General features: G+C 41.4%; 3 protein-coding genes, 1 long non-coding RNA gene and 1 pseudogene across 17 annotated transcripts; 3 read left to right on the forward strand and 2 right to left on the reverse strand.

The window, feature by feature from the left end:
• The first annotated feature begins 28,894 nt into the window (after window positions 1–28,894).
• LOC110073042 (phospholipid scramblase 2) lies at window positions 28,895–52,363 on the forward strand. Its single transcript, XM_020781850.3, has 9 exons — window positions 28,895–29,075; window positions 37,171–37,204; window positions 37,723–37,854; window positions 42,754–42,911; window positions 44,070–44,112; window positions 46,193–46,413; window positions 48,003–48,164; window positions 50,013–50,174; window positions 52,054–52,363. Exons 2-9 carry the CDS (start codon window positions 37,198–37,200, stop codon window positions 52,108–52,110), a joined length of 942 nt encoding a protein of 313 aa, XP_020637509.3. The 5' UTR covers window positions 28,895–29,075; window positions 37,171–37,197; the 3' UTR covers window positions 52,111–52,363.
• LOC144587807 (uncharacterized) lies at window positions 52,273–52,581 on the reverse strand. The gene is made up of 2 exons (XR_013542967.1): window positions 52,541–52,581; window positions 52,273–52,487 (listed from the first exon to the last, which is right to left on the reverse strand). It is a non-coding gene; the product is annotated as an uncharacterized LOC144587807 (long non-coding RNA).
• A 1,388-nt stretch (window positions 52,582–53,969) lies between these two features.
• On the reverse strand, window positions 53,970–65,587 carry LOC144587771 (trafficking kinesin-binding protein 2-like; annotated as a pseudogene).
• LOC110091205 (phospholipid scramblase 1-like) lies at window positions 65,348–84,407 on the forward strand. Of its 8 annotated transcripts, none has more exons than XM_072996041.2 (11): window positions 65,606–65,803; window positions 67,841–67,966; window positions 69,191–69,347; window positions 71,420–71,452; window positions 74,105–74,233; window positions 74,449–74,591; window positions 74,796–74,838; window positions 77,806–78,032; window positions 79,933–80,094; window positions 82,245–82,406; window positions 83,573–84,407. In XM_072996041.2, exons 4-11 carry the CDS (start codon window positions 71,446–71,448, stop codon window positions 83,621–83,623), a joined length of 924 nt encoding a protein of 307 aa, XP_072852142.1. In that variant the 5' UTR covers window positions 65,606–65,803; window positions 67,841–67,966; window positions 69,191–69,347; window positions 71,420–71,445; the 3' UTR covers window positions 83,624–84,407. The 8 variants fall into 8 exon arrangements, with proteins under 8 accessions (XP_072852152.1, XP_072852145.1, XP_072852142.1 ...); XM_072996039.2 differs by having other exon boundaries at window positions 65,634–65,803; window positions 67,815–67,966; XM_078389135.1 differs by lacking the exon at window positions 69,191–69,347 and adding an exon at window positions 68,991–69,164 and having other exon boundaries at window positions 65,634–65,803.
• LOC110091204 (phospholipid scramblase 1) lies at window positions 65,387–108,270 on the forward strand. Of its 7 annotated transcripts, none has more exons than XM_072996038.2 (9): window positions 65,387–65,481; window positions 95,739–95,771; window positions 97,324–97,452; window positions 98,584–98,726; window positions 98,931–98,973; window positions 102,264–102,490; window positions 102,798–102,959; window positions 105,209–105,370; window positions 106,906–108,270. In XM_072996038.2, the coding sequence occupies exons 2-9, from the start codon at window positions 95,765–95,767 to the stop codon at window positions 106,954–106,956; spliced, it is 924 nt and encodes a 307-aa protein (XP_072852139.2). In that variant the 5' UTR covers window positions 65,387–65,481; window positions 95,739–95,764; the 3' UTR covers window positions 106,957–108,270. The 7 variants fall into 7 exon arrangements, with proteins under 7 accessions (XP_072852139.2, XP_072852133.2, XP_072852134.2 ...); XM_072996032.2 differs by lacking the exon at window positions 65,387–65,481 and adding an exon at window positions 83,677–83,814; XM_072996033.2 differs by lacking the exon at window positions 65,387–65,481 and adding an exon at window positions 87,714–87,872.
• Window positions 108,271–123,088: the final 14,818 nt, after the last annotated feature.

A 123,088-nucleotide genomic window follows, 5' to 3' on the forward strand; every position in this document is an offset into this window, starting at 1 on the left:
GGAAGAAACTATGTGTTACAAAACCACCCAGAGTAGTGGAAAGGCCACTAGATGCTGCAGTATAAGAATATAACAAATTAACACACAAATAATTTCCTGCAGTACACACAGCAGTTCAACAGGTTGCACACACCTACATAGAATTTTACGGGTTTTGTCACTCTGAGGGAAACAACATCTGTCTTTTACCTCTGGTGTTATCACTGGGAATTACAACACTCTGAAAAAACAATAAATTTAAAGGAAAATAGTAGATTTGGCACAAGATCACAGCTGGAACAGCTATGAAGTCAGAATTCACCACCTAAAACCTCACTTTTCTTTACAGAAAGTTCATCTCTGCATGTGGGCAACTTGTGGGCCAAGAAGACAGGGGCTCTGAAAATTTAAGAGGCGCATAAAAGCTTTCAATTTCACCTTTCGTATCTGTACTTGGAGCCTAGACTTGAATTATGGTTATGTTTATAGGTTGTCCACAGAGTCTGCTTGATATTATTCAGCCAGACTTTGCATTATAGCCCCTAATCGCTTCCCTACATTAAGATGTGCATCCAAGAAGAGGATAGCCAAAGTAGACCTTCTTCATCTATCTAGCATGTTACACATAATACAGCCAATTTATTTCATTTATCTAAAATAGCACTGGATCGATAAGAATTTTTTTTTTAAAAAAAGATCCAGTAAATGGAAATAGAGGAGATGGTGGTTCTCTTTCATCCATTTCAATGCCACCACCAATCAAATATGTCACAAAATTGTCATCACCTACAGCTTTATTTGGGTGTGAAATGACCATTCACATAAGCTACACAACAGGACAATCAGAGCAGAGATGGAGACTCAAGTTGTGAGACTTGCTGTCAAGTTGGACTTAAGTTGCACCAGTGACTCAATTTGGACTCAACTCCCCCCCCCCCAAAAAAAAGACTCGGTATCAAATTGTGACTCGGAACCCATCCAGTCCCTCCTTGTTTTCTGGGGGGGGGAAGCTTGTTTTTAATAAAGACTTTGACTTAGGGCTTTGGACTCAGGACTTGCTATCAAAGACTCAGATTTGCCAACATCCCATTTTGAACTGTGCCCCCCCCCAAAAAAAACCAAAGCAAAACCCCTATAACTCAACCTCTGTGCCCAAAATGAGTGGGACAGCTCTAAAAAGGGGTTGGATTAATTGCTGTAAGTCAAAACATATGTGGACACTTTAACTTGATTCAAACTAAACAGTATCTAGTGTAATCCAAATAACAAGCTGTATCCCTCATACAGACACTGAGTCCACATGCAGTCACTGTACTAATCTATTATTGTGAAGGTCAGATAGAAAAAAATGTTGCCTATTGACTCATACCTGGATGATAAATGGAAATATTTTTTTTTCAATTTAAAAAAAGCAGTATTCCTTTCTAATCTTATGGTGGCATTGTATTTTTTCAATATAATCTCTTTCCCCCACTGCAATACATTTGCACCAATTTAAAACCAGATTTTTCATTCCATCAACGAGGAATTCTGAGCCTCTGTTGTTGTTGTTTTTAATTGCTTCACACTATCTTCATTGTGTTATCATCATCTTCGTAATGATTGCCTTTCAAGTCTCCCTGCATATGCAGGGGAAAAGTGAAAATTTCAAGGTGAGATAAGGATTGGGGGGAAAGTTAGGGTCGGGGTCCAGGCTCAGCAGCAGCACATGCTGAGGTTATGTAACAAGCACTTTGAGTCGTATTATTCACAATGTTTTATCAACACATTTGGTGCCATTCAGTTTTTATTCATCAACAAATTTCAGCAGGATTTTCCTTTCTTTCAGCAGTTAAAAACTCTCTAACACAACAGGACTACACAACTTTAACACTGACAATGGAGAAATTGAAACAGAGATTTTGTATGCCTTGGTTCAATTATTAATCAAACAGAAACTGCAGTCAAGAAATCAGAAGAAGACTGAAATTAGGAAGGGTAGCAATGAAAGAATTAGAAATAAATAATCAAGCTTAAGGATGTGTCACCAGAGACCAAGATAAAAATTTGTATTCCTGAACACCATGTAGGGGTGTGAAAGCTGGACAATAAAGAAAGCTGACAGGAAAAACATTGGTTCATTTGAAATATAGTGCTGGAGGAGAGATTTGTGGATATCTTGGAGAGCAAGAAAGAGAAACAAGTGCGTCCTAGATCAATTCAAGCCTGAACTATCTCTGGAGGCAAAAATGTTGAAACTGAAGCTGCCCTACTTTAAGCACATCATGAAAAGGCAGGATTCTCTGGAGAAAAAAAAAAACAATAATGCTGGGAAATGTTAAAGGCAGCAGGAAAAGAGGAAGACTAAATGCGAGGTGAGTTGACTCCCTAAAGGAACCCACAGGCTTAATTCTACAAGAGTAGAACAGGTCAGTTGAGGACAGAACATTTCAGAGATTGCTTATTCATAGGGTTGTCAATATTCAGAGTTAACTTGACGGCACATAGCAGCCACACAACACTGTTTAATGCACACTGACACGACGCCTAAAATAGCACTCATTGTAATTATTACTAAATGAAAATTATTACAATACTGAGTCTCTGTGTTGTACACGTGCAGGGTAGAAAAAAAGTTACAAGTGTTATTACACAATGATGTGTGTCATATCTAACATTTGGCTGCTGACAACAAACAGGCAAACTTTATAGACAATTCTTGTTATCTGAGAGTTGTCATATAAGGAGCAACACCCATAAGAAAAACAACTAGGAGTGTTAAGAGAGAAAGCCTGAACACATTCTTATGTGGACATGATGCAATTTAGCTGGTGAACATCTCACACAACACTGCCCTTCAAACACAAAAAAATCAGAACAATCCAAAGGATTAAAATATCGCCTAGACAGGTTTGCAGTTCTCTAAAGGAACACCGGGTGGCAGCATTGACTCATTATTTTCGTATTTCTTGTGTTTGTACACTTCATTCATGGCTAGCAGTACAGTATTAGCAAAATACCAGAGAACCCAGATCTAATCTAAAAAGTCTAAAAGCACTATGAACTACAGAGGGCAAGGAATGAAACTCCTTTGGTTTTGTATTAATATTAAAACAAAGTTCATTAGTTGAAGTCAGAATATGATTAGTTGAGTTGACTTCTGTCAACAGACTGATTAGTGTGTTCTGTGCCATCAAGTTGGAATGGATTATAGCAACCCTGATAGGGCTTTCAAGGTAAGTGAGATATATAAGGAATGGCTTTACCATTTCAACTCGCCCAGTGAGTTTCCATGGCTGAGAAGGGATTTGTTCTCCAGAGGCCTAGTCCATCACTCTTGTCTACTACACCACGCTGGGAATCTGAGGCCAAACGGGTTAGTTCTACTTCCAGGAGGCACGGGGGGGGGGGGAATCAAATTCTACCTAAACCACTGAGTTCTCTAGTCAACTGAGTTGACCTTTATTTCCATTTTTTTCCCAACCACTGTTTTCTGAAAAAGATGGAAACAGCAGGGGGTTGGAATGGATGGCCTTCTAAGGCCCCTTCCATCTTCAGTATTCTATGATACTATGAAAACAGCAGCTGACCTTGCCATTAAGTGAGCTATACTGTTGTTAATGGGAGCACAGTGTGTAGGTAACATACTGGTTACAGCAGCTCTGAAAAGTAACTTCTCTTGTCCCAAGCCACAATATGGCATATGCTTCTGTCTCTGTGTTGAAGCTGGAAAAGAAAAGGGTGATGGAGGACATGAAGACAGTGAAAAGGTCAGTAAGGAAGCTAAAGGCAGTTGGAACTCGGCACGCGGTGCAGACAGCCAAACAGCTACTAATAAGAATGGGGTCAGTGCTGAACTCATATGAGCCTGCAAAGCTGATTGTTTCATACTTGGACAATCATTCCTTCTAATCCATATCACAGACTCTGACTGGCAGCCGGTCTGTTTTACATCTGATTATTTCTGCTGAATAGGAAACTGAATGTGGAATGTAGAACTGCTGGATAGCTCCGTGATAGAGATGGGCACGAACTATTTCTTTGGCGGCTCAGGCCAGTTTGTTTTTCACATGAAAGCCCCGCCTCCTCCAGTGGGCACCCACTCAGAGGCAGCAGCCTGGCTTCCCTGCCCTGCCTTCTCTGCCTCTGAGTGGCCGCCTGCAGGAGGAGGCGGGGCTTTTAAGAGCCAAACACCTGTTCAGCTGATAAAGGAATTAGCATGAACCGCCAAACCAGCAGTTCATGCCCATCTCTACTCAGTGCTTGATCTATCTGGCTGTGGAGCCAGTGGCTGGGACTTCGATTCCCGCTGTTCCTTTTCGGACTCAATGATCCATAGGGCTCCTTCCAGATCTGTAGTTTGAAGATCATCATAATCATCATCATCATATTTTCCATAAAAAGGAGTTGTTCAACAACAATCTAGACCTCCTAGTTTTAGTTCAACTATACGGTAAGGGAAAGTCAACAGTGATACAGCCCAGTATGTCTGTTGGCTTCTTTCTATTTTCTGGGTCCACTGATCTGAGACCCTTCTAGATCAAGCTTTCATTGCACTACTGCCTAACTTCGCACAGCAATTTGTGGGAAGTGGATCTCGGGTATCATCATCTTCCATGTGTAACATCTGAGGTTTCCACAGCCACTATGTTTTCTTCTTACCAGGAAGGGGACTGCGAAGGAAGAAAAGGCAGATAGCCACATATCGGTTTCTGCCCAGCAATGCTAGGAGACCTCTGGAAAGCCCTTTTCAACAATAGGACCATATTCTGCATTCAAATACCAGCCCTGCCATTAGGCAGAAGGAGGCGGCCACCTTGGGCAGCAGATATGGGCTGTCATGAAAGGGTGGGAGTATATTTTCTTTGCTGTGTTTGGGTTTTCGAAGCAAAACTATAATACACATAACCTTTGCTGTAGCAGTAAATTTGTGCTGGCCCTCATGACAAGAAATGTAATACACAGAACAGAAAGGGTGAGGGGCACTCAGGCCAAATTTATTTAGTCATTTTTGGGTGCTGTATACCTTGACCTAAGGGTGTGGGTGGCTGTCCAACCGCAGGAGATGCCGTTCTGTCCCTTCAGCGCTGCCTGGGGACTGTACTGCAATGGATGCAAGAGAATGGGTTGAGGCTGAACCCGGACAAGATGGAGGTACTGAGGGTGGGTGCCCCCACAGTCGGGGGTTTGGGAAACTCCCCCTCCTTCGGGGGGGTGACCCTCCCCGCCAAGGATGGGGTCCGCAGCCTGGGGATCCATCTGGACCCGGCGCTCACCATGGAATCCCAGGTGGCGTCGGTCGTCCGAAGTGCCTTTTACCATCTTAGGCGGATAGCCCAGCTGCGGCCCTATCTCGAGGTGGGGGCGCTCACTACCTTGGTGCATGCGCTCGTAATCTCAAGATTAGACCACTGTAACACGCTCTACGTGGGGCTGCCTTTGAGGCTGCTGCGGAAACTACAGGTGGTGCAGAGTGTGGCGGCCAGACTTCTTATTTTATTTATTTATTTATTTGATTTTTACCCCGCCCCTCTAGACCATGTCTACTCTTAGTGGTGTGAAAAAATACCAACATATTTCACCCACTCTGGCCGCACTGCATTGGCTGCCCATCCGTTTCCGCATCGACTTCAAAGTGTTGATGCTTACGTATAAAGCCCTAAACGGTTTAGGGCCTCGATACTTGGCGGAACGCCTACCCCCACCAAGATCTAGCCGTGCCACCCATGCGAGCCAGGAGGTGAGGCTGAGGAGCCTAACGCCGAGGGAGGCCCGGAAGGAGAAGACAAGAAATCGGGCCTTCTCGGCGGTGGCTCCTCGCCTCTGGAATAACCTCCCTCCTAATATTCACGCGGCTCCCTCGCTGGGCATTTTCAAAAAACAACTAAAAACATTGATGTTTCGGCAGGCCTTCCCCTTTGCCAGCACCTGATCTCCCCTTTTCTTCCACTCCCTAGTTCTGTCCCATCTTGTTGAAAGTTTTTCTGTGTAAAATTGCTTTTAATTATATTGTTGTCGTTTTTGCTGTTGTAAGCCGCCTAGAGTAATCTTAACTGATTAGATAGGCGGGATATGAATAAATAAATAAATAAATAAATAAATAAATAAATAAATAAATAAATAAATAAATAAATAAATAAATAAATTCTTTGTTGCTGTGCTTCAGGCAATGAGTTGCCATCGCAGTCCTGTCATGTGTCACCTTTACATTTCATGAGGAAAGGTAACATGAATGAAAAGAGCATTGAAGACTCAGGGGTTCCAGAATGCAGGTTAAGGAATTAATCTTCATTTAGTATCATTTCAACAGGTAGATGCTACTAAATCTTCAAGACATTCTCTCTTCTCATGTCTCCGCTAATGGCTCGTTTCAACCAGGGCTTGGTAAAGTTACTTTTTGTGGCAACATCTCCCACTACCCTTCAAGCCGGGACGATAAGCAACTGTGTTAACCAGGACTTTTGGGGGCTTGTGATCCAAAAAATATAACCTTTGGAAGCTCAGAGCTAAATAAGTCTTCCTTTATAAGTTAAATTACAGCCAGTATGTGTTAGAATAGAAGAAATGACTGCTTCTATTCTGCAATGTGGCTGAGATGGTTGCAGATTTCCAAGGTGTGTGTGCTTTCTGCTTTGCTTATTACAGAAACATCGGCAGGTGAACTGGAAGCCCTACAGAATGCAAAATCTCTGTGCAGTAGAGAGGGATAAGGCAGTGTAACATATCCCTCTTTTTGTACAGTAGAAGCAGATATACACTAAATGCATAACATGTATTTGCCTCCCCTGTAGCACATTAAGTGGTCCTCCGCTGAATAAAACCTCCTGAAAAAGACCAGAGAAACATGAAATGTGAACTATAACTTCAGAATACCACAAGGTGGCAGTGCAGGAACAGATAGTATTCGTATTTCCAGGCAGCAGCTGACAGGCAATGGGTATGCTACCCACTGAGCTGTTGGAAAGAGAACAGAGAGGGGCTGGCAGGAAGCCATGCTTGCCTTTGGATTCATTGCATGAAAATGTCAAATCTTGAAAAACCAGAGAGAAAAAAGGTATAGACTAATCAGTCTAAGTTCCACATGTAACATAGTGCAAAATCAGACCTGTGTCCTAATATAAGGGCATTCACATAAAGAAAATGTTGTTGCGTTGAGCAGCAAGGTTGATAGAACCTCCTACAGTTTATATTTTCCTTGTGAATTATGCAATCATGGAACACATTCTCCTAAAAGGATGGCGTTGTAGGATTGGAGGAAACCTCAAGAGTTGTGAAGTCTCTTCCCTGTGTAGGAATCCAGAGTGAAAATATCTCCATCAGATGGACATCCAGGCTCTATTTTATCCCCAACAAAGGAGAGTCCACCATCTTTCAAGATGGCCCTTTCCACCGTCAAACATTTCTTACCATCAGGAAATTCTCCCTATTGTTTACTAAGAATCCCCTTTCTTGTAATTTGAACCCAACAGATCCAGTCCTAACCTCCCCTGCATTAAAAAAAACTTATTCCAGCTTCTATGTGATAGCCCTTTAGGCACTGGAAAATGGCTACCATATCACCTCTCAATTTTCTTATCTTCAAGCTAATTATACTGATTCTGCCCATACTAGACACTCATGCAAGTATATCTGCAAATAACATTGATAACAGGTTTGTATGATGAATAACTGTGAATGCCTGAATAATGCACATGCATGGGATGAGTGAACAGTTGATGAGTGAACAGCTTGGTTGGCGTGAGTGAAATGTTTTGGCAATCAGGGAATTGAGAGAGTCAGTCTGTTTCTGACAGAGTTAGTGAAGGTCTGCTAAGAATCTGGTAGGAAGGAGCAAGAGAGTGTGTGCATTGATGAGAGAGTCTATTTTGTGATATGGAGCTGAAAGGAATCTTATTGAGAGTGTGTTGTGTAGAGAGTCTATGAGCTATCCTCAATTTGAATACAGAATTATGTATGCATGGTGTATTTTACAGCCATTTTACCTTTTGTTTGATATACCCTAGAATATTCCTCTCACTTCCTACCATTTATCTATGTTATGTGAATCCTTTGATTTCTCCAGAACCAAATTCTTCTTTTCAGTTTTATGAGTCATTTAGAAGATATTCTACAGTCTACAAATAGAAAACATGATACCCATGTCACACAAGGCCAGAGGGAAAAAAAGAAATTACAGCAGAATTTTTTTTTCACCCATTAAAACAAAACAAAGAGGAAAAAAACAAACAAGATACTGGCTTGGGGCAAGAAATGAGGTCTGGCTGTGGCAGAGTAGGAGGGGAAATCCCAAATACAGTGGTGCCTCGCTTAACGATTTTAATTGGTTCAAAAAAAATCATCGCTATGGGAAAACATCGCTAAGCGAAACACGGTTTCTCATTGAAATGCATTGAAAACTGGATAATCCATTCCAATGGGAACGGATTGCTATCCTTAAGCGAAAATCGCCATAGGAAACATCGCTAAGTGAAACACGGTTTCCCAATTGAAATGCATTGAAACCTATTCAATGCATCTCAATGGGGGGAAAAATTACAACAAATTTAAAAAGAGGCGGAACAAAGTCAAATTAGTTTAACAAAGGGTTTATTAAGTGCACTTATGATTTCAAGCATTCTAAACATTTTTAAACATTTTTAAACATATAAAAAACAGCAAACATGAGGCTGTCAAAACCATCATTAAGCAAAACAGGGGGACCCAAACTGTCATCGCTATGCGAAGCATGGTCCCAAACATCGCTATGCGAAAATCGCCCATAGGGAACATTGTTAAACGGAGCGCAAGATCGCTCTGAAAAAGTCATCACTAAGCGAATTCGTCATTAAACGAAGCGCTTGTTAAGCGAGGCACCACTGTACTAAGTATAGGTTTTGGGGGTAGCTGTCCTTTGGGCTAAAGCCTAATCTAATAGCACTAAGGCGTGATTTATTTATTTATTTATTTATTTATTTATTTATTTATTTATTTATTTAATATCCCGCCTATCTGGTCGGTTGAGACCACTCTAGGCGGCTAACAGCATAAAACAGAACAGTGAATATATATAAAACAATTTTACATAAAAATAGACATAATAAAATAGACAAATAAAAGGGAGAAAGAGGGAATCAGGGATTGACTGGAGGGAAGGCCTGCCGAAACATCCATGTTTTAAGTTGATTTTTAAAGGTACCCAGCAAGGGAGCCACACGAATCTCAGGAGGTAGGTTGTTCCAGAGGCGAGGAGCCACCGCCGAGAAGGCCCGATTTCTTGTCTTTTCTTTCCAGGCTTCCCTCGGCATTAGGCTCCTCAGCCTTACCTCCTGGCTTGCATGAGTGACACGGGTAGATCTTGGTGGGAGTACGCTTTCTGCCAGGTATCGAGGCCCTAAACCGTTTAGGGCTTTGTACGTAAGCATCAACACTTTGAAGTCGATGTGGAAGTGGATGGGCAGCCAATGCGGCCAGAGTGGGAGAAATATGCTGGTATTTTTTCACTCCACTGAGTAGTCTAGCCGCCGCATTCTGCACCACCTGAAGTTTCCGCAGCAGCCTAAAATGCAGCCCCATGTAGAGCGCATTACAGTGGTCTAATCTTAAGATTACGAGTGCATGCACCAAGGTAGTGAGCGCCCCAACATCGAGATAGGACCACAGCTGGGCTATCCGCCTAAGATGAAAAAAGACGGTACGGACCACTGACGCCACCTGAGTTTCCATAGTGAGTGCCAGGTCCAGATGGATCCCCAAGCTGCAAACCCCATCCTTGGCGGGAAGAGTCAACCCCCCCCAAAGAGAGGGAGTTTCCCAATCCCCCAGCTGTGGGGGCGCCCACCCTCAGTACCTCCCTCTTGTCCGGGTTCAGCCTCAGCCCATTCTCCTGCATCCACTGCAGTACAGTCCCCAGGCAGCGCTGAAGGGACAGAAGGGCATCTCCTGCAGTTGGGAGATTGCTAGATTTAAGGTGAAGATATCAGACAGGTGTCTATGGGTACCTGGGTAGTGGGTGATCCACAAGTTTGAAAATACGTGGGGAAAACTGCCTCCCAAGGAAGAAAATCACAATACCCAACTTCCACAAGGGTTCCTCACAATTCTCCTGCTGCGAATCTTACAGCAACTAGGGCAATTGGGTTTCCCCAACAGAACAACATGCTTGTGATCCCTTCTGTTGGAAGTCATAATATTTGGGAGCTGGCTTTGAATGGGCCATTAAGACCACATACCTTACAAAAGACTTGCTCCTAGAGGAGCAGAATTAATCAGTGAGATTTCTGTTATTTACAACTAGCATCACCTTTTCATTTTGATCAGTCTGTCCTAGGTACGAGGCACCTTGGATGTTGCACTTCATGTAAATGCAAACTACAAATGTATGTGCACATGTTTTAAGATCTAGATCAGCATCACATTGTGAGTCTGGAGAGGGTTTAACCTCTAGCCTCCCATACCACTGTTCTCATCTCAATACAGTTTCCACATTTAGTTTTGAGTAGAAAACAAAAGAGGAACGTCTGGCTATATCTTTGAAGCAACAAGTAGCTTGACCACACCACCTCAGGAACTGGAAGTTCCTGGCAACTGTTATGACTGGCTGTCATTGCTATTAGTTGTTTGGAAATATATCCCATCTCCATTTCAAGCTACAGTACCTTGAATCTCAAAGCAGCATAATTAGGATGAGCCGCCCCGAGTAGACATGGTCTAGAGGGGCGGATATAAATTTAATGAATGAATGAATAAATGAATAAATGAATAAATGAATAAATGAATAAATGAATAAATAAATAAATAAATAAATAAATAAATAAATAAATAAATAAATAAATAAATAAACAAATAAACAAACAAACAAACAAACAAACAAACAAACAAAGAGGAACACAGAACTAAAAAAAAATTGTGGGGTGGATTGTGAGAAATTCAGTTCTTCTGACTAGTATTTCCAAACTGAGGAAATTTAGATGAACACAAACATATTTCAACAAGTGATGAAAATATTCCAGGAAGTACATATGTATTTCAACATTCATAAGTGAAGTACATGTAATGTACCTTTGCTCAGTATGACTCAATACATTCAGTTGCTGAACTAAAGATTATTGCAATACTGTAACGCTTGCTGATAATTAGCAAATGAATGCAATAAAATTCTCACTTTTGTACTGGTTCTTTGGCTGTTTTTATCATCCTTTCTGACCAAAAGGAGTTGTACGCCCAAGAAAGAATGGAGGGGCTGCATATCCAGGGCCTTCATCTGTAATGACTACAAAGTCTCTAATATTTTTACAAGGTGGCGTTGCGGGTTAAACCGCAGAAGCCTGTACTGCAAGGTCGGAAAACCAGAAGTCGTAAGATCGAATCCATGCAATGAAGTGAGCTCCCGTCGCTTGTCCCAGCTCCTGCCAACCTAGCAGTTTGAAAGCATGCAAATGTGAGTAGATAAATAGGTACTACAATGGTGGGAAGGCAACGGCATTCTGTGTCTAGTCGCGCTGGCCACGTGAAACTGTCTTCGGACAAATGCTGGCTCTATGGCTTGGAAACGGGGATGAGCACGCGCCCTTGAGTTGGACACGACTGGACTAAATGTCAAGGGAAATCTTTACCAAGGGGTACAAGTGCTAATGTGGTAAGTTTTAAACTTCCTTTAAAAATATGTATATCCTGATATCTTTACAGGTTTGTGTACTTAAGAATGTGTCAACTTCCTGTTACTTTTAAAGATATCCTATTTTATTGTCTACTGAGTCATCTTTACAGCACAATTCTAAGAATGTTTACTCAAAAATCAGCTCTCCAGAGCTCAATAGGATTTCAAGTAGCTGTGGTTACAAGTGTCCTTGGATACTTACCATTTTTCTCCAGAATTAAACCAAGGAAATAATTGCTGCACAAGAGATCTTGGGCTGGCACATTATATGTATATATATTATATACAAATCAACATTATATTACATCAACATTATATATATTTATAAATCTGAGAAATGGGGGCAGCTGAAACAAACAAATATTACTTTTAAACTGGGCTTTCAATCGGCACCAAATCTGGTAGAGTTGTAGCCTGCTCTTGCTTTGTGCCAAATTTGGGGAAGTTTGGACTCAGGGTTTTTAATTTATGATTTTTTAAAAGTAAAAACTCCCATTCAGAAATAGGTTGCCCTAAATGTCCCCAGATATAAAACGGATCCCAAACTGAAAGAACCAATCTTACTTATATTGAAAGAAAATAGTTGGACACAGCTGAGTTTTGTTTTGTTTGTCAATTTGGAAAGAATCAGGGCTGTAGGGGCAGAAATACTGATCTTTAAAAAACAGACCTTTCAAAAGGGAAAAAACACAGTCTCTTTGGTATAAGACTGAACATGCATTGTACAAGCTAGCCAGCACGGGATTCGTAAAATGAAACTCTGTATATATTCATTGGGGGGGGGGATATTTAGAGAGAAAGGGCACAGAAACTGACTAAAAATCATGTTTTCTTTAAAGAGTAAAAAAATATCAGGTTTGCCTTAAAGAAAGTAATGGAGTGACAGTCCTCCAGAAAGGGGGATATTTTGCATTTCATCTTCAGTGAATATTGTCTCAGAATTTCTAAGATGAAACTGTCCCCTCACATTTTTAAAGGTGAAATAAGCTCCAGGTCTGAAAAATCTGAACTTTTGTCCCACTTCAGAGCAGTGGTTCTCAACCTTGGATCCCCAGATGTTCTTGAACTACAACTCCCAGAAATCCTGACCAGAACAGTTAGTGATGAAGACTTCTGGGATTTGCAGTCAAAGAACATCTGGAAACCCAAGGCTGAGAGCTACTCTTTAGGCCATCTTGACTGCTGACATGGGTGTCAGCAACATTCAGGCTGCCCTTTGCTGTGTAAAGTTTGGCGGGCTTTTTCCCGCTGGAAACATGGGCATGATATTATGGAGCAATATCAGGTCATTTCATGGCAATTTTAATTGTGAATACAGAAGCACAACATTCCATACAGATCACAGAAGTACTTTTATTCAGCATTTTATATCACTCACCGAAGTTACTTAGTTTTTTTGTCCTAGGGTACATAGAACAGGGTTCATCAGTATATCTCTTCATGCAACAAATTATTGGAGAGAGAGGATCTATGGATACTTAAGCTTAAATCCATGGTACTTACTGGTTAGATTTGACATATCCAGTTTCCTTTAACAATTTCTATCATAATAAGACACATCATCTCTGTTCACATAATGACAACCCACTTTGTTCTTTGATTTTGTTTGTTTGTTTACTTCAGATGAAAATACTACTTGCTCTATATTATTTAGATGTGGTTTCTTTCAGTTTACTCACATTTGGTGACTTCAGCTACTTAGTTTTCTTCATGTGTGCATATAGTAGCTATGCAACATATTCTCTGTTATGTATGTATGTATGTATGTATGTATGTATGTATGTATGTATGTATGTATGTATGTATGTATGTATGTATGGATGGATGGATGGATGGATGGATGGATGGATGTATGGATGGATGGATGGATGGATGGATGGATGGATGGATGGATGGATGGATGGATGGATTGATTGATTGATTGACTGATTGATTGATTTGATTTGATTTGATTTGATTTGATTTGATTTGATTTGATTTGATTTGATTTGTATCCCGCCCATCTGGTCTGGTCGACTGGTAGTCCTATTGGTATATCTGGTTAGTATAAATATATATAAATTATTAAATTAGTGAAGATCCACTGCACAGACTCAAGTCACTATCTGAGAAACTTTATTTCTGCAACAGTTGATACTGATGCCATTTTTGTTCACCGAAAATGAACGAAAATGGCCAGTGCTTGCTGGAGTTTTGCTGTTACTGTAGTCTTTGTGTCAGCAACACATTCTTTAATATGAAGCTTCAACACAAAGTTTCCTGGAGACATCCAAGATCGAAGCATTGGCATCAGCTCGATTTGATCCTCACTAGATGCTCTAGCCCAGTGGTTCGTAACCTTGGGTTTCTCAGGTGTTCTTGGACTGCAACTCCCAGAAGCCTTCACCACCAGCTGTGCTGGCTGGGGTTTCTGGGAGTTGCAGTTAAAAAACACCTGTGTAACCCAAGGTTAAGAACCACTGCTCTAGCCTATCTAGTATTATCATCACATGCAGTTATTAGGGTGCTGATTGCGACACTGACTGCTCTCTGGTGTGTAGTAGAGTAAAACTGTGAACAAAGAGATTGAATCACATGAAAAAGGAAGGAAGACCACATATTGGCATCAGCAATACTCACAATCAAAGAAAAGTGGAGGAATTTTACCAAGCACTTGAGGAAACTCTTCCAGGGCCGGCTGATGCAAATGCACCCTGAACAATGGGAACATTTTAAGAACGCTGTTTATAACACTGCCTTGTCCACATTTGGCAAGAAGACCAAAGAGATGGCATGGTTCAAAGCTCATTCAGAGGAGCTGATGCCAGCCATCGAGGAAAAGAGGAGAACTCTACAGCATACAAAGCCTGTCCTAGTGAGTACAACTTGCACGCTTTTCGAGTTGCTTGTAGCAAAGTCCAACAGGCTGCCAGGAGATATTCTAATGATTATTCGCTTCAGCTCTGCTCTCAGATACAGATAGCAGTGGACACAGGTAACATCAAGGGAATGTATGACAGTATCAAGCAGGCTTTAGGTCCAATACAGAAGAAATCTGCTCCTTTAAAGTCTGCTACAGGCGTGATCATCCAGGACTGAGTACAGCAGATGGAATGCTGGGAGCAGCACTACTCTGAGCTACGTATATTCCAGAGAGAATGTAGTAACCAAAGAGGCATTAAATAACATAGCCTGCCTGTCTTGGAAGAATTGGAAAGTGAACCAACTTTAGCAGAAATAAAAGCAGCCTTGGATTCCCTCGCCTCTGGCAAGGCACCTGGGAAGGACAAAATCCATGCTGAAGTGCTTTAAAGAGATCATCACCACAGAGCTGCATGAAATCTTTTGTCTCTGCTGGAGGGAAGGTGGAGTATCACAGGACATGAAGGATGCAAACATCGTCACATTGTATAAGAACAAAGGAGACGGGGTGACTGCAACAACTACCGTGGCATCTCTCTTCTCAGTATTGTAGAGAAGCTGCATGCCTGTATCAGGCTGAAGAAGCTCCAGATGCTTGCAGACAGAGTCTATCCATAATCACAGTGTGGATTTCAAGCTAATAGATCCACCATTGACATGGTATTTTCCCTCAGACAGTTGCAGGAGAAATGTAGGGAACAACGACAGCCACTCTTTGTGGCTTTCATTGATCTTACAAAGGCTTTTGATTTGTATTCTCGAAGGCTTTTGATTTGGTTAGCAGGGAAAACCTTTTTTAAACACATCCCAAGATTGGGTGTCATCCTTGAATCCTTAACATGCTCAGGTTCTTTCATGAGGAAATGAAGGGCACTCTAGTTTTTGATGGCTCAACATCAGATCCCTTTGACATCCGAAGCAGAGTGAAACAGGGCTGTGTCCTCACGCTGTGTCCTCCCCTATTTGGGATCTTTTTTGCTATCATGCTGAAGTACGCCTTTGGAACTGCAACAGAAGCTATCTCCGGACTAGATCAGATGGAAAGTTCCTTAATCTCTCTAGCTTGAGAGCGAAGACCACAGTCCTGCTGAAATACATGCGGGACTTCCTCTTCGCCGATTATGCAGCTGTTGTTGCCCATTCTGCTGAAGACCTCCAACAACTCATGAATTGTTTTAGCAAGGCCTGCCAAGACTTTGGATTAACAATCAGCCTGAAGAAAACACCAGTCACAGGCCAGGGCATGGACTCACCTCTTTCTATTACCATCTCCGCACAAGAATTGGAGGTTGTTCATGACTTTGGGTACCTTAAGGGACATAGTGGTGCTGTGGGTTAAACCGCAGAAGCCTCTGTGCTGCAAGGTCCAAAGATCAGCAGTTGTAAGATCGAATCCAAATCCATTCGGCAAAGTGAGCTCCTGTCGCTTGTCCCAGCTCTTGCCAACCTAGCAGTTTGAAAGCATGTAAATGCAAGTAGATAAATAGGTACCACCTTGGTGGGAAGGTAACTCGGTGGGAAGGTGTCTAGTCGCAATGGCCACATGACCACGGAAACTGTCTTCGGATGAATGCTGGCTCTATGGCTTGGAAACAGGTATGAGCACTGCACCCTAGAGCCAGACGTGACTGAAATAAATGCCAAGGAAAACCTTGGGTACTTTGGCTCAACTATCTCTGACACTCTCTCCTTATATGTCAAGCTGCATAAACACATTGGCAAAGTAACTACAGTACCATGTTCTCTAGACTCACAAAGACAGTATGGCTTAAGAACATGATGGTATATACCAATATGCAGGCCTATAGAGCCTGTGTCCTGAGTACACTCCTGTACTGCAGTGAGTCCTGGACCCTTTGTGCACAGCAGGAGAGGAAGCTGAACACATTCCATATATGTTGTCTCCGATGCATTTTTTGTATCACCTGGCAGGACAAAGTTCCAATAGAGTAGTCCTAGAACAAGATGGAATTTTTAGCATGCATACATTACTGAAACAGCAACGTCTACGTTGGCTTGGGCATGTCGTGAGAATGGCTGATGGTCGAATTCCAAAATATCACCTATATGGAGAATTAGTGCAGGGAAATCGCCCCAGAGGGAGACCACAGCTGCGATACAAGGATATCTGCAAGTGGGATCTGAAGGCCTTCAGAATGGACTTCAACAGATGGGAAACCTTGACATCTGAGCATTCAGCCTGGAGGCAGGCAGTGCTTCATGGCCTCTCCCATTTTGAAGAGGCACTTGTCCAACAGACCGAGGGAAAGAGGCAGTCCCGAAACCAGCAAAATCAGGGAGGTGGACAAGGGACAAATTGCATTTGTCTTCAGTGTGGAAGGGATTGTAACTCTCAAATTGGTCTTCTCAGCCACACTAGACACTGTTCCAAGTCCTCTATTCAGAGCACATTACCACAGTCTCTCAAGACTGAAGGATGCTTAATCCAATCAATACTAATGAGAAACATGAAATGTCAGCACAAAGCTGTGGATTATATTTGTACTGTTGGATTGTCAGATTGTTTACCGATGGTTCATTCAACTCTTTGTTCAAGCAGTAGCTCTAGATTATCAATTCATAAGTTAATGAGAACATTTAGAAAGTGAAATTAGTTGCTAAGAAGTGACTGTTCAGCTCCAATATAAATATTCCTTCTACTAACTGGTTGCATGTGTCTTATACTACTTAGTCATGAATGTTTTCATTTATAGACCTTATCGTATTTAAGTAAACTTCTTCCTAATCTGCATTAGTGGATTTCGTTATTTGTTTTTCCCTTGTTTTCTCTATCAGTTAGCTTGTATGTTATCTTGAAGGCATGTGACATGTGTTTTCTGAATACAGTGCATGAATGGACTTGCTCAATGAGGCTTCTAAAGATCTCATACCTGTGCTCTTTATTATTGTTTTATTTTGGGTGGCACACAAAAATATATAAAACTCTTGTGGGGTAGAGGATCTGTAGCCTCTTAAATTATGCTGAATTACAGTTCCTAGATTCTTTCACCAGTGACTCTGTTGTCAGAGCTAATGTGAACTGCCAACTAACATTTGGAATGGTGTAATTCCTACCACCCTGCCCTGAAATCTGTTTGGTGCTGTGTTGTCATTCAACTGCACATTGTCCCTTCAAATATAACTCAGACCCCTCCCCTGCTTCCTATTAACTTGAAGAAACCCTATTGCAGATCTGTGCAAAGAGCCAGAAAGCTGTATAGAAACCAAGTCTATCACATGATGAACAGTTATGTGGTACCTAAATGAATGACTGGGTTTCAGTAGTCAATACAGGTATAAGGAAACAGTTGTGCAAGATATTTTGTATTTTTCCAGTGTTTAAACCATTACAAAGCTGTCACACATAACAACTGAAGTCAGATAGCCATGTATGGAATTAGATTCGAGGGAGGGGGAGCCTGCAAAAGCTTTTGTGTGATTTATGTAACTTGGAGGGCGTGACTTTGGACTTCTGTGACTATAGCCATATTTGTCAGAATACTGTTTGCCTTGGCTGCAAAACAGAAATAGCAGGAAATCCAGTCAAAAATTAGAAGAATGATATGATAAAAGTAAATACACGGTTAGACAATCCTTTTTTAGGGTCAACCATAATGCCATAAAGGAACATTTTGGTCAAGTCTGATGGTACACAAAGCAAACCAAATTAAAAAAACACCTAGGGGTGAAAAGAAAACAGTTCAAAAATAAACTCATAGATTGTATGCATGAGATGTGCAATTCGGCACAGTTTCAAGACTGATCTTGCATCTGAATGAAGGTAAGCGTGAAGGTATTAACAAGACCAGGAAAGTGTTATTTTTCTTGACTACATTTCCCAGAATCTGAAAAGCTCACTGGCATACTGACTTGGGAGTTCTGGGAATTATAATCAAAAAGGTGTTTTTCCAGGCTCCCATCCGGTTACACTTCCTCATCCATGCTCAAACAAAGTATTAGCACCCATTTCCATTCTGAAAATGCAAAGTCCGCCTGCAACAGAAAGATTTTCTTGCCTTTGGCAAAACAAACAAGTTCCTGCATCAATGTGGAAAAGAAGTAAAGAAGAACATGTATATAAAACTAGATTGTCTCCAAAAACTTATGGAATTTGTTTGCTTTTACTTGCTTTTGCTTTGGTATCACTCTCCCATATTTCATATACACTAACATTCATTCTCCTATATTATATACATGCCAAGCAACATATTACAAAGAACACAGAGCTCCTGTCACCCAAAAAGAAAGTTTTGTGTGATGTTCTAGTTTGGCTTACCCCATGTTCATTATGATGTGCTTCTTTTCAAAATTCAGAATGGATTCTAAATTCAATGGGTCAGATTTAAGATATTTTGCACATATTTTCCAAGTTCTTTCCTGCTGCCCATTGGACAACTAGATTCCTTTAAACCACACCATATGCACTAGCTCACAGTGACATTTATCTAACCATCAAAGGGCCATGCAGTGTTAAAAACTTCATCTGTGGGTGCAAGCATCTGGAACTTCAAAAAGAAAATCAAAGCTCTGAATCTCAGAAGCTGCTGGGGAAAACTATATTCTTTATTTTCATTCCAGTTTCTTACACCTTATGTGTTCTGAATGTAAACTAACCAAAAAGCTCTGGGATATGTCTAACACAGTGCTATCTGAAGCTCATTATTTACTTAATGTATTTTTAATTTAATGGATTTTAAAGCCACCTTTCCAAATAAATTATCCTTCCAAAGTGTTTTACAAGTATGATGAAATTGCAAATTATTGAAACAATAAAAAGACAAAATATTACATTATAAGCAGCAGATAAAACAATAAAAGTAGCAGCAGCAGACAAGAATCATTGAAAACACAAGACTATAACATACCCAAATATGTATAGGAACAACAAAAGGCAATAAGGAAGAGGGATATATGTATTTCCCTAGGGAGGGTATTCTAATGATTCAGGACCATTACAGTAAAGGTCATATGCCTCATACCTTTTAACCTAATATCTTCCACTGGTAAACAAGAGAGCACTGTGGCCTATGCTAATCTCAAAGCTTGGGCCAGTACACAGAAGTACATGTGGTCTTTCATGCAGATAGATGACTATCAGAAACCTCAAACTGGATATGGAAATGTAAAGAGCTAGTGCGGCGTTGTGATAAGTATTACTATGTGGCACATTAATACTCACAATGAAACATTATAGCAGAAGGAGATGGGATTGTCTCTTACTTGCTTTCACAGGTCAACTGATCAGCGGATTAGAGGTTCTAGGGCCCCTTTAAGAGAGAGGGACCAATCCCGAATGAACCAGTCTTCATTCCTAGCCACCAGAAAGACAAGGGATACAATAAACAACACAGAACTGTAGAGAAAACACAAACTTGGTATGTGTTCCTCTGAGGAACTGGTTGTAATATCTCAAGGAAGAGGGACAATGTCCTCCTTCCACTACATAAAGTGAATCTTTCATGCTGAGTAGCAACATCCCAATTTTCTGTAGTGACGGAGGACATCCTCAAGAAATGAGATTGAACGAAGCATAATGTCCTAGAGTGGGACTGAGGAAAGGGTCATTTACCCTACAGGTATGAAACCATCTGAATTGGAATTAGGACAGGTCTAAAAGGTAAAGGTAAAGGTTCCCCTTGACAATTTTTGTCCAGTCGAGTTCGACTCTACGGGGTGGTGCTCATCCCCGTTTCCAAGCCATAGAGCCAGCGTTTTGTCCGAAGACAATCTTCCGTGGTCACATGGCCAGTGCGACTTAGACACGGAATGCTGTTACCTTCCCACCGAGGTGGTCCCTATTTATCTACTTGCATTTGCATGCTTTCGAACCTCTAGGTTGGCGGGAGCTGGGACAAGCGACAGGTGCTCACTCCGTCATGTGGATTCGATCTTGTGATTGCTGGTCTTCTGACCCTGCAGCACAGGCTTCTGCGGTTTAGCCTGCAGTACCACCACATCTCATTAGGACAGGTCTACCACCCTTTAGAAATACTGATCTGTGATTTCCACTTTAAGAACAGAGAAGGAGAGAGGAAATTCTGAGTTGTCTGGGAAGGCAAGATTTTGGAACTCTGCCCTATCACAAAGTATTTGGCCATCACTCTGGATTCAACCCTGATCTACAAAAATTTTTTAAAAGCAAATCAAATCTAAATACTAAACAGAAAGTTGCCACCAGAATAAGAAACTGGCTGGATCCCACAAACAATAAGAATAACAGCTTTGTCCATGTGCTACTCCATAATAGAATATGCTAGTGTTATGTGGTATAAATCAGGTCATGCCAAACAAGCATATGCAGCTCTTCATGAATCATTCAAGATTATTACTAGCTGCCTGAAACCTATCACCATTGAAAAACTCTTTATTATTTGGCTGGCATTGTGTTGACTGGGTGCCAACTGCAAAAACAGATGTGGTGTTTGCCTCTCCAGAAGCTTGGAGTCAGTGTTTGGATATTGAAACTCCAAGAGTACTCTGCTGATGAAGACAAACCTTGGGCCCAAGATAACAAGTTAAACTCCCTTATCAGGCAGCTTCAGATCCTCCCTTCTAATAAGCAGAGTAAAGACGTGGAGGGTTTAGGAAAAACACCGAGAGAGTTTGATAAAAACTTATACCATAACATATTCAGACTCCATATATTATTTGTCAGCATAGATCAGACATACAGTGGTGCCTCAACTTGCCAACTTAATTGGTTCCAGAAGATGGCTCGTAACTTGAAATGGTCGTAAGTTGAAGCACAATTTCCTTTAGGAATGCAATGAAACCCCATTAATCTGTTCCAGCCGGGGAAAAATTCACCAAAATAAATAAATAAATATATATACACATACATATACATATATATATATATACACACACACACACACACACACACACACACACACACACACACACACACACACACACACATATATATATATATATATATATATATATATATATATATATATATATATATATATATATATATATATATATATATATATATATATATATATATATATATATATATATATATATATATATATATATATATATATATATATATATATATATAATAAAACCACTGCAAGACCCACTGGAAATGCGATTAATCTGTTCTGGCCAAAGGGGGGGGGGGACACCAAAAAGCAAACAAAGACTGCAAGACCCATCGGAAACACGATTGATCCGTTCTGGCCTAAGGAAAAAAATAAACACCAAAAAGCAAATAAAGACTGCAAGACCCATTGGAAATGCAATTGATCCATTCCGACGGAAGGAAAGGGGGGGGGAACCCAAAAAGCAAACAAACCTTGCAAGACCCATTGGAAATGTGAAAAAATACCCCAAAAAACAAAGACTGCAAAACCCATCACAGCACAGAATCATATCCCCTAGCCCAAAACCACACTGCAAAACCCACGCAGAACAGGCAGTTTTTAAAAAGCAGAAAGCAGCACCTTCCCAGGCAGTCCAAAGCCTCCTCTGAATGCACACTCCCTAAGCGCTGGGGCGAAAGAGCTACAAAGAAGCAGCCTCTTTGCCACCAATGGTTAGCAGTTTGAATTCCCCACCTTTCCCCCTGCCTTTTTTCTGGTTGTAATTTGAAGCTCTGGTCTCTAGTCAAAGCAAAATTTTGCAGCTGGAGCTGGTCATAACTCAAAATGGTCGCACATCAGGACCATATGGCACCATTATATACATAGCTTTTGCATAAATCTCTTAGAGCGACATAGACATTTCAGGAAGTAAAGTAAAGGCCACCAGACTCACTACTGTGTGGCAATGTGCTGTTCTTACTCTTTTGCTTATAATGTTTAGTAAGAACAGCCTGTCAGTATACACAAAGCAGCTGAACGTAGTTAACCAGCACTACCTAAGCTTGTTCCAGCTGCATGTCATCAGTCATCCATTTTACATTGACTCTTACAGGCATAACTTTGCATTTGTCATCCATTTTACATTCACCCAACAATATTAAATTTAACCCATTGATCACTTATTAGGAACAAATCATGACATTACCCCTCCAAAACTACATCGAGGGCAGCTAGCGAGTAATAAATGAAATACGCTATACACCAGCAAACCCATCCACTTAATGGATACCAAATCCCTAGATGATGGCTGAAATCAAGGGGAAGTTTTAGGCATACACCTCAAGCTCTAAATATCAAACCGGATGAGGCTAGGCTAAAGCTATGGAGAACAAAAACAACACATCTTGCCAAATGGATGACTCCCAGCAAGACAAGACTCTAGCTGGACCACCTGGAAGTCACTTAATAGTCTTGGAAGTGATGTCGGAAGATCAAAGAATAACTAAGTAAAATGGGATTACATGGAAGCAGGACAAATTTTCTGTGACTGTAGAGAAATTCAATAAATACAGCACTTATGCACACACAATTTATGCTACCAGCTGTGTACAAAAGATCTAGTAACTGGCCAGGATAACGTTATTGAAGTAGCCCACCTCTGATCAAAAATAGTCTAAATATTTTAACTTTTTGTTTTTTAATTTTTACCTATACAGTGGGGTCTTGACTTGAGAACTTAATCCGTATTGGAAGGCGGTTCTCAAGTCAAAATGTTCTCAAGTCAAATCTGCATTTCCCATAGGAATGCATTGAAAACCGTTTGATCCGTATGTGCTCTTTTCCGTCCATAGAAACTAATGGGAAGCTGCTATTCTGCCTTCGACCACTAGAGGGGGATATTTTGTTTCTTTTTTTCTTAGGTCAAGAAAGGTTCAGGGAAGGCAGGGAAAATACAGTCCAGGCAGTACCAGGCAGTCTGAAGACTCCCAATCCACTCTCTAAACGCTGGGAGGCGTGAGGAAGCAGACAGACACCCTTTTCACTGGCCAACAGTTAACTGAAAGTTCAAATTTTGCACTTTCCCTGCCTCCCACGTGATTTTTTTTAGTTCTTAACTCAAATCTAAGTATGTACAGTGGACCCTTGACTTACAGACGGCTTGACTTACAGACTTTTTGAGTTACAGACTTCTCTGGCCGCAAAATTTAGGTTTGACTTGCAGACTGAGATTTGACTTACAGACCAGAAAAAAACCAAAATGGAACAAAAATGGCCTGTTACAGGATAAATCGGTTTTCAATGCACTGTAGGTCAATGGAGATTTGATTTACAGACTTTTTGACTTGAGAACCACCTTCCAATACGGATTAAGTTCTCAAGTCAAGACCCCACTGTAAGTCAAGTCAATATTTTCCTATGAGAGTGGTTCTTAAGTCAAAATGTTCTTAACTCAAGGCGTTCTTAAGTCAAGACCCCACTGTACTGTATTTCATATATGTGCAATGCTCTGATACAGAGATAAGGAAGGAAGGAAAGACCAACCGACTGACCGACCAACCAACCACCAGGGACTCTTCTCCCAAATACCACTTCAGCCAAGCTAAAAGTAATCTATGCAATAAGGTCTTTCAAGGGGAAAGTTCAGCCTCCAAGCGGCCACCCTGCAAATCTCTTCCAGCAGGTTCCTCATCATAGTAAATGTGGCTGCTGGAGTCGTGCTCCTAGTGGAGTTACCACAGATGGATCAGTCACCTCCAGAGAGTTCATTTAGAAACCCCTTTTCCCACAAAACCCTTGGAAGGGCACCTAGCGGTTCGAAAGCATGCAAATGCGAGTAGATAAATAGGTACCATCTCGGTGGGAAGGTAAACAGCGTTCCGTGTCTAAATCACACTGGCCATGTGACCGCGGAAAGATTGTCTTCGGACAAACGCTGGCTCTATGGCTTGAAGAGCGGGATGAGCGCCGCCCCCTAGAGTCGGACACTACTGGACAAAAATTGTCAAGGGGAACCTTTACCTTTACCTATATTAGAAATGGGCACCAAACTCAGTTCAGACGTTCATGATAGTTCATACACACGACACCACAGGTGCTGCATGTTCTTTTCCCCCACCGCCTCAGCCAATTACCCACTTGCCAGCTGGTGCATGTTGCTCTCCTCCTCCTCTTTCACTGTTTGACCATTCCCTGGGAGGAGCAGAGGTTTGCCTGTCCTACCTCCTTGTCTGAGTGGTCAATCAACCAAGGAGGTGGGGCAGGGAAACTTGTGCTCCTGCCAGAGACTGGCTGAACAGCTGAAGAGGAAGAGAAGGACCACTTACCAGCTGGTAAGTGGGGAACCAACCAGGAAGGCAGGGGAAAGGAACATATAGTATCTGTGGTGCCACACTGAAAAACTGGAATGAACCTCCAAAACGAGATGGTGGGTGGGTGGGCGCGCGCACGCTCCCCTTATATACAATTTATGCCAAATCGTTTTGAGAGGACTAGAGTGAGAGGGGCAAAAGGAAGTCAATATCACCTCTTGTGACCTGAGAAAGGTGGAATTTATCTTTGAGACAAAGGAAGTACTGAGACACAGGCTAAGAATGTTTCTAGGCATAAAACACTGCTCCAGTTGGGCCGATAACGTGTGTATCTTACATACCCTCCTGTCTGACATGATGGTCACAAGGAAAAGAGACTTCCATGCCAGAAGCTTCAAGAAAGTCTTGTTAAGGCGGCTCAAAGGGTGACTATGTTAAGGGTTTCAGGAATATGTGGAGACACCAGAAACCTGTGTACAGGAGGATGGAAAAGGTATGTGCCTCAAATAAAACCTCTTGGTATCTTGGTCAGTTCTTAGGGGCTTGCTCTCTATGCTTGGAAGAATGGAGGATAAAACTGCCAAATGTCTCTTCAGAGGATTACATTTTAATCCTTTGCCTGTTCTGTCCTGCAGAAAAGAGAGAACTGTTCTAACAGAAACAGTCAGAAGATCCTTGCCCTTCCTCTCTCTATACCATATTTGGAACACACTCCATAGATGCGTGAGTTAGAGTCCCTCCTCAAAAACAAAATTTATTTATTCATTCTACTTATATCTCGCCTATCTGGCCCCTATGATGGTTCAAAGTCCTTATGCTCTAACCTCAGCCTTTCAACAATCATGTCTGTAAGTGCAACCATGTTTGGTCTAGGTGGAAAACTTTGCCTTGGCTCAGGAAATCCTGAGGGACATGCACCCCTGAGGGACATGCACCCTGACTGTAAACTGAAGTGCTTGGAGGACCATACATGCCTGGACCAATGCGGATGTGTGAATTACCTTCCTGTGTTCCAGACTCCCCTTCCTGAGAATGTGACCGAGCAGGGATACAGGTGGGAAGGCATAAAGACGTCTCAGAAGCCAACGGGAGTTCAGCAAATAAAAGCCTTTTGTCCACACTGACTGAACCTGTCTCACATTGTTCTTTAATAATGCAAAGAGGTGCACAACTGTCACTCCAAACCATTCCATGATCAAAAGGAACTCATTATTGAATAAGTTCCACTTTTTGTCCAGGTCCATGTAGTCCAAGCATTCCCTGGACATGCTCTGCTTCTAAGGAAAGAAAATGAGACTTGGACCAAAATACTGTATAATGGGTACATTTCCTTCATTAGAATCTTTGAATGTGTGCCCTCCCCAATGATTTATGTGGGCCTTTGTGGTCACACAGACTGCCCTTACCAGTACAGCATGTCCCTGAAATGTAGTCCTGAAAGGATTCCAGAGTTCTCCTCACTGCTCTCAACTCCAGCCAGTTTATTTTGGGGAGGGGCTGCTCTGCTGACCACTTGCTCTGGGATAGGAGTAAGTGGAAATGCACATCCTACACCCAAAGGCTTCCACCTGCTATGGTTTGAGTCCTAGTGAGAGGCAGGAATGCTTTTGTCCTTGTTCATCCACCAGTGCAGTGACTGGAGTACTTGATTCAGAAAAAAGAAGTTCTTCTGTTGTGCTAAATCCTTCTGATGGAGAAGTAACAACCACTGAAAAAATCTGGAGTGAAACCTCCCCTGGATATATAGTCTATTGTGAAAATCATCATGCCCCAAAGTCATGACATTTGAGGTACATGTAGTTCTTTTAGAATAGTAGACTGTATTTTTCCCATCCTGTAGGTGGAAAACTGCATTGTCCAGCATCTTATCCAGTGTCTATGAGCAACCCAGGTGTTTTAATACCTCGGGAATAGGTGGCCCTTCTCAATACTGACCACACATCCATGTGTCTTTAGCATGTGCAGGGTGGTCTGCGTATCTTTCTGGCCTTGACTTTCTATGAGTGAATTAGGAAATCATCTAAATAGGGGGAAATGTGTCTTTTTCTGCTGCTACAGCTGTTAGAATCTTTGTGAAGACCATGGAGAAGAAGAAAGGATCAGTTGTAGGGCCCCATACTAGTAATGCTTGTTCAGTCAGCAGAATGTACATACTGGCAGTTATTTGAATGAGTAGGTTGTGCAGGTGTGCTTCTGTGTGGTCCAGGGAGACTAGGAAATTACCCTTCTGAAATGTTTACAGGATGAAGAGTTTCCATTCTGAATCTCTTTCCTGACATATCTGCCTTTCTCCAAGTCCAAAATTGCACAGAAAACCTGTTCTTTACCACCAAGAAAAATGTGAAGTAGCAGTCTGAGAATGCTGGAGCAGATGGCACTAATTCTATGACTCCTATCTCTAGCACAGGGGTCTCCAAACTTTTCACAAGGAGGGCCAGATAATGTATTTTCAAGGGCTGAAGGAATTTTCTATATTCTTTGACTTTGGAGTTTGCATGAAAAGAGATTTCACTAAACAATTTCCCCCCTGCTAAAGGATGCAAGATGAGATTATACTCTTCTCTTCTGCCAGCTTGCCAATGTTTCAACCACACCTGTCTCCCAAATGGCATTGTTGAGGCTTGGGCAACAAACTGGATTACATCTAAGGATGCATTGTAGCAAATGCAGAGGCTTTTATCAACTTTTTTGTAGAATTAATTGAAGTAATTCCAAAGAAGCTCTCCTCATGACAGAGGAAGCAGAAGCTGCCCTGACAAACCAGGAAGAAGCTTAATGGGTTTTCTCTGAGGCAGACAAACCTGTATCTGCAGGGTGAGCTCCCTGGCTCCTTGAGTCCAAAGTCCTCTGCCTTGAAAAGACAGGAGAGAAAGGATGTTGCACAGTGAGCTATCCAGGCAGGGAGGGAGGATTATTTGGAGCAGTTTTCCTGCCCCAGCACTGATTGGATTTACCCTGATTCCCAAGAGATAGGTTTTATCAAATTACTACATTCTGGGTGAAGAGCGTCACCATCTGTATTCGCAAAGGCTTTTACGGCCAGGATCTATTGGTTGTTGTGGGTTTTTCGGGCTCTTTGGCTGTGTTCTGAAGGTTGTTCTTCCTAATGTTTCGCCAGTCTCTGTGGCTGGCATCTTCTGAAGATGCTGGCCACAGAGACTGGTGAAACGTTAGGAAGAACAACCTTCAGAACACGGCCAAAGAGCCCGAAAAACCCACAACAACCAGTGCTTCACCATCCTTAGGTCACATGTTTCAATCAAATGGAAAGTTGATATATAACTACAAGATCACACATTACAGATCAGTGCAGGAGGCTACACTTAATGACTTGAGGGATTCCTGCCAGCATTAAAATTCAGTGGTTCAATGGTTCATATAGTAGCAAGATCTAGCCTCCTAACACAGCAACAATTCCTAAAATGTCAATTGTAAATACACTTCTGCAAAACGAAAACCCAGGCAATACAACAGCTAGTATTCTCTTACTATCTGTGAAGACTCACACTCATCCAGGTGAGATTATCTGGAAGTTGAGTCATGGCAAGTGGACTTCTTCCTTAGTAGTTGAAACGTTTTTCTATTCATCCAAGTACTGTAGCTTCTTCAGTCTGAGGAGAATTGGTAGGAGCTCCCATATGTCCACCGTGTTGGTTTCTCTTACTAGACCCTGATAAACTAGACCCACTGATTCAATGGGATTTATATAAATATTGACTTTTTAAAGTAACTGACTGAATGGGTCTACTAACAATAGGATAATTAGATCTACTCCTGAGTAAAATACAGTGAATTACACTGTAATAAACCAGAAACTAAATGTTCGAAAGCAAATGACTTTTGTCAAAAATCTGGGTTTATCGGCCATTTCCTCACTTTTGGCTAGCCCCGACCATTGCTCAACTCCACAGTTTCCAAAACAAAGGTTTAACCGCAGAGTAACTATCGTAGCAAAAGTTTGTTCCGTTTAGGCTTAAGTGGGTAACTCTTTTCCTTCCCTGTTAGCCCCAAGGCGTGCTGTGGTTACCCGGAACGAATGCTTTAATCGGATTTACTCTCAAGGAATCGCCTTGCAGCCCTGGAGCAACGCCAGCGGAACCCGGGGGGGGGGGGAATCTCGAAAGCGTTCCTTCGGGGCAAAAAAAGTAAACACGGCCTCACGTGCTTTCAACCCTAACCCAAATCGTACTTCGCACCCCAGATCCGCGTCAACGAAGATGTCGTCAGAGGGGAAAGTCCCCCGAGGGTCCTTCCTCCTTCCGCGACCCGCCCACGCCAGAGGGCTTGGCACGCCTTTCCCTTCCTCGCCCCTCTCCGCTGCTCGCTTTCGAGGCCCGGACCTTCCCTCCACCCGCAGTTCCGCCTTTCCCGTAAGGGGCAGATTTCATTCATCCGCCGAGGCGACGGACGGTTGGCTCAGCAGCGGGCGAGGCGAGGTGCAGCGCGGCGGAGCTCTCCCAGGTAACCGGCGTCTGCCGGCGGCGGCTGCGAGGAGCTGAGGGAAAGGGCGGTGGTTGAAAACAGTGTGTATTGGCGCGGGGGGGGGGCGGGGAGAGAAGAGTTAGGAACCGACGGAGCAAGGTGGAGAGAGGGGTCATTATAGCCGTTGGTGGAGATCTTCGACACCACCCCGGGTGGCCTGGAGGAGTCGGAGGGCGCCGGGGGGGGGCGGGCGTTGTGAGAAAATGTCTCGTTGCCCCCTCAGCCAGCAAGGGGGAAACGAAGGCGTGCTGGGAGCGGAGATGGGCGCCGCTCGCAGAGGAGCTTCGCTTTCGTTTCTGCAGAAGCGGCTGTAGATGGGGGGGGGGGGCTCTCGCCTACGCCCCGTCCTCAATAGCCCTTTTCATTCTAAGGGCTCAATAGCAGCTTTTTAAAAAATATATACTCTGTCTTGAGGGCTTTTTTCACCGCGCGTGCAGTGGTGATGATGAGGAATGTGAGTTGCTGCCCTTATCAATCCAAGGGCAAGCGGCGAATCGTGAGGGAGCCTGAGCACGGGGGTGGGGAGGGTCTCTCGAAGTTTCCATCCGGGGGGCACACATGGGCACCTAGCCTGTCCTTTACCCAGTTGGTGATATTCTGACGTCATGATGTTTGTGCCTTATGAATCTCCATGAAAAAAAACTCATCCACATCTGGGGAAACGCAGAAGACCTTGAGTTGGGGGGGGGGACTACAAACACACACACCGCCGGGGAGGGTGTGCCAGACCTTCAGTACTCCGGGAAAGGCGCACAGCCCACGATAGAGAGAAAGGCGGCATAGAGAGATGGGCAAGTTATTATTTGCACCATCACCTAAAACGCAAAACAAACGTGCCAAAAAACAAAAGATGAGAGTGAGAGGATCAGAGACCCTAATGATTCTGACCCAGCAACTTCACGACCCCAGTAAGAAGAATGCTGGTATGGATCCACACACCCCAGTACGATAAAGTGTAGTAAACTAAGCTGGAGAAGAATGAAACAGAGCATTGCAGAATGTAAATCTTAGATGAAGTCTTTCACTCCTTCACCCTCCCCCATACATAAAATGACTTGGTGAGCAGTTGCAAGGGAATAAATACTGTATATATAACCCCTCTCCTCGTGACCTCATTCTGAGCCCTCCTGAGTGTGTCAACAGTTGGAGTGGCCAGGAAAGGCTTGGGGCTCTATCGGGGATGGAGAACTATCATTCTCCTCCTTCTTTGACATCAACAGTTTCTTTCCAGACACTGTGTATTACTTCCCTATCCCCAGGTGGAATTATGAAATGGCTTTTAGGAGAACAAAAAACTGCTAGGTTGAACATGAAGAATTTATTGGGGAAGTGCTGTGCCCGTAAGTGATGACTCTCTACTTGTGGTGCCCTATGGGCACTCCAAAACAAACAAGGAACCCCTGATGTGGTCCATTTCCCCACTTTTTCTTCTAAAACTGTGGACATCCATAGGTGGTGGATTTTATTGTTTATGGATACAGTGGACCCTTGACTTACAGCTTGACTTACAGGCTTTTTGAGTTACAGACTTCTCTGGCCGCAAAATTTAGGTTTGACTTGCAGACTGAGATTTGACTTACAGACCAGAAAAAACCCAAAATGGAACAAAAACGGCCTGTTACGGGATTAATCGGTTTTCAATGCAATGTAGGTCAATGGAGACTTGACTTACAGACTTTTTGACTTGAGAACTGCCTTCCAATACGGATTAAGTTCTCAAATCAAGACCCCACTGTATGAGGTAACAGAGGAAAGTGGAGTTCCCAGTGTGGTGTAGTGGACAGAGTGGCTCATAGAACTCTGGAGAACAGGGTTCAAATCACTACTCAGCCATGGAAACTGTCTGAGAGAGTAGAATAAATAAAACCACTCCTTATCTATCCCACTTGCCCTGAAAGCCACCCTATGGTTTCTGTAAGTCAGTTCTGACTTGACAGCACTATAACAAAGCAAAGTAAAGTGTGCTGCTTATATACCACCCCATAGCGCTTCAAGCACTCTCTGGGCGGTTTATAAGTTAATTATGCAGGCTACACATTGCCCCCCCCCAGCAAGCTGGGTACTCATTTTACCGACCTCGGAAGGATAGAAGGCTGAGTCAACCTTGAGCTACCTGGGATTGATCCCCAGGTTGTGAGCACAGTTTTGGCTGCAGTACAGCGGTTTAACCACTGCACCAGGAGGCACAACTGCGCCACAACAACAGAGGGGAGGAGAGGGGGTGGCAAAGAATTCACATGTGACTCTTTCAGTTCCATAGTTAGTGCCACCTTCCCTGAACCTGTTGTACACATGTTTTGAGCTTCAAATTCCACCAGCCTCTAGCCATAATGTCCAATGGTTGGGGCAGTAGGGCTTTTAGTCCAGAGCTACTGAGAAAGGCCCAGGGACGTGGTGGCGCTGTGGGCTAAACTGCAGAAGCCTGTGCTGCAGGGTCACAAGACCAGCAGTTGTAAGATCAAATCCACGCGACGGAGTGAGTGCCCATCGCTTTGTCCCAGCTCCCGCCAACCTAGCAGTTCGAAAGCATGCAAATGCAAGTAGATAAATAGGGACCACCTTGGTGGGAAGGTAACAGCGTTCCGTGTCTAAGTCCATGGAAGAGTGTCTTCGGACAAAATGCTGGCTCTATGGCTTGGAAACGGGGATGAGCACCGCCCCCTAGAGTCGAACACGACTGGACAAAACTTGTCAAGGGGAACCTTTACCTTTACCTTACTGAGAAAGGCCCAGGCAGAGAAGGCCAGTTTAAGTCCTAACTAGGTAAATTTAGACATGGGAACTATGAGGTTGTGCTGATGGCTTTATAGAAGAGGTGGATTCTGAACAGGAGGTTTGAAATAAGGAAGACGCGCAGGGATGTATGAGAGCAGAAGGGGGACAAAGGGGACTTTGAGCTTGTGCTGGATCTGGGTGTGGATACAAATGTACCTGCTAGGGAGATAAATAACTTTGATAATGGAGTGCCTTGTGGATCTGAGAATGCAAAGGTGAGACACTAGTAGATCAAAGAAAATAGTAGCTTAATTGAGATATGAGTAGGATGTGGCTGGGAGGTTTTCCTGAAAGGAAAGTTAAGAAGGGCTATACTTTATCATCCTTTAAAGGGAGAAGTAGTGTAATATGGCTGTGAATAAAGTATAAGGAACAAGAGAGAGAGGTTTCATGCTCAAGCCTATCAGCCATTTCAAGATCACAGATGGTAGCCTTATTAATAGATAAGGTACAGCAATTTTTAAACAACTGTGGCTAAAGTGTGGCTAATGGGTCACATGTTGTACCCTCAGGCTGTTTTTGCATGCCCAGTGAGAAGTTTAAAATGATCCTACTTTTTTAAAAAATGTGAACATCCAGACACTTCTGGGTTTACAGTTGGACCCCTGTATCTGCAAGAGATGGGTTCTATGATCTACCATAGATACTGTACCTGAAACCGCAGATATATGAACCCTATTTATTTATTTAACTTTTGTACTGCCTGATTAGTGCTGGGCACTACTCTGGGGAGTTTACATCAGAAGTGAAGTCAATATAAAATGAAATAACAAAAGAAAAAAACTAATCACATATAACCAAATAATCAAAATAATATAATCCATTACTCAACTTTAAAAAAAATTATGGTAAGATGGGCAATATCAGAATATCAAACAATAATGTGTTAGGAGAGGATATCCTCAAAGACTTCAGTGAACAGCTTTGTGAACAGCTTGAAGCCTGAGAAGGCCAGGGCGAGGGCCAGCCCTATAGGGAGCCCATTCTATAGGGATGGAGCCACAACTGTGAGGGTCTGGTTTGTGGCCTCTCTCAGTGTGGCATCCCTTAAGAATGGAAGTACCAGGACTGTTTCCTGGTTTTTCATGTCTAATGCATTAATCAGTCAGAGAGATCGAATAGATATTTATTTTCAGCTGAAAGCAAGCAAATAGGCACAGACTTCACATGCAGAAAACATGCGGAGAAGAAGTGCACCCCCGATACAAAAAGTATACATTTTTCTAAGGCAAAACATGAAAGAGGGGCTAAAGGGGGTTGAGAGGAGGAGGAGAAATGGGAGGGGATTCTGTAATTGGTACGAATTCCTGCAAGAACTGGGCTGTGGGCAGTAATTCATTTCTCCATGTCAGATGCCTGACTTCCCAAGGACAGGCTTCTAATTTAGAAATACCTTAATTGTAAATTGGAAGGAACTCAGATGGACACCCTCTCCTCCCTTGTTCATTCTTGCCTGTCTCAGCAAAACCTTAATATGACTGGTTTACACATTAATATAGCGAAGCAAGTTGCAGAAAGCAAGATGGCTACGGTTAGGCGAAGATACATTTTATACAGTATGTATTAACTGGACCCCTTCAGAAGCATGGTATGAGATGATTGGGATGTGTGGGCTGAGGTTCTTAGGGAAAGATGCTCGGACAAGTAGCAAGATCTACTTTATAAGTAAGAGCCAAAACCTTGAACCTGGCCTAGAACAACACAGGCAGCCAATGCAGGCAAGTCAGGACTGGGGAAATGTGGTTGAACTTACTCACATTTGACACCAGCCTGGTAACTGTGTTCTGTACCTGCCAATGTTTCCAGGTCAGTTTCAAGGGAAAACCCACATAGAGAGCATTACAGTAGAACATATTTGAAATCACCAGTGCATATGCAAACATCTTCGACTGCAGCCCCCCTGTACAGGTAGGGGCACAACTGGGCAATCAGCCTCAGTTGGTTAAGGCTGACCTGGGTGCAGCTGCAGTTTGGGATTCACATGAAAGGGCTGGGTTCAGGAATATGTCCAGATTCTGAACTTGATACCCAAGTGGGAGGGTTACACCACCCAACCTGGGAAGACAGCTCCCTAACCTGTCTGGAGGGACCCTCCAGAAGGAGGATCTTCATCTTATTCAGATTCAGCCTGTTAGCCTTAGTCCATTCCAGAACAAGGCCAGGCAGTGTTCATATAAAACATACAAGGAGGTGGGAGAAGGGCACAAGAGGGTGCTCTTGTATGTTGTATATAGGGCTGTGGGATGTCATGAGCAAGTGAAACTGTAGATACTGGTCTTGCAGATACAGGGATCCTATTGTAATTTTTATTTATTTATTTGGACATTTTCTATTGTTTCTCAGTCTAGTGCAACTTGCCCCTTGCACCCAGGGTTGCCAAAGGTGCTCACTCCTTCTCCATCCATTAGTCACAATGCAGGGGCAATGCTTAAGCTGTCAAATTTACAAACCACAGGTTTGAGTTGTCTGCCTTTTCTAGTTATCCGCTGTCTTGGTGTCATAACCTCAGATTCAGTTGTCCGCTGTCTGTAAGTTAACACTCATGGCTGGCTCTGGCTGTCATAGACACACCCTGGTGTTTTTCTCCCTGTTTGAGGAAATGTGTTTGGTAAATGCAGAGGCTTTGTATCAGTGGATTCAGAGCTGCTCCTAATCTGTCTTGGAACTGTGCAGTTTGCCCAAGGCCACGTAGGCTGGGTCTACTGAAAAGAAGCACAGTGGGGAATCAAACACCCAATCTCTGGATCCACAGCTGGATACCTAAATCACTGAGTTATATTAAAACACTCTTCCCATGTTTTTTTCACAGAGACCTTTACTTTCAGGTTTCTGGTCTCTACATGTGTGCCTCCATGGTATTTGAAGCTAGGGAGATGGGGGAGAATTTGGTTATAAACCTCTTTGCTTCCACAGTGAAGATGCTTGTGGAAGTCGGAATCCTACAGACACAGCTAAACTCCCGCTTTATAGCCAGCAAGACCAGTGGTGAGAGTGGGAGATGTACTTCTATAACAACTGAAGGGGGAGAGGTGTGCTTTCCTGCTCTTAAAAGAATTTTGTTCAAAACAAACAGTGTTCAAAGTTGAAATCGATTGCAAATACCTTGAGTAATTTTAACTCCTTGTTAGAGATGGGCACTAACTGCCAAAGTGGCAATTTGTCTTGATTTGTGGTTTGTCAGGGTTGATGAACCACAAACCACAAATTGCCAAATGTTTCACCAACAAGCCACAAGCCAGAATTTTCTTAAGACAGCCCAAGGATGCCCACCCCACCACCACCAATGCAAGCACTGCTACAAACAACAGCTGGCTTCCCTTCAGGCAGGCCAACCTGTTCTGTCTGCCTATGGCCTACCAATCAGCTGATTGGCAGGCCATAGGCAGACAGGGCAAGCTAGGTGGCCCAAAGAGAAGTCTGCTGCTGTTTGCCATGGTGGAGGAGGTGGGCAGGAGGAGTAGGAAGGGAGTGGTAGGGTAGGAATGAACAAGAAGGTTTTAAATTGCCCCAAAATTTATTGCTTCAGGAAAGTTCGGGTTGTATGGTTTGGATGAACCCGAACCAATCCAAAGCAATGAACTGATGATTTTTCATGAATTTCCGTTTTGGTCTTCATGCCCATTTCTATTCATTATATGTTTCAGTGGATTATAGCTGACTTGAGAATTACTTGTTATGATTCTTATTGCAAAGTTAGTCACTTGTTATTAAAAAAAAAAAGTCGCCCCCCCCCCCCCCCGAAATAACTATCACAGCTATCTCTCTGGAAATTTGAGTAACTTTGTATTCGCGAAGGCTTTCATGGCCGGGATCTAATGGTTGTGGTGGGTTTTTCAGGCTCTTTGGCCGTGTTCTGAAGGTTGTTCTTTCTGACGTTTCACCAGTCTCTGTGGCCGGCATCTTCAGAGGACAGCACTCTGAAGTAACTTTGTTTGTTTGGGCAAGGCTACTCTATGGCCACTGATATAAAGGTCACATAGTTTCATTACTGGCTTTGCAAGGGAAAATTCCTATTTTGAGCAAAGAGGAATAATGAATCCAGTATGCATGTACTTCCAGGAAGTGGTATGCTTCACAGAGAACAACTTGGTTTGTTTATTTAGTAAAGAACTAGATTTTAATGAAATGGCTTGCAGAAAGAACTCTGTTGTGAGAGGGAGGAAACGCACAATAGCAGGAAAATCTGTTGTAATCTCTCCATTGCAAAAGGAACTTTGAAAGGACATGCTGTTAAGATTATGGTTGTAACAAAGCGGCTCTCACAAACCACTTAGCCACACTATCCAGGCTTTTTTGGTCTAGTAAGTTTCAGGAGGGTCAGTATGCTAATTAATGGCTGGGTAAAATCACCCTGCCAATTCTCTGAATCACCCTGAATCCTTATAGTTCCAGGGAGTTCCCAAAGTTCACATTCTTTAATTTTCACATCAACCCTATGAGGTAGGAATACCAAAATAACCACAAAACATAAAAGGGTCTAGTAGGGACATGAGACAGGGTCTTTCTTTAGTGCCAACCTCTTCTTCCAGAATAAACAAAATGCTGTAAGATTTTTATTATTTTATCAGAGGTCAGTTCCAAAAAGTTCAAGAGTGATCAAAAGTTTGTGAAGCAAATGCACTTTCTAGCTTAGTGGTTTAAGCATGTGGGCTGCAGAGTCAGAAGTTGGGAGTTCGATTCCTCGCTGTGCCTCCTTGACAGGGACAGGGCTCAATGATCCATAGGCTGTCTTCCAGCACTTGAGTTCTAAGATTATTATATTTAAAAGATTTAAGCCTAGGGCAATTCCAGAACACTGGAAAATAAGAAAGGTAACTATCTTAAGCTACTTACATTGAAACAACTTCAGCATCATTGCAGAGTATATAGGTCAATTAACAAAAGATCAAGCAAGAAGAAAAATTCTCCTCAGAGCAAATTCATACATGGTGGGATTTCATTATTTGAATTATGAAAGTAAATACTTGGCAGAATGCTTCTAACATTCTCGTTGGATTCAGTGGGGCTAATGCTTGGTTACTCAAGGTGCAAAGTGAGAATTTACAGGCTGTGTGCACCAACTGCTGGCTTATTTGCAGTAAACCATATTAAACCTACCATTGCATGTGAATACAGCTAGTATTGTGTAGGTGAAGTAAAAATAAAACAACTGAAAGTAAAGGGATCAAAAACAAAATGATTTGATATATTCTCAATGTAGTGTATGGTTCTAGTCCAAGTACATTTCGAATTTACTAAAACCTGAGTAACATAACAAGTTGTTAAAAGCTGCTATGTTTTTGCTTTTTTCCCTCCACAGAAATAATTACACACAGACTGAAAAAAAATGACATGTAAGTAATATGTTTCCCCCTTTATTTCTTGACTGATACTTTGTAGCAGTTTCAGAACATTTCTTAGAAGTTCCAGGAAGGTAGGAGTTGATGAGCCTGTTGTCTATAATTGAATTAGGTGCTGTAACTAAGTTTTCTAGCATATTTTTCTTGCTGGAGCATCTGTGCTTCTTGCAATTGCAAGGCAGAATAAATGTTTCAATACCAGTGGTTAGTATATTCCTTTAGCAAAAAAAAGGCTGTGCCTGTTGAGCACTGGCGCTTGGCCTTTAAAGCCATTGAATGCCACAATCTTATTGGAATATATGGTGATCTCATGCAGCTGTGAGAGCTGCATGAGATCATCATTGAGGCTGGTAAATGAATTGAGATTTTCCTGTCTTCTTGTGATAAGGTTCCTTTCTGTACCAGGAAGTCTTTGGTGGGCACAGGATGGGGGTAGGAATCTATAATAACCAAAACACGTTGCTCAAGGAGGAAAAGGTTAAGGTTGAACATCTGTTCTTCCTTTATTTCAGCAAATAAACCAGCGCCAGGCCCACCAGCTCCTGGCTACCCTGGATCTGGATATCCTGGACCACAGGCACAATATGGATACCCTCAGTATGCTGCAGGACCAGGTCAATATCCTCCTGGACCGGGCTTTGCAGGTAAAACATTCATATGTATGCAGACTTTTCATTCGACTTCTCCCAAAATGCAAATTTATTGTGAAAATGTCCACGATCCCAATCAGCCAGAACCTTCTACTTCTTTTTAACTGTTCAGGATTTCTATAGGTAGGTATGACATAAAAAGCCAGTATTATTACTGTTACTTTGAAACCAAAAACAAACAGAAAGCAAACTATTCTGTACAGACAGAAAACACCTTGCAAACTAAGAACATTCTGTGGTTACGTTGTTGCAAAAGCATCTATTTTTAGAAGAAAACATTCCTACATTGAAATGAAGCTACATTATTACCTCAGAAAACTTTTGAATGGAAACTAGTGAGGAATTTCTTTGTACGTGTGCCTTTCGTGCATCCCATGTACCTGTCAAGGAAAAGAAAACATTTATTTCTTAAAGGATCCACTGCTCTCCCATCTTTCTCATGTAATGCTGTTTTTAAAGTATTCTGTCTACTCTCTAGATCATTAACTTATTTGTGTTTAGTTTAATCCCCAAGTTTATAAATAAATGATTCAATAGTCTTTTGTAAGGTGAGTCTTTACCATTCTATGGTCAACTGTGCTGGAGACAGAAAATACTAAGGATGCCTTCTATGACTGGACAGATATTTTCCACTCCTGGTTTAAGAAAAGAAGCCTACATCAAACTCTGGATTGGGTCCTTATTTGTTTCCCAGAGGCATGCTTGGGCATTCTTACATAACAAAGTACCACAGTTAATTGAAAAATGGGAGGAATTTCTAGTTACCTTCTCCATTAAAGCTACAAGGAGGAACTTCCGGTCTCTTCCTCGTGGCTTTACCAGAGAAAGTAAAGGGAGTTGAGATGTGCATTCTGGGAGTTGTTTAATTTCATCATTTATAGAAATTGTCAGATTCATTCTAGAGGTGGTGGTGGTAGTAACACAATGACAGAAACTTCAGACAATGAGAAATTAGGACACTAAGTCATCGGCGTTCATCTCAACCTTTGGGGGAAAATAAGTTTACAAAGATTGCCTAAAGTTCATTGCATGCTTTTAGTCATCTTGTAAGTCTGTGATAAAAACAGGGACACCAGGAGAAAAGTAGCAATGGGGGAACTGTAAGAGTACAGATGTGGATTATATTTAATATTAAATGCTTGTTGACATCCTAGGACCTGACCTTTGAAGCTAGATATTTCTGGGGTTCTGTCAATGAAAAGATATGGAACTTTCTAAGTTCCTTATTCAGAATTCAAGGTTGTATCTCACACAGACATGATTTTAATGCCTCTGAGTTTTGTTGTCAGTCAGAATCAGACTGCAGCTTCATGTCTCATACTGTTGGCTTATGACGGTTAGGTTTGCTGGGAGTTTTCAACCAACACTGTCTGGCATGCCCAACCCTAATGTCGGATGTTTAGAGTTGCTGTTGGTAACTAAGTAAATCAGTTTGTTGTTTTTATCTTTGGAACTAATCATGAAAGAAGAATTCATTTCATTGTTTTCAGGTCCATCTCTTTCTTTACTAAAGTTCACAAAAGAAAATGTAAATAAGTTGTGATACCTTTTATCTTCCTAAATGCTCTGGAAATAGATAGAGGTAAAATAAAAGTATATGTAAGAAGTGCAATGGTCAGTGAAACCTGAAGAGACTTGGAGCACCACCAGAGTACAATATCTCTAGACCATGACTGATTATCATTAATAAATCTTTTGACTGCCCTAGGTTACATATGTATTGTACCTGCTTATCTACATCTATACACATAGAGGCACTTTTAACCATCTAATTTCACATGAATATATCTGTGTTCAGAGCTCAGGCCTAGGTGACAGAGCTTTATAAACAACAACAGTAGTAGTAACGAGAAAATATAGTTATGCCTCTAACATTGCTTTTCTGAAATACATTAATTCTGCTGGCATAGTAGGAAATGCAAGATGGCAGTTATGTGAATAATAGTCCCTTCCCATGTGGCTTTTTATATTCAGACATCAAAAGGATGCATTAATCTCTTGGAAGAGACACGTACTCAGCTAATGCATCCAGTAGATCATTGGAACTTAAAAGTCATTGGGGAAAAGCACACTGTCATCTCCTTGCTTGCTACTGAAGAAAAATACTCTTGTCCACACTGTAGAATGATGGGGGAATTGTCAATATGTTATGTTCTCATCACTGAAAAGGTGGGAAAGCAAAAATGTTGAGCAGAAACAACTGTAAAGGCCATAGTTCAGCATATAGTGTATTTTGTGTTTAGAAGGTCCCATGTTCAGTCCCTTGTAGGGAAGACTCCTGTTTGAAACCTTTGGTAGCTATCACTAGTGAGGAAACAGGCTGTTCTAGATGGAACAGTGGAGGGGAAATTATTTTCAAAATTTCAGGGTGAAAACACTCCCTCTGATTGGCTTCTGAATCCTCACTTCTAGTATGTATAGATATTACTAAGCTGAGTGAAGTAGTGGTCTGACTTGGTATAAGGCAGCTTCCCATACAGGTTGGTGGTATCATCATGAACTGTGGTGCAGTATCGCAGCTGTGGTCTCCCTCTGGGGCGCTTTCCCTGCACCAATTCTCCACACAGGAGCAAGCGGGATATGAAGGCCTTAGGAATGGACCTCAACAGATGGGAAACTTTGACATCTGAGTGTTCAGCCTGGACGCAGGCGGTGCAGCATGACCTCTCCCAATTTGAAGAGAAACTTGTTCAGCAGGCCAAGGCAGAGAGGCAGTCCCGAAACCAGCAAAACCAGGGACCTGGACAGGGGACAGACTGTATTTGTCTTCAGTGTGGAAGGGATTGTCACTCTCGAACTGGTCTTCTCAGTCACACTAGATGCTGTTCCAAAACCTCTATTCAGAGCATACCATAGTCCCTCAAGACTGAAGGATGCCTACATAGAGGTGGTGCAGTAGTTAATATGTTGAGTGTGAACTAGAGGCCCCGATTGCTGAGCTAAAAAAAAAATCTATTGGTGGTCCTGAGGGGGTCAGCAAATTTGCTCTCAACCTTTCCTGCCTTACAAGGTTCTTGCAAGAATAAGAATGTGGAAAAGAAGAAAGCTTCCCTTAGCTTCTGGAAGCGGCATGGATTAAAAATAACAACTGGAGTGTTAAAATGCAAAATATAAACTAAACTGTAAAACTAATTATGTTCATTATGGACTTCCATTGTAAGGCATAGGGAGGCTTTTAAATAATGGCCAAAATCTTGTTGCACAGTTGTGCAAAAGGTGTACCTTTTAGTGGTAAATTGCTGTAAGTTCAGAAACCTCCATAAGTGTTATCTGTTGTTACTGTTGATACTTGGTGTGCAACAAATAATACTTACAAAAAAGTCTTAACTTATAACAGTTTGCTGCTAAAAGTTGTGCCTTTTGCATAACTGTGCAACAAAATTTCATCCAGTATGTGCTTGAGTAAATGCCTCCCATTACAACAGACATCTTACTAAAACATTCCCTGCTAAAGATTATGAGTGGCTTGGGGGAGAAAAGGTATTTAACGGAAAAGGGAGGAAAAACACAGGCTGAAATCCTATTGCTTAGTGCGGTAAGTAGAGTAGGCCCATTGAATCAGTAGGGGAGAATCTAAAGAAAGCTCCCAACTAGCAATGGGGCAGCTTCCTTTCTGGACAAGAAACTAGAGCAGAGCTCAGTCTATTCTAGACCACAAAGTCTTCCCAGGAAGGCCTTTTCTCCAGGTGAGCCAGATATAAGTGTCTCTAGCTGTGGATCTGTCAGGTGCAGCTCACAGAATGGAGAATTATGGTGTTTGCAATACACAACAAAATATCCAAAAATCCCTTGCCCAGTGTTGGGCCCTATACAGTTTCATATTGTTTATGGTTGTAAAAATCAAATCCAGTTCTAGAAAGAAATGCATGGTGAGCATCCTTTAAATTGTGGAGAAATATGTTCACTGAAGAAACAGTTTTCTCTGCCTTTGTGGTACAAAAAATTATATATCTTCTGTGCTTAGAAGGAAATGCATATAAATATATAATAACATTTTTAGAACAAAGTAAAAATGAAGAGAAAAAGAAATATGTTGTAGGAGCTTTAAGGCTAACAGATCTATCCCAGTGAAAGTTTTTGTGGGTTACAATCTGCTGTTTTAGACATAGACCAAATAGATTGAAATCCACAAAAGCTGAAGTGTAAAGAAATCTAGTAATCTTAATGATACCATAATACTATTCTTCCCTCTTTTTTCTGTGGTTTTTGTATTCCTGTTTCCATTAAACAAACTGGAATGGCTACTTCTTTAGAAACTACTATATATCTTTTGAGTTCAGTGCTATTGCCTGTTTGCAAGAAACTGGTTAAGTTTGCAATCTCATACATAAAGGAGAGGCAGCCTTTGGGCTTTTGAGAGGAACTTCTCTAAAATTATTATTTTTGTAAATAATAATGACCAACTGGAGCCTGATAGAAATGGCATTTATCTAAAATGAAAGAAGTTTGAGACCCAGAGTTTGTTTTGCATTCTTAACATTAATAGAGCTTTTCAGCAAATTTTCTTCATTTTAGCAGTATAATTGAGGGTGGGAGTCACTTTACTATTAGTGTTATTAAAAAGTTGATAATTAAAGTCTTTGCCAGTCTGTGGTTAAAGAAGCAAAGATCCTGATCAACTTCTTGCTCTTCCTTCGCTACACATGCCTATTTGGTAGCAACTTCTGTTGACTCAATAGGTTTTCCTTCTGCATAGATATATATAGGATTGCATTATATAAGAATTCAGTACATTAAGCTGCCTCCCAGCATATGATTCAGTGAAGAAAACAATCCACTTCAGATGGTCCAAGTGAATACCTGTGTTTTCTTATCTCTGTGTTGTGCTGTGCTATATGTCCCTGAAAGCTATTATGTTAAATCAATTAACTGTGGTAATCTGTTTTTTGCAAGCTGCTCCAGGTCAGCCTCCATATACATTCCAGGGGTATCCAGGACCTTATGGGGCTCCCCCTGTTCAGGGTCAGCCTGATGGTGCTCCTGGTGCAATGTGGATGCCGCCGCCACCTCCACCTCCCAACTGTCCCCCAGGTTTGGAATATCTAACCCAGGTACCTCTCTTTTCATATTCTCTCTTTCTCTGTCTGCTAACTGAAAACCTATCTGTATTGTTCCACTGAGTTTGTCACATCATGTTTTGAGTCATCACTCCCATAGATCCAGCCACATACAGGTGAAAGTATTAAGAACTATATAGAGCTTAGAGTTAAAATATTGCTAAAATCCTATCGTGTTTTACCATGGGCAAAATGGTGATCATACAAGCAGTTTTTACTGTGTAAGAAGGGCATGGCCAGACACAAGACATTCAGTCAGAAAGAGAGCTAGCTTTGCTTGTGTGCTTATCCCTCCACAATCACAATAAGATTCTGGTCCTGTGTGTTTAAAACGGTTGTTGTTCATCACATGGCCGCCAATGTAGAATTGTTAAATTCATATAATTACCTGAGTATTATGGAATTGGTAGTCACTATTGTCTTTCCTACTTACACAAACTAGAAATATTTTGAAGTACATTTTGTGATTCAAAACATATGCCAAACCTCAATCCTTGATCAGGTGCTAGAATAAGACCATCTCTTTGTGCTCCTTCACGTGTGAGAATTCATGCAAAGATGATGGCAATATGGAAGAACTCTTCTCTATCTGTACCTGTTTGCTAAACTCTTTTGGTTTAGGAAGTTGAAGGTACTGGTAAAATTTGATTTAGGAAGTTGAAGATACTGGTGAGTATTTGGACTGTTGACTACATTGAGAGATGACAGGAACAAATTGTCTCTGGATGGCCGTAGCAGCTGTTGAAACTGATAGCTTACAGTCACTCACCACATGGAGGCAGCTTGAGGAGCTTCTGTTGGAACTGGCCCAGAATTCTGCTCACAATAATATATTCCTTAGCTGCATTCGTAAAGTTACTTTTTGTCCTCTCACAGTTAGTCTGACATAAAATTGGCTTATCCAATTCTAATTTTTGACACATTTATCATGATGTTTCTCCCACTTAAGCTGCTTTGTAAATGCATGTGTTTGTCTCCCACTTAAGCTGCTTCATAAATAAATGTGTTTAGAGTTGAGTTGGTTTTACTTACCGAGCTATCTCTATAAAAAACACAAAGGACACATTAAGATAATTGTGTGCTGCAATTGGGTGTGTGTATGCAAAATTTTGTTTCTGACATTTGACATATATTCTTTTCATCCTATAACAGATCGATCAGATATTAATTCATCAGCAGCTTGAACTCCTGGAAAGTATGTATCTTATGTTACTTAAAATCATTAATGCATAGAAAAATAGTTTGAATTATTTTGCCTCAAATGTTTAGAGCAGGAATGAAACCGTGTGGCATTCCAGATGGTGGACTGCAATTCATTTTTCCCACTTTAATAACTATGGTGTCTGGAGCTAATGGGAGTACCAGTCCAGCTCTCAGTGGGGTGGGGCATTATTTTCCAATACTATTTTAAAAGTATTTTCCCCTCTACTAATACATATTTCCCTATTCTGTAATTCATATGACTGAAATTGACATTCATTGAGATCCAAGACTCAGGCATGTGCAACTAGCAGACAGAAAAAAAAGATCACTTCCCTACTTCAGTTGCTACACAGACAGTGCTGAACGGGGCATATTGTTATGCAAGAAAAAGGAAATTTTCTGATAATCAGTTGAAAGCACATCTCATGAGTGGCATTCTGCTCATTATGCTCTTCAGTTTTCAGAGACCTATCCACTGCGTTCAACATATGAACCACCCCATTCTAGTGGGTCTTCTGGCCTACTTTGTGTCATTTTTTCATGACTTCCCTGGGGAGGACTGGGCAAGGAGATGGACTTCACTCAGCCCAGCTGCATTTGCCAAAGTGTGATATCCACTGACTATTTTTCCATATTGTTATCTAAATGTTTCTTACACTGGCTTTCTAAGGACCTCTATCAGTGTTTACTTTCCAGATGAGGGGAAGTGTACTGCTCTTGGTGCCAGAATATCGATGCCAAACTTTGCTGTTGAAATTCTCTATATGAATTTTTAAGATGTAGGCTTCTCTAAAGGATTGCTTTGGTGGCATTAAGCAAAAATAAAATGGTGGTTGGTCTATTCAAACCTTAATTCAGATTACCTGAATTAATTTCTAAAGATAAACATTATGAATTCCATTGCTGGAATTCATGTTTTGTGTGCATGAGATAGGCTAGCTAGAAATTGTGTCTGCTAATTATACATTCTGTATATCTGGATTCTTGAAGACTGTTACTTTTTTTAAAAAAAAGTTTTAATCGGATATTTGTGTTAGAACTTGAGGACCCTTCTGTATAATGAGGTTCTTACCTTTCACTTGACAGACAGGATTGCCTATGTTACAAATTTTGCACTTTGGTCCTTTGCTGCTTTTCCATTTGCAGACATCTTCCCTTCTGTTTTCTTAATTTATTTACTTAATTAGTTAGTTAGTTTATACTCCACCTTTTCCCCCAAGAGGACCTAAGACTCCTCTGTCATCAATGCTTCAAAATGTTGTGTCAAAAAGTCCTTCTTGTTCACCCAAATGAATGACGTTGTTGAGTTCTACTTGCAGTTCTGTGTGGTTCAACTTGTAGCTTACTTATTAAAGATAACAGGATATCTCTTCCCTCCAGAAGTCTGCTGCAGTAGATGGCTTTTTGTAGACTCCAACTGAGTCCTGGTTTCAGCAATCTACCAATCCATACAAGTACTGGCAAAGAGTGTTTTGCTTTTCCTTACGTTTAAGAGAAAAAGGGCTGAGGAATGAAGTTGGATCACTGAGTGAAGCATAAAATAGAGGAGCTCCAGCCAAATCTTTGACTTGGCACTCAGTAAGGTTGGAGTTAGATCAAGTTCCCAGACATTATCCAGCTCAAGATAATTTGTTTTCCCCTGTATGTTTTCCCAGTTATGTTTAAATGTTCTCTGCACAGATCAGCTAAGGTCTCTGTCAGGGCCAAAGGATGCAGTACTTCTTCCTCTTTGCTGCCATCCCCATGCACATATACACAGAATGTGAATGTATTCTAAATGAGTCTTTTTGTCTAGTATCCATGGGAGGGATGTTACATCTTAAAGCCAAACCACTGTAAGATTCTTAGACCTGAACCAACAATTATGGTAGATCTATGAACAAGGTTGCTGAGTATTTCTTCCCCTTTCTCTGTAATAGGCAGTGAATGCTGCTGACTATGGTGACAGTGTAATTGTTCTACAAGCCGTTGGTTCCCAACCCCCACTATTAGAACAGGAAAGGAGAAATTGATTCATGGTTAAACATCTGGGTCAGCCAAACACCTTCATTCCTGTTCCTTTCTTTTTTCAGTTATCACTGGCTTTGAAACATGCAACAAATATGAAATAAAAAATGCTATGGGTCAAAAGGTGTATTTTGCTGCTGAAGAGAATGACTGCTGTACACGCAACTGCTGTGGACCATCACGACCCTTCACAATGAAAATCATGGATAATCTAGGCCAAGAAGTCATAGAACTCACACGACCTTTGAGATGCTCCAGTTGCTGCTGTCCTTGCTGCTTACAAGAGGTGAATTGCTTGTTGCTTCTTGGAGTCCATTTTTCATGACATCACTGTATTCTCTACTTATGGCTTCTGCCCATGATCTATGTTCTTCCTTTCAAAACCCTTCAGTGCTTCTGCATTCAGCCTTACATACGTCAAGCTCAAGACCAAAGTCTGTGTTACAGATAACATGTCAAAAGAAGCTGAAATCTCATTTCTAGAAATGTGATTTTGGCAGGTATTTGGGTCTGAGAAACCAGATTCACAGATAAGCCTATGTTTACCTCCTAAAGACTAATCAGGAAACAAATGAAGCTAATTTGCAAGTGATGGAAGGTGTGAAAAACTCCTGCTGTGACAATCAGATGATTTGAATGATAAGGAGATTCCATCTTTTAATAATTTGGTCTCTGTATTGTGTAGTCTGAGTTTCATACAGATTGTGGCCAGTGTCTTTCACCTGTCGAGGTCATCCACCTTCATCCTTCCAAAAGTCACCAGTTCCCTTAAATGGCTCTACTCTTCTTTCTGAAATTCCCTCCAAGAATATATCTGCAATGCCATCTCTTGTGTTCTCTCAGAAATCACATTTTCTGCGATACTTTATTATATACTCTACTCAAGGAGTGGGCAATTGTTACTTAATTGCGAATCTCAATAGGCATACCCAAAGTAGCCAATGGTTAGAGATTCTGGAAATTGTAACCCAACAACAGCAGGAGTGCCACCCCTTGTTAACATCCTTCTGTAACTGAAGGTGAAGCTGCAGAGTTCTGCCCTTGATTGTAGGGTTTCTACTCAATGTATTTATAGTAGAGGTAGGCACTCACATATTACAGTGGCTGAAATTCTGTTGCCTAATTTCCACTTCGGAGAGGTAATGGCCTCACTGGCAGGGGGTCAGTTTTCAGTAATTAAAACGTCCTACTTCTCCCATATTTTCCAGCTCTCATAATCCCTTTCAAGCTTTGGGATGGAAGGAAAAGATATTTATAAGAGGAGTTAGAAACGCTTAATCCTTTGTGCCTTAGATTTTTCAGAACAGAATTTGCACCTGCTGTACAAAGAAATCCTATAAAACAAATGGGACCAATTTTGTAGGCCCAAGGCTCCATCCATGATTGAAATCACAATTGGAAGAGACTGAAGAACCATTCTATATTTCTTATCTGGTTTACCCTATTCTTTGCTTGCAATGTGGGACAAGGCTCTCTGACAGAACTAAACAGTTAAATCCATGTTTTTCAATGTGAGATTATCACTGTGGAATATACCCTGTGCCATCCACTTCCTTTCTTATTCCATCTTAAAGCACTTCCCTCTCTTTTGCACCGATCTTTGTAAAAATCAGGATCCGTTGTAAATAATCTGTCATGTTTCTCTCTCTGACCTCAGTCATTAGTTATGTGATTCTCTCCCTCTCTGACTCCAAAAAGAAGCTACACATAAACACACATACACACACACTGCTTTGTTTGACACTCCTTTCTTTTCCTTTATTTGATTTTGGCAGAGGTTAGGTCGTAATACAGACAAATAGATAGATGATATGTATATGAAGGCCAACCTGAACTTCCTTCCTTGCTTACTGGATGACCTATTTTTCCCTGTAGCTTGAAGTTCATGCCCCCCCAGGCACGCCAGTTGGATATATTAAACAGCTCTGGGATCCTTGTTTGCCTAAATTCACCATACAGAATGAAGCCAAAGAAGATATCCTGAAAATTGTTGGACCCTGTATAGTGTGCAGCTGTTGTGAAGATATTAATTTTGAGGTAAGTTAATACTCAAACCTTACAGTTCAGTCTCTTAACAGGAGCTAGGAGTGTGCAGCACTCTAAAAGTTGCTGGAATTCAACTCCAGTCACTCCTATACAACATAACTAATGGTATGAGACTTAAGGGAATTGTAGTAATTACTGGACAGCCAAACATTTCCCACCCCATATTTATCCCATTGGCTCTGGCCAGTGGGCCTGTGAAGAAAACACCAGCATTTTATTTTATTTTAGTTCTGTGCTACACCACATAATCAGATGAGTTTGATGTCATTTTAGTGACTATGCTTTTATCCTATACTGTAGAATCCTGGAATTTATAGTTTGGTGAGGTAACAGAAATTTTGCTTGAAATGTCTAATACACATCCGTGACCTACAATAGAAAAGTCTATCTCACTAGGCAACAGATCCCAGGACTGTACACCATGACAGTTAAAATGGTATCAAGCTAATGCAGCTGTGTAATGTAGACACTTCTAATGTTTAAAACTATTGCCTTTTTCATTCGGGAGTGGGGGATACTCACTTACTGAGTTACTTATTTGTCTGTTTTTCAAATCTTTGCTGCCCTAAGACTGCAGGCTTGAAAGGAAGTACAGTCAGGTCTTTGCTACCAGCTGCAAGACCACTACAGATGACAAGGAACTGTGTGGACTAGAGTGAATTAGCCAAAATGATCTATTTTCCTGTTGAACCAAGAAAAGTCTTGTCAGTATCAAAAAGACTTTCATCAGTGCAGGGGCACTAATTGGCCACAACCCAATAATTTAAAAAAATGTATATTGCAGTAATAATTATTCTCATATTTGAGGTGATATTCTGCAACTGATATTCCAGAATTGTTAGCTATTTTTTTTAGAAAAGTTAGATTAGGAATGAAACAATTTTCATTTCATTTTCGAGTAGCTAATTTTGTTTTTGAAAAATTTCAACAGGAAGAGTCTTTTGCCATACCCTTCAAATGAGCCCTTCTTGTGTCTCCCCCTATTTTTTTTTATTATTAGTCTTGCCTAATTTAGAACTGTGTCAGATAAGTGCTGCAATTTCACAAGCTGTTATGTCAATTCAGTGCTATGTCACTTCCCAAAAATCCTTTTTTAAAAGAGCAGGGACGGGGAGTGTTAATGACAAAATATGATGGGCAGCTGTGATCTTAGTGAGAAACAGAGCAATTTGAGGTGTGGTGTGGACTGTTGCCCCTTAAAATTGCATAAACAACAGCAGCAGTTTAACTTTCATTAGAAACTTTAAATTGATCCAAATCAACTCAAGACAACCTCCCTGTCTAGTCATACCCAAATATACTTAAAAATAACCTTGTTTGAGTGTTAAAAGAATAATGTTTTTTTCAACATGCTTAGTGTGGAATGCCTATCTACACCCCTGTATTGTTGTTCTCAACACACATTCACCAGTGTGTCTGGAGAAGAGAGATTCCCTGCTTGGTAGAAACTCTCAACATGAGCAAGAAACCATGAAAATCAGGACTCTTCCTCACATGGAAAGTCTTCACATGGCCAATTAACCATTTCTTCAGATTTGTTGCTAAATGTATGTGGATGGTAATTATAGTTTGGCAGGAGTATGTCTAGCCATTCCATTCTAACCATTTTGACAAAATGGGGTAACTGATGCATAACATAGGGCTACTACAGTGTGTAGACATGGCTTAAATATCTTCATTCTTCGAATTTGACCCAAAAGAGAGAAGATTTTGTGACACCTGCAAGACTAATAGATTTAGTTTAGCATGAACAGTCACTTCCTCACATCTGTTACAAGGGCTTTTTGCCATCGAAGATTGTCTCCTTCTTTCCTCATTGTTTTGTTGTTGTTTTTTAAGGTAAAGTCAACAGATGAGAAGAACACAGTTGGCAGAATTTCTAAGCAGTGGACTGGCTTTGTGAAAGAAGCTTTTACTGATGCAGACAACTTCGGAATCCAGTTCCCATTGGACCTTGATGTTAAAATGAAAGCTGTCATGCTTGGGGCTTGCTTCCTTATAGTAAGTCTAATAGTCTCACATGCTGGGCCATTGGTTATATTATGACTCACTAAATACAACAGAAAGCACTCTGTTCATGTGCCTGACTCCCAGTTTCTTCTGAGACACTTTGAACCTTATCAGAATTTCTGAATGTTATAGCTGATAGGCAGTGTTGTAAATATCCCATGTGCTTGTCTTAATTAAAAAGCAGATGAGGTTTGCTGGCACTGGTTGGAAGTACAGTGGGTAGCTTTGGCATAAGTCCTTGCTTTCATTCCAGTAGCTTTGACCAGTCTATACTATGGAACTACTATAGTCTCCCATTGATCCAAGATGGATGAAGGAAAACATTCTGAGTGATTCAGAATTCTTAGGATGATGGAATGGACCATTTAGATGTTTGCATTTCAAGGCAGTTGTGTCATTTATTAGAAAATGGAAACAGAAAACCCAGCAGCTAGCACTGTGCCAAAATTTATCTCATGATAAATTTGGATCATTTTCTTTGATAGAAGAGAAATTCATTTTGAAAAGAATTTCAGATGAGAAGACATTTCAGAGCAATACTTTTAGGTGGGGTTGATGTTCTTAATCTTCCCTTACTGGCTAGTTAAGAAATATGTGTGCATGCTTTGTCTTTCATTGTATAATTATCTCTGTGTCACTTGGCAATCCCTCCCCCCAATTCCAGCTTTCCACACTTCAGATAAAGTACACAAATGGCATAAGGTAGCTACCCTGTTTCCCCTAAAATAAGACACAACCTCAAAATAAGCCCTAGTATGATTTTTCAGGATTCACGTAATATAAACCCTAATCCCAAAATAAGCCCTAGTTAAGTGAAACCCTGCCCTCCATTCTTGTGCAGCAACCAGAAGATGACATGACTGCTTGAATAAATGTAGCTGGTTGTACATGACAAAAATAAAACATCCCCTGAACATAAGCTCTATTGCATTTTTGGAGCAAAAATTAATTAATATTTTCAGGGAAACAGAGTATTTCCAGAGGGCTTTTGCAAATCAGGATGTGCGAGCTGGCCAGGAAATCTGCAGAGCGATAAACAGCTACTTTATCTCATAATGTTTTGATAAATGAATAGAGTCAAAAAGTCACTGCAAAAAAAAAAGTTTTTTTAATTGGAAAATAAAAGGTAAGGGAAATTATATGATAGGTTATGCACAACAGGAAATCCTAGAGCAAAACATAATACAGCCCTCTCCCATAATCACTATAAAACTTAGAGGACAGACAGTTAGTGTACAGGGAGCACAGACACAACAGCTGATCCAAATGGAAGATGTAGTAAGGTGCAAAAAACTACAGAACTTTTGATGCAAATTTTCTCAGATGACATTTTTTCTGAGAAACATTCTGAAGTTTTATTTCCCCCCCCCTCCTACCCAAGTAGGTTACTTTAAATATTTATGTCTAAAAATCTCAATTATTTTGGCTCTCTGTTTCCTGACTAGCAATACCACAGTGCCCTGGAATGGTGCTTGGTAGAAATAATTAAGGAGGAAGCAAAATGGTGCCTAGACTGCCAACATTGTGATGGTTGTATCTGTGAAACTGTTGGAAGCTTTCTTCTTTGGACAAATTCTGTGAAATTGCCTCCCCTCCCACCCCCTACACAATTCTGTGCCCATAAGTAGTGTAGATAATTTCAGAAGACCATTCATATGCAGCTATAGCTGCAAACATATTCTTCTGCCTTCCCCTAATTGTGTATTATTCTGGATTCTGTGGGTTCCATTCCTTAAGAGTTTTCCTATTAAAGTTTGATTTTCAGCTATTTTTTTTAAAAAAATAAAAAGTTAAAATGGAGCAATGAAAGGCTTTGCCTTCTAAAAAAAATTTGTCTAACTATTGTCTTTTGTTTGTGTCCCTTGTATAGGATTTCATGTTTTTTGAACATGGACAAAACCGACAGCAACGAGCTGGGGTCTGGTAACAACTGGGTTGTGCATTGTAAATATTTCAGAGGCAGCCCTTGCATTACTTCTATCTTTGTCTGGCTAAACTGGAAAGTGAAAGATTTTCATAAAATTCTTATGCCGGAATCATAGATGCACCGCTTGAACCTATATTGCTGGAATGTTATGTAGGAGAAAATAATGAATAACACAGTGAAATGTATGCCTATTTATTTTAATTATATTATAGATGTGTAAAATGTATACATATTAGAGTGAAAACTCTCCCCATTCGTGTCTGGTGTTTTGAAGGGCAGCATGGCATGTGTTTGGGGGGGGGGAGGGTTGGAAGGTATCATGTGCCTTATGATTTTTAAGGAAGACTGTGCTTTGTGATTTTTAAGGAAGACTGTGCCTTGTGATTTGTCAGGAAGACTGCGCCCTTGTGGTTTTTAAGGAAGACTGTGCCTTGTGATTTTTAACCATATGCCTATGCATATGATCTATATCAGTGGTGCCCAACCTTGGGCCTCCAGATGTTCTTGGACTACAACTCCCAGAAGCCTACACCATCACCTCTTCTGGCCAGGATTTCTGGGAGTTGAAGTCCAAGAACATCTGGAGGCCCAAGGTTGAGGACCACTGGTCTATATGGTGTATAAGCTATTAATATCAAGCAGACTTCAAAGATACCATTTTGTTTGGGGCCTTTTTCTAGAATGGTAGCAGAGTTACTGTGTTGCAAAAAAAAAAATTGTATTTTAATTGTTGTAAGCTGCCCAGAGACCTTTGAGTAGAGTGGCATATAAGTTAAATAAATAAATAAATGAATAAAAATAGAAACAAAACAAGAACATTGTGGCACCTTAAAGACAAACTAATTGTGTTTGACATGTATTCATTTATTTCATAGAACTCTGATAATGTGTCATTGCATTTTATGTCCTGAAATGGGAATATTTATTGCAAGTATTTTCACTACTGAGCCTGCAGCACTGCTTTTGAATGAGCATAGATGTCCTCTAAGGAAAAAGTCTACATGATGTTCTGCATTAATAGCTTCACTGCTCTCCTTAGAATGTATCTTTCAAATAACAGGCAAAAAGAAAACAAGACTAAAAAAGACTAAAACTTTGTGGCATCTTAAAGAGTTGCTGCTATATTTGAATGTCAGCTTTTTTGGACAAGTCCACTTCCTCAGCTTTATCAGATACTATCTGATAAAACATTCTTAATCAGTAGAAAACACAAATTATTTATTGTCCTGTATATATAAGATCAGAGGCAGAAAATATTGCATGTTCCATGTTTTTTCCTACTGCAATGATTTCAGTGGTCTCAAGGTTGAACTTTCAGTTTTCTCCTCTCTTTTTTTTCTTTTCATACAGAACTTCCCCCAGTGAATAATTAAACCTTAAATAATGCTTTCTTTGAGCATTCTATCAACCATTGTCTACCTCCCACTCCACTACATTTTGCATTATAATTCAGGCTTATATTAGTTGTAATATATGCATAATTCTCCTTCAGAATTCTATCTTTGAGAACAATGTGCTTATCCAGCCTCTAAGTGCTTCAGGTAAGACAGTCATGGTGTGGTTTCTCTTCAGTCTTCTCATCGTCAGTCATTGTGCATCAAGATTAGATTATTTCTTCCCATACATCTCCTAGAAAATTGTTTCAGCTGGCGAAGAGGACAAGAAGTTTTTGGATACACTTGTTTGAGACTCAAAGGGGAAGCATAAGACAAATGCAAAGGAGAATTGGATGCTGTTGAAGGAACATAAATATCTCAGAGGGCTGAAAGAAAGGTGTTTGCTTCAAGACTTTTCAGTTGCAGACTTTTTCTGAGATTAGTTTCTGAGTTCCTGAAACTTAGCTAAGCTTGTGGTACTGTTTACCACAAGGTGGTAGTTGACTCTCTTCTGTTACTGATATTCTCCAATACTAAGCTTGTATGGCGTGGTTGGAGAGCTTATAACCAACCATATTGCTTGTACTGGTGCAACATCCAGAGCACTAGGTGTAGCCTGCCTATCGGGGATGGAGAATCCTCCAAGTGCTAAAAGTAAATGTAGATTTTGTTGCCGAAAGAAATTTCCCTGGACTGAAAACTGAAGGGAATTCTTGGCAATTTAACTTATGGCAGAAAAAAATCCTGGTGCTAACTTCAGGATAGAGTTTCCCTACCTCTGAAAGGGGCTGCTGTACTTGGAAAATTGTTCATCACTTTCTTCCAAGTCAGAAAGGCTGATAAATCATCTTTATCTTGAGAGAAATGGGTGACACCTTTTTTTGACAACTGGAGGGCATGGATCAAGAATGGTGTCTATGTTAGGCTTAGCCAACTGCTGTTCATGAGGCAGAATCAAAGAGCCTTTTTAAGGCAGTGATTCCCAAACATTTTGGCCTCGTGGCCCCCTTGATTTACTGACCACTGGCCACAGCTCCCCTTATCGGAGGGGTCATCAGTGGTCTTACAGCCACCAGGGGCAGGACCCTGACACCCTTCCCAGCCATCCCATCTACTCCCCACCAAATATCCATGAGGGCCTGCCTTGTTCCAGGTCCCAAATCAGGAAACCCACATGGCCAACCAGCAAGCACCTAAACCAGGGACCATAGAGAGGGGGGGTTTCAGCAAGGAGAGGCAAACACACAGCCTTCATTTCCAACATAGATCTATGAACAGCTCCTCCAAATAGAGCAATGAAGGCTCTAGGAAGGCTCCTCTACAACCTTCATAACTCTTTTCTTTTCATGTGGTGCCCCTAGCTTGGATCATGGGCACTCCACAGAGCTGTGGCACACAGTTTGGGAACCCCTGCTTTAAGAGGTATGACAGTTTGGAGTTTGAGGAGTGGAAGCATAAAATGCTAGAGGTTTCAGAGAGGTTGGTGAGTTCTGAACTCCTTTCCAGAGAAAAGCTGCACTCTACTGGTGTTCTATAAGCACTGGATTCTTTCTCCTGCTCTGCTGGCAAATGCATCCTGGCGTCCTACTCTTCATAGTGTTGCTTTTCACTCAGGTGGTTCTGAAGATAGAAGCAAAGCCTGTTCTGAGCAATGGCCAAATCATCTTCCCAAGGAACACCAGGATGGTTCAGCTTTTGAGCCTCCCTGATTTGAGACTGATCCTTCTTTTCTTCCACACCTTTGCTGTCGATAGCAATGCTTCAAAAATTTGACACTGGAATGAGTGATGGGATAGGGCACAATGCAGAACAGCTATGTAATATTATCTTTCATTGCATCAAATGCATGGATGTGTTGATCCTTTGTGGGGAGGGGAGGACAGAGTCAGTTCTGCATCTAAACTTTATTCTTTCTGTATGGTTCCTTCAATCTGTGCTAACAAAGATTGCACAGGAAATGCTCCACATGACTCAGGACAGCAGAGAAGGGTGGCATCACTGACTTCACTGCAGTCACCTCACTTCTTGCAACTCATGCAACATATGCAGGCATTCTGCATTCCACTCCTGCAGATAATGCATAAACCCACAGATTCTCTCTCTCTCTCTCTCTCTCTCTCTCTCTCTCTCTCTCTCTCTCTCTCTCTCTCTCTCTCTCTCTCTCTCTCTCTCACACACACACACACACACACACACACACACACACACACACACACACACACACACACACACACACACACACACACACACGCACAGTCACAGAGAAACCAAAGATGTGTGTGGTAAAAGACACGTTTATCATTTTGACATAAATAAAATGACTGTATAGCAGAGAAACAGCAGATCAATAGAAAAACAGCTCACTCTGCCTGATACTTTTCACAATCCAATTCATCTCTATTTTTGGGATGTTGAGCCTTCTACCAAGCATCACTGTTTGGGTGGTGATGTGTGTGTGCTGCTCTTCATCATTGCCACATGCTGCTGGGTACTCATTTAATGAAATAAAACTAATAGACGAATAAGATGGGTGGGGAAATAAACCTAATAGAGGAACTAGATGGGCGGGGTAAAAATTCAATAATTAAATAAATAAGAGAATCTTTACTAGATGGCAAATTGATCCACTGTGCTTAACTGACAATAAGGGGTCACTACTAGAGATGGGCACCACCTGGAAAACTGGTGATTCATGATAGTTTGTGGTTCTGGCTACCCTTAAACTATCATGCCCCCCAAGAACAAACTGGTTCAAACTGTTTCATGCTGGGGGGTGAGGAACCACCTATCCCACCCTCTGCACACATTGCCTCCCTAACTTGTCCTGAAGTTGCCACCACTTCTACCAACATCTTCAGAGTCAGCAGGCCTGGCTCCTTCATAGAAGCCAGACCTGCTGCCTGTGCTCAGGTATCCACCGCTTAGCTGAGAGGCAGGCACATGTGTATAGTACTGTACTTTCAAGTTGGACCAAATTTATAGAGAACCTAATAGGGATTTCAAGGTGAGCGAAATATTTAAGAAGTGGCTTTACCAGTTTCACCATCCATAGCCAAGTGCTCTGCTGAGTCTTAGTCACTCTCTCTGCGGGATACAAGAGAGAGTCACAGGTCACAAAATCAAGACACATGGCGGTTTTGGGTCTTTCAACCTCTGAACATAAGCTAGCCTAATATTGTATTCTAAAATTAATTCTAATCTAATTCTAATAATTCTAACATTTATTTCTTTAAAATATTTTACCCCACCTTAAAAAGGACGAAAGGTAGCTTACATCATTAAAAAAAACAATTATCTGAAAGCTAAAAATAGTACATATACAAATATTTAAAAAGAAATAAACAAATATTATATTAAAAACATTAAATAAAATCAAGGCTAAAACACATTTAAAACAACTGAGTCCGTTTAAAAACTCCTTTTAGACCACCAGCCAATAAGGAAAAGCCCATCTGAAGAAAAAGGTCTTTGCCTGCTTGCTGAAGGACAGCAATGATGGAGCCAGCCAAGCTTCCCGTGGGAGATAGTTCCAGAGTCTGGGAGCAGCAACAGAGAAGGCCCTCTCCCGTGTCCCCACAAAGTGCACCTGTGAGGGTGGTGGGGATGAGAGAAAGACCTCTGCCAATGACCTTAAAGCTTGGGCAGGCTCATAGACGCGGTCTTCTAGATTGCTTGGACTCAAGCCATTTATAGGTTAAACCAGCACTTTGAATTGTGTGTGGAAAGGCACAGCAATCAGTGGAGCTGCTGTAACAGGAGTTCTATATGTTCCCTCTAACCAGCCTCAGTTAGCAATCTGGCTGAGGTATTTTGAATCCTCTGGGATTTCTGAACACTTTCCAGAGGCAGCCCTACGTAGACAGTGTTACAGTAATCCAACTGAGATGTAACTAGTGCATGTGTCACCATGCTCAGATCAGTCCTCTCAAGAAACGGGCAGCTGGTGCACTAGTGTAAACTGTGTGATGACACTCCTGGCTACCATGAAACCTGGGCACCCAGGCTCAAGAAATGAATCCAGGAACACCCCCAAGCTGTGTGCCTGTGTTTTCAGAGGGAGCGTAGCCCCATCCAGCACAGACTGCAACCCTATTCCTTGATCTTGTTTTTGACTGGCCAGGAGCACCTCTGTCTTGTCTGATTCAGTTTCAGTTTATTCGTCCTCATCAAGTTCATTACTGACACCAGACACTGATTTAGAACCAGAATGGCGTTCTTAGATTTAGATGGAAAAGACAGATAGAGTTGGGTGTCATCAACATACTGGTGAAACCAAACCCCAAAACATAAGAATAGAGAAAGAGATACAGTACAGGAAATGAATGAAAGGAATTGCTGGAAAAATGTCAGCATGAGTTTGGGAGGTTATGTGTCTCTAGAAAGTTTAGGTGCTTTGGGATATTTATTTGTGTAAAAAATCATGATATTATTTTAAAAGCAGGTGCTCATGGTCTTTCTGACAATGATCCTCCAAGGTAATTTAGAGGAAATTAAAATAATCAAAAAGAAATCAAAAACATACAATGACAGATTTTTTTGTAAAAAAAAATTAGGAACTGACTTTAAACATTATTTTAATAAAAAAAAGTTAATATGGAAGATTCTACTTAATTTTCCTTCAGGAAGGAAGATTCCACAAATCTGAAACCTTTCAGCAAGTTTTCTCTACATGAAATTAAAGGTAGTTCAGCTATGCAGACAGGCCAAAAGTTCACTATGCTACTAATCATTTTGGGTGTGTTTATAAACTGAATGTTTATCATGGTTGTCTTTCTTAAGCAGGCCTGAATTTCATCACATTTAATATTTTGTTTCTCAGAATGCTACTGATACTTGATCCTCTCTAGGAGTCTTAGAGGACTTTATAGACCTGGGGGGGGGGGTCTGAATTGCTATTATTCCAGTTAAGAGTTCATTCCAGAATAAAACCAAACAATCACCAACTATCATATCAAAGTTCATCTGAGTATTGCAGTCAAAGTCTTTTCACTGTTGCAATAATCACAGGCAACTTCAGCTTTTCTAGTTCTACAAGCTTATTTCTCAACATTGCTTCTATGTTACAAATGTGCAGAATTACTTCAGAGTTGTAAAATACAAAATAAACCGCTGCAAAAAACAAAAACCACACACCACCTATAAGCACAAATATTACATATGAAAACTGAACTTAAGTTCTAGGCAAATACTTAAGCGAGAATTCAATCCAAAATACAGGAACAAAAATATAAAAATGATTTAAAAGAATATTTCAAGTTATTTTTTTTAAAAATGTAAGAACTTATGGCCTAATGAAGCACACTTTAAAACAAAAGACAGAATACATCTCTGAAATATCAAAACTGTTAACATTAAAAAACCCTGAAAATAAAATATGCCATTAAGCCTTTTAAGCATATTTGGACCCACACAGGAAAATTATTAAATACTGTTCTCCCCAGCCAAGCCAGCCTCTGTGTTCAGCTGCTCTTTTGCATGATTCTTGTGATCCAGTGTGTGTTGCACTGCAGGGAGTTATCTTGTTATGATGAGGTGAATGCCCTGTATGTTTGTGTGTCCTATCTCCACATACTTTAACTCTTTGTTTTCACTTCTTCCATGAACTTTATCAGTAGGGTCTGCACATTCTAGGATACTGGAAGTTTAGCAAAGAAAATAATAATAATGCAAAATTCTATTGTATCTGCAGTCTTTGGGACTGACAAAAGAAAGAAAAAGACAAGGCCGTATAGTAAGGTCTGAGCACACATGTTAAATATGGAATGCTGACTGACTTGGTAGTAGTGCAATAAAATATGCTGGGAAAGAACATAGCTGACTAACTGTAACACTGAGCATTCCAGATGATGTTTTATTGCAGATTGCATGTGTTCTGTTCCTTTTTTTGAACACAGTGAGTCGAACAGAGATGTCCAGCGCTTCGTCTTGCCCGGTAACCCTTGACTCCTTTCAGCCTGTCACGCCTGATTCTGTGGCCAGAGTGCTTGACCGCTGTCAAGCCACCACCTCCTCCTTGGACCCTTGCCTGGCCTGGCTAATCAAAGCAGCCAGGCCAATAACAACAGAATGGGCCACTGCAATAATAAATGGGTCTTTCCTTGAGGGCAGGTTTCCCTCTGCCCTCAAGGAGACACTCATTAGGCCCATAAGAAAGAAACCTAATTTGAGGGCGGACAAAATTGGCAATTATAGGCCCATCGCCAATATTTCTTTCATGAGCAAAGTGGTCGAGAGGGTGGTGGCTGACCATCTTCAGGCACATCTGGATGAAACAGATGCCCTGGATCCTTTTCAGTCGGGCTTCAGGCCATGCCACGGTACAGAGACGGCATTGGTCACCCTGTACGATGACTTGTTGAGGGAGGCCGACAGCGGTAAAATATCTTTGTTGGTCCTCCTCGACATCTTGGAGGCCTTCGATACCGTCGACCACGGTATCCTCCTGGGGAGGCTCTCTGAGTTGGGTATTGGTGGCTTGGCTCTGGCCTGGTTCCGTTCCTTCTTGGAGGACTGCCCCCAGAGAGTGCAGCTTGGGGAGAGTATTTCGGCCCCATGGAGTCTCAATTGTGGGGTTCTACAGGGGTTGATCATTTCCCCAATGTTGTTTAACATCTATATGAGGCCGCTGGGTGGGGTCATCAGGGGGTGTGGAGCATCGTGTCATCAATATGCTGATGACACCGAGCTCTATATTTCCTTTTCATCAACTGCAGGTGATGCCGTCCTGTCCCTCCAGTGCTGCCTGGGGGCCGTACAGAAATGGATGCAGGAGAACGGGCGGAAGCTGAACCCGGACAAGAAGGAAGAGGGTGGGTGACCCTGTGGATGGTGGCTTGGGAAACTCCCTCATGTTTGGGGGGGATGGCCCTGGCCGCGAAGAGTGGGGTCTGCAGCCTGGGGGTACACCTAGATCCAATGCTCATCATGGAAACGCAAGTGGCATCGGTAGTCCGCACCGCCTTTTTCCACCTTTGGCGGATTGCCCGGCTGCGACCTTACCTAGACATGGGGGCGCTCACTACCTTAGTACATGCGCTCGTAATCTCTAGATTAGACTACTGTAACACGCTTTGAAGCTGATGCGGAAACTTCAAGTGGTGCAGAATGCGGTGGCCAGACTCCTTACTGGAATGAGAAAATATCAACATATCTCTCCTACTCTGGCCATGCTGCACTGGCTGCCCATCCGTTTCCGCATTGACTTCAAAGTGTTAATGCTTACATACAAAGCCCTAAACGGTTTAGGACCTTGATACTTGGTGGAACGCTTACTCCCAACTAGCTCTACCCGTGTCACCCGCGCGAGCCAGGAGGTGAGGCTGAGGAGCCTGATGCCGAGGGAGGCCCAGAAGGAAAGAACTAGAAACCGGGCCTTCTCGGCAGTGGCTCCTCGCCTCTGGAATAGCCTACCTCCGGAGATTCGCGCTGCACCCTTGCTGGGTACTTTTAAGAACCAACTAAAAACATGGATGTATAGGCAGGCCTTCCCTTCCAGTTAATTCCTGTCCTCTTTCCTTTTTTTCCTCTTTATTTGATTTATTTTGTATTTTTCCCATTGCAAAATCATTTAATTAATTAATTGTTATAAATTTTTCTTGAACTTGTCATGTTTTATGTTGTAAGCCGCCTAGAGTGGCTGAAATGACTAGATAGGCGGGGTATAAATACAATAAATAATAAATAATAATAATAATAACTATCAGTAGATTAAAAATAACAACATGTTTCATGAATTTCTCTGACAACTGATAACCCCTGAAGGGAAAGGCATTTGCAATACATGCATGTTTCCTGGTCATAATTATGAATACATACAATAAAATGAAGCAAATAGCATGTCCCTGAAAAGCTGGTGGTTGATTGTTCATTATCAGTGTATGCATATGTTTATAATCCTTGCCTCAAGGCATCTATGAAACCACCTATTGCCATGTTAAGTGTGCATACACACCCACTTTATATGAACAAGTGCATAGTGTGCTTGGGGTTTGTACTAAACTGGGCTATACCACATTATACAATGTTCACTCAGTGAAAAAAAATGGCAATCCAGACAGATACCCAAAAACAACCTTCTGCAAGACAGACTACTAGAAAGACAAAATATTATCAGTCACTTATAGGTCTTGCTGTGACCACATATATTATCAACTATCGGCAGTCTATTCCAACCAATAACACCTTCCTCTTTCAGATTCCAAGTGAGTGGGTTGTACTCACAGACATTGTACAAATCTTAAACAGCTATTGACACACAACATGGTACTGGCACAGAAAAAAAACTGCTGTAAAGCTGGATGTCAGCTGCATGCCCACATCCACCCTGGTGTCACTATTACTGGCCTCAGCAATATCTCTTGCAAAATCAGGAACTCCTTAGGCTGATTATCCACCAATGTGATCTATGCCATCTTCTGTCAACAGGGTTCTCTGCATCCCGCACAGTACAAACACAACAATCTCTGAACAAGAGTAGAAACTGAAACAAAGCTGACACCAGAAATGGTAATACCCCAAAGCCAGCTTCAGAATACCCATCAACCACAGTGACAGATAATCTCTCCCCCTTATCATAACAATTACATCCACAACAAAACACGCTGATCACCATCATCACCCTATCTCGCGAAAAGGTCAAAAGCTGTTCCCATAGCTATAAATACTCAACTATCCAACAAACAGCAACAGAGCATGGGTAGAGTTCCTACTCCAGTCCTCTGAAGATGCTGGCCACAGAGACTGGTGAAACGTCAGGAAGAACAACCTTCAGAACACAGCCAAAGAGCCAAAAAAACCCACAACAACCATCAGATCCCGGCCGTGAAAGCCTTTGAGAATCCACAGTTTCAGAATACTTCAGCTGTTCATGATCTGAAAGTGTATGTTGTATAAAAACAAATCACAAAGGGAAACTGGAGAGGGAAGCGGCTGAGATAAATTACATACACAAATTCCAAAGTGTGTCTAAAGCAGAGGTGGGATTCAGCAGGTTCGCACCTATTCTGTAGAACCGATTCCTAAATGTACTATTGGTTCGTAGAACCGTTTGCTGGCCTGAGAATGAAGGAGGAGGGGCCAGGTGACCAGCGACAAGCGGGGGGGGGAAGGGGGCACAATTAGCTGTCTGAGGTGGGGTGGGGGTGAGAGAGATAGAGCCTTGGAAAGAGCAGAGGCAATACTGGGGGAAAGGGGGGGGAAAGATTACTCCTTGAGGGGGGGGTGATTGACAAGGCATGAGGGCAGGACACAGAGGGAAAAAGTTTTGGAGTGAGACTGCTTCAGTCAAACACCCAACCGTCCTCGTTTTACAATGATTTTTTTCAAGTTAAAGGTACCACATAAGACTGTTGCTCTGCCTAGAAACAGGTTTTTTCTAAAAATCTCAGAAAATATCCAATGCATGAACCGGTGATGGTCTCACTAATCCACGCAAGCAAGGTATGCAATAGAAAAGTCACTCACACCACAAAGAGATCAAACCTCCAAGCCTCATTTATAATAACAAAGAACTTTTCCTCCTGCCCCAAAACCGCTGGGAGACCGCTGTGGAAGAAACCATCATCGGAGTCCACTGTCCTGGGCATTTATTTATTTATTTATTTATTTATTTATTTATTTATTTATTTATTTATTTATTTATTTATTTATACATTCATTTATTCATTTATTCATTTATTTATTTATTTATTTATCAATCATTAGGACATAGAACCTGTTGTTAATTTATTTGAATCCCACCATTGGTCTAAAGATTTGAATAGGTCAAAGATTCGTACCCTTTTCACTATGGATGGAGCCCTCCTGAAAAGAAAGTTATGCCAGCATAAAGGGAACAGTGTAACTCACAGCAGTTGCTGATAATTTACAAGTCCCTGCTTTGATTCCTCATTGCTCACCAATCCAGTGGAAATCCAAAAGGGAACACATTATCAGAAATTTGCTCCAGGAGTTACACCATTTCCCCCCACTTCTGTAATTGCACAGTAGGATTTTGACCAGTATTTATTAATAAACAGTTTTCTTTACAGTTTAATGCATGAAGAACATCACTGTTTCTGCCCCTCAAATCAGCATTTGATAGAAAGTGGGGAAAGGTTGCTTCCTGCTTCAGTTCACTTCAGTCACCAACCTATGCTTACTTCCCCGATAGGCAACCAATGTGGAAATCCTCAGCATGTTCCTGTAATTGACACTGTCATGCAGTATCCTGTTTGCAAACAGAACATAAAGGGTTTCTGCTCTCAGCGATCTATGGCTGCTCCGGTGATTTCCAGGTAATAGTTTTTAGACTTGTGCAATGGATGACTTAAATGCTCATTGCACATCAATGTTGAAAGAACTACCTGTGGTGCAGACTACACTGCATGTGGTTTACATCACACAAGCCTCAGAATTCAGTACTTGTTTCAGTAATTCTCCTGTCAAGTTGACATTTTAGTTTCTGTCTCTGTGTCCATATTTGCTGGATCCCTACCTCCACAATCTTTATATTAAATTCCTCAAAAATATATCCAGTTTATAAATGTGGGATATTTTGCTTCTGTACTCACATTTCAAAAAGCTAGGAAATGGCTCAGTATACTGCACAATATTGTGTCTGCGTTGCCAGCAGGAAAAAGGATGGGAAACATTACATAACAATGGGCAGCCTCAATGTTGACAACACCAATGGCAGCAGTCAAGATGGTTTATGGGGTACCCTCTTCTGTTCACTACCATTCACACTTGTTGAAAAACAGCCCTGACGATTGCTTTGCATTTTGGGTGATAAGTGGTTAACTGATGAAAAAGGGAGTCAGCTTCTGGGATTTTCCCTTGCATGCTGTTACTTTGTGAACAGGTAAAGGTGCTAGTGGACTCCTGGAAGATCTTAAAAAGCATATGGAGTTGTGTGTTAACAGCATAGTGGTGGTACCAGATCACAAAATTCTGGAAAGCCTCTTTCGGGTTTTTCATGTATATGTGAAATAGTATGGGGAATCATGGAACCCAGATATACTCCACAGGCTAATGGTGACTTTCTGCTACATCCATGCCAAATTTGGTGCTGATCCAAGGTCCAGTTTTGTAGTTATATTTTGTTTGCAGCATCCCTATTTTTTTTCATCTAGTTTATGGAATGCTTTCTGCTCCCAAGAGCACAATATATATAATAAACTAACAGCTATTTATTTCACTCCTTGTGTCTGAAGAAGTTGATTGCATTCAGTGATAGCTCAGACTGAAATTTATTTGTTTATTTAAAATATTTCTATCCTGCCTTTCTCCCCAAAAGGGCCAAATAAATCAGTGAGTCTTTAAAGTGCCACACTATTTTTATTGATTTTTTTGCTTCTGTTGTACAGTAAAAAACAACAAAAAACAAAAGTAAAGTAAAGCAAAGCTGCCCCTTGTAAAGCTCCCTGAAGTTGATTCTCGCAGCTAACGGGGATCTATTTGATTTCCGACTACCAGACTAACAAAAACTAGCCGATGTCAAATACACAAGGGAGATGGGCTTGATTCAAGCGATGCCCAGGGTGGAAACCTTCCTGCGGTCCACCATACGTCAAGCCCGGAGTCCTTAGTCCCTGAGCACGTGCAGCGTTCCCTTCCTCCCTCAAGGAGCAATCAGCTGCGACCTGGCTGACAGAGCCTTCCACCTTCCCGTTGCTCTAATTTTAGAAACCAGAGGCCCCTGCATCTGAGGCTGGGTTCCGAAAGGCCATTTCCAAGGAGGGAGCCAGCTTCGGGGCCTAAACTAGCCGTCGGGAAGCCGCCCGGGGGAGCGGCTCCCGGCTTCCCTCTCCTCTCCTCGGCTAACACGCCCTGCCTTGGCTCCCTCGGGCTTCTCCCGCTGCCTCCACACGTCCGGTGCCAGCTCGCTCTGCTCGGCGCCTTTCCTCGTCTGGTCGCAGCAGGGCGAGGGGCCGGAGAGGCTCCCGCGTCGCTCGACGGCCACCGGCGGCTGCGGAGAAGAGAAGAAGCCCCCGGAGCGCCTCCGGTCTTGCCCAAGGTACCGACTTGTTCCCCCGAGGCCAGGCGGCAGAGCGGCGAGAGCGCGGAGGGCCTCCCAGGCTGAGCGCCCGCCCAGCCCAGCCACCCCTCATTGAAATACACATTATGGCGCGTCTGGCCCCGCTTTGCTGCGATTGTTGTGAAAAAGGCGGAAGAAGCGGGCGGGGCCTTGGTCGCAGCTGGAAAACAACTCCCCGGCCGCCCTCTCTCCGCCACTTTCCTTCCGAATACATTTGCAAGAAAAGCCTCTCCTGGGAACAGAAGGCGATGTGGGCAGATTGATTGAAACATTTCGCTTTGGGGCGCCTTTCCATCCACAGGTTTTCTTACTTATTTCGATTGTTATTATGTGTCATCAAGTTGCTTCGGCTTTATAGCAAGCCTCTGAAGTAGTGACCCCGAAAAAGTCTTGCAAACTAAAACCTGAGGATTCTTTTAAGGTGTCGAGCCATCTCATAGTCTGGCGTCCTCTTTTCCTGCTGTCTTCCGCTTTTCCCAGCATTATAGCTTTTCCCATTGAGTCTTGTCACTCACGATGTGCCCAAAGTAGGATGTTTTTGTTGTCAGAGAGTCCAGTGCTAGATCAAACGCTCCCTTTAGCTGATCTAGCACCCATGTATTGGTCTTTTCTATATGCCCTCTCTCAGCGCATTTTAAATAATTTGTTCCCTGTCAGCTGTTTTCACTGTGCAACTTTGACCTCTGTATCCAGTAACTGGCAATAGGATAGACTTGACACACCCATCATCTTCAGGAGCCTTTCTGCTTCTTTTATTGCTGCCTTTCCAAAGCTCAGTCATCTTGTGATTTCTCAGCTGCAGCCTCCCTTTGGATCAGTGACTGGACCAAGGTATAGAAAGTACCTTGATTTCAATTTCTTCACTGTCAGCTTGAAAGTATCTAATGTTTCTGTAGTCATTATTTTGGTCTTCTTAATATTGAACTGTAATTCTGCTTTAGCACTTTCTTTGTTAACCTTCCTCAGCAGTAGTTTAAGAGTGCTGCTTTCTGCCAGGTATATGGTCTAATCTACATATTTGAAATTACTGATGTTTTCCCACCAATTTTTACTCTTCCTTCATATAACTTGCACTTTCCTTCTAAGTCTCAGAAAATAGCAAGAAAACCAAACAGGGATGATATTGACTGGGAGAAAATTCATTTTTATGGGCAGGAGCTGGTTCTCCTAACCCTTGTGTGGCAGATCAAAAGTGACAGGGATGTTTTCTTTCTTTTGTTGTGGGTTTGGGAAAAATCTTTGTTGGTCAAAGAGACAAGGCGAGCAATGTACATAGGTTGTTTTGAGTTGTTGGTGAAAGCATAGAGCACAGCTGTAAAGAAGATAACAATGGTTGATTTAAACCTCAAGCTTTTCCAGGCATAGGACTGGTGTATGTAAAATTAGATTTGTGATCATTCTCCTAAATCACATCTGATTACAGCTTGATAGGGTCAGACAAAACAACAGAACTAGTAGCATCATCTCATTCCCTTTCATATGAGGCCTGGACATTGTGAGGACACAGCATTCTGATGTTGAAACTGGAGAGAGTGCGGTTAAGCTATCTTTCCACATCACAGGAAGTAGTGCGCAGGACCTTTAGGTTTTATAGTTTGGATGAAACTATTTTTCCTTCTAGCTTCTTCTTTTCATTCTAGTTGAAAAACCTGCTATGGTTCCCTCATCCTTCTGGGCATGAAGAATTTCCAGATGTTATTGCATCACAACTCTCTACATGTTGTTGCACTATAGCTTTTACCATTTCTGCCCCCTGGTCATGCTGGCTGGCTGGTGCTGGTTGGAACCACCACCTACATATTTGTGTCAGGATCACATGATTCCTATGCTTTGCAGGATGGAAATGATAAGGCCTCCTTGTTTTATTTTGTTCAATCTCCAATACTGAACTTTGGCCCTTCAGATTATTTTTCACTTCCATTCCCATTGGTCCCAGTGACCAGGTTCAATTGTAAGGGTTTATGGGAATTATAGTCCAAAATGTTTGGAAAGCCAAAGATTCCCCATCTCTGAATTTCCTGATGCCATTTCTAACAATCAATATGGGTAACAATGCTTTCTTGCTTTTCTGTTTCCTCTCCATGGCTTCCCATATTTATCGTGTATCTTGCATTGTAAACCGGACAGCAGCCCTCTTTCTTCATCCTTTCTGGGTGTTTTACAGAACATCTAAAATATTAGGTATTGTGGAGATGGTTACTATCAAAAATAATATTGATGAAATACACATTGGTAAGCTTAGGAGACTGACTTCTTGTTTCTGTTACACAGACATGCTTTAAAAATGTACTTCATACTATAATCTGTTGTAGCCTCTGACATCCCTGTGATGCTTTAGGAACAGCTCTCATATTTCCTATCCAAGATGCTGGCTAGTGATTGTAGAAGTTCTTGTCCAGTCAGTCTGGATAACACCTCCTTGGAGGACGGTGGTCCGATGTGTTGACTGCTGGGAGAGTGCCACGTATCCTTTGTCTTGGAAGAGAATACACCCACAAATGTATTTGGGGCGGGGGAATATTTCACTATTGCAAAAGTAGTTGCCTCTTTATGTGTAAGGTGTGTGCATGAGAGAGAGAGAGAGAAAGTGAACATATTCTTAGACCCACACAGTAGTGAAACACATACAAATGCACTCTTAGACAACCCTATGTAAAGTTGTAGTATACTTTTAATGCAAATTAAATGTGGAAATATAAGTATTATATTTCCATAGATTTTCTGTGTCATGGGGGTTAAAGATGCAGGTTTATTATGTATTCAGGTAGACTTTTCTAAAAGGTAAGATTAGTTCTGAAGCAATTGTCAGACAAAAGGACAAATCTAAGTATTGCTTTTCTGCCATTTTCTTAGTTTCATAACTGTGCTATAGTCGTGAGAATTGTACTCCCTAGAGAAACAGAAACGTTGTTTCATAGGAAGACCAAACAGGACGGTGTGTACATAGGCATGTTCCTCTTTGAAGAACTGGGGTGTGGTATCCAAACCACAGCTGCCTCGCCTGTAGTGTAACATTAAAATGACAGCTCTAATGCAGCCTGCAAATTTCCTGACTTAACATCAAAGAAAAACCTGCCTGGCAAAATCCATTTTGCCATGAACTTTTCTACTTTACACCAGTACAGGCATGATCCACAAAAGATAACAGATTGTATAATATATATTTTAGCAGCCTATAAATGTATTGCCTATGCTTACATTTGTACTACAAAACAGTGAGTGTGAGTGAATAATATTTTTCAAAGTAGAAATTCTGTATTTCCTCCTTTGTGGCAATCTCGTCACTGTGTCTGCTCACTGATAGAGTGAGCTCTATCCTTGTTGCTTTATCCAAAAACATGGACATGGAAAGTGCCATATAATAGCATTCTCTCCTTTGGAGATGAATATTTTACTGTCTTTAGATTGTATTCTATTATGTCTGCATTATGCATGTTTTTATTTAAAAAGGTACCTCACTTTGATCATTTGCTTTGACAGACAGACAGAAACCTTTATTGGCATACTGTACAAAATTAAAACACACTAAGATGCAAATAAAACATTCAGCAGCTAACATGTGGCAGGGGACAGCCAAATAACATTGTTAGGGCTGGGCATTCTTCGACATCACACTGTGTTGCCTCTGCATGATGGAATGGATGTATCTGGCTATTTTCAGGGTAAGTTCCTTAATAGTGCCACCTAGGAGGTGTCAAATTTTTCTTGGGTCGTTCCATCCAGAATAGAAGGAAAGGAAAGTGCTCAGATAAGACGGGCGGATATCCTTATACAAGATTCAGTAAAACAACATATGCTGCAAGGATTCAACCACTCCTTGGCCACAAAGGGAGACTCGCAGTTCAGTGAGTAAATAGAAAATCTGCCCTGTGCTAAGTTTAAAGGTACAGTATTGCACCTAGAAAGGGTGAGTGCCCATAGGTCTTGGGGATGATCTAAAAGATAGCAGTAATTTGGTCTTCTGCCATGGGAGAGGGGCAACTGAAAATATAATGGGGAGCAGACCCTTTGTGCAGCACTTTGCAGGGTTTGCTCCTCAATATCCAGAACTCTATTTTTGATAGTACAGAATACCTGGGATAGGGGTACCCAGCATATCTGGTGACAACCCCAGGGTGTTGATTTTCTTAATAAATAGGACCAAACCTTTTGGAAGTACACTGTCAGAAAGCAGCACTTGGAATAGGATGTGCTGGGCAGAGAAGAAACAGATTATGACCCAATATTTACAGAATCTGAACTAGTCCTGTGTTGGCAGCCTTCAAGGCACAGGGTTGCATAGGAGACACAGTGGGCAGGCCAAAGGTTTTGTACAGGATGTTGATTGGTCCTTTTCCATGGAGTTATGGAATGTAGACATCCAGATGAGGACACCATAAAGCCATGCTGCAGATTTGGCATTAAAAATCTGCAGCGCAACGGGGATGTATGAGTGGCCCTAAGTGCGATGGAAGCATATGATAGCCTGCACTGAAAGCTTTGCTGAGTTAATCGCTGTCTGCCAGTGGGTTGACCATGTGTGTCTATAATGAAAAAAGATACCCAAATACTTAAATTCTCTGACCTGCTGGACAGAGTTGCCATTGAAAGACCAGGAAAAGGGTTTCCATGCTTTGCCAAAGACTGTAATTTTAGATTTCTCAAAATTTAGTTGGAGCTTGTTACGTGTCAAGTAGTCATGGCAGCCGCTAACTAGCTGTTTTAGGCCGACCCTTGTGTGGGACAGGAGAACCATCTCATCCGCATATAATAGGATTGGAATCTGTATAGGGCCTAGTTGGCGGCTGTGGCCGTTGATACTATGTAGGAGTGGGGCAAGATCATTAATAAATAAATTAAACAGAGTTGGTGCCAGAAAACAGCCTTGCTTCACTCCTCTGTTGGAGAAAATCTGACTGGGAAGGGCCCCCTGCATCAACATTTTTATGCGACAAGTAGAACCCACATTGAGTTTTTGAATCAGAAAGAGGAGCCTCCTACCAGTGCCCAGCCTAGAAAGCTTTAGCCATAAGATATCTCTGTCAATGGAATCAAAGGCCTCTTTTAGGTCTAAGAAAGCTGCAAACAGACAAGTGTTACATTGCGAAGCATATTTGGAGAGCAGATGTAATAGGATCATACAGTGGTCTAGTGTAGACTTTCCTGCCTTAAAACTCACTTATTCAGGGCCCAGGATGTGTTGGTCTAGAAGCCAGTCTTGTAATTTTTGGAGTAGGTAGCTGCCGTACAACTTTTCAGTGATGCCCAGAAGGCTTATTGGTCTATAATTTGCAGGGGATTTCTTATTACCCTTCTTATGGATGGGAATCACTATGGCCTCTTCCCATCCTTTGGGCATGATACCACATGTAAATAAAGCAGCGAGAACAGGTGCCCATCAATCAGGGCCAGCCTTTAGCCATTCCAGAGGAAGGGCATCCAGACCCGGTGCCTTTCCAGTTCTAAGGTGTCCTATGAACTTTTTAATTTCACTAGTTGTGACTGGGGACCATTCTGGGAGATCTTTGGGTAGAAGCAGATCAGTTGGCACTGTGGACTTGCAGCTATCATAAAAAAGGCCATGAGGTGCTGTTCCAAGCTGGTATATAGGGAAGGTCCTGTGAGTTCTTATTAAAAATGGAAGAACTCAAAACCACCTCCCCAAAATTTTTGTTATTACCTGAGTTGATAACCCTAATAACGTTCTCTCCTTTGGAAATGAATATTTTACTATCTTTAGTTTGTATTCTATTAAGTCTGGCATCGTGCATGTTTTTATTTTAAAAGGTACCTCACCAAATAGACATGGTCTAGGGGGGTGGGGTATAAATTTAATAAATAAATAAATAAAATAAATTAATAATTTGTTTTGTAAAGTGTGATATAAATATGTTAAATAAACACATACACAAATAAATATAGATATTCTCTATTTCAGAAACAGCTGAATAAGAGAGCACCAAAATGGAGTGTAAGTAACAGTGCATGTAACTGTGAAGAGTCGGATAATGTAGCTCTTGCCAAAGGCTATCCCCCCATATCAGTGGATGATTTTTAATACTGCTGCCCTGTGACAGCCAAACGTTCCACCTCTACAGGGGAAATGTCTAGGGAAGTGGCTAATGTGACCTCTCTAAATGCCCATCGAGCTGTAGGAAGGGATATTTACTACTAGATTCATAGAACCTTGTAAAACCACTCTGGGTTGTCCTCACAGAATCACATGAAAGCCCGCAGACCGATAGGAAGAGGTTTTGACAGCCTTGCCTCTACCCCTGATATAGTGGTTTTGCAATGCTATTTGTGCTTATGCATGCCCCAATGATCCAGATCCTTTTCCTACACATCCACAGTGACCTTACAATCTATTAGGGGTCACATGACTCACTCCTCTCAGTGGTTTGGCTTTGTGCATGAGACTTCTCGCTGGGGCACTGTTTCAGGGGCAGAAATCATTCATCTGTGGGGAAAGGGAGAGTTTTTCCCCAGAAACTGAATGATCTTAGTACTTGTTTGTCAGTTACTAATCTTAGAACATGTGCCTTTTATACGGCTCCTTGGTGAAGCATTGCTTGCAAGAGCCCGCCCCCCCCCCCCCGCTATTCTAGCATAGGAGGGCGCTAAATTTTAACCCTCCTGTAGAAGAAAAGAAATGTGTTGCATGATAAGCACCTCATGAACATTACTGAAAAGTAACAGAAAACTAGTTAACAGCCTGAGAGATATAGTGTAGCCTTTTTGCCCTGTGGTAGATATTGGAAGCCAGTATTCAGCATGAACATTCATCTAGATAGGAAGAACACTGCTTCTATCAGAGGATGCACAAGGTTGGCACTCTGATCCCCTGCTGAAGCTCCCAAATTCTCTAAAAACATGCTAAGGGGTAGGACTAGGAAACCATCTGGACCAGTCTTTTGGCACTGGAGAGAGCAACTGGAAGACTTCAAAAATCCTGATACTGCAAGAAGCATTGCTTGAGTGTTAGGCCTCCTGTCCCATTCCCTCGACTCATCAGGCTACAGATTAGCCAGTACATCTTCTGGGTCCTTATTTGTTGTTATTATTGTACAGTTTTTTTGACTAGCCAAAGTTATAAACCTATGCCAGTTTACCTTGATGTGACAATTACTGAGCACAGCAATACCTGTTTCTGAACAAACAGAGGCCTTGATCTTACTGACATAAGAGCATAAGAAGAGCCCTGCTGGATCAGGCCAAGGGCCCATCTAGTCCAGCATCCTGTATCTCACAGTGGCCCCTTCCAGATGCCTCTGGGAACTCATGAGACAATTAGATACCTGTCTCCTGATACCCCTCCCCTGCATCTGGCATTTTGAGATACTTCATAATAATAGAATTGAGGTATCTCACAAAAAAAAAACACTGTTATATTGGGTTCTCCTTTTTAAAAAAAGACACAAATTTTACTGTACGCACCAGGTACATACATACACAAAGTAATGTGCCAGGGGAACAATTTGTTCTATTCCTCCTCCAGATATCTCTCTGTTTTAAGATAGATGTGAATGCCCTTATAGCAACTGAAGAATTCCCTTACTGCCCCCCCATTTGCCTGATCCCCTGTCAGATTATCTGCCCAAGAAACTCCACATTACAGCTAAACAAAACTTAAAACATTAGTGTATAATGTGCAAAAATATCAACAAAAGTGTATCAACAACTTATATAAAACTTCAAACAACATATGTTAACAATGTCCTGTCTGATACTAAGCAAATGAATAATACGATAATGTTTTTCCAATATAAATGTGTTGAGTCCAGTGTTCCTACTCATAAAAGATCAAAGTCTAAGGTCTGGAAGTGTTGAGTAAAAAGTCCATTCAAATGTAGTTAACGTCTTTGATGATCCTTGAGGTAATTGACGAGCTCTGAGAATAAATAATTGTCCACTAAGCTTGTTTCGTGGGATTTTTATTTCTTCAGAAGATAGCCCTTGGATCTCCAAAATGTTGGAAATATAATTCAATGAACAACTTTTTTGGGTACATAGATTACACTCAGCCTAGCAGGACTAAACACCAACTTAGACCTGCTGGGATTTTTATAAATTTAGGGGATTACACAATACAATTGAGAGGAAGGTCCCTTTAAGAAATTCTCACAGCTACCAGGGAGTATAAATTACCTTGATTTCTGGGAATGATTTACAGCAGAGAACCAACATATTGATAAGAGGACAGTAGCATGTGGAATTGAACTATATTGAATTATATTGTAAGTAAGATACTGTTTATGTACATTACCTAATAGTGGGGATAGTATGACCACCAAAATGAGGTCTATTATTATTGTGTTTGAAAACTATTTTAGATTCATGAATGTTCCTGTTTCCAGCACTTTGAGGTGGAAAGTGGGGGTGTGACCCTCCAAATATTTATTTTCTTTCTTTCTTTCTTTCTTTCTTTCTTTCTTTCTTTCTTTCTTTCTTTCTTTCTTTCTTTCTTTCTTTCTTTCTTTCTTTCTTTCTTTCTTTCTTTCTTTCTTTTGCTGTTGGCCTTACCAGGCATTCAGCTATTAAATCTCTCTTTCTCATGTGGGAGATGGGGCATTTAAGAATAGTGCAAGATAATCCAAATTTCATTTCTTTCTTTTTTTTCAAGCCAAGGAAAATGCACCTGTTCTACAACCTCCACCATACCCAGGAACAGAACCAGCTCCCCATTATCCACCTCCGGTTTCCCAAGTGCCATATGGATCTACTGGATATATGTCTGGACCAGTTGTTACAAGTAAGCCCCCAATGACTTCTCCACAATGAAAGGGTTCCAATGGGAGCCTTGTGATCTTTGGTGGTGCACTCTGTAATTGTTTACGTCCAGAAAAAAAATCACTGTGGCAGATGAAGTGTAAATTAAGAAAATAAGCTTTCATCCAACGTCTTCCAAGTCTAGCGAGTACAAGTATTTTGTTTCAATTTGATTTGAGTTCTTTCTTTTTTGTCCAGCACAACCTGCTTTTGCTTACCAGTATCACCCAGCATCCTCTGGACTTGTCCCATTACAAAGCCAGCCCGCTGCACCCGTAGTTTGGATGCCAGCTCCACCTGTACCTCCCAAATGCCCCCCTGGATTGGAGTATTTAACCCAGGTAACTTATTATTTCCTGTTCGTCCCCTTTAATCTTTTCCTTCTTTATATCATTTTCTGGAGGAAGATTTAATGTCATATAGTAAATTTTATATAAATACATTATGTCACAGAACATTAGATAATTGCACAAATATAAGTATTTGATGATTTATTCCTGTTTTAATATCCATTTTAATATCCATTTTCTTTTCACTTGTTACAGATTGATCGGATAGTAGTAGAACAGCAGATGGACCTTTTGGAAGGTATATATCTTTCCCTTTTTCTCTTACTCAAAACAGTGTCATTTAGCTAACTCCAAAATGTTTGCACCTTTGTTTTTCAAATTTTGGATGTCTCTAGGCTTGAATCTATTGAATATGCACTTAATATAATAATTATACTGAGGATGTGTTATTGTCATTGTTACACAAAACATTCTTCATTTTCATCTTTAAAATACAATACGCATGAATTAAAAATTTCCTTCAACTAGGAAGCTATAAATTACATTGGATATTACCCTACTACACATCATGACCGCACAAAATTCCTTCTTACACATTAAACAAACAAACAAACAAATAAATAAATAAACAAATAAAGAAATCTCAGTTTCACACTATATGACATAATCTTACTATAGGAAGTTGTATTCATTTTTCTTTCGGAAAAAGACGAAACAAAATAAGTTCTACAAGAAAACTGGGAAAGAGAATTGGGTAGGAGAGTCGGGGAGCGGCTAATGGGGTTTTTTTCAGGGCAGGGGAGGGATATGGTCAGGGACAACAGGTACATCATTATGGGTGAGAGAAGGGGGAAACGGGTACTGGTTGCCTCTAAATTTATATAGCTTGGTTGAAATTCCTGATGTTAAATCCCAGATATGTAAATGGGAAAACCAGCCACATTGGCATTAGTTCCTGTGGAGGGGAAAGATAGGATTGAGGAAATTAATCTGCTCCCTTCTGCATATGGAACTTTTGAAACTGCAGCCTCCTCCACGAAGGGCATGATCCTTTCTTCACATTGAAAAAAAGGGAGTTTGAAAGAGAGAACTAAAGTGTACCCAGCTAGTTGAAATAAGTTAATCTTTTAAGTCAGGGAGAATAAATACTTTCTGACATGCATAGTGCTTGCAGGAGTTGCGTTTCTGGAATACATCACCCAAAATCCTCTGGTGGGTGTTTGTGTGTGGGAATTTATAGTCCAAAGAAAGAAAGACCTCTCTATGCTCTTGGCTAGGCTTGCACTGAGTGGCAAAACAAAGGCTGAAATGTAATGTAAAAAATGAATAAGAACGTGAAACTGACAAATATCAAGTCCAGTATTTTGTGATACTGCTGCATTTCATAATATTTATTTCAAAGTCTCTAATGTTTGTTGGCAGCTGATGCTTGTAGGCATGCTTTTTTGTGCTCCTTTCTTTACTGAGGTGAAGGAAGGTCGACCTCTACTGAGGATAGCTAGTCAATTAGCGGCTGCTTGGAGATGCAGATAATGCCCCACGTCTCTGCATAGCATCATGTCTTCATGTATAATTAGCTATTACTTTGCAAGTTGAGCAAAGAAGAGACTAAATGGTCTTAGGGCTCACTTCCACAGACAGTTAAAACCGCTATTGTGCTGGGCTCTGCTAAAAAGAAATTTTTTTTGGTATTTTTAGCGCACACATGTGGTATGTCTATGCGCAGAGTACTGTGGCAGGGGAGTGAGCTTTTCTATTCCTCTCCCATCAAACTATTTATTTTGGGGTGGGTGTGGAATCAATTCATTGGAATCAATTCCACATAGGTGAACACCCCATCTGCTTTTTAAAAAATGCCTGCTGTCTGATACAGCACTATACCAGATAGCAGAAATTAAAAATAAAAAATATATATAAAAGCATTACACTTGCCAAAACAACCAGTGCCACCTGCATCACTTGCCCCTACACCCTCTCAGTTGTCCCCCTCACTGACCTATCTGCCCACCCATATGGGAATATGCGCCATAACTTACGTGCTTGTTATCATGTACTCATGCATTGTACCACGTTGATGTCCTTGTGTGGTTTGTTGCTGGGCAGATTACACTCAACGCCCTATTGGTTCAAGCCCTGAGTTATGTAACTTCTGTACTCAATAAAAGGAGATGCCGGGCATCCTGAGGCAGTTCAGTTCAGTTCTGTTCAGTTCTGTTGTGTGTTCCTGTACTTCAGCTGATGACCCTGAGCACGCTTTGAACCAGATAACTTGACTGCTGTCTCCTTTATTTCAGAGATCCCTCCCTGGGCCCTTTCAGGGATCTCTCCCTTCACCACAGGTTGTCGGAGCTGGATTCCGACACACCCAATGTTCTGTGGCCTCCCAACGAATTGTCCCCCCTCACCTAATCACCCATAAGCCCAACGAAGTGCCACTTCATCCACTGATGCCCACCCCACCCTCCCACCTGATCACTCTTCTGCCCCCTGATGGCCCAGCCCCTGCCTGCCCAATTGCCCCTTAGCCCACCTGCCCACCCAGTTGTTCACCCTTTGCTCAGTCATCCGCCGAGTCTTCTGCCCCCTGATTGCTCATCCCTCCACCAGCCTGCTTGCCCTTTTGCCTCCCTGTTGTTGCCCTTCACTCACCCCCTGCCTACCCGCTCACTCTCTCACATGCTTGCCCATCCAGCTGCTTACTTTTCCATCCCAGATCGCTCGCCACTTTGCCCATCAAGTCACTCCCCGCCCACCCACCCATTCTCTCACTTCCTTGCCAGCCCCTTGCCCTCTTGCTAACCCAATTGCTTGCCCAACCACCTGTCCTACCCTTTGCCCCTTATTCTCACCCTTTGCCCCTTATTTCCCTTTCCACCCCTTTCTCTTGCATCCTCCTCCTTGTCCCTTTCTGTTCTTCCTGCTCCTGCCCCTGTCCTGGAGAAGTGGTCCCGCCTGATCAGATATGGCAGAGTTGGCAGTGGCAGTGGGGAGCCCAAAGCGGTGCAGTAGTGGCAGCAGCTGGGAGCCCCAGGAGGCAGCGGTTAAAATTCACACACTGGCACAAAAGTTTTGGATACAGGATGAAGTTCACATGACTTTAATGCTCCCCACCAAAGATCTTTCTGCCACTTTATTCTGGCAGTGGAAACATGTGTTTATGGCTGCAATTAGAAGCTGAAGGAGGTGGCCCCAAAGATGGCTGTTCATGTTGAGGACAAACATTTGAAATAATAGAAGAACTGTGTTGATGCTGTTTCCTTTTCAGCATTAAGTCGCTTTGAGACATTAAACCGATATGAAATCAGAAATTCTCTGGGGCAGAGGATTTACTTTGCACAGGAAGAAAATGATGAGTACAGCCTGCAGTGCCACGGGACCTTGCGAGGATTCGTCATAAAGCTCTTTGACAGTACAAACCAGCCAGTCATGCAGTTGTCCAGAGAATGCCAGTGTGCCATTTGCTGCTGTCCTTGTGTTTGTTGCCTGCAGGAGGTCAGTAACCATGTGTCTTCCCCTCTGGTAATCATTTTTTCTGCAGTACATTTTCTGGTTCTCCCAATGATGAACTTTGGGGGTGCTTTCTTATGTATTTAATAGACGTTTGGTTGGTCCTTGAGGTTTGTTTGCTTTATTATTTCTTCACTTTTACCTTGTCTTCGTGCTCATGTCCCTTCAGTGCTTTCACTGTGGAATTTCCCCTGACATGGTAGGTTTTATAGCAGGGTCTGGGGGGTGTATCTGTCGGGCAGTGGCAGCAACAATTTAAGAGGACTGTTTGAAACATGGCAAGTCTATTCATTCTACTTCTGGCATTTACAAGCACATGTGCTCATACATCTAGGTGTGTGCAGTGTACCATTTACTCTTTCTGAGTCAGTTCAGATGGCACAGTAAATGGAAACCTTTAAGATTTTGCTTTATTGGGCTGAATGCCCCTGCTACAAGAGGGGGTGGCTGGACAGAAGGTCACTTCCAGCTTTCTCATTCTGTTTGGACAGTATTGGTTCTCAGCCGAGTACTGATAATCGGAGTTGTTAACTTCTGTTGTATTATTGCTGGACAGAAATGCAGCAATAGGTATTGTGTGATAATCCAATTCAGCATTCTATAGGCCAACACTCAAATAAGAGTGCCACAAATAAAAACATATAACCTAGACACTAGACATCATATCAAACCAAAATTTGTCACAGATATAACATACAGTCTACTTTTGCTGTGTGCCAAACTTGGGGACATCTGGGTAAAAGGTTCTTGAGATATGATTTCTTAAATGACAACTGTTTTACACAAAACTGGTAACACACAAATGCTTTGATGATGTCTGTGTCAGGTAGGCCTTGTGAGACAAGGACACATCTGTGCATCCCGTCCCAAATACTACTTCCATATGAATTCAGACATGACTCTTGAATAAGACTCTATATGTCTATTTTATTGATCAGATATATCTGAGTCTTAGGTACTTTATTCTGCCAGGAAAAGCCATCCACCCCCAAGGTCATTAGAAAGGGGAAACTGACACAAGGCAGAATATCATCTATATGAATATCATGCTATCATCGTAATAAATTATGTTATGCTCTATTCCATTAATATACAAGATTCAATAAAATCCATAAACTCTTTGCACTATGCAACTGAGGAATATACCTGTTACGATTTGAGAAAAAGATATACATCAAGAAGTTAATATTACCTGTGTGGAAGGTACAAGTCAACAGAAAAAGAGGGAAGGAACACCAAGATGTCACAAATAGCTACATATCCTTTAACTGCTTGCTGCTCAAAAGACTATAGGCAGAATCCAATATCCTAAGGGAAAGGGTATGATATTTGTGTCATACTTTGTGGTGTAAGTTTCTAGGGTGAAATGATGGATCATGGTCATCCAGGGTCACTCAACAACTTGGTTATTTTATATATTTCATGTTTCCTTTTCCCTACTGCCCTCCAATCCTCCCAGTACCTCACACGCGAGGTTAGGCTGGATAACCTCATAATTTTCTAACACAGTCATTCTCAGCATTCATCCTTCAGTTTCCACAGTCCTTCACCACTGGCCATGCTGGCTGGAAGATGATGTCTAAAACATCTGGTGGGCGGAAGACTGAGAGGCAACATGCAGAACACATTCTCCTCTTGCATACCTGTCCACTAAGCTAGACTCTCTGTTTCTTTGAAATAGTTTTTCAAAATGGACTGCTGCTGTTTCTTTGGTACCTGATGGCAGCAATTAGGTTCTACCCCATTCTCAAGACATTTCAGTTCATTTGTTTTCTGATCTGAGTAGGCATAATAATTTTGTAAAACAAAATATTTGTTCATTTCTGCATAAGGACAGCATGTAAACTTGACATTTCTTTTAATAATCATGCTGCATTTTTTGAAGCTTGAAGTTCAGGCCCCTTTAGGCACAGTCATTGGCTACGTGAAGCAGAAGTGGCACCCCTGTCTCCCTAAATTTGACCTCCAAAATGAAACCAGAGAAAGCCTACTGAAAATGAAGGGCCCATGTGTTCCATGCCAGTGTTATCGGGATGTCCATTTTGAGGTAAGCATTCTCTATAATGCTGATTATTACCTTAGGAATGGAATGTCAGGTTCCAGAATGTGATAAAATAAAAAAATAAAAGCAGCTCATGTCTCTTTCTCTCCCCACCCCCTCACATACTCTTTTTTTAGTGACTTTTTTTTTTGTCCCGTCTAGAACTGTGGATGGAAACCAGAAATATAATGCCACAGGAACACAAAATACATTTTTTTTAGCCAACAGAAAAAGAAAACCTAGATGGAGGATTGAGGAAAAACTTAAAATTGCTAAAGATAGATGAAAAGCCAGTGTGTGTTCCATTATTTTTGTTTTTAGGGAAAGTGCCACAAGAATGGGGATGCTTAGGACTGCAGTAACTATAAGACCATTGCATGAATTTCCCATCCAGGCAAAGTGATGCTCCAAAGTATAGGAAAAAAGAGTTTTACCATATATGGAGTGAAATGTGCCTTCATGTTCCAACTGTTTTCTGGAACGGAAAAGGTATTAGAGGTCTCATTGCAAGTAAATGTTGGATACTGGAGTGTAACACAGATTTTCAGTAGAAGATCACTGTGTTCTTTACAGACTACAGCAAAAATTCTGGCTGTGTGGATTATGGAAAACTATGGCTTTTTCTTAAAGAAATGGGCATGCCTCAACATAGATTGTCCCAAAGTATATCCTGCACTCTGGACAAGAAGGTACTGTTAAGAAAACAGAAAATCAGAACGGTTTCTCATAGACAAAGGTGTGAGAAAAGGGTGTATTTTACCCCATTTGTTCAATCTCTAGACAGTTGAAATTCACATGAAGAACTGAGAACTGAGAGAAGAAACTTCAATAGTTTAAGATTTGCAGAAGACACCATATTACTGACAGAAATCAGCAATGATTTGACCTGAAATGACTCCTGCAGGGGAAAGAAGAAAATGCAAAAATCAGGACTCTAGTTGAAAATGTAGAAGATAGAAATCATAACTACAGAAGAATTATATGACCATAAAGTAAACCACAAAGGAAGTGAAATTGTTAAAGACTTTATGTACCTTGTTTAGTCATCGAGCCAAATGGAGATGGCTGCCAAGAAATCAGTTTGAGACACAGCAGGGCAGCTATAAAGGAACTAGAGTAATCCTCTGGGGCAAGTACTTCCAATTGCTATCTAGGAAAACAAAAGCTTGACAGTGAATAAAATTGGCAAGAGAAAAAAAAAACCTAATTCCTTTGAAATGTAGCATTGGACCAGACTATTTATGGATACCTTAGGCCACCAGAAAGACAAATAACCAGGTACCTGATCAAGCCTGAACTCTTTGGAAGGAAAATGAAGAAGCTGAGACCACATCATGAGAAGACTGGATTTCTTTAAAAAGACAATATTGTTGGGAAAAGTTAAAGGCAGCAGGAAAGAGAAGGGCAGAATATGAGATGGGTTGCATCCATAAAGGAAGGCACAACCTTGAATTTTCAAGAGCTGAGCAAGGCTGTGAATAATAGGACTTTCTGGAGGTCAATGTCCCATATATTGGGAGTGACTTGGTGGCTAATAACAGCTCAGGATACCTAAAATTATATATGCCTAATTGCACAATGTTATGTAATTATATGCCCTCAAGCTGTTCTTGACTTCTGGCACCATACTATACAGCTTTCTTGTGAAAAAAAACTATCAGCAGGAAGGATGGTAAATGGAACAGTATATTATTTACCTTATTTGATCTTATTTAAACAATTTTAAAGCAGAAAAACAGTGGCAGAATTAAATGAAGGAAACTGTGACCTTGCTCCATATTGTCTTGGCTGGGGTGAGTAACCCTCTAGATTGCTGCTTCCAAAACTTGGGTAACCAGGTATTCTTAGACTGCAGTTCCCAAAAACAGTTCTCAGCTGGTAGTGAAGGCATCTGGGTATTGCAGTCCTCCTGGTTACCCAAGGTTGGGAACCGCTGCTCTAGATCTTGTGGATTTCCAACTCCCACCAGAATTCTCAGCCATCATGATTTTAAGGATTTCTGAGATGGCTAGCCCTGGTTTCTGATGAATCACTATAGCTATCTGGGATTTCCATCAGGGAACTTCTTGTAGAGACACTGAACTTGGAACATGCTGCCTGCAGATTACACATTAAAGTACTGAGTTTTTATCTTCTACATTCGATTTAAAAATTAGGTGAAACCACTAGATGAGACTGCTACAATTGGCATTGTAACTAAACAATGGACTGGAATGGCAAGGGAAGCTATTGGATCTGCCAGCCTCTTTGGAATCCAGTTCCCACTGGATCTTGACGTGAAAATGAAAGCCCTCGTGCTTGGGACTTGCATCCTCCTGGTAGGTCAAATTATGTTGCTTGTTCCTTCTCAGAATATTAAGACTAACCAAGCTAAAGAAATTTCTGCACAATTTGCCAAGATTTGGGATGTGACAGATAGCTCTGAGACAAGTCAGTCTTCCAGGTTGACAACACAGAGACTCACAGAGACAGTAGTTTCCTTCACTAGCAATGTATTTACAGACTACGTACAATGGATCTATTTATGTACATCTGTCAACAGACTCAATAATACACTTAAAGTAAATAAACAGACAGCACTTTGTGTAGCAACTCTCCAACACAATACTCCACATAGCATATATAGTTTGAACAACCAATCACTGGGCACATCACCTGATGTCTTCTCTCAGACACTACCTCATGTCCAATACACATTTCATGGATTGCATCAGCTTCATGTGCTGACTGTCTGGCTACACGCCTGTTTTAAGATGGATGCCTGTTAGCAAACTTTGGTTCATGTACTACAGATTAAATTCTAAATTGTGGGTCATAATATCCTGACACAATTCAGTATAAGAGTCTTCATGTATGTATGCCTGACCTTTGGTTTCTTCAGAGACACTTTGGAGCTGAATGGCAGTAGAGGCTTACTGGCCCATCTTAAAACTACACCAGCAAATTAATGCTTTAAAAGCACAAGACATTTCTTATGATGCACATGCTGATCTGTTGTACCAGGCAGCCCAGCTTTGGAAGGTTCATGTCAAATTTATATTAATCAAAAGAAGCACACAGAGGAGAATTTGTAGGATGAGATCAAATCTATAGGATGTCGTGGGTGAAAAATATAAAAAGACGTTAAGAAAGAACTCCTGGATAGCTCAGTGGTTTAGGTATCTGGCTGAAGAGCCAAGGCTAGGAGTTTGATTTTCCTTCAAACATAACATAGCTTTTGACTCCACACAATGGGACTGAGTCATGTACAAAGACCACAAACAAGTCCAAAACTGTTTCTCTGTTTTACGTCAACTTAGCAGAAGCACAAAGACAAGTAACAAAAGCCCTACCCTCTTGCAGTTCACGGACACAACATAGCGTGAGGTTCTCGTATTTCCCATACTGTAAATGGTTTTACTTTGGGATATTTTGTGTAATATGGAAATGAAGCAAAATCTTTTGTTCAGGTTTGTTTCATTTCTGATTGTTGTTTTCGGTGTAGGATTTCATGTTCTTTGATCACCGAGCACCACGTCGAGACAATAATAGCTAACACCGTTGACTCCTGCATCTTGCTGGCTTCAGAAAAAAATATTCCTGTTGAATCTGATTTTGCTTGGCTGACTAGAATTTTCAAGCTATCTGATAAAAGTGATTTTTGATAAATAAAACAAAAGAAAAGCCCAGCAAATCATGGCTGCAGCTCTGTCACTAGGTGCAATACAATTGCATTTATGGAGATTGGTAAGAATGAGTAATGTATTAAACATAAACTGAGAATATGGTTTCACTATGAAAATACATTGGCAGATGGATGAAAGTTTTTGAAAATATTTTGAAGTCACATGGTAGTCATGTGGTTTTGGAGTTGGAGTGTGCATTCTCCTGGGAAAACTTTCAATCCATTTTAAACTGTGTTTTATAATGGTGGAGGGGACAACATGGGAATTTAGAATTGTTATATATGAGGCTTTGTTCTGCACCTTCCTGCTCTCATGCTGGCTGTCTCCCACTGCTGCTGTATATTTTTTTAAAAAAATTTCTTTCCAAGTCTGGTGATAGTCTTATATGACATGCCGGGTGGAGGGGGGACAGATTGGAAATGCAAGCTTTCACTGGAACCCAAGACATTTGCATGGGGACAGACAAACATTTTACTCCTAGCAGAGAGAAAAAGGGTTGTTGTGGGAAATTGTTCCCTCCTTTCAGGAATTTGTCTAACCACTTAAAAACCTTGATGCAGAAAGGAAATGTATTTGTATTATATGCATGTTTTCTAGTCATAATTAATTATGCATATATACAATAAAGTGAAGTGAATAGCATGTTCCCTACAAGTTAGTGGTTGATTATTCATTCACCAGTGTACACCTACACTTACAATCCCTTCCACATGGTGCCTATGAAAGCACCTCTGTAGTCATGTTAAGTGTGCGTATGAATCCACCTTACATGAAGAAGGTCATCATGTGCTCAGGGTTTGTAATTAACTAGGCTATACCAGATCACACAATGTTCACTCAGTGAAAAAAAAAAGAGAAAGGCAGGACAGATACCCCAAAACAGCCCTTTACATTACAAGACAGACATATAGAACCACAGAATGTTATTATAAGTGACTTACAGTTCTTACCGAGACCAACATATATTATGGACACTCAGTAGCTGACAAACAACAATAGTTGGTGTCACCATTACTGGCCTCAGCAATGTCACTGGCAAAATCAGGAGCTCCTTATGTTGATCATCCACCAATGTGACCTATGCCATCTACTGTCAGCAGGGACTCTCTGCATTCTATATGATACAACACGACAATCTCTGCACAAGAGGAGAAACTGACACAAATCTGGCATCTGAAATGGTAAAACACAAAAGCCAGTTTCAGAATACTTCAGCTATTCAAGATCTGAAAGTTCATGTTGCACAAAAACAACTCACATAAGGAAACTGGAGAGGGAAGCAGCTGAGATAAGCTAGATACACAGATTCCAAAGTCTGTTTAACAGCTTGAACGTAGACCAGAGATTCTTAGCTCACTATGGCCCAAATCCTTTTGCAAAGAAAATTACAGTATACCAGCATAAAGGAAACAGTGTAACCTGCAGCCATTACTGATAATTTATGAGTTCCTGCTTGGATTCCCCATTGCACACCAATCCAATGGAAATCCAAGCGGGGCGGTGGCTATTGATTACAATAGATTTTATCCAGGGGTCACATCAGTTCTTTCCCACTCTTTCCCACTGTTGTAACTGTAAAATAGGATTTTAACTAGTACTTATTAATTAGCAATTTTCTTTAGAATTCCATGCATGGACAACATTATTGCTACTGGCCATAGCCAGTTTTTCTCTAAAACAGATTCAGAGAAAAATAAGCTGCTTCCTGCTTCAATATCTATGCCCTTCAAACACCAGCTTATGTTTATTTAATAGATAGGCAGTCACTGTGGAAATGGTCAGGATGTTCATATATGTTCAAATTATGACACCACTCTGATGGCAGAAAGTGAGGAGGAATTAAGGAACCTTGTAATGAGGGTGAAAGAGATGAGTGCAAAAAATGGTCTGAAGCTCAACATCAAAAAAGCTAAGACCATGGCCATTGGTCCCATCACCTCCTGGCAAATAGAAGGGGAAGATATGGAGGTAGTGACAGATTTTACTTTCTTGTGCGCCATGATCACTGCAGATGGTGACAGCAGCCATGAAATTAAAAGATGCCTGCTTCTTGGGAGGAAAGCGATGGCAAACCTCGACAGCATCTTAAAAAGCAGAGACATCACCTTGCCAACAAAAGTCCGAATAGTCAAAACTATGTTTTTTTCCTGTAGTGATGTACGGAAGTGAGTGCTGGACCATAAAGAAAGCTGACCGCCGAAAAATTTATGTTTTTGAATTGTGGTGCTGAAGGAGACTCCTGAGAGTTCCCTGGACTGCAAGGAGAACAAACCTATCCATTCTAAAGGAAATCAAGCCTGAGTGCTCACTAGAAGGACAGATCCTGAAGCTGAGGCTCCAATACTTTGGCCATCTCATGAGAAGACTCCCTGGAAAAAACCCTGATGTTAGGAAAGTGTGAGGGCAAGAGAAGAAGGGGACGACAGAAGATGAGATGGCTGGACAGTGTCATCAAAGCTACCAACATGAATTTGACCCAACTCTGGGAGGCAGTGGAAGACAGGAGGGCCTGGTGTGCTCTGGTCCATGGGGTCACGAAAAGTCGGACACGACTAAACAACAACGAAGGGAAGGAAACAGTGTATCTTCAATACCAGTGGAGGGAGGAAGGGCATGATTTTGGTGTGTTTTAGGAAGTGGATTGGATTCCATGGTAGCTCACAATAAAATGAGAAGTGCCACAGTGCAAAAACAAAGAGAACTGAAACAGAGCTGCCTCTTGTAAATCTTCCTGAAGCTGATTTTTGCTGTAGTCATGGATTTATTACTGCCCGACTAGCAAAGCCTGTTGATGTTAACGTCTCATCAAGTCGCTTCCAACTTAAGACAACCATATGCATGAACAGTCTCCAAATGTTATGTCCTGAACTGCACTGCTCAGCTCTTGCACACTCAAGCATGTAGTTCCTTTCCATCTTGCATTTGGTCTTCCTCTTTTCCTGCAACTTTCCACCTTTCCCTTTGTTACTGTCTTTTCCAGAGAATCCTGCCTTCCCAAGTGCCCAAAGTAGGAAAACCTCACTTTCAACAGTTTTGCCTCTAGAGATAGTTCAAGATTGACTTGACCTAGGCCCCAGTTGTTTGTCTTTCTGGCAGTCATGGTGATTGGAAACATTAAGTGGATGGATGGTCTTGGCCTCCAGAGACACATTCTTACACTGGGTTATGTTGTCTAATTCTTTCACTGCCACCTGCCCTTCTGTGTCTTTGTCTTCTGATTTCTTGGCTGCAACCAAGAACTTATTTTGTATGCATAAGTTCAATCATCAGTCCATTTGGACTGATGATTAAACTTATGCATACAAAATCTCCAACTAGGTCCAGTAGTTTTTTCATGGTCAGCACTGGCTTCTTAACGTTCAACTGCACTTCGGCTTTGCCACTTTCCTCCTTCACTTTTCCTAACAACCATTTCAAACCATTGCTGCTTCTGGCCAATAAAATGGCATCAGGTTAAATTACTGATGTTTCTTCCACCAATTTTCACTCGATCTGAATCTAGTTCCTTGCTTAATGATAGGCAGATTTGATAGATAAGGGAATAAAATGAGCCCTTGTCTGACACCTTTGCCTAAAGGAAATTTATTGCGCCTCGCCATATACTGTTCTTACTGATGTGTACACAGAGGAGATGGGCTTGATTCAAGTGATGCCCAGGGTGGAAACCTTCCTGCGGTCCACCATACGTCAAGCCCGGGGTCCTTAGTCCCTGAGCACGTGCAGAGTTCCCTTCCTCCCTCAAGGAGCAATCAGCTGCGACCTGGCTGCCAGAGCCTTCCACCTTCCCGTTGCTCTAATTTTAGAAACCAGAGGCCCCTGCATCTGAGGCTGGGTTCCGAAAGGCCATTTCCAAGGAGGGAGCCAGCTTCGGGGCCTAAACTAGCCGTCGGGAAGCCGCCCGGGGGAGCGGCTCCCGGCTTCCCTCTCCTCCCCTCGGCTAACACGCCCTGCCTTGGCTCCCTTGGGCTTCTCCCGCTGCCTCCACACGTCCGGTGCCAGCTCGCTCTGCTCGGCGCCTTTCCTCGTCTGGTCGCAGCAGGGCGAGGGGCCGCGTTGCTCGACGGCCACCGGCAGCGGCGGAGAAGAGAAGCCCCCGGAGCACCTCCGAGCTTCCCCAAGGTACCGACTTGTTCCCCGAGGCCAGGCGGCAGAGCAGCGAACGGCGAGAGCGCGGAGGGCCTCCCAGGCGCAGCGCCCGCCCCGCTCACCCCAGGCACCCCTGATTGAAATACATTATGGCGCGCTTTGCTGCGATTGTTGTGGAAACGGCGGAAGAAGCGGGCGGGGCCTTGGTCGCAGCTGGAAAACAACTCCCCGGCCGCCCTCTCTCCGCCACTTTTCTTCCGAATACATTTGCAAGAAAAGCCTCTCCCGGGAACAGAAGGCGATGTGGGCAGATTGATTGAAACATTTCGCTTTGGGGTGCCTTTCCATCCACAGGTTTACTTACTTGTTTCGATTGTTATTATGTGTCATCAAGTTGTTTCTGCTTTATAGCAAGCCTCTGAAGTAATGACCCGAAAAAGTCTTGTTAGCTCAAGTCTTGCAAACTAAAACCTGAGGATTCTTTTAAGGAGTCAAGCCATCTCATAGTTTGGCTTCCTCTTTTCCTGCTGTCTTCGGCTTTTCCCGGCATTATTTCTTTTCCCATTGAGTCTTGTCACTCACGATGTGCCCAAAGTAGGATATTTTTGTTTCCAGAGAGCCCAGTGCTAGATCAAATGCTCCCTTTAGCTAATCTAGTACCCATCAGTAACTGGCAATAGGGTAGGATGGATGGACTTGACACACCCATCCTCTTCAGGAGCCTTTCTGCTTCTTTTGTTGTTGCCTTTCCAAAACTCAGTCATCTTGTGATTTCTCAGCTGCAGCCTCCCTTTGGATCAGTGACTGGACCAAGGTATAGAAAGTACCTTGATTTCAATTTCTTCACTGTCAGCTTGAAAGTATCTAATGTTTCTGTAGTCATTATTTTGGTCTTCTTAATGTTGAACTGTAATTCTGCTTTGGCACTTTCTTTGTTAACCTTCGTCAGCAGTAGTTTTAGAGTGCTGCTTTCTGACAGTTATATGGTCTAATCTACATATTTGAAATTACTGATGTTTTCCTACCCATTTTTACTCTTCCTTCATATAAACTTGCACTTTCCTTCTAAGTCTCAAAAAATAGCAAGAAAACCAAACAGGGATGATATTGATTGGGAGAAAATTCATTTTTATGGGCAGGAGCTGGTTCTCTTAACCTTTATGTAACATATCAAAAGTGAGAGGGATAATTTACTTCTTTTGTGGGTTGGGAGAGTGCCACATATCCTTTGTATTGGAATAGAATACACCCATGTTGTATTTGTGGGGTGGGGCTCTCTATTGGAAAATGAGTTGCTTCTTCATGTGTTTGTTTTTGCCAGAGAGAGAGAGAGAGGGAGGGAGGGAGAGAGCGAGAAGCACACAGATCTGTTTGCATTATTCTTTGGATTCTTGTCAATAACAAGGATTGTGTGGTGAAAAGCAGAAATGCACTTTTGGACAACTCCATTTAAAGTTGTAGCACACTTGTAATGCTGGTCAAATGTGGAAAGCAAAAGTATTGTATTTCCATAGAACAACCATATCAAGGGGTTAAATTATTTTGCCTGACATCGTAGGAAGTGTTTGTGCAAGTGATTCCCCATGAGTGTTAGCAATTTAAACTTTGCTATCATGGTCTCTTATTAAAAATAAATAAATATTTCCATGGAGTACTTATATAAACTGTTGAAGAAACTAGATTGGACAGTTAGCAGGATGGTCTTAATTAAAATGTCCTGTTTCACCTGATCAAGAAAACATGTATGAACTCTGAGTTAGAAAGTCTGTGTATCCTGTTTGTATAATTTGTGACCCACCACGCAGGGCCTGGCTTGCTCTGGTCCACTATGTATTCATATAGTGCTTTTAAAAAATAGGGTAAGATTAGTTCTGAAGCAACAGTTTTAAACAGACAAATCTATACATTACGTTTCTGCCATATTCTTATCTTCTGTGCTGTACTTGTTTAGTTCTTAAGTCATGTCCGACTCTTCGTGACCCCATGGACCAGAGCATGCCAGGTCCTGCGTGGTGGGTCCAGATGTTACCAGTGTGTGTGTAACTGTCATGAGACTCTGTTCATCCAATTAGGGCTGTAGCTGGTATAATTTCTGCAGCTGAAGGAAGGTGCCCCTGGCCACCTAGTCCACCTGGGCTTCCAGTGTTAGATTGGGGTCCAGGAGCACCCCCAGGCTGTGGACCCTGCCCCTTAGGGGGAGTGTAACCCCATTCAGGGCAGGGAAATGGCCTTCCAGCCTGTCCGGTGAAGCACCTACTAACAGCACTTCCATCTTGTCTGGATTGAGATTCAATTTATTAACCCTCATCCAGTCCATTATCAGGTCCAGACACAAGTTCAGCACAGAAACCACTTCACCTGGATTGGTGGAAAACTGAGTAATCAGCATGTCATCAGCATATTGCAGACTCCTCAGCCCAAACCTCCTGATGACCTCTCCCAGCAATTTCATGTAGATGTTAAATAGCATGGGGGATGGTATCGAGCCCTGAGGAACTCCGTGACATAAACTCATGGGACAGAGCAACTGTCCCCCAGGACTACCCTCTAGGACACGGTCAGCTAGGAAGGAGCAGAACCACCATAAAGTGGTGCCCCCAACTCCCAACCTAGCCAGCCTATCCAGAAGGACACCATAGCTGATGGTGTTGAAAGCCACTGAGAGGTCCAGGTGTTTCAACAGGGTCACGGTCCCCTGTCTCTCTCCCGGCAAAGGTCATCATACAGGGTGATCAAGGCAGGCTCCGTACCAAAACCCGGCCCGAAATGTTATGTTCCCGGGGGTTTCAAAAGGCAAAAGTCAAGTAAGCCAGTCCAATATCAGAAGTCCAGAAGATGCAAAGCAGATACCAAAATGCCAAAGCCAAAACACAAACCGTAGTCCGAAGCCAAGGATCCAGAAAACAACGTCCAAAATAAGCAGGAGCATGGATGCGAGCCATGGTGTTCACTTGTTGCTTCCAAGCCTCTGGGTGCAGATTTTATAACAACAGCAGTCATCTAAACACTTCATCCTGCTAAAACTCAGGGCTGGTCAACCTGATGTTCCTATGGGAAGCATTCATGCGAGCCTCGGACCTTCGTGTCATGAGTCCTTGCCAAAACTTATCCCTCACTCTGGCTACTAGGGGAGGAGAATCTGGTGGTGATTCAGCTGTCTGCAATTCTGATTGCCCAGCATTTTCCTCAGCTGTAATTAACCCCTCAGATTCCAGATCTTCTTCGGATGAACTCATGACATGAAACCTGATTGAAATGGATCCAGAAAATCCATTTCATCCAGCAGTGCCTGGAGTTGCCTGGCCACAACCCGCTCCAACACTTAGGGAGATTCACCACTGGTCGGTAGTTAAGCACCAGCTTTGGGTCCAGGTTAGGCTTTTTAAGGACTGGTAGGGACCACTCCCTCTCTCAAAGAGACGTTCACAGCCTCTTGGACCCAGGTGCGAACCCCCTTGGCAGAATCTCCAGTTAACCAAGATGGGCAAGGGTCAAGCAGAGTGGTGGTAGAACAGACAGATCCAAGCACCCTGTCCACATCCTCAACAACTGAAACTCATCCATTAATATTTGACCTAAGCACGGCATACTGGACGCATCCTCTGATTCTGCAGTAAAGGTGGAGTCCAACCCACTGCGAATCTGAGTGATTTCCCCCTCAAAATGAATGGCAAACTCATCACAGCGAGCTGATGAGCAGTCCGCGACCTCCACTAGATTTCCTGGTTGAAGAAGATCCTGGACCACCAGAAACAGCTCTGCTGGATGACGTTCTGAGAAAGCAATACAACTGGAGAAATATTGCCATGTTGCCAGCCGTATTGCCACGAAATAGGCTGGATAATGGACTATAACTTGTGTTCGATCGGACTCCCAGTGAGATTTCCTCCACCTGCACTCCAGCTGTCTCCCCTCTCACTTCATCGCCCACAGTTCAAAAGTATACCAAGGAGGTGTCTGAGCTCTGCATGCAGGGAGAGGGTGCCTAGGTGCAATCATGTCAACTGCCCGGGTCATCTCCCTATTCCATAGGGTGACCTGAGCTTCAACAGGAGCACCAACCATATCAGATGGATAATCCACCAGAGCATTCAGGAAACCATCTAGCTCCATGGGTCTCCGAGAGTGGATCATCTTAATAGATTCACCCACCCTTGCAGAGGGGAGAAGAAGCTAATAGACTAAACTTGACCAGGAAGTAGTCTGACCATGACATTGGGGTCACAACCAGCCCCTCCACATCCAAACCACCATCTTCCAGTCCTGTTGAGAAAACCAGGTCCAAGGTATGGCCCTTCTCATGTGTTGGGCCAATGACATATTTAGACAGCCCCATGCTTGTCATGGCTGCCATGAAGTCCTGAGCAGCCCCAACACTTCCATACATCGCTACTGGAAAAACCATAGCTTTGACCATGCAGACCTTTGTCGGCAAGGTGATGTCTCTGCTTTTTAAGATGCTGTCTGGGTTTCTCATCACTTTCCTCCCAAGCAGGCATCTTTTTATTTTGTGGCTGCTGTCACCATCTACAGTGATCATGGAGTCCAAGAAAGTAACATTTGTCACTGCCTCCATATCTTCCCTTCTATTTGCCAGGAGGTGATGGGACCAGTGGCCATGATCTTAGTTTTTTGATGTTGAGCTTCAGACCATTTTTTGCACTCTCCTCTTTCACCCTCATTGAGAGGTTCTTTAATTCCTCATAACTTTCTGCCATCAGAGTGGCATCATCTGAATATCTGAGGTTGTTGATATTTCTTGCGGCAATCTTAATTCTTGTTTTGGATTCATCCAGTCCAGTCTTTTGCATGATTTAGTCTGCATATAAGTTAAATAAGCATTGGGACAATATACAGCGTTGTATACTGTCATTCCCATTTCTTTAAGAACTTGCCATAGTTTGCTGTGGTCCACACAGTCAAAGGCGTTTGCATAGTCAATGAAGCAGAAGTAGATGTTTTTCTGGAACTCTCTGGCTTTCTCCATAACCCAGCGCATGTTAGCAATTTGGACTCCAGTTCCTCTGCCCCTTCAAAATCCAGCTTCTGGGAGTTCTCAGTCCACATACTGCTGAAGCCTACCTTGTACGATTTTGAGCATAACTTTGTTACCATATGAAACGAATGCTATTGTATGGTAGTTAGAGCATTGTATTCACAAAGGCTTTAATGGCCGGATCTAATAGTTGTTGTGGGTTTTTCAGGCTCTTTGGCTGTGTTCTGAAGGTTGTTCTTCCTAACATTTCGCCAATCTCTGTGGCCGGCATCTTCAGAGGACAGCACTCTGATTGTCATGAAGTAATGTTTTTTGCATTTAGATGAAAATGTTAATGCCCGTGAAGGCTGCCATCACTAAGATGCATGGTGAGCTTGTAACTCAGAGTAGAATGTTAACCCCTCTCCTAAATAGATTTTTACGTAGAGGATGGTTCTTAAGTGGGCGGGATACAAATCAATCAAATCAAATCAAATCAAATCAAATCAAATCAAATCAAATCAAATCAAATCTAAATAAATAAATAAATAAATAAATAAATAAATAAATAAATAAATAAATAAATAAATAAATAAATAAATAAATAAATAAATGGTAAAGAGGCACATTCACTCCAACAATTTCCTGGTCTTCTTTTTCTTTTTTAAAAAACTATATATCTTCCATTATCTGTGTTCATGGTGGTGATAGCCCCCACCCCATGGGATGTTCTCCGGGAAGAATGGGAACAGCTTTGGTCCTATGTCATCCAAAGCCCTTCCATCCTCCTCATTTGATAGGGTGGGGGAACTTTTCATCTATATTGTCCTAGAGCAGGTGTGTGAATGATTTACCCCCTTCCTTTTAATGAACGGGGTTACTAAAGAAGAAGAAATTCAGCCACCTCCACCACTCCCCCACTCTCCATCTAGTGTGAACTGGTGAGGTTTAGAAAATGGCACAGGATACATCACTTTGCTTGCTTCCGCTGAATTTTTATTGCTGCACCTAACATAATAAACTGTTGGATGAATGGACTGCTTGCAGAACTAAATAAAAGGTACGTAGTATGTAAACAGTCCTTCATTTTCTTTCTATTTTACCTATTCACACTTGCACTTCCAAGTGTGCCCCTGTTTCTTTCCTGTGCTCAATCTGTATTGAACACTACTATTTTTGTCCTCCTAAAGATCTAATAATAATTAAAATAAAGATTGTACAGGCTCTTAAGACTTGTATCTGAGCTGCTGCTTTCTCCTGCAGGATTGTGGGCACTGACTTCCAAAACAAAGTGCTCCTAAACGTATTTTCATTTGACTAAAATGGAAGAGCGTTCCCACTATTTTTGGGGGGAGTGTCCTACTATTGCACCAGTGTGGTATAATGTTGAATGGTGGACTATGAGTCTGGAGACCAGGCGTGGAAACTCACCAGGGAAGGGAACTGATAAAACCAATCCTGAAATATGTCACAAGCTTTCTTTGTTGTTGTTATGTACTGTCAAGTCCATTCTGACTTGACAGTACATAACAACAACAAACAAAGCATGACTGGGCAGGAGGAAATTTTCTAGTGGAATGCAAGGTTCAGAATTTGAACTACAAAAATTCTCATAATGGTTTCAAAATACAGTGGTGCCTCACACAACGATTGCTTCATACAATGATGAATTCACACAGCGATGGGTTTCTTTGAGGAATTTCCCCCATCGTTTAACGATGTTCTCTATGGGGGAGTTTCACTTAACGATGTCCCTTTTTCGCTCCTGTAAAAGTGTCTTACAATGTTTGGAACCTGTTTTAAATGCTTGCAATCGTTAGCCCACCTCCTGAAACCTATGCAAACTTAATTTGGTGTTGTTCTGAGTCGTTGTTAATTTTTGGTGATTTTTTGTTTTCTCTCTCATTGAAAAGCATTGGACGGACGGTCCAATGCTTTTCAATGAGAGAGAGAAAAATCACCAAAAATTAACGACGATTCAGAACAACACCAAATTAAGTTTGCATAGGTTTCAGGAGGTGGGATAATGATTGCAAGCATTAATCTCTTCCAATTGGAACGGATTAACCGGTTTTCAATGCATTCCTATGGGAAATGGTGTTTCACTTAACGATGTTTTCACATAACGATTTTTTTATGGAACCAATTAACATTGTTAAGCGAGGCACCACTGGTATGCTTTTTTTTAAACTGCCATGTTCAGTGAGGTAAGACTATGCAAAGGAGTCCACTTTTGAAAGCATTGTAGCCTGTATGAACTGTGAGTGCTTCATGGCTAAGCATTCCTTTTGCTCTTAAGAGTTTATTTTAAAGAAATCATTTCAAAAAATAATTTCTAGTCATTAATCTTAAGCTTTTAGTTAAAATGGTTATCAGGCATTTAAAAGGATGTCTCTTAAGTCACTGTATAGCTATAGTTGATTATAGGTTTCTGTGTTATCTCCTCCACAGAAACTAATGGCAGGAACTCTGTTTTTCCTCCTTTGTGGCAATCTCTTCACTATGGCTGATGACTGATAGTGCAGCTTTACTTTTCAATACCATAATTTACTTCTGTTTTAGGTACAGATTTTCTCCTGTTTTAAAAAGCGGGAAAATTCCAAACAGAAATTAAAATAGGTTTAAGGCAAAAACAAACAAACAAAAAACACCAGTAGTTGAAGCTGTATCCCTAAAACTAAGAAAACTCAGGCCGTGGAATAACCCCTTGTTCCTCATCCAAAACATGGGTGCACAAAGTACCAGATAACATTTGCTGCTTTAGATACTGTTACTTACTTTTTAAAGTTGTGTTTTACTATGTCTGGCAAGATGGATGCTTTTCTTGAAAAGGTAAATCACTTTGATAAATGTTCCTCTTAAATGTAGTGTAAATATCTTAAATAAATAAATGCCTAAATAAACATAGATATTTTATATTTCAGAAACTACTGAACAAGAGGCTACAGAAATGCAGTGTAAGTAACAGTGTATGTAAACATAGATTATGTAACTCTTGTCAAAAGGTTCTCTCCTACTGATGGATGATTTATGGCCCTAAAGCACTGGGAACTGCCCAGGGAAGTGGCCTTTGTACTTGTAAATGCTTGTAGGATCACTGTGGACCTGTAGGAAAAGGTTTTAGATGAGCTGAATCCATGGAGACAGAAATAACCTTGCAAAACTACCCTGGTTTGATTCTACAGAGTCACATGAATGCCTGTAGCCCTGCAGTCTAATAGGTAAGATTTTGACAGCCTTGTCTGTATCCCCTGATATAGTGGTTTTCCAATGCTATTTGTGTCCATATGGATCCCAGTGATCTAAATCCTTTTCCCACACATCCATGGAAAACTTGCATTCTCTTAGAGATCACATGAACCACTTCCTTGAGTGTTTTGCTTTTGGGGATGAGATTTCTGGCTGGGGCAATGTTTCAGGGTCACAAATCATCCACCAATGAGAGAGGGAAGCCTTTTGACAGACGATAAATGATGTAACAACTACTTTGTCAGTTACCGATCTTGGACCGTGTGCTTTCTAAATTGCGCCTCAGTGAAGCATTGCTTGAAGGAGCCCTCCCTTTGGCTCTTCCTTTGGCTATTACGCCTAGTCTAAATTAGGAGGGCACTAAATTTTAGCCTTGCTGTAGAAGCAGAAGATGTGTTGCATGATAAAAACCTCGTGAACCTTACTGGGAAGTAAGAGAAAACTGGTTAATAGCCTGAGACATATACTGTGGCAGTTTTGCTCTGTGATAGATCTAGGAAGCCTATATCCAGCACAATTATCATTCTAGAGGAAGCACTAGGGTGGCACTCCTATTCCATGCATGAAGCTCTTATGTTTCCTAAAAACAGGCTAAAAAGGGTGGGACTGGGAAGCTATCTGGATCAGGCTTTTGGTAGTGAAGATTACTATCGGAAGAGCTGCAAAATCCTGATGCTACCAGAAGCATTGCATAGGTGTTAGGCTTCCAGTCCCATTCCCAGAACTTTTCAGGCTATAGATCAGCATTAGATCATCTGGGTCCCTATTTGTTGTTACTCTATTACACCTCTTTGAACTTGACATTATTATAATCCTATACCAGCCTTCATGAGACAATTACTGAGAACAGCAGTACGCACTTAACAAACATGTGCAGTATTTCTTTGCAAGTCAATCCAAGTTCAACTTTCCATAACCTGGTGCCCTCTAGTTGCTAATCCCAAGCCAACAAGGACTCAGTTTGGAAAACACTGTCCTAGTTTATTCACCCAGAGCCCTTTTACTTGGCTGTCCATCTGCCCATTTAATTTTACTGGACCAAATGACATCTTCAAATACTTCCAGTAGCATTTAATCAAGAGTGGTGGTGGAAGTAGCAGTGTGGCCCTCCAAATATTTTCAAACTGCAGCTCAAAAGTTCAGCTTTTTCAGCTCTTGGCCTTGCTAGGCGTTCAATTATTACATTTCTCTCTCTCATGTGGGAGATGGGACATTTTAGAATAGTACAAAATAGTTCAAATTATATTTCCCTTTTTCCAGCAAAGGAAACTGAAGCTGTATCACAACCCCCGCCATACCCAGGAACAGAACCAGCTACACATTATCCACCTCCGGTTTCTCAAGTGCCATATGGATCTACCGGATACGTGTCTGGACCAACTGTTCCAGGTAAACTCCTAGGGCATGCCCATGTGTGCTTTCTTGTTTAACCAGAGAAACACAGCCAGATGAATTGGACATATTAAAGTAATGTAGCCACACAGTGCAAGTTGATTGCGGAGAGGAAATTCCATCACCAAGAAACTAGTTTAACTCAAATATTATTGTGGAAAGTCCTCTTGGTGTTGCCTTTTACCTTCAGAAACAAATGATAAGATAAGTATCACATTAAGTTGCAAATTATTTTTGAACTAAAATTCCAAAGGGCTTCTCCCTATCATTTCCTGAAGCCTACCAGCACATCTGAAAACAATATGGCAGGGGTTGCATTCACACCAACATTAAATCAGAACTGAGAAGAATTCAGGTTCGTTAGGAGCTAACAGTATGATGCTAGTCCACATGTAAATGGGAAGGGCTAGCTTTTTTTCCATCTATAAATGGGAATTGCTAGCCTGGAATATTAGCCTATTTCTCCTCTTACAAGCCAGAATTTAAAGCCAGGATGTGAACCTAGTTTATAAAACCAAGTTTGCTTAGAAGAGCGACAAACCAAGGTCTAGCTTTGGTCATGCTACTAAAACTATGATCATGATTATCATCATGATCATTATTAATCTTAATAAGTACAGTATCTCATTCTTTTAGCCCAGTGGTGGGTTACTTTCCAGATCTTCATGCACAGCAACTGTCCTCAACCCTACCAAGCACAGTTAAAGAGTTGTAGAAGTTTTAGTCAAACTGTTGAAGGACCACAAATAAGCCACCACTCAACCATTCCTATTTGCAGAGAAGATACATGAAAGGGATTGGGCAACATGGACTCTGCAAGTGTTCAAAAAATTGTTGCCACTGGAAAAGTCATCCTAGCAGAAGTGCTTTTCCGAAATTGAACACTTTCCCTCTCATCTTGGGGCCATCAATCAGAGGGAGCCTTGGGCTCTTTGGAGGAGTCCTCAGTAATGTTTTACTTCCATCTCAAAAAATAATAATAATATAAATCACAGTGGCAGATGATGTCATCAACTTCATGCAGTGTAAATCAAGACTATAAGATTTTATCCAGTGTCTTCAAAGCCTAGTGAATAGAAGTATTTTTATGATTTGATGTAAGTTCTCTGTTCTTTGGATACATTCCAGCACAACCTACTTCAGCTTTCCTGTATCACCCAGCAACCTCTGGACTTGTCCCGTTACAAAGCCAGCCCGCTGCACCCATAGTTTGGATGCCAGCTCCACCTGTACCTCCCAAATGCCCTCCTGGATTGGAATATTTAGCCCAGGTAACTTATTCTTATTTCCTGTTTTGTACCCTTTAAGCTTTTCCTTGTTTATGTCCTTTTCTGGAGGAAAATGTAATGTCATATAGTTAATTTTATGTAAATACAGTATATCAAAGAACATTAGATAATTGCACAAATACAAGTATTTGGTGATTTATTCCTGTTTTAATATCTATTTTCCCTTTCTTCTCACTATTGTTACAGATTGATCAGTTAGTGGTTGAACAGCAAATGGATCTTACAGAAGGTATATCTCTTTCTTACTCAAAACACTGTTGTTTAGATAATTTCAAGTGTTCACATCTTTGCTTTTCAAATTGTGGATGCCTTTAAGAGTAGATCTATTGAATATAAACTTATTTTAATAACTACACTGGGAATATGTTATTATTGTTCCACAAAACATTGCTCATGTTCAACTTTAATAATACAATGTGCTTGTATAGGTATGAATTAACATTTTCCTCTAACTAGGACTTTATAAATTACATTTGACATTGACCTACTGCACAACATGTCCACACATACTTCCTTCTCACTCAAAAAATAAATAAATCTCAGTTTCACTCAATGTGATATCATCTTCATCATAGGAAGCACCATTCATTTTTCTTTTGGAAAAAGAGATAATGAATTCCTGAAATAATTTCTTCAAAAATCACTGTAAAAACTGACAGGTAAATAGCAAAACACATGAACAAAGCCACAACTGTGTCCTAAAAACACTGAAAACCCAACCTCAGCTGATACCAAATGCTTTCTGCATGAGTTGTGAGAGGTTAGGACAGTCCTGGATTAACCATTTAGTAAAATAAGCACATGCTTAGGGCATCAACAAGAGAAGGGGGTACCACAGAGTTTTAGTTCTTTTTCAGTGCAGGATTTTCCCTGGATCATGGTGCAAATGGTGCGCCTTCCATAACAAATCACATACATCCATCCCTCACCCTCAGCTATCTCCTTCTGTTTCTCAAGAGCCCCAAGAAAACAACTTCCCTACCTAAACCAATTGAGTATGTTCCGGTAAAAACTAAAGAGTATAAAGATATGCCTAGCAGGAAAATACATGTTTCGAGTGAAATGATCCATCATCATTTGGTAGGTTTTATTTCATTCATTCATTCATTCATTCATTCATTCATTCATTCATTCATTCATTCATTCATTCATTCATTTAGTCTGTATTTTGGGAGGTTGGGTGAAAATATAAAGAGCTGCTGGTCTTTTAGACCCATGGACTCTGTGGTACATGTGCAAGCCAGAGAAATAACAGTCACTATTTAAAAAGCCACCAAATAAGTTTTAAGCTCTTGTTCGAGCTTTCAGTTTATAGATTCTGACAAAATCTATCTACATTAATCAAAATGTGAAAGTATAAGATTTGCCTGGAAGCTGGTAATATGATTTACACACAATTTTGTATAAGATGTATGGTTCTTTTTAGCTAAATACTATACAATTACCATATTTTCATGCGTATAATGTATGATATGGGGTTTTTTTAAGCTGTGGGACCTGCCACACATCATATGTGTAGGGATCACCATAATCTTTTTTTGTGCTTAGGGCCTCTAAAGGTCTTAATCCAACCCTGTGTTAGGAATTATATTTGTTTCAATTGGATGCATATTGAAATAAAGGGAATGATGACAGAAGAGGCATGATTTTGTTGTCTGTGATGGAGGAGAAGAACCTATAACGTTCATGAATCTTGACCCTTTGGTCTGTAGCTAGCATTGCTTAGAGTCCAGTGTGCAGGGCTACAGGTTCCCCATCCCTGCTTTGTGCCATTAGTCCTGTAGGAGCAAAATTCTGGAGTAATACCTCCCTATCCATTCTGCGGAAATAGAAGGAATGTTTAGAAGGATATATTCTCAATGCTAAAAGTGTCCCAGGTGTAGGGCTTAAATAAAACTAACTGTCATAGAGTCATAGAGTTGGAAGAGACCACCAAGGCTATCCAGTCCAACCCCCTGCCATGTGGAAATATGCATCAAAGTACTCCCAACAGATGGCCATCCAGCCTCTGCTTAAAAACCTCCGAAGAAGGAGACTCCACCACCCTTCGAGGCAGCCTATTCCACTGTCGGACAGCTCTGACTGTCAGGAAGTCCTTCCTAATGTTCAGATGGAATCTCTTTTCCTGTAGTTTGAAACCATTGCTCTGTGTCCTAGTCTCTGGAACCCTGGAAAACAAACCTGTCCCCTCTTCAACATGACATCCTTTCATATATTTAAACATGGCTATCATGTCCCCTCTCAGCCTTCTTTTTGTAAGGCTAAACATTCCCAACTTCTCAAGCTGCTGCTCATAGGACATTGCTTCCAGACCTTTAACCATTTTAGTTGCCCTCCTCTGGACACGTTCCAGATTGTCAGTATCCCTCTTGAACTGAGGTACCCAGAATTGGACACAATACTCTAGGTGAGGTCTGACGAAAGCAGAATCACATTGGCTTTCTTGGCAGCCACATCACTCTGCTGACTCATGTTCAGCTTGTGGTCTACCAAGACTCCTAAATCACAGGTAATGTTGTCTATCCAGGTCTCTTCCATCCTAGATCTGTGCAGTTCATTTTTTCTTCCTAGGTGGAGGACCTTACATTTCTCTGTGTTGAAATTCATTTTGCTAGTTTTGGCCCAGGACTCTAATCTGTCAAGGTCATTTTGATGAAGGAATCCTTCATCCTATCCTCTGGGGAATTAGCAACTCCTGACAATTTAGTATCATCTGCATAGTTAACTGACATACTCTCCATTCCTTCATCCAAGTCATTGATAAAGATGTTGAATAACATGGGACCCAGAACTTTAAGTGGACCCATGAGATGCTTCAGTGGACTAATGGATTGGAACAACCTCTCCTATACTTCAGTCTCCCTGCAGCCCCCTTTGTTCTCCAAAAAAAAAGCTGTGGAGGGCCAAGGGACCAAGTTTTGGAACTGCAGCCTCCTCCACGAAAGGCATTAATCTCAGTAGAGTACATGATCCTTTCTTCACATTGAAAAAGAGAGAGTTTGAAATTGATAAATCAATAAATGATAATAAAGTGTGCCCAGACAGTTCAAATCAGTTTAAGTCAAGGAGAATAAATGCTTTTTGACATGAATAGTGTTTGCAAAAGTTACTTTTCTGGAATAGATCTCCAAAAATCCTCTCGTAGCTGTGAGGGGATTAATAGTCCGGGGAGGGGGAAAAGAAACTTACAAACAAATAAACAAAAACTTATCTATGCACAGTGCTAGGCTTCCTTTACTGGGGTGAGGGATGTTTGACCTCTTCTGATGACAGTTAGTCAATTGGCTGGCTACTTGGAGGCACTGTATACATAATGCTGTACGTCTCTGCATAGCAACATAACTTCATGTATAATTAGTCATTACTTTATAAGGTGAGCAAAGAAGAGACTAAGTGGTCGTACACATTTGTATGGCTGCACTTAGAAGGTGAAGGAGGTGTCCCCAGTGATGCTTGTTCATGTTGAGGACAAAAATTTGAAACAACAGAAGAACTGTGTTGACTTTTTTTCCTTTTCAGTATTAAGTCGCTTTGAGACATTAAACCGATATGAAATCAGAAATTCTCTGGGGCAGAGGATTTACTTTGCACAGGAAGAAAATGATGAGTACAGCCTGCAGTGCCACGGGAGCTTGCGAGGATTCGTCATAAAGCTCTTTGACAGTACAAACCAGCCAGTCATGCAGTTGTCCAGAGAATGCCGGTGTGACATTTGCTGCTGCCCTTGTATTTGCTGCCTGCAGGAGGTCAGTAACCATGTGTCTTTCCATGAGCCCCTCTGTTAACTGTTCTTAAGTTCCTATCCATTAAGCTAGACTCTCTGATTCTTTCAAATACGTTTTTCAAAATATTGCTGTCCAGCCACTGTGCTACAGGTGCTTGGGTACCTGATGGCAGCAATTAGGTTCTACCTCATTCTCAAGCCATTTCTCTCCATGTGCTTTCCAATCTTAGTAGGCTTGATAACTTTGCAAAATAAAATATTTGTATTTCTGTGTAAGGAAAATATATATCATTGACTTGTTTTAATCATGCTGCATTTTTTTTTTGAAGCTTGAAGTTCAGGCCCCTTTAGGCACAGTCATTGGCTACGTGAAGCAGAAGTGGCACCCCTGTCTCCCTAAATTTGACCTCCAAAATGAAACCAGAGAATGCCTACTGAAAATGAAGGGCCCATGTGTGCTATGCCAGTGTTATCAGGATGTTCATTTCGAGGTAAGCATCCTCTATAATGCTGATTATTATGTTAGGATTGGAACATCAGGTTCCAGAATGTGGTAAAATGAAAGCACCTCATCTCTCTTTCATTCCCCACCCGCCCACACACTTTTTGATGACCCTTAAGCATTTTTTAAATTATAAATTGGTATGGTCTTTGTTCTCATAGCTTCCACCTCCAGGGTATTACCTTCAATGCTGAATCTCTTCGGATTTGCTATTTCAAATGATGATGCCTTGACACTGAAAAACTTAAAATCTCATTGGGTTGAGATGTAAAGAGAGAGACAGCAAACAGACAGAGAAATGGACAGACAGAGAAATGGACAGACCAAGATATTATTTAGATACATCTTGTTCTTATCAAAATAGGTTAAATTCTGCCAGAACATTAGTCATACATTTAAGACAATTGAAGCAACCAACTTGGCTCTTCTGTCAGCTGGAGGAGAAGTGGTGTAACAGAGGACAATAAATGTGGAAGTAAACAATATAGTACCTTTGCATTTAGAAAAAAAGTAGATGAATGTGTTTTCAATTTGGAGGTCTCTGTGTCTGCTTAAAATACAAAGGAAGCTGTGACCAATCACCAGCCATTACAACCTAATTTGCAACTGGTGGACCTACTAAAACAAGAAAGAGGATACTCTTTGTCCCTTCTAGAACTGTGGATGGAAACCAGAAGTAAAATCCCACAGGGACACAAAAAGAGTGTATGTTGACTACTGGAGTGTAACACAGGTTTTCAGTAGAAGATCACTATGTGCTATATAGACTACAGCAAAAATGTTGACTGTGTGGATCATGAAAACCTATGGCTTTTTCTTAAAGAAATGGGCGTGCCTCAACATTGATTGTCCTGAAGTAAAGCCTATGCTCAGCACAAGAAAGTACTGTTAAGAAAAGAAAACAGAAAAACAGAATGGTTTCCCACAGACAAAGATGTGAGAAAAGGGGTGTAGTTTATCTCCCCATTTGTTCAGTATCTATGCAGGTTAAATTCATATGAAACAGAACCGAAAACTGGTGGAAGAAACAGCAGTAATTTAAGATTTGCAGAAAACCTTAGTGGCAGAATGCAGCAATGGCTTGACTTCAAGTGACTCCTGCAGGTAAAAGAAGAAAATGCAAAATCAAGACTGCAGTTGAAAATTTTGAAGACAGAAATCATGACTACAAAAGAATTATATGACTGCAATGTTGAGCATGGTGAAAGTGAAAGGGTTAAAGACTTTGTATTGAGCCAAATTCTAAACACAGCAGGGCATGTATAAATGAACTAGAATAGATCATCTGGGTGAAATATTTCTAATTGCTATCTAGGAAAGTGAAAGCTTGGCAGTGAATAAAATTAAGAGAAAAAAAATCAGTTCATTTGACACATAGTGTTGAACCAGACCTTTCCAGATACCACAGAGAATCCGAAAGATAAATAGCTAGGTACCTGATAAAGCCTGAACTCTCTAGAAGCAAAAATGAAGACACTGAGGCCACATAATGAGAACACAAGATTTTGTTAAAAAGACAATACTATGTACTCTGGTTTCTCTTCAGATCGTATAAGACAATACCGCTAGTAAAAGTTGAAGGCAGCGGAAAAAAAGAAATGTGGAATGTGAGATGGCTTAAAGGAAGGAAACCACATTCTTGAATTTTCAGGAGCTGAGCAAGGCTATGAATAAGTGGGCCTTCTGGAGGTCAATACCCCATAGAGTCACCGTAAGTCATAAGCAACTTAGTGGCTCATAACAACTCAGGTCACTTTAAATTAGGTATATACCTTTTCTTGTACTGTGCTACATAGTTATATGCTGTCAAGCTGCCTCTGACATCTGGCACCATACTATACTGCTTTCTTGTGATCTGCGGGGAATTGTGGGGGAAGAGTGGTAATTGGAACAACATACTGTTTGCCTTATTTAATCTTATTTGAATAATTTTAGAGTTGAAAAACAGTGGCAAGGTTAAATGAAGGAAGCTATAAGCTTGCTCCGTATTCTCTTTGCTGGACTGAAGAATCTTTGTTGTTCTAAATCTTTTGGAATTGATATCCCAGAACTCTCAGCCTGTCCTAACTAATGTCAAGGATTTGCGAGATGGTCATCCCTGGTTTATGATTATTCACTGTCCTGGATTTCAGTCAGGGAAAATCCTGCAGAGGCAGGAACTGAAACTGGGACATACTGCATGCAGATTATGGGTTTGAGCACTGAGTTTTTATCTTCCATATTTCATTTAAAAATCAGGTGAAAACTCTGGATGAGACCGCTACAATTGGAGTTATGACTAAACAGTGGACTGGAATGGCACGGGAGGCTGTTGCGTCTGCCAGCCTCTTTGGAATCCAGTTCCCACTGGACCTTGATGTGAAAATGAAAGCCCTTGTGCTTGGGGCTTGCATCCTTCTGGTAAGTTGAATGGTGTTGATTGTTTCTTAGCAGAATATTAAGACTGAATTGAAGCAGTTTGTTGCTGAATCCCATATGAGTTTTCATGTACAGTGGTGCCTCACAAGACAAATGCCTCACACGACCAAAAAACTCGCAAGACAAATGGTTTTGGCAATGGGAGTTGATGACTCGCAAGACAAATGTTCATATGGCCGTGCTTCGCAAGACGAATGTTTTCTGTTTTTTGTTCCTGCCTCATGCTGGCTGATTTTTAAATGTTTTTCTATGATGTTTTAAAAGTTGAAATTTTTGAAATCATCTGCACAATATGTATGGCTTTAAGGAGCACTTAATAAACCCCTTTGTAAACCAAAGTTGACTTTGTTCTGACTTTTTTTTTGCCCATAGGAACTCATTAATTAGATTTCAATGCATTCCTATGGGAAAATGCGTTTCACAAGATGAATTTTTCGCAAGACAACATTAACCACGGAACGAATGAAATTCGTCTTGCGAGGCACCACTGTATATATTGTATTCCTGACCCTTGGAGCTGAATGGTAGTAGAGCCTTCCTGGCCCATTTAAAATTTACACCAGCTACAGTAATCAATGCTTTAATGGTAGATGTTTTCCTTTTGATGCACATGCTGATCTGTTGTATCAGGCTGCCCAGCTGTGGAAGGTTAATGCCAAATTTCTGTTAATCCAAAGAAGCAGAAACTTGTAGAGTGTGAAGAGGAAAATTTGTAGAATGAAGTGAAATCTGTAGGATGTTGTGGGTGAAAAATATAAAAAGATGCTGGATAACTCCGTGGTTTAGGTATCTGGCTGCCGAGCCAGAGGTTGGGAGTTTGATTTCCCCCTTTGCTTCCTTGATATGGACCATAAGGTCCCTTCCACACCTGCAGTTCTAAGATGATGATGATGATGAAATTGTGGTTTTTACAGTGCTGCTGCTGAAGGGTACAGTGTTTTTATTGCAAGGCAGAGATTGTTTAACATAGCACTTCATAAAGCAAATTTTCAAGTTTCAAACTTCCAGGATGTCCTCATCACCTTGGTAACCAGCCATGAAGGCAAAAGGATGCTGGCTGTTTTTTAAAAAAGTTACTTTCCCAAGTTCTCTACAATATATTGGATTTATGGTCTGAGTCATGGGTTGGTGATACTTTATTAAACCAGCAAAAATCACAAATATAAGGTCGCTTTTGATTTCTTGCCATGGGACTTTGTCATGCAGGGCACCAAAGAGCTGCTGGTGGTGCAAATGCAACATGGAAGATCCAAAGTTGTGCATAGAGATCACACAGTAGTCTAAAATTGTTACTCTGTTTTACTCCAATTTATCAGAAACACAAATACATGTAACCAAAGCCCTATTCTTTTGCTGTTTGCAAACACAACATTGTATTACGTTCTATAGATTTCATCCTCATATTTTCTGCACTGTAAACATCTTTACTTTTGGAGATTCTGTGTGATATAGAAATGAGGCAAGATCTTCACTCAGGTTTGTCTAATTTCTGGTGTTTTTTTTTTATTTCTGTGTAGGATTTCATATTTTTTGAACGCAGACAACAACAAAGGCAACAGCGGCGATAATATGCTCGACTCCTGCATCTTGCTGGCTTCAGAGAGTCTGATTTTATTTTGCTGACAAGGAGTGTTAAGCTTTCTGATAAGAGAATTTTTTTTGCAAAAAAAAAAAGGAGGGGAGCAGATTTCTGTAATCTAAGCTTACAGCTGCAGCGTTGTCACTTTAAGCAGACACAACATATTTGCATTTATGGGGACTGCTCTGGAATAAATATTAAAACATAAAATAACTGCATTATTATAAGGTCATATTAGTGTAACAACTGTTGGTTATTGGTGCAATTCCTTCAGTGTGCAATCTGATTTTTATATGCTGTACCCAATAACACTGCCACATTCTGCACTAGCTGAAGCATCTATGCTATCCTCAAGGTCAGCCCCTTATAGAATGCATTGCAGTAATGTAGACAAGAAATTAGCTAGCTTCACACAGAGGAGAAAATTCAGCCATGTCTTTTGGTCTCAGCCCTGTTGTCCACACTACATTTGGTGGGATACCTGAAAAAGATCCCCTCATGCAGCAGCAACCTCCCTTTCCATGGGATTCCAGATCATAAAGAAGTTGAGAAAGCATGAAAATGCAACAACTGTATGTGGCCCTTTTTCAGGTATTGAGGCTGATCCTGCAGGTGCGATCCTCTTTGCTCCTCCCTGTGGAGAAAGAGTGCAGGGAGGTGACTTCAGTCACAAGAAGTGCCTTCATCTAGTCTGATGTTTGTTTAAATGGGTTGAAATGTTTCCAGAACTCCTGGCTTCTCACAGCAGGAGACAGGGAAGTTATCATGTCTCTAATTTTTTTTTTTTGTAGAAGGTAGAATTTAAGCAGATGCAATTTAAGGAGAAAGTCAGTGGGATTGGATGGGAGATCCAAGGTGTCTCAGTTAGCAATGCTGTACTCTTCCATACAGTGTCATCGAAGCTACCAGCGTGAATTTGACCCAACTCAAATGGGGTCATGAAGAATCGGACACGACTTAATGACTAAATAACAACAACTCTAACATACAGTGCTCCACCTCCATGATAACTGCCTGTTTTCTTAATTGGCCAATGCAACAATGCAACATTGTTCAGTAGAGGTGCTATATTCCATATGGATGTACAATTAAAATGTCTTGTGATATGTGATGAGTTTTTATCCCTAAATATGATATGCTACACATATACATAGATATATTTGTGCAGCTTCCACTTTAATTTTCAGCATGCTTAGCCTTTGACAATTTGTTAATTCTTCGGTCCACTCAGTTCTTGGTTTTTAACATATTGCTCCTTGGAAATATTTATATTAAATGCATTACATGTTTAATCCAAAGCAAATTTGTCTGAGTTCAGTGAGTGTTATTTCTGACATAGGGTGTGGTTACACATTGAAAAACTCCTGGATTTGTGTTGAGTTTGGTATGCTTTTAGAAATACCTGTACACGTAATGTGCAGCTGAGCGTGCTCTTTTTTTTTTTTGCTAGGAAGCTTGTTTTTTGTGTGGAAAGCAACAGCTTTGAGGGGGCTATTTATTTTATGTAAATTGTGGATGTGATTTATTTTTATTGTTTTAGCATGTGTGCTTGCCTCTGTCAGAGTAAAATGTGTCTATGGGGTTTGTCAAGTAATGGATGTCAGGATCACAGGTTTTAGGCTGCAGTGCAGCTTTGCAGTATGATCTTTTATATATATTTTCCTGTCTGTAAAGCTGAAATAGCACTATCCTGCTTTGAAAGAAAACGAATATTAACAGATAACACTGTTAGCTGCAGAGGTGAGTGGCTATCAGTGGCAAGCAGTGTGATGGGAAGCAGGTACTACAAACCTCATTGCATTTCGGGCTCTCCTGCCTTCACACTGGCTGCCTCTCACAGCCACTCACTGCTGCCACCACCAGTGTTGTTTTCAATATTTGTTTTAATGTTTAATTTTCTTTTAAACTAGGATAGCACTATTTTAGTATTACAGATAGAGAAAAAACCACAGATCAGACTGCAAGGTTTCCCTGCAACCCAATACTCGTGAACCTGAGATCCATTACCTGATAAACCACACACAGTCAGGTGCACATGCCACTGTGAGAGTGGGCGGGTACAAGACAAAGCCTCTATTGTGCAGATTCTTAAAGGGTTTGTAGCCCCCTCAACAACACAGCTTAAAAAATGGATTAAAAGTTGTCTCAAGAGGCTGTACACACCAACCCCAAAGCCACATGACCATCTTGTGATTTTATTTAAAAATCCCAATACCTCACCTGATTTATTTCAATATTGGAACTACGCCCTTATTGTGTACAAAATTGCAACATATTGCACCATCCTAAACATACTTATTTAGAAATAATTCAGTGAGGTTTACTCCCTACTAAGGGAGTAAACTTTTGAACTGTCTCATCATAGGATTTTGGAGATCACTCATTCATACAATCACCATAAGTTGGTGGCAAGTTGACAGTGTGTAACAATTAAATAGTTACAGACATTCAGCCTAAATAAAAAATAGTCAGTGCAGTAGTTCGAGTTAGCTTAGAGGTAGGGATTTTACCCTTAATTTTCACTCACTTGAACACATACTCTCTCCTTTCCCTGCAGCACATCATGCTCATGACAGTCAAAATTTAAAATACACCTTAATAACATCCTTGGATTTGAACCCTGTCCCACAAAAATGTAATCTGCTTTCTTTAAATAAGAACTTCTTCTCCTGTGCTACATTGCAGGCGACTTCTGAAAGCTTGCTATGTAATACAGAGGAAAGGGGTGGCCCATGGTTCTAGCAAGGGTCACCTCACCTGAACAGCCAAAATTCCTTTACAAACCATGTGTCACTAGTACATGTTGGTGGCTCCACCTTGAGGAAATTCCCCTTGGGGACATGGGTGGAGCCGTGTAGCTCTTGGGATTCCTGCCCAAAATATAGAGCATATTGTTTAAAGGAAGGAAATGGACAACACAATAGAAGAATACAGCTCAAGAGTAAGTGCAGATTAAACAAGGTAACTGCAAATTAGACAAGGAAAAAGCAACAACATTAGCATTACACGCCAGTGAAATAAACAAACCTTTTGGGGTTTCTTTGACTTACAGTACAAATTCTATGTTTACAATAAAGTCTCACCTTTAAATTAAAAACCATTGCAAGATGAATGGGTACTGAACTACTGCTGCTGCTCAACTAGTTCCTCACTTATGGATTTAAAAATAAATAAATCTGTAGAGTACTCTCTGCTGTCTTATGTATGGTCTACGAGTGAAAGGGATAGAAACATGTTATCCAGCTGGGTTCAGAGACCAGTACAGGGAACTGGAATGAACCACCATTCTGTCTGGCATGATCTCAGCCTCAAATATGAATTGATTTGTAAAGCATCTCATTAACTTGCGTTGGAAAACCAAAATGGCTGTAACTTTTCTTGTTTTTCCAATGATGTATACAGTACATGACATCTGGACAGGGTAAATTCTAAATAGGAAAGTATACAAGCCCAGTTTTAGACAATGTTTCAGGGCTTGTACACTAGGCACCTTGAAAATTTGCATTAAGAAACCAAAACAACTAGTGGACTGAATTAGTGTGTGCCCCAGGTGAAAAAACCATTTTGTAAATTTCTTTTGCTTCATGGTGAAAATAAATATAGATTTCCTGCTTCAATCCAGATCTCATACAAACCAAGCTGAATTGGAATGATTAGATTAGCAGAAGCCTCATGGTGCAGTGGTTAATCCCAGTGTTCAATCCCAGTGGATTCTGGTAGCTAGCTCAAAGTTCACTCAGCCTTCCATCCTTCTAAGGTTCGTAAAATGAGTACCCAGCTTCCTGATGGTAGGCAGCAATATGTAGCCTGTATAATTCAATTGTAAAGCACCCAGAGAGTGCTTTAAGCACTATGGAGTGGTATTTTAAAAAGCACACTTTGCATTTGGGCTTTAGTATGCACTTAAACTGAAACCAACACACAGCCCGCACTGAAACTATGAGTCCAGGAACTTCATTTCACAGGGAACATTTTGTATCAGCTGCTCTGGTAAACCCAGGATCTGTACTCTGATCTCACTGAATCCTGTGCCCATCACATTCTCTTCTCTTATCCATCCCATGAATACAAGTGGCATGGACACAAGGACAAAGGGGGTACCACTTCAAGGGAAGTGTGGTTTGATTTGTTATCCAAATCCAAGAGTGTAATTAATTATTGGTAACCTGTACATGCTCACTGGAAGGACAGATCCTGAAGCTGAGGCTCTAATACTTTGGCCATCTCATAAGAGAAGACTCCCTGGAAAAGACCCTGATGTTGGGAAAATGTAAAGGCAAGAGGAGAAGGGGACGATAGAGGATGAAATGGTTGGACAGTGTCATTGAAGCAACCAACATGAATTTGACCCAGCTTCAGGAGGCAGTGGAAGACAGGAGGGCCTGGCGTGCTCTGGTCCATGGGGTCACGAAGAGTCGACATGACTTAACGACTAAACAACAACAAACCTGTACATATATTGCATTACAGATCTGAACAAATAAGCAAATCTTTTTGGTGCAGAATTGACGTTCTTTTCTTTAGGAAGCTTTGAACTACTGTAGAAGCAACGTGCATCTCTCTGGATCTTGTTGCACTGCATGTTCAGGATAGTATATAGCCTATGGAACAACACATTTCCTAATTCCTGATCTGTTCTGTGCCAGTTGATTCTTTACAAGCACAGTGTGGCAATCCACTCTAAAACACCAGAAAATGAAAAATTAACAAAGAAATTATAAGATCAAACTAGATTAGACATCCTTCAGACTCGAGAGACTATGGTAACAGCTCTCAAATTATTTAAAAAGATTAAAAGATCAAACTATTTAAAAAGATAAAAACATTCTGGCACTGTACAGACTACTCTGTGTATTATGGCATACATTTTTATGGTTCACTTCATTGACACACTGTCTGAACTAGTAAGCTCTAAACAGAGTAGGACCATTGAATCAACAGAATTAACAGATGAGTTGATTTAACTATGGGCCTGTTCAATTTGTGCCTTACTACTGGCTTTGAGCCATTAAGGTTATCCTAAGTTCAGCTATATAAACATATGGTTATAATGTAAACTCCTAGCTGTTGTTTTGTGCTATCATGCTGCTTCTGACCTTATGGTGACCTGCAGTTCTGCAGTTACGTGAGATGTTCAAGAAGTGTTTTTGCATTGTCACACACACACACACACACACACACACACACACACACACACACACACACACACACACACACACTGCCACAATGGACCTAAGTGTAAACTGCACAATCAGGAAATTACAAATAAAACTTCAGCCTGGAATAATTTTGCATTGCATTTTTTTTCTCTGACTCCATTGCTTATTTATTAGTGGGGAAAAATATTTTTCCCCACCTTTTTCCTTAAAAAGGACCCATGGCAGCTTACATAATCAAAAACACAAAAATAGTGAGTATATAAATAGTTTTAAAAAGAATTAAAAAAATATTATATTAAAAACAGTAAATGAAATCAATATTAAAAATACATTTAAATCAGCAAGGCAAACAATCCATTTAAAAAATCCTACTTAGACAGCCAGTCATTAATGAAGAGAAAGATCTTTATCTGCTTGATTAATCTTTATTTTTTAAAAAATCTCTATAACGGTGTGCCAATATACCTGTCAACTTAGGAAAATAGTTTCATGTATCTGACAGAGTGTTATATGACCCACAAAAGGGTATGTGACAATACATTTCTTAGTCCTGAAAAAGCCACAGGCCCTTTTGTTGTTCTTATTGTAACAGAGTGGCATAAATATTCTTAGCTCTCTTATACTGCATTAGACATTTTAGCCTCCCAGAGCTGTTCAAGAATCTATACAAAACTAGGCCTACAATGATGGCATTCTGTGACATGTCACCTGCATAGTTACAAACAGCATCTCTAAAGTTAAGGCATCTGCTATGTACAATCTTTTCCTAAAAAGCAGGAAAACATCTGAAACAAACAATTGTCCCAAAACTTCTATGACTTTTTTGACATTAGCGCCTTTTCTTCCTCAACCAATGTAACATACACCAAAAATTATCACATGCCTTTTTCCAGCTGGTCACAAGGAAGCGAAGCAGAACTTGGAAGTTCTGGTTCTCAATAGGCTGGCCATATTTGGGTGATACTGACATTTTTCCCCATGAGAAAATGCTGGAATTTATTGGGATCAGAGAGCACCTCATACAGAAATGTATGTTTTGTTTTATTTAACCAGATCTTATTTCACTGCTATTCCATCTGCTGATTTCTGACTGTATGGGTACTTGTGTGGAACACACTTTTTAGACATGTGGTCTTCTTATATCCCACAGTTTCTTGAAATTCTGTTTAGCAGAACACCATAACTCACATAACACAAGGATTACTGTGGTTGTTTTTAAAATCTTACTTCATGACAGTGAAGTTAAATAGTTGTTTTAGTCAACAAAGACACTTCATGCACATATCAGAATATAGGACGGCCGGGGGGCGGGACTTTCATTATGATTTTGAAGAAGATACTCAGCACTTCCACCTGATATATTTTGATTGTGTAAACCTGACAAGTACAAATTTACATTTTCTAAAGGGAAATATTTCCTCCTAGTCTGACATTTCCAAATGAAAATGGTAGTTTTTTTTTAATTTCATGACATTATAAGTGTCCATAGAAATATAAACAATGTAAACATTATAGAGGATTCAAATGCTGACAAAACATGTTTTGTCCTGCTTATGTCCATTCTATGAAAAATTGAGTGGATTGATTAATGACAGCACAATCTTTTTCATGTCTTCTTAGAAAAAAAGGCCCGTTGACTTCAATACAGGTTTGAATTGACTCCATAGGCAGGTTTCCTGTCATTGGTACACTCAAAGAGAAAGGCAATTGCCAGGTGTACACAGGAGGTCTTATTACATCAGGCACATCAAAAGAACACAAGATTTTCTGGAAAAGACAATAACGCAGGGAAAGATTGAAGGCAGGAGGAAAGGGGGAAGACCAAATATGAGATGGATTGAGAAAGGAACCACAGGCTTCAGTTTGCAAGGGCTGAAGAGGGCTGTTGAGGACAGGACATTTTGGAGTTTGCTCATTCATGGAGTTGTAATAAGTCAGGGATGACTTGATGCATATGACAACACATATATACATTCTAACCTATTCTCTACATGCCTCCTCGCCTCCATTGTATCTTCACTAAAACACTTCAAGGCAGGTTAGGTTAAGAGATAGTGAGTGATTCAAGGTCACTCAGTTTAAATGCTGAGAGAGTCCTTGCACCAGAAGACACCGGCAAGAACAGTCTGACAGGAGCAAGCATCTTCCAGAAATTAAATTACACTCTGAGCTAATTTGGAATTTAAATTGCTGAGGGCTCCATCCCTGTGTCTCTTGCTTCCCCCAACAATGATAATGCTTTTAGATAATGAAATTGCTTTTGGGAGTCCAGATCACAGATCTGTGTGCCAGGACAAGCAGTAAATGCTGTGAGCACCCTCTAGTGGTACTTTCAGACTAATAGGAAAAGTCTGTGGATTCCTCTTCAGAAATGCATTTCTTCCTAAACAATGCAACTGTTTTTACTTGCAACGGAAGAACAATAATGGTGGGAAAACACAAGAAGCCTACAAATAGAAAATGATACAGTGGACCCTTGACTTACAGACGGCTTGACTTACAGACTTTTTGAGTTACAGACTTCTCTGGCCGCAAAATTTAGGTTTGACTTGCAGACTGAGATTTGACTTACAGACCAGAAAAAAACCAAAATGGAACAAAAACGGCCTGTTACGGGATTAATCGGTTTTCAATGCACTGTAGGTCAATGGAGACTTGACTTACAGACTTTTTGACTTGAGAACCGCCTTCCAATACGGATTAAGTTCTCAAGTCAAGACCCCACTGTAGCATCCAGAGTCCGCTTAGCAGGCCATTGATCAGACAGGATTGTGGTTTTAGTTAAATAAAGTTGCAAAGGGATAACCACAGGTCAAGAGGTATCGCTGGGTCTAAACTAGAGAAATGCACAAACTTCTGGTTCAGCGCGGTTCATGTCCCGGTGCTGATCTGCAGCTTGGCATCCTGCCCCCTCCAGTGGGTGCAAAATTGGAGGTGAGGCAGGCCACTGACGCTGACTAGGTGCCTGCTAGAGGGGTGGTGGTGCGGCACCGAACTTCAGAACAGCTGTTCAGCCAGGAAACAAACCACACGGAATCACTGAAGCATCAGTTCATGCCATCTCTAGACTAAACTCAACCTAGCTGTTGGGGGGGGGGAGAGGGAGGCAGAGTCCAGAAAGGATAGGATTTTCATATTTTCTCAACTACAAGTACCATAATTCTCCATACTGCGAGTTCTACCATTCTTATAGGCATCGTGCAAATTCTTGATTGTGAGACACCTTGGAATAAGAACTAAATCAGAAGGCTTTGAGGCTTACTTAGGCTAAGCCCCACCCAAACTTTCCTGTTCCTGCCCAGCTGCTAGCTGCTAGCTTTCTTTCTAGGCAGAAAGCTTGGGCAGAGCTAGGACTGACTAAGCCTGAAAGCCTTCCATTTTAGGCCTTTCCCGAGATTCATCACAGTCAGGTATTTGTAAGATTCCTGTAAGGTAGGTAGAATTCCCAGAATGGAGAGTTATTTATTTTATTTTATTTTTATTTATGTTATTAATTTATATATTGCCCATCTAGCCAAGGCCACTCTGGGAAGTTTGCAACATAATCAAACAATAAGACAATATTACGGGTAAAAATAAAATCAACATATAAACATCATAACATAAAACAATAATTAAACTATTACATAATTAAGAATTAAACATTAAATATTTTAAAAAGTAGTAGGATTGATTCAGTGGCTGAAGTATTAACAGGTTTCCACTGATGGAAATTCCTGTCTAAACAACCAGGTTTTAAATGATTAAAAAAAAATTATCAGTGAGGGGGCCACCCAGAGGACCTCCTTCTTATCCAGGTTCAGCCTCAGTCTATTATCCCTCATCCACTCCAGTACAGTAGGCAGGCAGTGCTGAAAGGACAGGACAGCATCCACTGCAGAGGGGTGGAAGGAAAGACAGAGTTGTGTGTCATCTGTATATTGATAACACATCACTCCAAACCTATGGATAACCTCTCCCAGTAGTCTCATATAGATGTTTAACAGCAATGAGGAGATGATCAGCCCCTGGGGCACAATTGAGAACCCAAGGGGTGGAGACCATCTCCCCTAATTGCACTCTCTGGGGACAGTCTTCAAGGAAGGACTGGAAGCAGGCCAGATCCAGGCCACTGATACTTAACCCAAAAGCCTCCCCAGAAGGATACTGTGATTGGTGGTATCAAAGGCTACTGAAAGATAGAACAGGACCCACAGGGACACTCTGACCCTGTCAGCCTCCCTCAAAAGATCATAGTGCAGGGTGACCAATGCTATCTCCATGCTGTGCCATGGCCTAAACTCAGATTGGAATGGATCAAGGGCATTGATTTCTTCCAGAAATGTCTGCATCTGAGTAACGGTATTTGTAGTAAAAAAAAATATATCCAAAAATCCCATTCCTAGTGGATTTATAGCATGGAAAAATAGTTCCACATTTCTTCATGCATATTGGTGTGTTTATATAGAAATGAATGGTTGCTTCATTGGCCCATGCAATGATGGAAGCATTGCTCTTCCATAGTCAGCAAAAAGGTCAGTTTAAATGACTGTTTTTCCAGACAGGGCATAATACTTCATTTCACACTCAATTCCTAGTGCAGCATCTCTTGATATTTATTCAGAAATAAGTCTCATTTCAATAAAGGTTCAGTTACTGGCCTTAAGATATGCTTCACACTCAATCGCAGCAATGGTATCCTCAAATTTACACTTTAATTAGTGATTTGCTGGTGTATTTTTTCCCCTGATTTCTGACTGTAATAACAAGGCAATAATGAAATGGGGAACTAATAACTAATTAAAGAGCAGGTTTAATAATGTCGTGGCAATGACTTAAAAAGTACTGATTAAAGTAGCCAATAAGCAACTGTAAAAGAAAAGAGGAAGAGGGGAGAACACTTATGAATTAAAAGACAAGTATCAGATAGATTTCACAGTAGTGGTTTGCCAGACCACGTTGGATAAACTGGCAGTGCTCTTCTCTCGGCCATCCCTCAAATGAGGCCAAGCTAACCACACTAATATTAAAGGAAAGATGGACTGACAACAACCCTTATCTACATTTCTAAGGTAAAGTTAAAGGTTCCCCTTGACATTTAGTCCAGTCCTGTCTGACTCTAGGGGGCAGTGCTCATCCCCGTTTCCAAGCCGTAGAGCCAGCGTTCGTCCGAAGACTGTTTCTGTGGTCACATGGCCAGCGCAAGTAGACACAGAACACCGATACCTTCCCACTGTGGTGGTACCTATTTATCTACTTTAATTTGCATGCTTTCAAACTGCTAGGTTGGCAGGAGCTGGGACAAGCGACGGGAGCTCACTCCGTCACGTGGATTTGATCTTATGACTGCTGGTCTTCTGATCTTGCAGCACAGAAGCTTCTGCAGTTTAATCCACAGCACCACCACATATTTCTAATACCTGAGGCAAAATCCATATTTTTTTAGTTGATTCTCAATCCACACAGAGTGCTATCCTCTGACGATGCCGGCCACAGAGACTGGCGAAACGTTAGGAAGAACAACCTTCAGAACACAGACAAAGAGCCTGAAAAACCCACAACAACCAATAGCTAGCAAATTGCCCCAGGGAGTGTCACAATGTTAAAGAAATTAGAACTGTTACATGTGCTTCAGTTTAGTCTTTATTCCAAACATAAAGTGAAGCAGGGGTATTTGTTAGTTTCCAAAGTAAACTGAGGAAATCTGAAGTGTCAACCAAATCAGTATATCTAATACCCAAACAGAGCTTTTGTCTAAATTCATCCCAAACCTTAGAAATACATGGATTTCTGAGACTCATCCTCATTGCCTATCCTGGGAGGGGCAAAGGAGCTCTTTCTGGAGGAAAATACAAATTTCACAAATTTCTTTTCCTGGTCTTCTTGTTAATGCTCCCTTGTCAGCCACCTAAAGCAAAAGTGTGCTGCTTATATACTGCCCCCATAGTGCTTAAAGCAGTCTCTGGGGAGTTTACAAGTTGATTATGCAGGCTACACATTGCCCCCCCACCTCCCTTGAGCTGGGTACTCGTTTTACTGACCTTGGAAGGATAGAAGGCTGAGTGAACCTTGAGCCAGCTACCTGGGATTGAACCCCCAGTTGTGAGCACAGTTTTGGCTGCAGTACAGCAGTTTAACCACTGTGTTGCAAGGCTCAATGCTTGGAAAAGCCATGTGGCTGTTATGATCGGTATGGCTATTGATTTCAAATATAATTTCCCATGGTGGACAGGTAGGGCTTCAGGGCTGCAGATTTGAGGCTGATGTTGCTCTGGTCAGTTTCACTAACATTAAGGGCAAGCATTTGGATCAACAAATACTGAGGCATCTGTCTTTTCAGTGATAAATGAGACATGCAAAGAACTGAAGTTAGAAGCCCTCTGAGGCAGCAGGTCATACTTTAGAACTGAGGAAAATGACTGCACCGTGAATATGTATGGGCAGTTGCAGTCACTCACTATAAAGCTCTTTGACAGGACAAACTGATCAGTCATGCGGCTGCCAAGAACTTTTCATAGTGACATTTGCTTATGCCTCTGCCCTTGCTGTTTGCAAGAGGGAAACCCATCGCCCATCCTTCAGCCTGTCTGATGACAGCCTTCTCCGTAAATCAGTTTTTGTGACTATCAAGATGGTTGGACACCTCCTTATCCATCATGGTAGACAGGCTTCTTCACATATGTGCTTCCTTTGATTACAACAGGGAAAGGTAACATACAATGCACAGGACACACCAGGTCTCCCAGGAGCCAAAATGCCCTCATTTTTTTTTTAAAAAAAAATGGAAACCATTTGGTCTAAAAAAATTGTTTTATGTCCTCTGGGCTATGGAGGCATTTTTGCCATATTTTGAGGGGGGCAGCATAACTGTCCATCTCTCATATCTAAGGCGGGCCCATCCACAGAATTTCCATCTTGTCTGGGTTCAACCTCAGTCTAATATCCCTCATCTATCCCAGCACGGCATCCAGACAGCTTTCAAGGGACAGGAAAGCATCCACTGCAGAAGGTCAAAGGAGAGACAGAGCTGGGTGTCACCCACTTATTGGTGACATGAAGCTCCAAAACTCTTGATGATCTCCTCCATATAGATGTTAAATAGCATTGGGGAGATGATGGAGCCCTGTGGGACTCCACAACTGAGAGTCCATGGAAAGGACAACATCTCTCCAAGCTGAACTCAATGGGGACAGTCCTCTAGGATGCACTGGAGCCAGGCCAAGACCTGACATCCGATTCCCAACCCAGAGATCCTCCTCAGAAGGATAACATGATTGATGATATCAAAGGCCACTGATAGGTGGAGGAAGACCAACAAGGACATTTTGCCCTTATCAGCCTCCCTCAAAAGGTAATCTTACAGGGCGACCAATGCCATCTCCATGCCTTGACACGACCTGAACCCAAACTGGAATGGATCAAGGGCATGGTTTCCTTAATTTGAAGCTGACTGGACTTTCCACTAGCTTGCTAATGAAAGGAACATTGACAAATGGTCAGTAATTGTTAACACTGTCAGCTGCCATTTTTACGAATCAGCTTAATGAGCATCTCCTTCAGTGGAGGATGTGGTATACCATGATGTGGTCTCGTTTAGTCGTTTAGTCATGTCCGACTCCTCGTGACCCCATGGACCAGAGCACACCAGGCCCTCCTATCTTCCACTGCCTCCCGGAGTTGTGTCAAATTCATGTTGGTTGCTTCGCAGATACTGTCCAGCCATCTCATCCTCGGTCGTCCCCTTCTCCTCTTGCTGTCACACTTTCCTAACATCAAGGTTTTTTCCAAGGACTCTTTTCTTCTCATGAGATGGCCAAAGTACTGGAGCCTCAGCTTCAGGATCTGTCCTTCCAGTGAGCACTCAGGATTGATTTCCTTTAGAATTGATAGGTTTGTCCTCCTTGCAGTCCACTCCTTTGTCCTCAAGAGCCTCCTTCAGCACCACAATTCAAAGGCATCAATTCTTCGGCGGTCTGCTTTCTTTATGGTCCAGCTCTCACTTCCATACATCACAACAGGAAAAACCATAGCTTTGACTATTCAGACTTTTGTTGGCAAGGTGATGTCTCTGCTTTTTAAGATGCTGTCAAGATGTGGTACGTAATAGGAAATGCCTACAATAAGTTCTTAATTTGTAGCATTTCACTGCTGAAAGTTATAGTGCTGGTGTCAATGCACATGAAAATATACAACAAAATTTCAGCCATTATCAGAAAACCTTCCTAGCATAGGAAAAGCAGGTAAAATTATTTTTCACTAAAACAAATGCAGAGTGGAATATTTAAAACTTGGGGTATGAAAAAGATGTCAGCAAAATGCAACGATAGAGCTTTCTCTTTCTCCTTTTTCTCTTCTTTCTCAACTTTCACTATCTTCTTGCTATATGCCATCAAGCCACTTCTGATTTATAGAGACCCTATGAATTAAGGACCAACAAAATGTCCTATAACTAACTTCCTCTTGGACACATGTATTGACAAGATGAAGGCTTTGACTATCAGAGAAGCTGAGAACAATGTTGTTGGTAGTTGGAAGTTGGTATTGTGGTATTGTGCAGAAGGAGGCAGTATTAGACCACTTCTGAATATTTTATACATTGAAACCCCTAGATGAGACAATCCACAATATATTTTGACCACAGAAGCAATAAAGAAAACCTCTTCCCTCCCCTTAAGCTGTAGAGTCCAATATGTCAGGCTATGATACTTCAGTATTCCGGACCTAAGCCATTTATGGCTTTAAAAGGTAATACTGTACCTGTAGTGCCATTTTGTAATCAGCTTAGTTATCAGAGATCAGATGTAGTGTGAACCTGTAGAAGAGCACCCTTTCACATGCTAGCTGCTGAATAAAGGTTTTATTAGATTTATGGAACATTGAATACAGAAACAAGGCATTTTATTGTTTGCTTGTTAGCAGGAAACTGAGTCTCAGGCCGATTTCTCATACGTACAGGCAATGCAAAAGAATCACATGGAGAAATAGTTGTGGGCAACAAACTCCAAAGAAATGGAAACCCATCTGCTTCAACTGAAATGTACAAAGGCTACTTATGAGTAAAGGCTAAAAGAACTGGGTGTGTTTATCCTTGAGAAAAGAAGACTCAGGGGTGATATTGTTGAGAATTTGTTAATGTATTCTCTTTGGACATAAGTAGAGTTTTTTGTTTGTTTGTTTGTTTGTTTGTTTGTTTATTTATTTATTTATTTATTTATTTATTTATTTATATCCCGCCTATCTAGTCATTTCGACCACTCTAGGCGGTTAGGAGATATCAGGTTTCAAAGACACTATAACACTGAGAGAGTTAAATTCAACTAAGTTGATTTAACAATTATACAGATAGCATAGACATTCAACTACAGGCATAGGCATCCTTCAGTCTCGAGAGACTATGGTATCGTGCTCTGCATGGAGGACTTGGAACAGCGTCTAGTGTGGCTAAGAAGACCAATTCAAGAGTGACAATCCCTTCCACATTGAAGACAAATACAATCTGTACCCCATCTAGCTCCCTGATTTTGCTGCTTTCATGACTGCCTCTTTGCCTCGGCCTGCTGGGCAAGGGTCTCTTCAAATTGGGAGAGTCCGTGATGCACTGCCTGCCTCCAGGCTGAGTGCTCAGATGTCAGGGTTTCCCATCTGTTGAGATCCATTTCCAAGGTCTTCGGATCCTGCTTGCAAATATCCTTGTATCACAGCTGTGGTCTCCCTCTGGGGCAATTTCCCTGCACTAATTCTCCATACACGAGATCCTTTGGAATCCGACCATTAGCCATTCTTATAACATGCCTGAGCTAACGTAGACGTTGCTGTTTCAGTAATGTATACATGCTAAAAATTCCAGCTTGTTCTAGGACTACTCTATTTGGAACTTTGTCCTGCCAGGTGATACCAAAAATGCGTCGGAGGCAACACATATGGAATGTGTTCAGCTTTCTCTCCTGCCATGCATTAAGGGTCCAGGACTCACTACAGTACAGGAGTGTGCTCAGGACACAGGCTCTATAGACCTGGATCTTGGTGTATGCTGTCAGCTTCTCATGGAGCCATACTCTTTTTGTGAGTCTTGAGAACATGGTAGCTGCTTTGCCAATGCGTTTATGCAGCTTGACTTCTAGGGAGAGAGTGTCAGAGATCGTTGAGCCAAGGTATGCAAATTCATGGACAACCTCCAATTCTTGCATGGAGATGGTAATAGAGGAAGGTGAGTCCATGCCCTGGCCCATGCCTTTTGTTTTCTTCAGGCTGATAGTCCAAAGTCTTGGCAGACCTTGCTAAAAAGGTTCATGAGTTGTTGGAGGTCTTCAGCAGAGTGGGCAACAATGGCTGCGTCATTAGCGAAGTCCCGCATGCATTTCAGCTGGACTTTGGTCTTTGCTCTCAATCTAGAGAGATTAAAGAGCTTTCCATCTGATCTAGTCCGGAGATAGACACCTTCTGTTGCAGTTCCAAAGGTGTGTTTCAGCATGACAGCAAAAAAGATCCCAAACAAGTTCAGCTCGAGGACACAGCCCTGTTTCACTCCGCTTTGGAAGTCAAAGGGATCTGATGTTGAGCCATCAAAAACTACCCTTCATTTCCTCATGAAAGGACGTGATGATGCTAAGGAGTTGAGGAGGGTATCCAATCTTAGGAAGTATTTTAAAAAGGCCATCCCTGCTAACCAAATCAAATGCTTTTGTAAGATCTATGAAGGCCACTAAGAGTGGCTGCTGTTGTTCCCTGCATTTCTCCTGCAACTGTCTGAGGGAGAATACCATGTCAGTGGTGGATCTATTTACTCGAAATCCGCACTGTGATTCTGGATAGACTCTGTCTGCAAGCACCTGGAGCCTCTTCAGCACAACACGGGCAAGCAGCTTTCCTACAAAGCTAAGAAGAGAGATGCCACAGTAGTTATTGCAGTCGCCCCTGTCTCCTTTGTTCTTATACAATGTGACGATGTTTGCATCCCTCATGTCCTGTGGTACTCCACCTTCG

Source organism: Pogona vitticeps, chromosome 3, assembly GCF_051106095.1.
Source record: "Pogona vitticeps strain Pit_001003342236 chromosome 3, PviZW2.1, whole genome shotgun sequence".
Classification (NCBI taxonomy): Eukaryota; Metazoa; Chordata; class Lepidosauria; order Squamata; family Agamidae; genus Pogona; species Pogona vitticeps.

Excerpts from the sequence above, each read along its gene's own strand:
- LOC110091205 (XM_072996044.2), top strand. Across the intron at positions 74,839-77,805 it reads GCAGATGGACCTTTTGGAAG|CATTAAGTCGCTTTGAGACA; the intron begins GTATATATCTTT and ends TTTCCTTTTCAG. Across the intron at positions 80,095-82,244 it reads ATCGGGATGTCCATTTTGAG|GTGAAACCACTAGATGAGAC; the intron begins GTAAGCATTCTC and ends TTTAAAAATTAG.
- LOC110091204 (XM_072996032.2), top strand. Across the intron at positions 98,974-102,263 it reads GCAAATGGATCTTACAGAAG|TATTAAGTCGCTTTGAGACA; the intron begins GTATATCTCTTT and ends TTTCCTTTTCAG. Across the intron at positions 102,960-105,208 it reads ATCAGGATGTTCATTTCGAG|GTGAAAACTCTGGATGAGAC; the intron begins GTAAGCATCCTC and ends TTTAAAAATCAG.
- LOC110073042 (XM_020781850.3), top strand. Across the intron at positions 48,165-50,012 it reads GTGAAGATATTAATTTTGAG|GTAAAGTCAACAGATGAGAA; the intron begins GTAAGTTAATAC and ends TTGTTTTTTAAG. Across the intron at positions 50,175-52,053 it reads TTGGGGCTTGCTTCCTTATA|GATTTCATGTTTTTTGAACA; the intron begins GTAAGTCTAATA and ends TCCCTTGTATAG.